This window comes from Drosophila miranda (genome assembly GCF_003369915.1).
Source record: "Drosophila miranda strain MSH22 chromosome Y unlocalized genomic scaffold, D.miranda_PacBio2.1 Contig_Y1_pilon, whole genome shotgun sequence".
NCBI classification, from domain to species: domain Eukaryota; kingdom Metazoa; phylum Arthropoda; class Insecta; order Diptera; family Drosophilidae; genus Drosophila; species Drosophila miranda.
In genome coordinates, this window is record NW_022881603.1 from 2,575,488 (window position 1) to 2,719,666 (window position 144,179).

Consider the following 144,179-nt stretch of genomic DNA (forward strand, 5'->3'; position numbering starts at 1 on the left):
TAAACTGGAGATTGTATTGCGCTAGCCATGTAGTGACGACACTGATTTTAACCCGTACCCGTAGTTTATTGACGGCTTGTTTGTTTCGTGTTTGATTCTTCCTGTGAGCTTTATTGAGGAGACTTTCCTTATGGCAAGCTAGTCCGATAGAGATTTTTTCCATTTCCTTTTTTTTATGTTAGTACATATGTATATGTAGTTAGTTGTATGTATGCATTTCGGCTCGATCATTAACTCATTAATCATGGTTGGCTTAAGCCTATAATGACAACGGAGGTATATACGTATAGCATGAATATCTCTAGGTTACCCGATTTAGTTAAGTTTATGCAAAGTGCTTAGTGATTTTCTTTGAAGTTAAAAGTAGAGTACAGTGTTTTGTTTTTGTTTTTTTGAGATTGTCAAATCGAATCACAAGTTAAAATTTTGAATTTTCTTTTGCTAGAGTATATTACTTGCATTTATAATAAATATGTATATATGTATTGTAAATTGCGCCTTTTGTCATGTATTAAATAGAGAACGACGCGTCTGTGCTCATAAGTGGTTTATTCAGAACTGAAGAGATGACATGTGTACATATGTACTTACATACGAATAGGAGAGACGAGAGATAACAGAGGCTCTCGCTGTTCATGTACATTATGTTAATTAGCGTTGCCAGACAGATCATATTATGGTTACACTTCAAATTTCAACACTTTTGCTTAAGCATAATATTTTGTGATTACAATGTATTAATCAATTAATCCAAGCGATTTTACAAATCTATAATGCTTTTGCTTACATAAACTTTTGGTTAATACATCGGCAACGTTTTTCTGTGTGGATACATATTCAAGTTTTATCTCTTTACTTTCTACTTTGTCTCTAACAAAATGATATTTTAAATCTATATGCTTTGTGCGTTTATGGTGAATAGGATTTTTCGCAATATGATGCGCACTGAGGTTGTCACCATAGATAGTCATTGGCCCTTGATTTGAGTATCCAATCTCTTGCAACAGACCTTGTAGATATACTGCTTCTCTAGCGGCTGTTGATAGCGCCACATACTCTGCTTCGGTGCTGCTCATGGCGACGACGCTTTGCTTGGCTGATGTCCACGAAAACGCACTACCAGCTAGGAAGAAAACGTATCCGGAATATGATTTTCGGTCCAGCTTGTCATTTGCCCAATCAGCATCGGCGAACCCTTTTACTGGCTCTCCAGACTTTTGGTAGATGATGCTCATATTCATTGTGCCTCGTAAATAGCGCAACACATGCTTAGCTGCAGTTTCGTGCTCCACATGAGGGTCTTGGTTTCGCTGTGATAGTTTGCTCACAGCATGAAGAATGTCGGGCCGGCTCAAAACTGCTAAGTACATGAGCGAACCAATTAGCGATTGATAATATGTCTTATTTACCTTTACACATTCTTCATCTTTACAACCAACGTGAAAACCTGGGTCAAGTGGTGTTGCGACTGGACGGCAATCCTGCATACCGAAAGTATTCAAAACGCTTTCAATATACCTCTTCTGGCATAACTTGAGGGCGCCTTGTTTGCCTTCTCGATGAATTTCCATGCCTAGGAAAAAGTTGAGCTGACCTCCATCTTTCATCTCAAATACGGATGCGATATTTTGCTTGATCGCGCTGAGGTCCATCTCTTTTGGACAGATGATTATCAGGTCGTCGACGTAAACTGCTATATAACTGACGCCTTGTTGATGCTGTTTGACGTATAGACATGGCTCGTGTTGACTTTTTTTAATGTGTCGTTCAATGTGTCATTCCAGACACGTCCAGACTGCTTCAGCCCATAGATAGCCTTTTGAAGTTTGAGTACCTTGTGGGGGTTCTGCTCATCTATAAAGCCTACGGGTTGCTTCATATAGACGACTTCTTGGAGTTTACCGTTGAGATACGCGTTAGAGATATCCACCTGATGCATGTGTAGCTGCTTTTCTGCAGCAATCGCAAATAGCATTCGGATTGTCTCAACGTATCACTGGAGAATATGTCTTCCAGTAGTTTACGCCAAACTGCTGGCCACATCCTTGTGCCACAAGTCTCGACTTAAACCTTTCAATGTCACCGTTTTGGTTGCGTTTGATTCTGAAAACCCATTTTGAACCTATAGCCTTTTTTCCGGGCGGAAGATTGACAGGAGTCCATGTATTATTTGACACGAGTGCATCGAATTCCTTTCGCATAGATTTTTTCCATTCTTCTGCATCGTGGCTTTGCAACGCCTCTGCAACGGTCCGTGGAGTCTCAATGTCATCGGAGCAGCTAAGATTGTTGAGGAAATTGTACTGCTTCTTTGGTCTGCCAGGTTGACCAGTACGAATGATTTTTGGCCTTCCTGGGCCACGTATTTGTGGGATGTCTTCTTCATCTGAGCTGCGGCTCTGTTCTGGATCGCTTGCACTTACGAAGTACACCTCCTCATCATCATCGCTGTTGTCAATGTTGCTAATCGTTTCGTCTTCAGGCTCAACAACAGTTTGTACCTGCACAGGTTCTTCGTTTGACTCAAAGCGTATGATGATTTTTGCAAGATCCTCAGTCTGATCTCCATTTTCGTAAATATCATTTACTTCCTTGACGAACTCACCCTCCACAATTTTGACGTCTCGGCGTTCCACTATCATTCGCTTTTCTTGGTCATATAAACGATATGCTTTTGCTGCAAAAGAGTAGCCAACAAAAATGTACTCCTTTCCTTTTGCAACGAATTTGCCTTTTTTGGTTTTTTCCAGTGCAAATGCGCGTGAACCAAATATTTTCAGATGGTTTACCGACGGCTTGCGCTTGTTCCAAGCCTCGAAGGGGGTGCATCCATTTAACGCTCTGGTCGGACATCTATTTCTCAAATATACTGCAGTTTGAACGGCTTCAGCCCACAAAAATTCTTTTAAATTTGCATGAATTAACATACTCCTAGGCATTTCAAGGATTGTACGATTTGCGCGCTCAGCAACGCCGTTTTGCTGAGGTGTGTAAGGCACCGTTAGTTCTCTTTTTATTCCGCACGCATTTAAAAAATTTGTAAATTCATCGTTTATGTACTCAGTACCTTTATCGCTTCGCAAGGCTTTGATTGTTTTTTCGGTTTGGCACTCAACATAACTTTTATACATTTTAAATTTCTCAAAAACTTCATTTTTGGCGCGCATAAAATATACGTGAATTTTTCGCGAGTAATCGTCTATAAATGTAACAAAATAACGGTTTCCAGCCAGAGATTTAACATTCATAGGTCCGCATACGTCGGTATGGATCAATTCGAGTACACTTTTCGTAACACGTTCTGCCTTTTGTGGGAACGGCAATGCACATATTTTAGCCTTATTGCATGTGTCGCAATTTGTGTTTACGGATACGTTTTTAATTTTCATCCCGATTACACGTTCTTTCTCACAAAGATTCTTTAAATTTTGAAAATTTAAATGCCATTATCGGATATCAAATGCACTGCATCAGTGGTTTTTTCCACTCCATACACGTACAAATTGTTTTCTTGTACCGCTCGCAACATTATATGTCCATGTTTATTTCGCACTAAAGCTTCTGAATTTCCGAATGTAGTGACATTCCCGAACTCGGCTGCTTTGCTCACCGACAAAAAATTCATTTTTAAATCCGGCACATACAACACGTTTCGCAATTCTATATTTGTTTCATTTGATTTAATTTTTACAGTTCCAATACCTAGGGACTCAATATACTTTTCTGCAACCAACATAATGGTTGTGTTTTTCTTATTAAAGGTTTCAAACAAATTTTTATTACAACACATATGCGATGTTGCCCCACTGTCGATACACCAAGAATTTTTTCGCTGCTTAACAACGCAGCTGTGCATTAAACAGTTTGATTTTTCATCCCTTACGCACTCTTTCGTATTATCTTTGTTGCTTTTACACTCGGATGCGCGGTGCCCGCTTTGTTTACATTTGTAGAATTTTCCTCGAAACTCGCGATGCTCGTTGGATTTCTGGCCGTCTCGTTTGCTGTCTTTTCGACTGGCGCCGTAATTCTTCGAACGCGCACCGTTTCTTTGAGTCTGTGTGTGTGCGTACACTGCCTGTACAGCAAGCTCACGATCGTCTCTTTCGTCTTTACGTGCTCCTTCTTCAAGTATTTTTATACCCGATGTTGGGGTATATTAGATTTGTGCTAAAGGTGGATGTGTGTAACGTCCAGAAGGAATCGTTTCCGACCCCATAAAGTATATGTATATATTCTTGATCAGCATCAATAGCCGAGTCGATTGAGCCATGTCTGTCTGTCCGTCTGTCCGTCCGTCCGTCTGTCCGTCTGTCCTTCCCTATTAGCGCCTAGTGCTCAAAGACTATAAGAGCTAGAGCAACGATGTTTTGGATCCAGACTTCTGTGATATGTCACTGCTACAAAAATATTTCAAAACTTCGCCCCGCCCACTTCCGCCCCCACAAAGAACGAAAATCTGTGGCATCCACAATTTTAAAGATACGAGAAAACCAAAAACGCAAAATCGTAGAGAATGACCATATCTTTTAGACTGCAGAACTTGAATAAGATCGTATTATTATTATAGCCAGCATCAAGAAAACAATTTAATTTTCTCTCGCCCTGTCTCTCTCTAACACACACGTAGCATGGCTATGCTACTAGCTTTGCTTAGAGTAAAACATTAGCGCCTAGATCTCAGAGACTATAAAAGCTAGAGCAACCAAATTTGGTATCCACACTCCTAATATATCGGACCGAGACGAGTTTGTTTCAAAATTTCGCCACACCCCCTTCCGCCCCCGCAAAGGATGAAAATCTGGGGATATTCAAAAATCTCAGAGACTATTATGGCTAGAGTAACCAAATTTGGTATCCGCACTCCTGTCTCACTTTAAAACGTATATCTCAAAATTTCGCCTCACCCCCTTCCGCCCCCACAAAGAACGAAAATCTGTTGCATCCACAATATTGAGGATACGAGAAAACTAAAAACGCAGAATCATAGATAATGATCATATCTATCAGATTGCTGAATCTGGATCAGATAAGATCATTTTTATAGCCAAAAGGAACAAATCAATTTGCACTGGCTACGCAGCCCCCGACGTCACGATCAGACTGATTTTCTGTCTCTCTCGCACGCACTCTTTGTCGTGTCGTTCAAATTAGCGGCGTCTGCCGGAGTGGCTCTCTCTCCTACTGACTTAGTATCGGGTATAACTGTAGAGTTGCGGTGTCCGCTGCAACTCACAACGTTCCCCCTCGGTACTTTTACCGTTTCGAACGACGGCAGACTGTCGCGTGTTTCTATCGCCACGACGAAATTTTCCCAACCGCTGAGCAAGCTCGACAACAACATTATTACTTTTAGCTCGTCTTGAATGTCGATATTTAGCTCGGCTAACTTTTCAGTAATTTCCACGAAAGAATTTACATATTGTACCACGTTATCACCGTTTTGCATATTTTGCCGAAAAAGTTTTTGGTATAACTGTACCTTTCGCACTGGTCCCACTGACACATGTACATCGCGTAATTTTTGCCACGTCTGCTTCGATGTTGTGCACGACTTTATGTGCATCAACGGCGTTGCTTTTACATTTAATATAATACATGCCAACGCCTTTTGATCAGCCTTGTCCCACTGTGCCAAGTGTTCCTGTGTTCCTGCTGCTTCCTCCTGTGGCCTTTCGGTTTTACCACTTACATATGTCCACAAATCCGTTGTGATCAATACACTACGCATGGACATAGACCACACATCGTAATTGTCTTCCCCCAATTTTTCAATTTGCAGAGACACACTCATTTTGTTTTAATTGCTACACGCCACTTTCTAACTGGTGCACGATTTATTTGCAATTGCATCAAACAAAATATTAACTTCCAGTTCTACCACGGTTTTTTCATTGTCTTTAATACACGCCCGATCTTTCGGTGATCTGGGCCCATAACCTATTGTTAATTGCGCCTTTTGTCATGTATTAAATAGAGAACGACGCGTCTGTGCTCATAAGTGGTTTATTCAGAACTGAAGAGATGTGTACATATGTACTTACATACGAATAGGAGAGATGAGAGATAACAGAGGCTCTCGCTGTTCATGTACATTATGTTAATTAGCGTTGCCAGACAGATCATATTATGGTTACACTTCAAATTTCAACAATATGTATATTGTATATAGCTTATAGTATACAGTATATAGTATATCGGTAATATTGAAGGTGCACAACAACAACAACATTGTTTATTGTTGCCAAAAGTATACATTGATACATTTCCATCCTTTGACACAGATGGCTTTCTTTTCCCTATACAAACTAGAATCTAGGTTCTACGAATCAATTTGGTTGTATATATGTATGTATGTATATATACTATACATATACGCTAGAAGATTTGCTGAATGCCTCCTCCTCACAGGTTTGCCATGGGTGGCACATTGTGTAGATAAAGTAATTAAGGGCTTTAACTCTTTTTATCTTACAAACTGGTCACATACTCACGTTAAATTGGTGTTGCGTTGCATGTAAATCAATTCGAAATCGATACAAATCTTCAGTTAACAAGCCCTTTCCGTATCAATCGGCTCGCTATACTCAGATTATGTTCTATATATAAAAGTTTCATTGAAAATTCGTTTTCTGTTGTTGTTTTTTTTTTTCTGGGGGAGAAACCACAGGATACTGCTGATGTCTTGGATTATAGTTGTTTATGCAAAAAAAGAAGGACAAATATTTTATAATACATATACACGACATATAGCCAATGCATCATGGTCAAAGTTCTGGTTACAATACGTATAGGATTTGTGGTAGGTTAAGTGTTATATCGTTGTATGAGAGACCTTTACTTGGGAGAGGAGTTGGAGTTTTTACGGCTACTACGATTCTAGAATGAACTACGATGTCTTACCAGAAGATCAACCCGCCCATGATATCTGATATGAGCTGGATTACCAGATATCATATCGGGAGCTGTTCAATTCAAAGTAATTACTTTAAATATATATTTATGTACATGTGAACCGATTCTTGTGGTCTTTCACATACTATATTACTAATTTTTACAGCTAGTAAGGTCCCTCTCCAGTGTTAATTATTTTATTGCACTTTCACATGCATGTATTCATTTTTCTTTGGCTAATTTAACGCAAAATAAACTCTGAATTATGTACAAAATAAAACAATTAAGTGTTGTGTAAATAAATATTAATAAATGTATGGGTATTTTATTTGCGACTCACGCTAAATAGGGCGTATGGTATCGAGAATTACTGAATGAAAACGAAAGTCCGAAATTACAAATTAGATAACTTATCCCCTAGGCTTAAATGTTAATAACTAGCTTCAACTAGACTGTGTAATAGTTGTAGTTTAAGGGTTCTAAAAAAATAAATTCCATGCTCTGTTGTAGTATGTTTATACAAAATACTTTGCGTAGGATATAGATAGAGATATAGATGTATGTACGTAGAAAAGTTGGTAGGAAATTATGCAGTTTTAGTGCTGTTGGTTTTGACGTCGTCTCCTCTAAATGTTTATTATCACACTCGTCCATTGTTTGTTTTGTATTAACAATGTATGTATGTACGTATATTCTTCTCTCGGCCTCCGCTGGGACTCCGGATTCCATTGCCCCGAATGTCAAATTTGTGGTTTTGTTTCGTTTCGTTTCGTTTTGTACTAAAGCAAAAAGTTTGTGGGTTGGTTGGGGTTTCAGTTCATTTGAAAGTTTAGATAGTCCATAGTTGGGTCATAAATACTCTACTTAGCCTAGGCTAATTCGAATGCGAATGCAAACAGAAGTTTTGCAAGCGGCTGTTCTCGAGACCGCGGTTCTGGGCAGCAACAGCTAAGCTCGTATCTGTGCAGCTAATTGCAGATTGCTGGTTGATTAACACTTAACACACACATTTGGTTAGACACTTAAGTACTCTCTCTACTGGCTAATACGATCTGCTATATCTGGGCTATATTATATCTGCTATTTGCTTATAGCTTCCTGGTGGGCTCCACCTTCTGCGACATGGCCGTGAGCACTCGCTGGTTGTCGATGACCCGAAAGCTGCTGATGTAGGAGCGCACCTCGCCCTCGCTCTTGGGTGACGGCGGCTCCAGTCCTGCCACAAATTGGTTAATTTTAATTAAAATCACGAATCGTCGGAGGCTGGCTGACAATCAATCTTACCCAAACTTCTGGAGCGACAGAAGCGTATGGTGCGCATCGTTTGGGCCATCATGTGCATCTTCTCAAAGTTCACGAGTCCGTCCAGGCTGGTCTTGTTTCCCTCGTGGGCGAAGGTCATGTCTTTAAGCAGCAGCGGCATGAACGGTATCAGGGGCGGCTGCAGCTTGCCCACAAACACGCGATAAGCCCGATGGTTGCGGCTGGGGTCGATGAGGGCCTCGAACTCCTTAAAGATTTTCCTTAACTTTGACGGTATCTTCTCCCAGGTTTGGTGCAGCCGCGACACGGCCATGTTCGAAAGGCCCATCACCACAGCAAAGAAGGCGTTGAGATTCTGGTATTCCTTGCAACTGTAGAGAGGGGAAGCTAAGCAGTTAATCTGTCGCAACTTTTTAGAGGGAGGGGGCGTCACTTACTAGGCTGCCAGCTTAATGAACTTCCGGACCAGACCCACGCGCTTGCTCAGGCTGGGCGTGGACACGAGCTCGGTGACAATCCAGTACTGAACCTCGTTGAAGCGACGCAGAAAGACATCCAAGTTGGCCGTGATCTGCGGCAGGAGAAAGAGCAGAAGAAAACAGACAACAATCAGACAAAAACCAGCAGACAAATGATCAAATTCCTCACGGAATTCCTCCTCTTTTCCTGAAAGTTTTCCTTCTACACGTATAGTTTTTGGGACATCTTAAATTACTTCGAGTGGGACCAACTTCTGGCCAACTCAATTTGCAAAACAGATGACAAATGGCAACAGTTTTGTGGCCACTCTCTGGGAGGCTAATTACCCAAACGAGACATTTCACACTTTTGGGCACTCCTGCACTCCTGCACTCCTTCCTCCACTACTCGCTTCACTCACCTTGCCGAAGTGATGGCGTCCAAAGGTGTGATAGAGCAATTCATATTCATGCACGGCATAGAACAGATCCCACTCGAAGAGGGTGATATGATAGGCGAGCTCCTTGGTGCTCAGTATTTCCAAATCGATGTCTACACCCTCTGTGGGGCACTCCTGCTCCTGCAGCTGTGTCTGGAAAAGAAAGGAGCAACCAATATAGAAGTCTGGACTGACATTGGCTGCGCTGCTTGCAGTAGGCTTACCAAGGCATCCAGATGATCCTTGACGGAGACAAACAGACGGCCGTTGAGCGAGAGGCCTGTGGGTATACTGACGTCGTTATCCTTAAACACGGAGCGCTCTCCGTTCGACCTGACTTCGACGAGGCACAGGTCCTCGGGTCCACGATTCAGCTGCAGCTTTTCAGCGGCACAGGCCTTGATGAGCTCCGCCGTGGTGTGCATGGGAAAGCGCAGGGTGCAGTAAGTGTGGTCGGCGCAGTATACCCGGAATATGACTGCACAACGAAAATGGAGAAACGATCCATTTGCATACGAGTATCTCCCATAGAGGGCTATCCAAACACTTACTGTCGTCGTCCGGCCGTATCACCGTCTTTGAGGGCGTTGCATTGCCACTGAACAGACAAATGGGTTGGCCATTCGGTGGCAACTTCCATTTCTGTCCGGCATTCTGATTGCGATCCTCCTGGTAGCGAGCCATCTGGGTAAGCACATTGTGCACTATGCTGGTCTCCTCGTTGAGATCGGGATCGGCCTCCACCTCGGCGGCCAGGTCCTCGATGAAATCACACACACTGGGCTCCTCGAAGGCCGCATGCCGCACGGCCATGACCCACTTCTGCATGAACTGGATGACGCGCTTCTTAAAGTTGACTATATACTCACGATCCTCCGGTGTCTGGGCGTCCTCATGGGTATTGCAATGGAAGGTACACAGCGGTTAAGGCGAGAAACCAATTTCGTTGGAGACTCAGATTTGGAATTGGATTTGGAGTCCTGAATCTGTCTGCCTGCTTACACCATTCAACAAGGTTGCCGTTGCCGTTTCCCCCATTGTTCCCCTTGTTCCCGATCAAGTTGCTTAGTTCGGGCCGAGGCTCCTGCTTATTAAACACATCACGTATTCCAATGCAGATTGTGGGATTAGTTTCAGGCATAATTGGCTTCAGTACTCTCTACCAGACACCCGACCCGCCGAACAAAAACCCATTCCATCTTAGGCAAACATTTCTGAAAGCCATCAATTGCGGCTTTTGTTTCGACTGAAGCTCCACTGTTGGACTCCGCCCCGGACGGAAGTGTTTTGCTTGTTAGCATTTGTGCCACACTCTACGTAACAGCCCACTCCTGCACCACCACCCCCTTGGACTGGGCGTCGGAACTGTGTGGTCTGGATCGGGGTCATGTGTGGCTTGCGTGCTGCCAACACTTAAACTGTCGCCGTGGAGCTGTTCCGTTGCCCACCCAAGGAGAACGTGACTCTCGGGCCGTACTCCTGAATCCAACACTGAACTTTTGGCGTTTTTAAAGTGCCAGGGACTGAGCGGAGGCCTTTAGTGTGGTAAAAGAGGCTTTAAAATGGTTTGACCCCCAGTGTCCAAAAGAGCTGTGGGACGTGGCTGGCATGGCAAAGGCCAACACAGACTAAAGACTACAGACCGATGGCTGATGGAAATGTAGGGCGAAATTCATGAGTAGTCAAGATTGTTGCTTTGGAAAAGGATATTAATTGGCCAGTTCATCAACCAGCTGCACCACGGGCATGAATACAATGTGGGTGAGCAGAAAGTCGTCCAGGAAGGGATCATACCACCAACGGACTGACCCAGCCGGGTCTCCAGTAAGTGCTCCAGCATCTTGGCCGGTGTGCCCGACATGACCGTGTATCTGCGGTGCAGAGGGGGAGAAAGAGACAGAAACATCAAATTGAATCTATCGACTTGCTCTGACTTTCAATTAAATTTGAGCGGACACTAAAAATTGATTAGCCACTCACTTGAATGCCGAATGCTGTCCACGTTGCTTGGCCACACGCTCCAGCACTAAAACATCCTTGCCGTGCTCCTGCAACCTCAATGTATTGGCCTCCACATCGCGCAGTATCCGGTTGAAATGCTCCTTGTCCACGCGCAGCAAATGGCAGTTGTTCTCCTTGAGTACAATGGTAGCAGCTCTGTCGGAAGAGAAATCCGGACAAATATTCAGAAAATTCGGAAAATTCACAATTCGGAAAAACTTTCAGCTTGTGGAAGAAACTTTTTAATGGATAATATTTCGCAATATCTGTATGAATTTTCGTTAATAACGAAATAAAATACTACTATTATATTCGACCATAGCTGATGGAAAAGTCGCTGCATGCGAAAATGTAGACATTAATTTTATTTTTAAAAGTATTTTAAATTGCATTTCAGCGGCAGAATATTTGCAGAATCCACCGATTTGCATTTGCGGCGGTCAGACAGTCAGACGGTCAGAAAGTCAGACGGATTATTCCCAAAAGAAGCTACAGCTTCTGGCATACAGAATAATAATAATAATACCATCATATTTGCCTGGAATAAATAACCAGCTTAAATGAGTTATCCCCGGGATTCAATTATTTTTCCCACGAATATAATGGAACTGAACGGGGCTCGCCTTTGACAAAACTAAACTCTTTCCTGTGCTCCCCAAGTTTGGAGAACGGCTTACAAATTGCCCCTGGGCTTGGGCTAATATTTTGTTTCAATTTTCAATTGTTTGCTCTAAATGCCACACAATGCCTCTTGTTATCAGTCGTCGTCTTGCCTCTTGCACCACCCAAGCGGCCAGGCGACTCATGTTACCATTGTGGGGCCTTGGCCATTGTCCGCTATGTGGCATTGTCAACGCAGAGAAAACACAATGCGCACGGAATGCATGAGTAGGAAACCACAGACTGTAGTACAGAGTATAGAGAGAACTTTCAGCCACTATCTCGAGTTTAAATTGGGAACAGATATTGGCCAACTAGGAGTTATGAAAAGATGCAAACGGACACGCTGACGATGAGGAGTTTGACGATTATGAATGATAAGCTTTTATACCAGATCTGTCCTCTCGAACTCACTCTTACCTGGGTGCGTCGTTAATCAAGGCCAGCTTTCCAAAATCATCGCCCGTCTTCAGGGTAGCCACAGTTCCCTTGCCGTGTATCACAACATCCACAGACCCTTTCAGGAGGATGTACCAGGAGCGTCCTTCGTCGCCTTGATTGAATACTGTTGTTGTAGTCGTTGTTGTTTTTTATTTTTGTTGCGATGGGTTAAGCGTGTTAAGGGATAAAAGTCTTTATTAGTACTTATAATTTTTGCTTTAGGGGCTTTATGCGAGAGGGGGTGGTCCTTTTTATTGAGACATAGTTAGTTGGAATTGAATTAAAAAGTTTCCAAAAACTTTGCTTTTTGGCTTCGAAAGTCTCTAGAGTTTTGAATGCTGTGGCTGTGGGGCAATACTCACATATTGTGCCCGCCTGGGCATGAGCCTCGAACACGAATATCGATGAGAGCTCCCGCTTGATGCTGGTCGAGAGATGGGAGAGAGCGGCAATGTGGACAAGCTCCTCGAATACCAGCTCCAGTTCCTCCGATGTCCGTTCGTGAGAGCTGCGAGTCAATGATTGAATATGCAACAATGTGCGTTTGTGGTGTGTGTGGTCTTGTGGCACTTACGGTTTGCGCAATATCATACGCAAAGTGGCGTCCGGGCCATGTTGGAAGAGGGCACTCAGTGCCTCGCGTATATGCTCGTTGGCCGCGTGTTGATCCTCTGCCTGGGGGATGCCGACCGCTGGTGCACCGCCTTCTTCGTCCAGCCGGAATCGATACAGAAAGCACTTATCTTTGAATGGCTGCTCTTTGTTGACTGCGGCGGAATCGATTAAAATTAATATGTGAAGGCCTGTTAAGTGCGAAAATGGCCGCATTAACTTCCGTAGCTTACCATGTGTGAGAACGCCTTCCCCGACCAGGGCCTGCCAAATGCCCGCCGCCTGGGCGCGGGTGTGCACAATTGGAGCGAGGTTGACCAGCCAATCGACGAGCTCAGTGCCGGGTGCGCACTTCCGTATTAACTTTCCCGAAACCTCCGCAGAACAGAGTGGAAGATAAAGAGATAATTAGCATCATAAAAAAGTTAGTCGTCCATTTGCCTCTCCTACCTTGCGATCCTTCAGGCAGCTTGAGTTGTCGGCCACGAGTAATGTGCGTAGAGCCCAGCCCATGCTACTCATAGCAGGACTCGGTGTCTGCGAAATAAGTAAGCCATGAACTAAAAATAAACTGCACTGAGATGTTCAGCCTGTGTACATTCTAATGCTGCCCTGCCGTACACCTCTAAGGAATATTATAATTTAACGCTTAAAAAGCCGACTATAAGCCTGTGTAAAGACTCCCTTTCGCATATCGAGAGATTATACTGGCATCGTTCCAGCTCATCTTCAATTTGTCGCATTAACTAAGGCCAGATTAAAGTTTTTACTGCCAAAAGATAAGAGCTTTCAGGGCAAATTTCAAAGCCAGAAGGACAACAATATTATAGAAAACCTTTGAAAGGGACATTTTCCAATTTCCAGCAGCCTCATGAATAACACATAAATATTTTGTAATTCCCTTGACAGTTTCTGGAGCAGCAAATTAACTCATTAGTCGTCGTCAATGTCGGAAAAATTATATTTCTAATATTTATGCGCCTGTAGCTGGGCTACAAGCATACATATGTACGAGTATATGCATATACATATACATATATGTATGTATGTATATCCCTCCCTGTGGATGCTCTCCGCTTACCTCGGTGATGGGCAATGCTGGGTTGGGGTGGTCCGGGCTGAGTGGGCGCTTGGTGGGCGATGGGGCGGCTGCCATCTGCTGTACGCTAGGACCAAAACCTATCAAATATCCCACAGCAGTTTATTTTAATTAATGTTTTTTCAAAATGTGTCTGTGTCTGTGGCTGTGTGCGTGTGTTAGTGTGTGATTGGATGTGGATGGTTGCCCAATGTTTAATGTGAGTTTAATATGTTTATTCAATCAGTTTTATGTGCGCATAAATATCGTGGTGATTTTAATGCGGCTTTCTCCCGTTTACATACCGTTCTTCAATTTGCAATTGATGAAAATGTCATTCATCAACTCTTTGTTCTTCTGCAATTAAAAAACATTCAAGTAAAATGTCCATTAGTCGGGGGCTTAGACGGTGCGAAATTGTTTTCTTGTTATGCTTTCTGGCAAGTCTTGAGGCTCTGCCACCTGATAAGCAGAAAACGCTGGCGTTGTCGTTGTCGACGTTGACGTTAATTAAACTCACTTCGTTTATCAAACGCACAGCAGGGCCAAAATAAGCGGAGCTAATTAGGCAGTGCGCGAGAAAGAGCGAGCATAGGGGTGGAGAGGCTCAGAAGGTCTTCGCCTTGAACAGAATTCACAAATGCATTCCGATTAAACCTTATTTGTCATTCGAATGGCATTTGAATGGGAAAAAGATGTTGTAATCCAGAGATTTCAAAATTGAAACCAATAGATTTGACCCGACAGTGGAAATTGATAGAAGAAATTGTTTCACTTACATGAAAATATTCGATTTAAATATATTTAATATTTAATAGCTTAATATGTTATATTTATAACACATTTGCAGGAAATATATGTAACATCTGTGTACATTCTAAATGTATATTATTTATTTATTTTAAAGTGTTTTATATTCAGATTTAATATGGACCGTATTAAATAGACTTTGTAATACATTTTTATGTGTTAATCCCCTTCACTAATTTCACAATTTTAGTATTGAGAATATCGAATATTCCATTTAAACATGGGTGTGCTTCATTTTACTATAAAATTTTTCCCTGAGTTCAGGTGGCAATAATTTCAAGTCGCGTGACTTCGAGCTCTGAAGAATCGAATCGCAACAGAATTTTCAGTGCAATTTTCAATTACATATGTAACATCATAAATTGGCAAAGAATTGGTTCACAAGTTTAGTTTAAATTGACTACTACGGAAAATTGGTCCCTACTCCAGTCGTTAGCCCTGAAAATCCTTCAGCATTTGCCTCTACCTCACTGGTGCGTGGTGCTCGGTGCTGCCGGTGCACATGTGCAAATTGAGTTTGTGCATAAATAAATAACCACATGGCCGTGGACATGCAACTGTGTGCATGCCACTGGGCATTCAATACAGCTCGTACCCACCCACCAGCCCCATAGGAATGAAATATTTATGGACTGAGGATTACGCAGGCTTTGGAAATGCTATTGTTACTGTTGCATCAGCCGCCTGAATGCCATTTATTGGGCATAAAATGCGTCCGAAATTGAATGCAAATATGTTGTAATCAAATGGCATTGAAATTGAAAAGCAATTGAAAGCCGCATTCAAAGTAGAACTCTTCAATAGCGCTATGCCACATTTACCGCAAGAGGCGAGTGCAATATCCGCCATTGATTGCGCCACAACTAACATCCTCCTGGCAGGCAGTAAATGAGGCTGCAGCCTGGAAACCAAATCCAAACTTGATCCAACGAACGGAACCCGATCCAATTGCAATTGCAATTGCAATTGAATTCAGTTGGTCTCGACTCGACTCGACACGACTTGTCCAATCGCATTACGAGTGCTTCGATGTGCTTGTCCGGTATAATTGGCTGCCATTGGATGCTGGTCGATTGCTGCTCTGCTGCCATTTTTAGCTGGGATCGAAATGAGACCGTTAATTAGCCCGAAATTCTATTTTCTCCACTTACCCGCTCATGGTCTGCCATATGGGTCGACAATTGCTTTATCTGAAATTTTCAATTTGCCCTCCAGTCAGGTAAATATTTGTGCACAAATCAAACACTCGACTAGGACCAGGACCAGGACCAGGACCAGGACCAGGACATGGCGGAGAACACAAGTTCCCGCGAAAAGCGAAAGGTTATATCGAGTATACGCCGTACGAGTATATACATTTTACTTACTCCTTTTCAATTTTCCTGGCCCTCTCCATCGCCCTCGCCGCCCCGGATTTTATCGCATTTACGCAGTTCAGAGAACTGAACGCAGAGCGAGGGAATTCCCCAGTTTCCAACATTTTTATGGCTGCTACTGGTACGACTACTACTGATGATGGTGCAGCAGTGGCAGCTTCCACATTCAGTCCATTGTTGCACACTGCGTATACGTGATATGTGGTGGCCCTGCTGTCGCAGCTACTTTGTTATCGCTCACCCTCTCTGCCGCTCTGCCACGCTGCCACTCCCCCCTTTCCACTAACCACTTGTGTTGCTTTTGGGTTAGCCAATGTTGGCATAATGTTGCACAATAGTATATGCCCCAATTTGAGGGGGCATTCTGTCCGCCCCTGAATGGGGGCCCTCCATGTGTGTGCTCGTGTGGTTTATACCTTTTGTGCGTGCCTTAAGGGATGACTTTTTGGGGGTTCCCCCTCCCTCAGCTGCCCCAAAAATGGTATTGTTAGTGAGTGTTCCGAATTTACAGAGAAATTTTGCATTTTTATACTGACAAAAGCAAGGAAACCCTCAGGTGAAATGTTATTGAATTTTTCACTTTGGAGAAGGAGAAGATTCCCTCCATCATTTCGGCTGCATTAATCTCGTTTCTTGCAGTGCATTTTGTGTGCAGTTCAAACATTTACTATTTGCCAGAAGTAAGCCTCCCGCTCTGGGGGAAAAGGAAACCCATCCCATCCCATCGCTATATCCGTAAGTACATTCAAATCCTGTGGCTTGACTAAGGCAAATTCCAATTGATATTCTATTGATATTGCCTTTGAATTGTATACTGCTGATAGGTGGATGAAATATTATATACATATATGTATATATGTAAGTATGAATGTAGTTAGTTCCATTTAATTATCGCTTGTACTTGGGCGAATTTCCCTTGGGTCCTGGCAAGCATAGACGCTAACGCGGCCAGGACATGCAACATGAAAATGGAAACGAACATGAATGATGCATTGCAATAAGCCTGTCATTACATTGTAATGCCATTTGGCGCACATAAACAGAGACAACATATAATAAACTACTTGGCCCACAAGAGCACCTTGGCTTAATTCCCCCTCCCACCTGCTGCCACTGCTACTCCTAGCCGGAGCCAGACAGAGAGCCAGAGCCTGGGGCACTTAACACTGAGGGCTCAGAGCTGCCGGCATGTGTTCGGGCTTAGGACTGCGAGGCGGTTCATTAGGAAAATGCTGTTAGACGGGTCGGGGTCGGGGTCGGGATCGGGGTCGGGACCTGTGAGCATCATTAAATGTTAATTGAAATTTTAATTAAATACTTTCAGCACTGACGATGGCATACCGCAAATATCTATGCCAGGACGCTGCTCTGCCACATGAATCTGAATATCATTTGAGTCATGCATCATCTATCCATCACAGATGCTCATTAACATGAAGGCAAAGGAGGGCTGTCTGGAGGTGGATTTGATGAGCGACTGCTCCTTTTTGATGTGGTTAAAAGTGCGCAAGAAAGAAGGGAACTTGAACCCGAGTCCCCAATGGAATTGTATGTTAGGAACTTACCTCCCAAATGAGTCGAAAATCTTGCTGCTCGACGCGCAGCAGCTCGCAGGTTGTCTTCGTCACAACGGTGCTATCGCGTGGCAAGTCGTGCAGTATGGCCTCCCCAAACGTGGTGCCCACACCCAGTTTGTACAATGTTACGGAGCTCTGTAAATAAATAAAGCCAGTGGATTCGGGTTAGATGCAGCAGGCGAAACAGTACCTTGAAGTGGCATAAGTCTTTACTGGAGAGTGTGCACTATATGTGCAGTTTAAACACTTTGTGGCCCCCTGGCCTGGTCGTTCTCCTTGCTTTCCTACACAATTAGCAGATGCGACTGCAATTTGCTTGTGGCTGGGAGCTTTGTGGATGGTACTGTGGCTTACCCATTCCCAAAAAACAACGGAAACAACTGCGGATATGCCACGCCACCAACTGTCTATCAACCAAAGCAATAACCGTGGCTCAGAGCTCAAAACCCAGAGCTCAGAGCTCGGAGCTGCTGAGTGTTGTCTAACCGCAGCAGCATTGCAATGACATTTTCAATTACCAACTCGAGTTTGCATCGGTGCTGTCCTGCCCTCTTGGTGCTGGTGCTGGTGCTGCTGCTGGCTGTTGTTCTTAGCTGGTTCTGCAGCTTGTTTGCTTGCTGTTTTTCCCACAAGAAACACAAGTTCTTGGCCCGAGGGCCCTCGCAGCCTAATTTCTGGAGCGAGAGCCGCCCTGCCATGTAATTGGCTTAAAACAGGGCTGACTACAGCGCCACCACGGAATTAGTTAAACTCGCATACCCCAGCATTTCGTGTATGTATGTGTGCGTTTACAGTTATTACACCGCGCAAAAGCAAGGCCCGTAAAATATTATTTAATTAATTCCCACTGTGTGTTTAGTTACAAATGCTATTTGCCGCCGTTGGTTTCTTTTTGTGTCCAAAAGCAGCCCGGAAATTTCATTCGCTTTTCTTGTTGATTTATTGGGCTTGCTCTGGGTCTTCGTCTTTGTCTTCTCTAACGTCGCGCCTTCTTTTGGCCACATTAAATTTGATTGCTTTCTAATTTATTGCAGCATTAACAGTTGACCCACAGACACAGCCACAGCCACAGACGGATGGATGGAGAAAGATGGAGAAGAGAGAGAGAGAGAGAGAACGAAAAAGAGGAAAATCAGGAAAAGCAACAATTTATCCCCGAGTATTTCCCTTTTTGTAATTTCCCTAAGCCGCCGAGAATTGAATTCAATTTCCAGCCCAAACAAAAATATTTTTAAAAGCTGTGCGCGTCGCAAGGGGATAACAAATTTTGTGGGATGAGGGGAGTTTGTCAGTGATGTAATTTTGTAATTTTTATAAATACTCGTATAAATTGATCAAGTGTATAGTGGGAGTGGGAGTAATGGCAGTGGAGGGGTACTTGAGCTTGATCTACCTGTTTCCAAAGCAACAAACGGAGACGTATCTGCATTTGAACAGATTAACATGTGATGAAGTGTAGCTCCCGTCTGCAACTTTGTTCAGGGATTGGGTCATATGACTATCTCCATCTTTCAAGCCCACTAACTAATCAAGGGCTATGATTATCTCTTTGGTGGGTTGAATACTCATTTGGTTTGATTGTGCCGCCAATGGAGAGCGGTGAAGGCTATGAGCAGTAAAGGTCTGTATCGAGGTGTGCCATAGATTACACACTCTCTCAGCTACGCTACTAATCCCTTACATAATGATACGATTATCCACAACCATATGTAACCATAACGTACATTTTCTGCAATCGGTGCTGCCACATTTATTCGGGGTATGCAACGCCATGTTTTACCTTCGCATAATGCCGCGTTGATTGCTCCACGTTGTAGGTACAACTGCGACGGAACAACATGATCCTGTGTCCTGCTGTCGCTTGATTCAACTTTTAGTTTAGTTTAGTTTTTTTCCAGCGATACTCTAGCATAGATGGAATATTCAATGGAAAAGCACACACAAACAGCATTGGCCAAATGCAAATTGGATACCGGAGTGCTATGTACCGTTTCGGTGGGTTGCTGCTCGATTGCGAATCGTTTGCGACGTGAGGTCAACAAAGAGACTTGCCACTAGTTATGGGCACGAGGCACGCGCTGCCGAAAGTGTGGCCAAACATTTCCGTGTGCGGCACCATATGCGACCATTGATAAATGACATGGAAGCGTGTCTCAGAGCGGTCTCATATAGCCATATGTACTCTTTACTACCAAGCTACGAGTGTTTTATTATTATTACTTTTTCATTTTTTATTTGTTCATATTTCAGCGCGTACCACTTTCAATTAGAGCTACACACTGCCATTCCCATTCACATACACTTCCAATTCCAGCAGCTCTTTGGGTCTTTCGCAGTGTCTTTCGATGAACCGCGCGGCGTCGCGTCGCAAAGCAAACTGAAATTGGAGTTGGAGCACGCCAACGGATGATGCCCCCGTGTGAAGTAGCCAGCTGGCGAGAAACGGTTGCATGTGTGCACACATGTACTGTCTGTCTGCTCTTTTGTGCAACTCTTGGCTGGCAGTTGCTGATGTGTGGCCAAAAGCAGCAACAAAGGCCCAGAAGACCGCCGGTTAAGTGGAGCGTTCGATGCGTTGACAGCTCAATGGCCTATTGATGTCATACTCGTATTGGTATCTCAATGTACTCAATGCCCAGTGGTCAGCCCCCAGTGGCGCAATAATCACTATGTGAAGTCGAGCTGGCTAAAACGCACAAAAAGAAGGCCACGTTCTTGATGGGCCATTAAATAATGTATTATTGATTGAATCTTTGCCCCTTCAATTGCAAAGTGTGCTCTTGCCTCCTATTGGCGAGGAATAGCCCACTTTTCGGAGTTTTGAGCGTGCAAGAGCACGTGGATCTGCTGACACTTTTCCTCTTCACACCCAGTTTAGCATGATGCATGCACGTCAACCGAAATGCAATTAAGCCAGAGCGCAGGCCCTAGACCAAGAGCAAGACCAAGCCCACATCCACAGTCACACCGATAGCGCCACCGATGCGAACCCATAACGCTGGCACCCATGTGCGTCACTGCAGTGGTGACTGCTGCCCAAATGTCCACTCCATGGGGACCTTTTGTTGGGCTGCGCGCTTGGAAAACTTTTCACGCACATATGAGCACGCTTCCGTCTGTTGCAGCAGAGCTCTGCCGTATGTTGCAGGGGCAGTTTCGACTGTTGCTGTGGCAGAGGCAGCGGCTTCCCATACTGCTGCAGCGTGTCTCGCATTGCAATCCACTCTGACCAACTCCGTTGGGCAAACGAGAGTGTGGAGCCGACTTTGGGGCATGGTCTTACGAATGACTTGTTCTTAGGATGCTCCTGCTAATGGAATTTCGGATGAGCAAAGCTTCCAGCCAGATGCTGCGAGCAGTGGGAGATTTTCCCATGAAAACTGGCTTGCTCTAAATATTAACAGCCAACGTTAAGTATTTCAATGTTCAGGTTGAATAACCTTGACCTTTTTTTGGTTTGGTTGGTTGGGTTTTCTTTGTTTTTTACCCGGACCGCAATTGTCCGCAGTCCGCCGTCCGCCGTCCGGCGTTTCAGCTGGGGCTAGTAATTACGAATATTTCGCTTGGCCATCCTACGGTGAAGGTAATGCTCCGGACCAAGTCAATGACTGCTCAAAATGAGTGGGCAGCGGTACGTACCGCAGAAAAGCTGCAGATATTTCCCTCAATGTTTTCGAGGTGTCAAAATAAATCAGTGCCGACTCTCAGTCCGTTCCATTCGTTTGTCTAATTAATTATGCTAATTAGGTCATCATTAATTAATTAGCAATGTTTGTGCTGTTTGTGTGGTTTTTAACAGGTTAATGATTCAATGAATTACCACAGACAAAAGAGAGTGTCCAATTCATTTGATGACAAGTTAATGATTTCCGCCGTAGATGAGATAATTATTTTTATTTTTATAAAATTACATTTAATGCTCTCAACCGTTAGAGTCGAGCCCATTAAAGAACTGCCGGTTGCACGTGCACGGCTGCCAGTTTTCCCAGCCGCTGCCTCATTTTCCACAGGTTGCATGTGGCGATGACATAAACATAGATAAACATTCGGCCCCCACCTGCGCCTGTAGCATCATTAAAAAAGTTCTTGCAACTTTATTAATCCAAATGAACGGGGAAAAAACACTTTGAGTACGCACCAAGCTGGCTGACCCATAAAGCGGATTTCCCGCTTTCCTTTTTTGCCCATTTTCCTGGCAAAAAATGAACAGAATATGTGAAAAATTCCCATTTGAATGTATGCAAATATAAAGAACGAAAAAAGGATCCCGAACGGAGTCCTCGCTCGTCTGCTTCTGTCAGGCAATTCGGGGCGTCCTGCTAATGCGCCCCAAAGTATGCAAAGTGCAAAGGAAACGCTCACGGCAAAGGAGCCGACCAAAGGAATAGTTCTGATGGCATTGCCCCATTCCCCGTTCCCCATTCCCCATTCCCCATGCCCGATTCCTGTCATATACCGATTGCATACCGAAGGAATGTAAATAACAAAAGTTCCTCAACCGGAACAAACTTTCGCAGACAAACTGCGACCGGAAAACGATTTCCATGTTGTTCTCAGGGATCTCAAAACTTTCAATAAACACAAACAAACGTATGTGTGTCTCAAAAATATAACTCTAATAATTATTTTATCACTGAGTATTCGAATTGCCAATCATATTTCCATGTGGCTTATCAACCTCTAACGATAGCTTGAGGATAGATTTGCAGTAGGTAATGTCTTCATTTAACTAGGAACATTATCACAGCAGAGTTCATTTAGGCAGAAACAATTCAGTAAATGACAAGAAGTCGACTTCTATGTATAATAAAGTATTGTTGGTGGATCAAAGCTTTTAATACCCTTCCAAATTCTGCATTACGACACCTAGTGAAAATTTGAATATTTAGACTAAATATTCGGTAGTGAACATAGTGAAAATAAATAAAATGTACTTTGATTTAAGCATAAACATATTAAAATATACTTAAAATAAAGATGAAATATATTTGAATCATAATGTAATTTTAAAATTGAATGCTTATCGTTCCCTAGGCAGTTTTTGGTATAGAGCTCAAGTAGATTAGATACGAAATTATATTTAGACTGGAGAAGATATACATATGTAGTATAATATCCCCTGTAAGGGTAGACGATCGCTGAGCGACGACGCCAGTGTAAAACATACTGTAGAGATAGATATACACAGATAAGCTGGCGTAACAAGTTTGGCCACTAAAATTATCTCATCGCCACTAGACGACGGCATTGAACCGTGCCGTTCACTCTTTCCCCTTTAAATGCTGGCTCTTTAAAAGCCAGCCACAACCCTACCTCAATTAGCCGACTCGTGTTGCATGCTCCAGAGCCATATTTTAATTTGGGGCTTCCAATGTAATGGTGGAGGAGCAGCAGCAGCAGCCCCCTGAGTGTGGCATGTGGTATGCAAAGCATGTGAGCGTCTGGGAATATTAATTAATTTACCTCAGCCCGTGCAGAAGAGAGTCATTGACTCTGGCAGCACAATTGCCGTGGCCGGTTGAGAAATTACGATTACTTCAGCCCGAATGCACTTTAGGAGCACGAAATTCAAGTGTGAAACGCGCTTACAACTAGTTGACTATATTTATCTATCGATGATGCAACGGACATTTACATTTCAGGGCGGCTAATAATTTCTACGGCTTTAAAGCTTAAACAGAAGCTCAGATCCGTTCCAGGCGCAAGTAGATGCCACCGATTGAGCCCAAAACGAACGATTTGGGCTCATATTTCAAGGGTATTTCTGTCTTGTCGCAGAGCGATAGCTTGAATCTGCTGAGGAGCTGGGCCATGCCGATGCGGCCCTGCATCTGGCCAAAGCGCATTCCAATACAGTTGCGGGGGCCATCGCCGAAGGGCAACCACTCCACGGAGTCGCGGGCGGCCACTTGCTCGGCCGAGAAGCGGTCCGGATCGAATCGGAGGGGATCGGGATATCGGAAGGAGTTACAAACGTGACTGTGGAGGCAGTTGAAGAGAAGTGGAACCAACCTGAGAAGACCTGATCCAAGTAGCGCATTTCCTTGACACACTCGTACGTCAGCTTGCCATCGTGCTCGGCGAGAACAGACAGCACTTCGCTTCGCAGCTTGTCCTGTATGTCCTGGTGCTGGGCTAGCTCGTAGAAGCAGTAGCTCATGGTCGAGGAGGAGGTCTCGAAGCCGGCCAAATAGAAGACAAACACTTGGGCGGCCAAATCCCCAATGTCCATGGCCTTCATCACCTCTCCATTTTCGAGGGTGACGCTACCCTTCTGCCTTATCTCGATCAGCATGTCCATGAAGTCGTGGCGCTTGAAGTTCTCCTTTTCCCTCACGGCCACAGTGTCGTTCACCAGGCGCATGAAGAACTGGTGCACGTCCTCGGGCATTATGCGCATCCTCAGCCTCCGGGCCAGCTTCGGGAAACTGAAGATGAAGAACGTGAGCAGCTGGCCATGCCTGAGCTCTGTGAACGCCTTCTGTCCCATGGTGCGGAAGTCTGTCACGGGCGTGCGCAGGGTGTTGCACTCGATGCCAAAGGCACAGGTGCCGATCACATCGGTGGTGAATCTGGCCATCATCTCCTTGATCTCTATAATGGCCCCACCCTGGGTCGGAGGCACCTGCTCCTCCATCACGGTCGCAAACTCCTCGGACTCTTTGATCACCGTAGGAAACATAAGCTTCATTTTGCCGGAGGTGAAAGTGGGCGACAGTCGCTGGCGCAGCTCCTTCCAGCGTTTGCCATCCAGGTTCGTTGTGGAACTGTCCGCGATCGGCAAAGTTGGAGAAATCCTTGATCAATATGTTCTTGGCCAGCTTTGTGTCGATGATGAAGGCCGCTGGCTTCTGCAGAAAGAAGAAGCCCACGAAGGGGCTGCCGCTGGTCCGAAACTTGTTGTAGTAGTCATAGAAAATATCGTGTATCACTCGGTTCTTGCGGAAGCCCACCAGGTTGCCGTAGAACGGGTGGGGCGGATCGTGGGGCACTCCCTTGCGCTTCCAGTACTGGAAATTGCGATGCAATAAATACGCTACCAGCGAACCGACAGCGATCACCAAGTAAATCAATATCAACATTTTGTACAACTTTTTCCGTTTTGCGAAGTGTGGCTTTCAGCTACCGCCGAACTAATGAACGATACTCAGCATTTTCGAGCAGTCTTTAAAGACTCTCCCAGCCCAACAAATATACAAACACGCAAACAAACAAACATATTATATGAGATTAAAACTAAGTATCAGCGTGATATGCCGAAAAGACCTGTTTTTGAAGTCCCGATTACAGCGCCAGAGATAGTGCTGGCACTGCTCGATGAGGAATTCTAGAGACCTAAGAGTGTTTCCCAAGAGAGCCGCCACTCTCTTGGCTGCTACAGAGACATAGAAATAGGAAAGAATATCAGCAAGCGATAGCAAGATTGTTGTTAAATAAAACGAGGGGGAACGTTGTGAGTTGCTGCGGACACCGCAACTCTACGGTTATACCCGATACTAAGTCAGTATGGCTCTCCTCCGGCAGACGCCGCTAATATTAAACGACACGACAAAGAGTGCGTGCGAGAGAGACAGAAAATCAGTCTGAGCGTGACGTCGGGCGCTGCGTAGCCACTGCAAATTGATTTCTTGCTTTTGGCTACAAAAATGATCCGATCTGATCCAGATCCAGCAATCTGATAGATATGGTCATTATCTATGATTCTGCGTTTTTGGTTTTCTCGAATGTGCAATATTGTGGATGCAACAGATTTTCGTTCTTTGTGTGGGCGGAAGGGGGTGGGGCGAAATTTTGAAACAAACTCGTCTCGGTCCGATATATTAGGAGTGTGGATAGCAAATTTGGTTGCTCTAGCTTTTGTAGTCTCTAATGTTTTACTCTAAGCAAAGCCGCCAATGCTACGTGTGTGTTAGAGAGAGACAGGGCGAGAAAAAATTAAATTGTTTTCTTGATGCTGGCTATAATAATAATACGATCCAATTCAAATTCCGCAGTCTTAAAGATATGGTCATTCTCTACAATTCTACGTTTTTGGTTTTCTCATATCTTTAAAATTGTGGATGCCAAAGATTTTCTTTCTTTGTGGGGGCGGAAGTGGGCGGGGCGAAGTTTTGAAATATTTTTGTAGCAGTGACATATCATAGAAGTCTGGATCCAAAACATCGTTGCTCTAGCTCTTATAGTTTTTGAGCACTAGGCGCTGAAGGGGACGGACAGACGGACGGACGGACAGACAGGCAGGGCTTAATCGACTCGGCTATTGATGCTGATCAAGAATATATATACTTTATGGGGTCGGAACTCCCTCAAAATTAGTATTCTACAAATGAAGCGTTTTATCTCTTGTTGACTATAATTGTATAGAATTATCAAGCAAATAACAACATTGCGAATTCAAATCAGGTTGATACACTCTTCCCATCGTTGCCAAATATTAACAGTGTTGTGAAGTCTATAATGCAGCATGCACCAAAAATAAACGGTAGTTTTCCTTATCGTCGATTTACATTTAAAGGTCCCCGGACTGCGTCTCTGTTTAACCGCGACTCCTGTAAGCCGATTAGGTTGTGCATCCCTTGATTTCCTTCCCGTCGAGCTAAGGAAAGGGGACCTTAACGCGATTAGAGAGATTTTATTTTCTTCCTTGAAGTGAAGGGAGGAGGGAGGGAGGTGGAGGACTGATTGACCATGTGTCTCCTGTATAACTTATAAGTTCGTGAGAATTATTGGCGCTTCTGTCCTCCTCCCCTTCGATGGCGTGGTGCATGTCCGGTGGTGGCCTCAGCTGTCATTGCCGCAGCTCCTGCTGTAAGTGCTCCTGAGGTATAAATGGAGGTTCAGCTGACACTTAAGCCCGTATTTCACCAATTCCCCCCGGTCCAGTCTCTCTGGCGTGAAAAAGTCCACCAGTTGGATCCAGTTTTATCATCTGCTTAATGCTCGAGTCCTTGCAGCTTGACCTTGAGCCCCACAGTCTCGGCCCACATGTGTCACAATATTTTATATTGTATGTACATGCGGAGTATAAACTCTGACTATGTGAGTGCCATGCGAAAAAGAAGCCCAGAGACGAGGAGAAGCGTTCTTTGCATAATGAAGAGCCCAACAAAAAACACAGAAACAGTGAAGCAGCATTGAAGAACCGCAGTGGGAAGAAATGGAATGCCTGAGTCTCTGACTAAATAAAATGCAAATCTAAGTGCGACTAAAGTGCAGCAGAAGAATCCCACACCAGACCAGACCAGAAGAAGCCACGAAGCACACACAAAGAACCCATCACGCTGGAGGCGCACACAATGCAGGTTCTTTAGGAAAGGTCACGAGGGCTCTATAAGCCGACATCTGACTGCTGATGCTGATGCTGCTGCCACTGCCACTGGCCCTGCCCCCTGCCACTGCCACTGCGTATGGTACTGTTTATACCCGATACTCAAAATGAGTATTGGGGTATATTAGATTTGTGGTAAAAGTGGATGTGTGTAACGTCCAAAAGGAATCGTTTCCGACCCCATAAAGTATATATATTCTTGATCAGCATCAATAGCCGAGTCGATTGAGCCATGTCTGTCTGTCCGTCTGTCCGTCCGTCCGTCTGTCCGTCTGTCCGTCCCCTTCAGCGCCTAGTGCTCAAAGACTATAAGAGCGAGAGCAACGATGTTTTGGATCCAGACTTCTGTGATATGTCACTGCTACAAAAATATTTCATAACTTTGCCCCGCCCACTTCCGCCCCCACAAAAGGCGAAAATCTGTGGCATCCACAATTACTACGATACGAGAAAACTAAAAACGCAGAATCGTAGAAGATGACTATATCTTCTGAACCAGATCGTATAATTATTATAGCCAGAATTAAGAAAACAATTTCATTTTTTCTCGCCCTGTCTCTCTCTAACACACACGTAGCATAGCCGGCTTTGCTTAGAGTAAAACATTAGCGCCTAGATCTCAGAGACTACACAAGCTAGAGCAACCAAATTTGGTATCCACACTCCTAATATATCGGACCGAGACGAGTTTTTTTCAAAATTTCGCCACACCCCCTTCCGCCCCCGCAAAGGACGAAAATCTGGGGATATTCACAAATCTCAGAGACTATTAAGGCTAGAGTAACCAAATTTCGTATCCGCACTCCTGTTAGATCTCACTATAAAACCTATATCTCAAAATTTCACCCCACCCTCTTCCGCCCCCACAAAGGACGTAAATCTGTTGCATCCACAATATTGAGGATACGAGAAAACTAAAAACGCAGAATCATAGATAATGATCATATATATCAGATTGCTGAATCTGGATCAGATCAGATCATTTTTATAGCCAAAAGGAACAAATCAATTTGCACTGGCTACGCAGCGCCCGACGTCACGCTCAGACTGATTTTCTGTCTCTCTCGCACGCACTCCTTGTCGTGTCGTTTAATATTAGCGGCGTCTGCCGGAGGAGAGCCATACTGACTTAGTATCGGGTATAACTGTAGAGTTGCGGTCTCCGCAGCAACTCACAACGTTCCCCCTCGTTTACTACTGTTTTTGTTGCTGTTGTTGTCGTCGTCAGGGGGGGACAGTCTAGCTAATTTGGGATGCTGGTCCAGCCTCTCGGAGACTTCATGTAAACAGCCAGCTAATTGTTTGGTCTGCTGAGGTGTTAACCCCAAAGACAGTTCTTTCAGATGCAAATACCGTCTAGGGAGGGGGTCCCGTCTTCCCTCCTTTCAGGCAATATAAACAAATCTCGTGGGGCAGAGGAGGCAAGTCGAGTTTGTGCATTTCCTGTAAGGCGACAAAATGATGTCGCCCGTACACGCATACATTATGTAAATCACAATAAGAAATCCGCTCCATCCACACGAAGAAGCTGATTTTCCAAAAAAGAGCCCAAAGAAAACGTAAGGAAAGGACGGACAGGACAAATCTTTTACATCAATACTCATACAGGCCCACACACGCACCCTCACAGCCATAAAGAAGGGGAAATTCCTGCTTCCGCCACAGACGGAAGGAGCGGTCCCGCCGCAATCATCATCGTCGTGTGGATGGTAAAATTATAATAGGCTTTAAGCTTCCCGAGTGCGGGGGCAGGGTTCATCCTTAAAGAGATTTATTGAAATTACAGCCGCCTCAGAGGGCACAGACAATTAGCTGTCCATATGCGTATTCCGTTCTGTCACTGTATGACACCCGACACTTCCGATTCCCTATGAGGGATTCTTCAACCTCAGCCGGCTGCCTGACAAGTTCATTGCAATCACAATCGAGCACAAGGCACAAGGAGCAGAAGGATGCTTCTAAAGAATGCTGATTGAATTTCTCGTTTGACATATCTGCTGTTCTGATTGCGTGGCATGTGTGTGGCAGCTGGGGATGGGCTGGCTGTTGGGGAAGCTATTGATTCGAGGCGGATTTTCTCAGCCCCGGAATCAAATTCCATCTTCGGCCCAAAGCAGGGGCCATAAAGACTCTCTCGGCTGATTGCATCGACAAGTGCTGTGTCAATGTGTCAGTGTCAACCGGTGTCCAGTCCATCACACGAGGATGACACAAATTGTCAGGCCGTGCTGCAAAATGTGGACTTATGCTGCTGCAGCAACGGTGGAACGGAATGGAAGCCGAGCAGCAGCCTGAAAAGAGAGTTTTATTTTTACGAGAGGTGATAAAAAGCCCGCTCGAAAATGTCGTGTATGTTTGCCGAAGGCTCCACGTGGCGGATGCGCGTTTTAAACCGAAATTGCCTTTTGTGCGCTGAATACAGAAGCCCACAAAGCGAACCGTCGTCTAACAAGCAACTCCGCAGGCCATCAAAGCTTCAGGCAAATAAATGACAAAGCCATTTGTAATGAAATATTAAAGCAACAGTATCAAAATAAAGGCTAAGCAGAACAGAACCAGAAACGAGTGGTAGAACGAGTGGGAGTGGCGAAGAAGAGGTAAATGGGCCAGAAAAAAATCATCATAATAATATTCATTATGCTGGCACGGTCTAGGCACTCGCAGCCCCCAGCATTAACACAATTTTTAGTGGACCATGTAGGGGCCGAATTTAGGGAAAGAGTGTGGAACATCACGGATAAGCACAGTTTTCTTTGGTAATGCTTAAAAGTGCAGATACATAGTAACTTCGAAAGTGGATCGTAAGCTGCAAGCTTTCCGAAAAGCTTTCTAAAGAGAGTCGGCGCGCAGCGCACGCATTTAAGCGAAAGACGTCACGTTTACCTTGACCCAAGAGATCAGCGTAGCGTAGGGAGAGCATAGATGAAAAGCTTGACCAAAATTTCGCTCAATTGGGCGAAAGATCATCTGATTATGCAGTTAAAGTTCCTAAGATCATCCGATTATGCAGTTAAAGTTTCCAAATATCATCCGATCTTCGAGCTTTTGGTTCAGTACCGCTTAGCTGAACTTGCAGAAGTTGGGCTGGAGTTATTGACTGAGAATCGATTGATTAAAGCGGACGTGTTTACTCGGGAATAAATAAATATATATATATATATATGTATATATATATATTTAGCCAACAAACAGTTCTGGCATCTCCTCTTGAGTTGAGTTTCAATTAAGGCCGAGAATCAGCAGATTTACCCAGGAAAGCAGTGTAAAGAAAAACCTAGCTGGTATGTCCGTGATTAGTTTGGAAAGTGTTCGTGGTAATATATATATATAAGAATTTGTGTTATAGGACGGCGGCCCGTAGCCACGGTACTGCTCGTGCGATCATCCGTTGCATAGGAGTGCATATACGGTGTGGTCTACGAGAGTTGTGGGGCAGATCGAAAAGACAAGTAGTGAACCCGCGGGAAAACACCGAGCAGCGAGACCTGCAGCTTGGCGTTGTCTGTCGAAAGCCTCAACAACCGTGTGGATGCACGGCGAAAACCAAGAGGCGCCTCCGGAACTTTATTTTTGGCGTCATTGATGCCCCGTTATCGAGCCTCCAATGAAAGTGTAGTCCGCAGACCGACGTCGAATCGGATCGGCAACCTGAAGTCAAGCTAAGGAGCTAATGTACCCCATCGTCAACTGATTTAGCTGCGCCAGCGACACCCAATAATGAACTCGAATTGATTGCATTATTGTTGGATACTTCCGGCGGCGCAGTCCTACTCAGCCTGGCTGACATGTCTCCCGACCACGTCAATAGAGGATCGTAGTTACTCGTTGATGTAACACACTCCCCTTTTTCCTCTAGATTTCATGTGCCAGGCTAAAACCATTCTCTTTCGTCACAGGATGTATACAGTTTTATAGTTAGTTATGTAACCCAGCCAACATAATGGTTTTTGGAAACTAATGGGTATGAGAGCAGCACTAATTGATATCACCTTTATATATCCGTAACCATAATGTATTGGTACCTCTCACCCCTTTAGAATCTGTTACCCATATATGATGGTCATTTTTAAATCTTTATTTTTCCTAATATTTCTTCTCAATTCTTTACATATATATTAAGCTATCGAGACACAGCAAAAAAATGAATTTAATTATAAGTTAAGAAAACACCCCTCCAAGAATTTAATTATATGATTAGGGATTTATTGAAATATATATATAATGATATTGATTTTGAAGTACAATCATAATATGTTCTAAATTCAGGAGTCCGTCCTCAGAAAGGCATGATCGAAGTGGTGGGATGATAACTGTTTAACGTTATTCAAGGGTCTATACGGTCAGGTTACCTGTATAGCATAGGTTGGGAGGGTAGAGAAGATAGAGATTCTCACTAACACCGGAGTTTCTCATCATTTGAGTAGAGTAATTGATAAGTATGTCCACACTTTCCACAAACAACTTGTTAGTCCCATAACCAATTCCTTGCTCCGGTTAAACCTGGATTCTGTTGTTAGTTTTATGTTTGGTTCTTCTTCTTTTTTTTTAAATTTTTAAATGTTCACCTAAAACATTATGAGTGTGTGTCAGTATGTGATAGGAGAGAGTAGAACGAACCCCGACAATCCGGCGAGCTAAGTCAGAGCATAGCTAGAGGTGCACACGAAATCTCTTCATACTAGTATGGGTAAACGACAGCTATCCCACACCTGCACGCTACATAATTGGCGCCCAACGTGGGGCCCGAAGTGACATGATCTCTCGTAAAGTTGGTACTTAACCTTAGTACCAGAGACATGTCATTCTGGGGCTAGGCTCCACCATAGCTCTATATTCCATCCAAAAAAATAATTCTCTGGTAATGCCATACTGATAGATCTCTCCGGGTGGGAGTACGACAGCTGTTGCCTACGGAATCTACGACTATTTTTCATGGTTGGAAAAGTCGACCTATGTATAATCTGTTGTCTCTTACGCCGGATGGACTAGCTTATATAGGTAGTTACAATATGCTAATATCACGATATAGGACTCCACCAACGAGATAACTAAAGATGTTGACTTAGGGAACTGCGGGAGTTATTCAAAAGACGGATACCCCAACTCAAAGTTATATTCATTAAATTATCTCGAGCTTGGCTGTGGAGATTCCCTTATCAAATTCTAGTTTGTGTTAGGAAAAAGTCACAGATTTTAGGAATCACGATCGTCTATTTATGATAAGTAGAGACTGTCCATTATCCGGACTTATACCTTCGAAACTGGTAATAGAACTGGCTAACATACCCAACTTAATTACTCAACTATTCAAATCGAAACGTACATTTAGTAGTAGACCACCTAGATCATGCCTGGAAAGGGCGAACATATTAATTATTTACCGACGGAAATAAGAAAAATTTCATATTCATTAACTCATATTTGCATATTAGTTTCATAATTTTACTTTCATTATTATTATTTTTTATACCCGATACTCAAAATGAGTATTGGGGTATATTAGATTTGAAGTGGATGTGTGTAACGTCCAGAAGGAATCGTTTCCGACCCCATAAAGTATATATATTATTGATCAGCATCAATAGCCGAGTCGATTGAGCCATGTCTGTCTGTCCGTCTGTCCGTCCGTCCGTCTGTCCGTCCCCTTCAGCGCCTAGTGCTCAAAGACTATAAAAGCTAGAGCAACGATGTTTTGGATCCAGACTTCTGTGATATGTCACTGCTACAAAAATATTTCAAAACTTCGCCCCGCCCACTTCCGCCCCCACAAAGAACGAAAATCTGTGGCATCCACATTTTTAAAGATACGATAAAACCAAAAACGCACAATCGTAGAGGATGACTATATGTTCTAGAGTGTTAAATGTCAACTAGATCGTATAATTATTATAGCCAGAATCAAGAAAACAATTTCATTCTTTCTCGCTCTATCTCTCTCTAACACACAGGTTTCATGGTCGGCTTTGCCAATTGCAAAATATGAGTTCAAGGATCTCAGAACCTATAAGAGCCAGAGCAACCAAATTTGGTATTCACACTCCTGTGATATCGGACCTTGACCGTTTCGTGTCCAAATTTCGCCACACCCCCTTCCGCCCCCGCAAAGGACGAAAATCTGGGGCATCCACAAATCTCAGAGACTATTAAGGCTAGAAAAACCAAATTTGGTATCCGCACTTCTGTTAGATCTGACTATAAAACGTATATCTCAGAATTTCGCCCCACCCTTTTCCGCCCCCACAAAGGACGATAATCTGTTGCATCCACAATATTGCACATTCGAGAAAACTAAAAACGCAGAGCCATACTGACTTAGTATCGGGTATAACTGTAGAGTTGCGGTCTCCGCAGCAACTCACAACGTTCCCCCTCGTTTTTATTTATTATTATTAAGAAATTCATACAAATCATGGCGGTCCACCGAAGTAATGAAAATTTAGCTTCGGCATTGATCAACAAAGACTCGTTTTGCATTATTTTCCAGGGAAATTTGCGGCAAGACCAGTTGATAGCTACCACGCCTTTTCACCACCGATTTCATAATACGTGCGTATGCGAACATTTCAAAAGCGAAAAGTCTTGTCCAGTGTGCAAGGCGGAATGCGAACCTGGTAGGCTGCGTTACGAAAATAATACTCTAGCAGCAGAATTACACCTAAGTTCAGGCTCCATACCACCTAATGTTCAGGGAAACGAAGCCAATGGGACGGTACAACTAGATCCAACCTTATTACGTAAAAAAGGGAGAACAAACAGCAGAGGTCGAGGAGCAACCCCTAAAAGAGGAATGCAAACAAGGTATCAAGCTAGTTTAGATCAATATTTATCCGAGAGTCGACAGTCGGTTAGTAGCAACGGAAATAGGTCACCTAGTAACGCTCAACCTGAAAACCTTACGAATTACATCCATTCGGTCATGCAAAACCAGGAGAAATCTATGATGGAAAACCTTAGTTCGTTCATAAAAGCTTCCATCGAACAAACTATACAGGCCCAGTTTTCCAATATGAATTTAGCCCCAGCCGCTACTACGGGTAACGGAGGTCCCTCAGAGTCACACAGTAATGTTAGACGAGAGGTAGACAATGATAGTTACATAGTTAGAGACGATTCCCAAGGAAGAACTCCTAGGAGTGGTCAAACAGCCGGAAATGTAGCACCGGCAAAGGCGGCAAATATCCTACTAACCTGGCGTCTTAAATTTGATGGTTCTCGAGACGCAATGCACGTAGAAGAATTTCTATATCGCGTTCGTGCCCTTACGGGACAGACTCTGGGGAATGACGATCAGTTACTTTGCAACAATCTGCATCTGCTTTTCACAGGCAAGGCCAGCGATTGGTTCTGGGATTTTCATCGAAGAAACCAGCAATACTCCTGGCCGTCGTTCTGTACAGCGTTTAGACAAAGATTCGACGATCAGAAAGATGATTTTGACCTTTGGGAAATGATACGGAAACGTCAACAGAAGGACAACGAATACTTCGAAGATTTTCAGTCAGCCATTGAAAAGTTAGTGGCACGACTTTCACATGAGATAAGCGAACTCAAGCTGATCGATATTCTTAAGCGGAATGCGAAAAGTGCTCTGCGATATGAGCTGTTGCATTAAAAATACAGAATAGAAGTGAGTTGAGGGAGGAAGTCAAAAAGCATGAACACTTCTGTAAAGATGCTGGCAACTTTCTACAGAGAAACCGGGTAACTAGACCCCACGTATCAGAAATTCAGAGTGAGGAAGAAGAACTCGAAGAAGAGAGTATCTCCGAACTACGCCGCAAGCGGTTTGTTTGCTGGAATTGCGACAAAACAGGCCATTGGTTTGTCGATTGCGTAGCAGAACGCCGAGTCTTCTGTTATGGCTGCGGGGCGAAAAATACTTTTAAGCCAAAGTGCGAAAAATGTAACCCATCGGAAAACCGAAAGCGGGATGCGCAAACCAACACCATTCTGGCGCATCCGACAATGATGACAGAATGAAAGAGCAAACTTTCCAAGAAAACACCTCCAACCCGGATTGTCAAAAAATCCGATCTAATAGATCCCTGGTAATCCCTGGGCAATACCCCAGACGGAGGGGATAGATATAGATGGTGAAAGTTCCCAATCAGATAAGCTAGGATTAAAGTATCAACCAAAAAGTTCTACCATACGATTAAGGCAATTCTGGACCAAGGTAAAGGAGGTGCGAAAGAGACTTGTCTCGTCGGTCCTTTTGAGCTCCGATAACAGATTATTTATAGAACTAAGCATAGAAGAACAAAACTTCATGGCCTTGCTAGATTCGGGGGCGACGATAAGCTGTCTTGGAAGTGAAGCCGCTTAATCGTTCACGCAACACGCCAAGGCAAAGAAATGCTCCGGAAATATTCGAACGGCCAATAATGAATCTTGTAAAGTCGTAGCGAAAATTACAGTTCCCATAACTTTTCGCGATCATACTAAGGAGATAGAATTCTTCATAATAACAGCCTTGAAACAAAATGTGTATTTAGGAATTGATTTCTGGACAGAATTCGGTCTGGTAGCAAGGCTTTTAACGGATAGATCTGTGGTACAAGAATTAGACGTAGGAAATGAAACCAAGGCTTCGGAATCACCGCCAGTACATGATCTAAGCAAAGACCAAAAGGTTAGACTAGAATCCGTGATTCATTCGTTTCCTTCGTTTGAAAGGGAAGGATTAGGACGTACGAAAGCTATCCAACACACAATCGAAATGGTACCCGATAGACCAGTTAAACAACGCCATTGGCCGATTTCACCCGCGAAGGAAAAGTTAATGTTTGACGAAGTGGAGAAAATGCTGGCCTTAGACGTGATCGAGGAATCGAATAGTTCCTGGAGTAGCAATAGCGTTTTAGTTAAGAAAGGTACGAAAAACCGATTAAGTTTAGATTCCCGAGAAATTAATAAGAACACTCGCAAAGATGCATACCCTTTACCACACATTGATGGCATTCTTAGTAGATTACCACCAGCCAAATACATAACGGGACTTGACATAAAACACGCATACTGGCAGCTTCCTTTGGAAGAAAAATCTCGGCACTATACAGCTTTTACCATTCCCAATAGGCCGCTTTACCAGTATAAGGTAATGCCGTTTGGCCTAACTAATGACGCTCAGACGTTGTGCCGACTTATGGATCAGGTGATACCTGCACACCTCAGGAATCGGGTTTTTGTCTATTTGGACAATTTACTGGTGCTCTCAGATGACTTCGATTCACTCTTGGTGCTGTTACAAGAGGTAGCGATGCATTTGCGTAAGGCAAATCTCACGATTAATATAGCCAAGTCAAACTTTTGTATACGGGAGATTAAATATCTGGGGTTCATAAAAGGTTACGGTCAGTTAAAGACAGATCCGGGGAAAATAAAATCCATAATGGAGTTCCCGATCCCAAAAACCGTGAAACAGATAAGGAGATTTCTAGGACTTTCTGGATGGTACAGACGCTTTGTCGATAACTATGCCACCGTCAGCTACCCCTTAACGGAACTACTAAAAACGAGGGGGAACGTTGTGAGTTGCTGCGGACACCGCAACTCTACGGTTATACCCGATACTAAGTCAGTATGGCTCTCCTCCGGCAGACGCCGCTAATATTAAACGACATGACAAAGAGTGCGTGCGAGAGAGACAGAAAATCAGTCTGAGCGTGACGTCGGGCGCTGCGTAGCCACTGCAAATTGATTTATTCCTATTGGCTATAAAAATGATCTGATCTGATCCAGATTCAGCAATCTGATAGATATGGTCATTATCTATGATTCTGCGTTTTTAGTTTTCTCGAATGTGCAATATTGTGGATGCAACAGATTTTCGTCCTTTGTGTGGGCGGAAGGGGGTGGGGCGAAATTTTGAGATACACGTTTTATAGTAAGATCTAACAGGAGTGCGGATACCAAATTTGGTTACTCTAGCCTTAATAGTCTCTGAGATTTTTGAATAACCCCAGATTTTCGTCCTTTGCGGGGGAGGAAGGGGGTGTGGCGAAATTTTGAAACAAACTCGTCTCGGTCCGATATATTAGGAGTGTGGATACCAAATTTGGTTGCTCTAGCTTTTGTAGTCTCTGAGATCTAGGCGCTAATGTTTTACTCTAAGCAAAGCCGCCTATGCTACGTGTGTGTTAGAGAGACCCAGGGCGAGAAAAAATGAAATTGTTTTCTTGATGCTGGCTATAATAATAATACGATCCAATTCAGATTCCGCAGTCTTAAAGATATTGTCATTCTCTACAATTCTACGTTTTTGGTTTTCTCATATCTTTAAAATTGTGGATGCCACAGATTTTCGTTCTTTGTGGGGGCGGAAGTGGGCGGGGCGAAGTTTTGAAATATTTTTGTAGCAGTGACATATCACAGAAGTCTGGATCCAAAACATCGTTGCTCTAGCTCTTATAGTCTTTGAGCACTAGGCGCGGGACGGACAGACGGACAGACGGACGGACGGACAGACAGACAGGGCTCAATCGACTCGGCTATTGATACTGATCAAGAATATATATACTTTATGGGGTCGGAAACGAATCCTTCTGGACGTTACACACATCCACTTTTACCACAAATCTAATATACCCCAATACTCGTTTTGAGTATCGGGTATAAAAACATTAACCACTTAAGTGGAACGCATCAGCCGAAGAAGCTTTCAATAAACTCAAATCCTGCTTAACATCTGCTCCAATCCTAGCCACCCCCGATTTTAAGAAACCCTTTTTGTTTATATGTGACGCAAGAACTTTTGGTTTGGGCTGCGTACTAGCTCAATTAAACGAGGAAGGGATAGAGTTACCTATAGCTTTTATGTCCGAGAAACTTTCCAAGGCGCAACGAAACTATTCGGTCACCGAACTCGAGTGCTTGGCAGTGATTAAAGGAATAAAGAAGTTTAGAGCTTACGTAGAAGGACAGGATTTCCAAGTTATAACGGACCATGCGTCCCTACAATGGCTTATGAGGCAAAAAGATTTGTCAGGTCGCTTGGCCCGCTGGGCTATAAAATTACAGGGATTTAATTTTCAAATATCACATCGTAAAGGGTCCGAAAACGTAGTGGCCGACGCGTTGTCACGCCAAGATGAGCCCGAGGTACGAGAGTTGAACAGCAACGGACCCATAGTCGACCTTACTTCTACAGAGTTTAAATCGAAAGAATACATGGATCTAATAGAACACATAAGGCTTAATCAACTTAAGATACCCGATTTCAAGGTTGACGATAATTTGGTGTATAAAAGAACCGAACCATCCTCAGGGGACGCGATAGCAGATAAACAAACTTGGAAGCTTTGGATTCCATCAGGTCTTACCAGCGATATAATTTCCAGGGCTCATGACACCCCAGACGCTTCCCACAGTGGTATTGGGAAAACCGTTGAAAAAGTGAAAAGGTACTTGTTTTGGCCAAAAATGGTTACACAAATACGAGCCTATGTATCACAATGCGACGTTTGTCGCCAGACCAAAAGTGCTAATGTCGTCTTAAGACCACCAATGGGTAAGCCAATGAATTCAGAAATACCTTTTCAAAAGCTTTATCTGGATTTGTTGGGCCCGTATCCGCGTTCCAAGCAAGGGAATATTGGCATCTTAATAATCGTAGATCACAACACCAAATTTCATTTCTTATGTCCGCTCAAGAAGTTTACCTCAAGTAAGGTGTGTGACTTCCTAGAAAATATGTTAATTAGTACTTTCGGGGTCCCTGAGACTATACTCACCGATAATGGTTCGCAGTTTGTCTCTGGGAATTTCAAGTCATTTCTTACCAGATTCGAAGTAACTCACCGTTGCACTGCAATATACTCACCGCAAGCCAATGCCAGTGAACGGTTAAACCGATCCGTGTTAGCGGTATGTATGTCGACAAGCCGCTCAGCAAAAGGTAGCTGAATCACACGAGCAGAATGCGAGGACATACAACTTACGTAGCCGGGTCCGTCAAATTAAAGTTGGAGACGTCGTGTACGCCCGGAATTTTTGTCAGAGCAACGCTTTAAAAAAGTTCAGCGCTAAGCTGGCGCCTGTGTTTATATCAGCCAAGGTTATTCGCCGAGTGGGGACAATGTATTACCAATTAGCTAGCGAAGATAAGAAAAACTTAGGAGTCTATCACCTAAAAGATATTCAGCTTAAACCTTAGTAAATGGCCTTCTTCAGTTTAAGTCTCATTGTAAGAACAATTACGTCTTCAACTGTGGTGTAGGGGCCGAATTTAGGGAAAGAGTATGGAACATCACGGATAAGCACAGTTTTCTTTGGTAATGCTTAAAAGTGCAGATACATAGTAACTTCGAAAGTGGATCGTAAGCTGCAAGCTTTCTGAAAAGCTTTCTAAAGAGAGTCGGCGCGCAGCGCACGCATTTAAGCGAAAGACGTCACGTTTACCTTGACCCAAGAGAGTTGCGTAGCGTAGGGAGAGCATAGATTAAAAGCTTGACCAAAATTTCGCTCAATTGGGCGAAAGATCATCCGATTATACAGTTAAAGTTCCTAAGATCATCCGATTATGCAGTTAAAGTTGCCAAATATCATCCGATCTTCGAGCTTTTGGTTCAGTACCGCTTAGCTGAACTTGCAGAAGTTGGGCTGGAGTTATTGACTGAGAATCGATTGATTAAAGCGGACGTGTTTACTCGGGAATAAATAAATATATATATATATATAGTTAAATATCCGCAACTCGAAATTTAGTTTTTAAAAAAGATTTTATTTTTAGTACTTAATTTCTTTATGTCACAAGATTGGTTGAATTCCCCGACTTAACTTTACGTCTGCTTGTCTCAAACGGAACTGATCTCTCTGCTGCTGGCTAGTTTCCATGAGCCCTTCTCTTGGAACTCCCGACTCTGGCTTCGGGCGTTGCTTTCCTCGGCTGCATCTTCGTGTCGGTGGCGTACGTGCCTGGATCGATATTTGGGGATGCGTCGGCTTTGATGAAAGGCATCCACTGCTGGCGATCGGTGTTGCATTACATGACGGAGCTAGGAATGTGATACTCCTTGGCTTTATGTCTAGCTTTGATTGGTCCTCATGAGTGGCGTGATTCTAAAGGATCGATTTCTCGAGAGTTGCGTGATTCTAATGTTGATGAAACAATGTGGACCATTGTTTATATTATGGGGGGCCCTAGCTTGGAGTATGGGAAGAAACAGTTATTGATTCTTGAGTGGGGTCCTGTTACTTGTGTGGATGGGGTGGATGAATTGTACATAAACATAATGTGTATGGGATGTGGGGAATTATGGATATGTCACTCCCCCAACGTTTGTTATTAGCCTGTCCCTAGGCGATTACCCTCGGGTATAGTGACGGGGTGTCAAGTGCGGTGGCTGAGGTTGGTTCCTCTTCTGCTTCTATTATAGGGTTAATACATTTAACCGTGACTCTTTTAGAAGTTTTCTTAAATTTAACAGCTACATAACTTAGTAGTACTAATATAATTATGACAAATGAAATTAGTAGACTTATTTGTAATAGGTTACTATATTTGGTGTATTGCATAATTATTTCATTAGTTTGGACATACGACAGGGGTTTTATTTTAGTTATGTTGTTGTTGGCATAAACATTCTGGGCAAAATCTAACATTGTGTTTGATATTGTAAATTCATTTAATTGGATTGAACTGTTGCAGATTTTTATAATGGTATTTCCTTCCGCTATGATTTCTTGGTTTACACAATTCTGGTTTAGCGTTGTTTTTGGAAGATTCCAAGTGATTAGTATATTGGGTTCAATAAAACTTATTTGAAAGTTTTGAAAAGTTTTGGAATATGGACATTTAGTGGGAATTTGCATTAAAAATTCCTTTTATACAATTGTCATTCGTTTTCAATCTAGTTTCTTTAACAAATACTTCTTCATTTTTTATGTAGTACTTGTCGTATGTCATATCTGTTAACATGTTATTTAATTCGTCTGGATACGGAACGATTTTATAGATTGGTACTTTTGTAATGTCTTTGGGAATGTTGGAAATTATTAGAATTTCGTTGGTATCGGATTTTAGCCATGTGGAGGTTTTTATATTTAGTATTTTCTCAGAATTTATTTGTTCCTGGTAGTCTTGTTTTAATAATTTTGGATTAAATATACCGAGCCTAGTTAATTGCATACCTAGTTCTATATCTTCGATATATTCTGTGATATGTTGTAGATTGAATATCAAAATTTCTATTTGTTGATTCCTGTCTTTTTCTTCATTTAGTTTGCTTATAGCGTTTATTCCGCTATTTACTGCATCTATTACCAAATTTAGTTCATTCATTTGAATGCTATGGCTGGCTAAATTTTTTGTTCCAATTCGACTTTATCTTCCTGATCTAGTGTTCCAAAGAGATATTTGTAGGCTGTTCCTACTATATTGATTAGGCCTCTTTTATTTCTTTTGGTTATTTTTAGCCCGTTCATTTCTCTTTGCAATTTGTCTACTAGATATTTTATTTGGATTATGTCCTGGAATTTAGTGACTTGCATTAATAAATTTTGGTATAGTTCTTCGGTATTAGTTACATTAACAGTTAGATAATGGTATTCGTAATTGATAGGTATGTTAATCGATCCAGTTTTGAATATCATATATCCGTTTTGGGATTTTATAGGATTTATTTCTATGTTTTGGCCCTGTGCCATTACGATGGTAATTATGAGGAAGATGAGGATTTTAATTGTGTTGAAGTTCGCCGATTCCATTAACTTCCTCGGTTTCTTTGGAATTATTATATTTGCTTCTATTAGATTTCTTCTTTTTCTTGAATTTTGATTTATAATGAGTTATTTTCCTACCCCTATTCTTTTCTTCATAATGTCTACCTGTCTAATTTCGCCCGTCCTTTTGAAAGGATTTGTTACCTTAGACTTAACTAGAGGTGATAGTTTATAGCGGGTATCTACTTCATACTCTATGCGGTTTTTATTTAATTGAGTGATTTTATTCACTTTATTTAGTTGGGTGTCATAATCAGGTGAGCCTGCATAAATGAATATATCAGCTGGTGTCCTATTTGTGGTATTATGTTTGGTTTTATGATTATAAGTATAAAGAATTAATTCAAACTTCGTGAATCTATCTTCTGGGTTATCCTCGCTAGATATTATTCTTAATTTTTCATTTACTGTTTTATGAAATCTTTCTACGTCAGATATTCCATTTTTGCTGGAAGTGATCTCTATTTTGACGTTTTCCGCATTCATCCATGCTTGCAATGCTGTGCACATAAAAGCTGAATCTTTATCGGCTTTGATTTCAATTAGTTTGCCCATCTCGTTAAAAACTTTCATGATGGCTCTTTTTGCTTCTAACCAGTCACGACTTTTTACTTCTACAAGAGTGGCAAACTTCGAGTATACGTCAATACATGATAGGAACTGTTGGTTACCAACCATATAGAAATCTATGACGTATTTCTCTCTGATGTTCAGTATTTCCGGTGTAGTTTCGAATGCCAACTTCGTATTTCTATGCTCTGTTTTGGCAATATTACAAGTAGGACATTCGTTTATGATGTTTTGGATTAGTTTTTGATAATCCGGGTAATAGTATTTTCCCCTAAACCAATTGACGGTTTTCTCTATCCCTGGATGGAGTAAGCCTTTATGATTCTTTAATATGGTTTCTTTAAATTCAGCGTAATTCTGAATATCTAGGAGTTTCGTGCTTGATTTAATAGCTTTGGTTATATTGTTAGAATTAATGATTTCTAAATAGGCTTTTTGGAATGGAGGAAAATCTATTTCGTTATGGAAATATAATGCGCTCTTTTTGGTGCATAGATATTCCTTTATTATATCCTTCGCTAAGGTGTTAGTCATTTCCTTATACGTGATCTTGATGATTAGCTTGTGAAAATAACGAATTGTTTCTACCTTATCTTCATTGCCTTTTATTAGCTCAATTTGCCGATTGTAATAGTTAATTGGTCTTTCCGTGATAGCAATGTGATTTAGATGGTCTTCCTGTGCGCTATGTACAGTTGCACCAACGCTATTGGAAGCTTCTACAAGGAGATTTTCATTAATCTTTACTCTTGATAAGGCATCAGCTACATGATTTTCTTTGCCTGGTAGATATTTCCTTTTAAAATCAAACTCATTCAGTTTTATTTACCACCTTTGTAATTTCATATTTGGCTCCTTGAGGTTGTTCAACCAAATCAAGGGTTTATGATCGCTTTGTATCTCGAATGTTCTACCGAACAGGTATGAACGGAAATACTTGGTTGCCCATACGATCGCTAATAATTCCTTTTCGATGGCTGAATAGTTTATTTCATGTTCATTTAGGGTTCTGCTAGAGAAGCAGATCGGTTTGTGTTCTTGTGACAAAACCGCTCCCAATGCTATGTTACTAGCGTCGGTTGTTACCGTGAACATTTTGTCAAAGTCTGGGAACGCAAGGATAGGGTCTGAGGTGATGAGTACTTTTAGTCTCTCAAATGCCTCGACGTACTTTTCTTCCTTGGGGTCTATGACAGCTCCTTTCTTTAGTTTGAGTGTCATGGGTTTTGCTATGTTCGCAAAATTAGGAATGAATTTCCTGTACAACCCGCACAGACCTAAGAATGACTTTATTTGTTTAGTCGTTTCTGGTATTGGAAATTTGACAATGGCAGAGATTTTGCCTGGATTTGGTACTATTCCTTCAGTAGTGACTACATGACCTAGGAATTCAGTTTCCTTTTTCATGAATTCACATTTATCCATTTGTAGCTTCAAGTTGGCGTCTCTCAACTTTCCAAATACTCTCGTTAGTGACAACAAGTGTTCTTCCAATGAAGTGGAAAATATAATGATGTCATCTAAGTATACAAAGCAATCTTTGAAGATTAACTCTTCTAGCAGATTGTTCATACATCTTTGGAAGGTAGCTGGGGCAGTGGTTAGCCCAAAGGGCATGCTTAGTGGAGAACGCAGTTTTGGGGATTGAGCTAGGTTCCATGGGTATTTGATGGAAACCTTTTGCTAAATCGATTGTCGTAAAATACTGACATTTACCTAGTTTGTCTAGGATTTCATCCATTCGTGGAGTTGGTAATTTGTCCTTAACTGTTATTTCATATAGACTTCTATAGTCTACTACCATTCGATATTTTTGCCTTCCTGAAGCATCTATCTTCTTCGGAATCATAGATATGGGCGAGCAGTAAGGAGAATTCGACTTTCGAATTATTCCCTGCCTGATCATATCTTTGATTTGCTGGTTTACCTCCTGATCATGTATCTGGGCATATTTGTATGGTCGTCTGTAGACCGGGTCTTCATGTTGAGTTTTGATCTCGTGCTTGATTGTACTTGTGAAAGTCAAATTGTCACCTTCTCTGTACTGCACATCCTTAAACTCATATAAGACCTTCTTTAACTCTTCCCTCTCTTCATCGTTTAAGTGTTCCAATCTTAATTGATTACATTCCCTTAATTCACTGTCTAGAGCGGAAGCGAAGTATTGATCTCCTTCTGGAGATGGGTCAAGGCACTTAGGTGCGATCTTCTCTTCTTTTGTAGAGGGATCAGCGCACTTCTGTGCGGTCTTGCCGGCTTCAATAGCTTCTCCACTCTGAATGATTGGGTACGACCTAGCTCCTAGTGTTACAGTGTCATTTCTGTAATCGATGACGGCTTTACTTGCCATCAAGTATTTTCTTCCTAATGTATGTAGAACTTTTGTTCGGACGGACATGTTTTGTTTGCATTCCTCATTATACTCTTAGTTAAACGGACAGGTCCATTGATGGTATGGACCGTAAGGTTATCGTCTTTTATCTCGGAATCTGTATAATTTTCTTTCATGATGTTGATCGATGATCCCGAGGCAGCGATACACCTTAATATTCTTTCATTAATGGTAATGTTTATATAGGGTCCTCCTCGGTTTCTTCCGAGGCGGCTTGATGAAAATTTACGTCTGTCTTCGTTTGGCCACTCTGGCTCTCCCTCCCTCTTTTAGTAGGTTGGTTGGGTCCACTCCCACTAGCTTGGTTTTGAGATATTTGCTGATTGAATGGATTCTGAGCCCTACCTTGATTCAAGGAATTTTTGAACTCATTGTATAATCCAGGATTTTGGGAATTTTGATTTTGATTTGTTCGATTAGTCTGACCTGTTCCAGATGAACTCTGAGCTTGATTGTGATAGTTAGTAGTATTATAATTTGGATAATAGTTTCCAACATTCTTTCGATTTGATTAAGACGATTTCGATTGATCTTTATTTGTACCTGAATCTGTTGTACTAGCTTCGTACAATCCTTCTTCTTGTGCTGCCTTCTTAAGATTAGACAATGTGGTAATATCTTTTCTTGCTAAGGTCATGAACATTCTGTCAGGAAGTTTTCGAGTAATGACATCTTTAATTGTGTTGTTCAAAGCGTTTTTATAAATGACATTATTTTCTGGTATGTTTTCTAAGTTTAGCTTATTGTTTATTAATAATGCTTTTATCTCTAATTCTTCTATAAACTTACGAAGACTGCCGTTGAATCTGGTGGTGTATAGTTGTCGTAAGAGTTCTTCATATGGTGTGTGATTTTTGAACTCGTTGATCAGCGCCGTCTTCAGTTCGAGCCACGTGTTGGGTTGTATCATTTGCGATATGCGTTGTGCCTCTCCTGACAGTTGGATCTCGGTCGCTCCAAATAGGATCCTTTGTTGGCGAAGATCTTCAGTTGGATATAATCCGCATACATATTCGATTCGTTTGATAAATGAGCTTAGCTGTCCAGATGAACCGTCATAGGCAGGTATTTGTCTGATCGACAGCAGTGCCTGGTTCAAATGGATTTCGCTCAATGATAGTGGTGGTAACGCCATGTTGTTGGTGTTGATTGGGTTTTGTTTTGTTTTCAGTAGTTTTTAACTTTATTTTGGTTCACTTGTAAGTTTTTTGATTTTATATTTAGTGTAGTGTATTGACACTCAGACTTAAGCACGCGTTGTCTTCAAGATTCTCTTTTATTCTATATCCCTTGGATGGTGTGACCGTACATAGATATTAATATAATACCTAACACGCCTCTCCTTAGATGTTTAATATACATGTCATTTACAAATCTATTTTCTTATAACAATTTGATTTGTGTACTTAATCTAATTAGCGTATATAAAATTTATGTGATTTCGTATTTTTCTTTCTTCTTAATCTGTTTAGTATTTGTTTCAGTGTTTAATTTGTACATAATTTGATTTCATAATTCCTTTCTTTATATTATTTTATTGTTAAATACGCTTTACTACCTTCCCTGCCTCACGTGGTCTCAACTCTCTCCTGGTGGGTGTTGGTTGAGAAACTATTTGTTCATTGTTGGTTTTGGAATTGTCATCTACTGAACAATTGCTTTCGACATCAGGTGTTTTCGCATTAGGCGATGTATGATTGTTAGTGCTTTGGTTTCTAATTTGATCCAGGTGACGTTTTATTTCTCTGTTATTGTTCGCCAAAATACAACAATACGAACGCGGGCCCAGTTGTTGTTTTACAGTTGCCTGAGTCCAGCTTGCTTTGTTAGGATTTTTGTAGTCCCTAACCATAACTTTTTGACCCTTTAAAAATTCTGTGCTTCGTCTACCTTTGTGATTTACAACACACTCAGTCTGTTTTTTATTTATTATGCTTTCGACCGTAGGTGGTTTTAACAACGAAAATCTTGTTTTTAGTGTACGACCAAAAAATAATTTAGCAGGAGATTCGCCCGTAGTACAATGAATCGTATTTCGGTAATCGATCAAAAATCTATTTAAAATTGTATTAAAATCTTGTCTTTCATTAGCCTTTATGTTAGCATATAGTGATTTCTTAACAGTCTTTACAAAATTTTCTGCTTGACCATTAGTCGCTGGATGTCCTGGAGCAGTAAAAATGTGATTAACACCATTGTTTTTCATAAACGTTTTAAAATCATCAGAAGTAAACTGTCGTCCATTGTCACTAACTAACACGTCTGGTAAACCATATCGACAAAATACTTCTCTAAGCTTGTTGATAGTAAACAATGAAGTTATTTCCTTCGTTTTGAATACTTCTGCCCATTTTGTATAAGAATCTATAATAACCAATAAATGAAAACCTCTAATTGGTCCTGCAAAGTCTATGTGTACTCGACTCCAAGCCTTTCCTGTGGATTTCCACGGTATTAACAGACTCTTTTCTGGACTTGATTGTAGTTCCTGACAAGGAATACAATCTCGAATTAATTTCTCAATTTCAGAATCCATGCAAGGCCACCACACATAAGAACGTGCTAACATTTTGGTTTTTACTATTCCCAAATGCGATGCATGAAATTCTGCTAAAATAGCTTGTCTCAGTTTGGTTGGAATTACTACTCTGTGTCCCCATAAGATACAATCATATTCCACTGAAAGTTCATTTGTTTTAGAGATGTAGGCAGAAAACTCGCTGCCTTTTAATCTTGTCTTCGAACCAGTGTTAATTGCCTCACAAACTTTTGATAATATTGGGTCACGTCGTGTTTCACGAGCTATTTCTTTGAAGCTAATTTTGAACACCTTTTCGGACTGTATAAAATGTATGTAATTATAGTCTTCGTTTGGTACAGCCGTTTCCCATTGAGGCATTCTTGAGAGTCCATCTGCTATATTTAAGGTCCCTTTTATGTGTTCAACTGTATATTGAAAACCTGACAAAGTCAGTGCCCATCTTTGCATTCGTGGAGAGGCCATCAACGGAAGTCCTTTCAGGTCTCCAAATATGCTTAGTAATGGTTTGTGATCTGTTCGAAGGATGAACTTGTTTCCTAAAAGATACTGTCTTAATTTACTCACACAGAACACTATAGCCAGGGCCTCTTTCTCGATTGTACTGTAATTATGCTCGCTTTTGGATAATGCTCTTGATACAAATGCTATTGGTTTGATATCTTCATTGCATTTATGTGATAAAACACCTGAAACTGCACGACTGCTAGCATCAGTCGTTGATACTAACGGTTGATCTGGGTTGTAGTGAACTAAAACTTGTTCAGAAGTTACTTCTTTCTTTACCTCTTCATATGCACTCTGACATTCGCGTGTCCAATTAAATTTTGTATTTTTCTTTAATAATGCATATAAAGGACTCATTATCTGAGCGAAATTATTGATAAACTTTGAATAATAATTTACCATGCCTATGAAAGCTCTAAGCTGTGATACGTTTTCCGGAGCCGGTGCAAACAATACACTCGCAACTCTATCATTGTTTTTGCTCAGTCCTATCCTGTCAATTGAAAATCCTAGGTAACAAATTTTGGATTTAAAGAACTCACATTTCTTGTCATTTAATTTTAGTCCAACTGATTTCAGTTTTCTAAGTACAGCTTTTAGGTTTGAAATATGTTCTTGAAGATCTCGTCCTGTAACTGTTATGTCATCTTGATAAACCACAACTCCTCGCATACCCTGAAACAACCCTTCCATTGTTTTTTGAAAAATAGCTGCTGCAGTTTTTATACCAAATGGTAAGCGTTTAACTTTCAATAGTCCAATATGTGTGCTCCAAGTACACAAATTTTGAGATTGCTCATCTAAATTTAGCTGATTGTAAGCATTTGACAGGTCAAGTTTTGAATACAGTGTACCCCCTTCAAGCGCTGCAAAAATGTCGTCTATTCGAGGTAGTGGATACTTTACGTCGACTAAAGACCGGTTTAATGTAACCTTATAGTCACCACAAATTCGTATGTCACCGTTTGGTTTTAAAATCGGTACCAAAGGTGTTGCCCATTCAGAACTAACAACTTGCTCTAAAATTCCATCATCTATGAATTTTCGTAACTGCACTTCAATCTTTTTTTTCCATGCTAATGGTACTGACCTAGGCTTGAAAAATATTGGTTTTGCATCTTCTTTTAATAGTAACGATATCGTATTCGTAGTATATGAACCTAAACGAGGCTCAAAAACTTCAGCAAACTCCGATTTAATCTGTTCTGTAATTACAGAATTTGGTTCATTTACGTACACATTGTTCACCTGCATTAACTCAAAATTAAAAGCTCTCAAAAATGTTCTACCTAGCAAAGGTGGACTCACTGCATTGGTTACAACAACAACAATTTGTTTTTTTAGACCTCGATATTCGATCGTTGCATCGTACTCACCAATAACTTTGATTGAATCTCCATTGTAATCTACATATGGAACTAGACATTTTCTAAGTGGTCTGCTGGTATTTAAGCTTTCGTAAAATGTTTTTGGAACCAATGTGCACGGTGCACCAGTGTCGCAAGCAATTTTCGTTATGTTTCCATCAATTTTTACAGGTAAATAATATACTCCACTAGTTGAGGTTGTATCAACGCTATAGATAGAAAAGTTATAATTATCATTATCAAAATTATTATCAGAATAGGTGTCATGTTTTGTTTGAGATACATAATTTACGGATTTTTTTGATTTATTTTTACAAATGCTCGCCAAGTGACCTATTTTTCCACAGCTGTGACATTTGCATGCCTTATACTTGCAATTGTTTGAGTTATGATTTCGCCAGCCACAGTGGGTGCATGGCTGCTGCTTCTTTTCTCTGCCAGCGTCGCAGTCGTTTTCGCCGTCGCCGTCACCGTCGCTTCTGCCGCCTCTGTAACTCACGTTTCGGTTGCCCTTGAAATGACTTCTGCCGTTGCTCTTTGCTTGATCTCTGTTCTCGCCTCTTTGCCTCTGCCATTGACTAGTCCCGTTCTTTTGATGCATGTAGTTGACGTTGTGTTCTGTCTTCCTTGTGCTGATCTTCGTCTCCATGATCATCGCCTTCTTGAGTGCATCAGCCAGAGTTAGATTTTCGTCTTCTTCACATATTCTTTCATATATAGGGTTGGGAAGGCTCATCACAAATTGGTTTAATACAAACGCTTCCAGATTTGAGCCAATTGTTTAACTCGAGCATACCACTCCGCTACAGTCTCATCTTCACTTTTTGTGGACATGTGAAATTTTTTTCTTTCTCTGAATATGAGTGTAGGTGGTGTGTAGTGTGTTTTTAAAATTTCACATAATTCTTTGTATGCTTTTGATACGGGTGATACCGGATTGCACAAGCTATGTAGTACAGTGTAAGCCGCTGTACCGATCGACTTCAACAAAACTGCCTTTTTTGTGTTTTCCTCTTTCACATTCAATTCGCACAAATGTATGTCGAATTTTTCCTTCCAAATGCAGAACGTTTCTTGGTGTGGCGAAAACTCAGCAATTGTTGCCATTTGATAGAATGTTGGTGCTTCATTTTTCGTCATGTTGCTATTCATATATTATATGCACTTTTAACATGTGTATGTATATTAATACGTTTTATTTTATGCTCGTCGCCAATTATGTAGTGTATTGACACTCAGACTTAAGCACGCGTTGTCTTCAAGATTCTCTTTTATTCTATATCCCTTGGATGTTGTGACCGTACATAGATATTAATATAATACCTAACATTTAGTGTTTCACTGTTCTTGGTGGATCACTATCTCCGCTTACTTCAGTTCACTTAATTTTTGTTTTGCAAATCGTATGTGCTCGTAACACATAGGTTCTTTGGCGGATTTCACAATTTTATTAACGATTCCGGGATTACGTGATCACAGTAATTAGAAATTACACAAGCTGACCATTACCGAAATATAGGAGTTAATTTTAAACGAAATCCTACCGACTGCGCCGGTTAAATATCCGCAACTCGAAATTTAGTTTTTAAAAAAGATTTTATTTTTGGTACTTAATTTCTTTATGTCACAAGATTGGTTGAATTCCCCGACTTAACTTTACGTCTGCTTGTCTCAAACGGAACTGATCTCTCTGCTGCTGGCTAGTTTCCATGAGCCCTTCTCTTGGAACTCCCGACTCTGGCTTCGGGCGTTGCTTTCCTCGGCTGCATCCTCGTGTCGGTGGCGTACGTGCCTGGATCGATATTTGGGGATGCGTCGGCTTTGATGAAAGGCATCCACTGCTGGCGATCGGTGTTGCATTACATGACGGAGCTAGGAATGTGATACTCCTTGGTTTTAAGTCTAGCTTTGATTGGTCCTCATGAGTGGCGTGATTCTAAAGGATCGATTTCTCGAGAGTGGCGTGATTCTAATGTTGATGAAACAATGTGGTCCATTGTTTATATTATGGGGGCCCTAGCTTGGAGTATGGGAAGAAACAGTTATTGATTCTTGAGTGGGGTCCTGTTACTTGTGTGGATGGGGTGGATGAATTGTACATAAACATAATGTGTTTGGGATGTGGGGAATTATGGATTTGTCACTATATGTATATATATATAGTTAAATATCCGCAACTCGATTTTAAGTTTTTAAAAAAGACTTTTATTTTACAACTTAAATATCTTTATGTCACAAGATTTAAATGAATTCCCCGACTTGACTTTGGGTCTGCTTGTCTCAAACGGCACTGATCTCTCTGCTGCTGGCTAGTTTCCATGAGCCGTTCTCTTGGAACTCCCGACTCTGGCTTCGGGCGTTGCTTTCCTCGGCTGCATCTTCGTGTCGGTGGCGTACGTGCCTGGATCGATATTTGGGGATGCGTCGGCTTTGATGAAAGGCATCCACTGCTGTCGATCGGTGTTGCATTACATGACGGAGCTAGGAATGTGATACTCCTTGGTTTTATGTCTAGCTTTGATTGGTCCTCATGAGTGGCGTGATTCTAAAGAATCGATTTCTCGAGAGTGGCGTGATTCTAATGTTGATGAAACAATGTGGTCCATTGTTTATATTATGGGGGCCCTAGCTTGGAGTATGGGAAGAAACAGTTATTGATACTTGAGTGGGGTCCTGTTACTTGTGTGGATGGGGTGGATGAATTGTACATAAACATAATGTGTATGGGATGTGGGGAATTATGGATATGTCACTCCCCAACGTTTGTTATTAGCCTGTCCCTAGGCGATTACCCTCGGGATAGTGACGGGGTGTCAAGTGCGGTGGCTGAGGTTGTTTCCTCTTCTGCTTCTATTATGGGGTTAATACATTTAACCGTGACTCTTTTAGAAGTTTTCTTAAATTTAACAGCTACATAACTTAGTAGTACTAATATAATTATGACAAATGAAATTAGTAGACTTATTTGTAATAGGTTACTATATTTGGTGTATTGCATAATTATTTCATTAGTTTGGACATACGACAGTGGTTTTATTTTAGTTATGTTGTTGTTGACATAAACATTCTGGGCAAAATCTAACATTGTGTTTGATATTGTAAATTCATTAATTGGATTGAACAGTTGTAGATTTTTATAATGGTATTTCCTTCCGTTATGATTTCTTGGTTTACACAATTCTGGCTTAGCGTTGTTTTTGGAAGATTTCATGTGATTAGTATATTGGGTTCAATAAAGTTTATTTGAAAGTTTTGAAAAGTTTTGGAATATGGACATTTAGTGGGAATTTGCATTAAAATTCCTTTTATACAATTGTCATTGGTTTTCAATCTAGTTTCTTTAACAAATACTTCTTCATTTTTTATGTAGTACTTGTCGTATGTCATATCTGTTAACATGTTATTTAATTCGTCTGGATACGGAACGATTTTATAGATTGGTACTTTTGTAATGTCTTTGGGAATGTTGGAAAATATTAGAATTTCGTTGGTATCGGATTTTAGCCATGTGGAGGTTTTTATATTTAGTATTTTCTCAGAATTTATTTGTTACAGGTAGTCTTGTTTTAATAATTTTGGATTAAATATACCGAGCCTAGTTAATTGCATACCTAGTTCTATACCTTCGATATATTCTGTGAAATGGTGTAGATTGAATATCAAAATTTATATTTGTTGATTCCTGTCTTTTTCTTCATTTAGTTTGTTTATAACGTTTATTCGGCTATTAACTGCATCTATTACCAAATTTAGTTCATTCATTTGAATGCTATGGCTGGCTAAATTTTCTATTTTTTGTTCCAAATCGACTTTATCTTCCTGATCTAGTGTTCCAAAGAGATATTTGTAGGCTGTTCCTACTATATTGATTAGGCCTCTTTTATTTCTTTTGGTTATTTTTAGCCCGTTCATTTCTCTTTGCAATTTGTCTACTAGATATTTTATTTGGATTATGTCCTGGAATTTAGTGGCTTGCATTAATAAATTTCGGTATAGTTCTTCGGTTTTAGTTACATTAACAGTTAGATAATGGTATTCGTAATTGATAGGTATGTTAATCGATAATGTTCTACCTGTCTAATTTCGCCCGTCCTTTTGAAAGGATTTGTTACCTTAGACTTAACTAGAGGTGATAGTTTATAGCGGGTATCTACTTCATACTCTATGCGGTTTTTATTTAATTGAGTGATTTTATTCACTTTATTTAGTTGGGTGTCATAATCAGGTGAGCCTGCATAAATGAATATATCAGCTGGTGTCCTATTTGTGGTATTATGTTTGGTTTTATGATTATAAGTATAAAGAATTAATTCAAACTTCGTGAATCTATCTTCTGGGTTATCCTCGCTAGATATTATTCTTAATTTTTCATTTACTGTTTTATGAAATCTTTCTACGTCAGATATTCCATTTTTGCTGGAAGTGATCTCTATTTTGACGTTTTCCGCATTCAGCCATGCTTGCAATGCTGTGCACATAAAAGCTGAATCTTTATCGGCTTTGATTTCAATTGGTTTGCCCATCTCGTTAAAAACTTTCATGATGGCTCTTTTTGCTTCTAACCAGTCACGACTTTTTACTTCTACAAGAGTGGCAAACTTCGAGTATACGTCAATACATGATAGGAACTGTTGGTTACCAACCATATAGAAATCTATGACGTATTTCTCTCTGATGTTCAGTATTTCCGGTGTAGTTTCGAATGCCAACTTCGTATTTCTATGCTCTGTTTTGGCAATATTACAAGTAGGACATTCGTTTATGATGTTTTGGATTAGTTTTTGATAATCCGGGTAATAGTATTTTCCCCTAAACCAATTGACGGTTTTCTCTATCCCTGGATGGAGTAAGCCTTTATGATTCTTTAATATGGTTTCTTTAAATTCAGCGTAATTCTGAATATCTAGGAGTTTCGTGCTTGATTTAATAGCTTTGGTTATATTGTTAGAATTAATGATTTCTAAATAGGCTTTTTGGAATGGAGGAAAATCTATTTCGTTATGGAAATATAATGCGCTCTTTTTGGTGCATAGATATTCCTTTATTATATCCTTCGCTAAGGTGTTAGTCATTTCCTTATACGTGATCTTGATGATTAGCTTGTTAAAATAACGAATTGTTTCTACCTTATCTTCATTGCCTTTTATTAGCTCAATTTGCCGATTGTAATAGTTAATTGGTCTTTCCGTGATAGCAATGTGATTTAGATTGTCTTCCTGTGCGCTATGTACAGTTGCACCAACGCTATTGGAAGCTTCTACAAGGAGATTTTCATTAATCTTTACTCTTGATAAGGCATCAGCTACATGATTTTCTTTGCCTGGTAGATATTTCCTTTTAAAATCAAACTCATTCAGTTTTATTTTCCACCTTTGTAATTTCATATTTGGCTCCTTGAGGTTGTTCAACCAAATCAAGGGTTTATGATCGCTTTGTATCTCGAATGTTCTACCGAACAGGTATGAACGGAAATACTTGGTTGCCCATACGATCGCTAATAATTCCTTTTCGATGGCTGAATAGTTTATTTCATGTTCATTTAGGGTTCTGCTAGCGTAGCAGATCGGTTTGTGTTCTTGTGACAAAACCGCTCCCAATGCTATGTTACTAGCGTCGGTTGTTACCGTGAACATTTTGTCAAAGTCTGGGAACGCAAGGATAGGGTCTGAGATGATGAGTACTTTTAGTCTCTCAAATGCCTCGACGTACTTTTCTTCCTTGGGGTCTATGACAGCTCCTTTCTTTAGTTTGAGTGTCATGGGTTTTGCTATGTTTGCAAAATTAGGAATGAATTTCCTGTACAACCCGCACAGACCTAAGAATGACTTTATTTGTTTAGTCGTTTCTGGTATTGGAAATTTGACAATGGCAGAGATTTTGCCTGGATTTGGTACTATTCCTTCAGTAGTGACTACATGACCTAGGAATTCAGTTTCCTTTTTCATGAATTCACATTTATCCATTTGTAGCTTCAAGTTGGCGTCTCTCAACTTTCCAAATACTCTCCTTAGTGACAACAAGTGTTCTTCCAATGAAGTGGAAAATATAATGATGTCATCTAAGTATACAAAGCAATCTTTGAAGATTAACTCTTCTAGCAGATTGTTCATACATCTTTGGAAGGTAGCTGGGGCAGTGGTTAGCCCAAAGACTTCTATAGTCTACTACCATTCGATATTTTTGCCTTCCTGAAGCATCTATCTTCTTCGGAATCATAGATATGGGCGAGCAGTAAGGAGAATTCGACTTTCGAATTATTCCCTGCCTGATCATATCTTTGATTTGCTGGTTTACCTCCTGATCATGTATCTGGGCATATTTGTATGGTCGTCTGTAGACCGGGTCTTCATGTTGAGTTTTGATCTCGTGCTTGATTGTACTTGTGAAAGTCAAATTGTCACCTTCTCTGTACTGCACATCCTTAAACTCATATAAGACCTTCTTTAACTCTTCCCTCTCTTCATCGTTTAAGTGTTCCAATCTTAATTGATTACATTCCCTTAATTCACTGTCTAGAGCGGAAGCGAAGTATTGATCTCCTTCTGGAGATGGGTCAAGGCACTTAGGTGCGATCTTCTCTTCTTTTGTAGAGGGATCAGCGCACTTCTGTGCGGTCTTGCCGGCTTCAATAGCTTCTCCACTCTGAATGATTGGGTACGACCTAGCTCCTAGTGTTACAGTGTCATTTCTGTAATCGATGACGGCTTTACTTGCCATCAAGTATTCTCTTCCTAATGTATGTAGAACTTTTGTTCGGACGGACATGTTTTGTTCGCATTCCTCATTATACTCTTAGTTAAACGGACAGGTCCATTGATGGTATGGACCGTAAGGTTATCGTCTTTTATCTCGGAATCTGTATAATTTTCTTTCATGATGTTGATCGATGATCCCGAGTCAGCGATACACCTTAATATTCTTTCATTAATGGTAATGTTTATATAGGGTCCTCCTCGGTTTCTTCCGAGGCGGCTTGATGAAAATTTACGTCCATCTTCGTTTGGCCACTCTGGCTCTCCCTCCCTCTTTTAGTAGGTTGGTTGGGTCCACTCCCACTAGCTTGGTTTTGAGATATTTGCTGATTGAATGGATTCTGAGCCCTACCTTGATTCAAGGAATTTTTGAACTCATTGTATAATCCAGGATTTTGGGAATTTTGATTTTGATTTGTTCGATTAGTCTGACCTGATCCAGATGAACTCTGAGTTTGATTGTGATAGTTAGTAGTGTTATAATTTGAATAATAGTTTCCAACATTCTTTCGATTTGATTGAGACGATTTCGATTGATCTTTATTTGTACCTGAATCTGTTGTACTAGCTTCGTACAATCCTTCTTCTTGTGCTGCCTTCTTAAGATTAGACAATGTGGTAATATCTTTTCTTGCTAAGGTCATGAACATTCTGTCAGGGAGTTTTCGAGTAATGACATCTTTAATTGTGTTGTTCAAAGCGTTTTTATAAATGACATTATTTTCTGGTATGTTTTCTAAGTTTAGCTTATTGTTTATTAATAATGCTTTTATCTCTAATTCTTCTATAAACTTACGAAGACTGCCCTTGAATCTGGTGGTGTATAGTTGTCGTAAGAGTTCTTCATATGGTGTGTGATTTTTGAACTCGTTGATCAGCGCCGTCTTCAGTTCGAGCCACGTGTTGGGTTGTATCATTTGCGATATGCGTTGTGCCTCTCCTGACAGTTGGATCTCGGTCGCTCCAAATAGGATCCTTTGTTGGCGAAGATCTTCAGTTGGATATAATCCGCATACATATTCGATTCGTTTGATAAATGAGCTTAGCTGTCCAGATGAACCGTCATAGGCAGGTATTTGTCTGATCGACAGCAGTGCCTGGTTCAAGTGAATTTCGGTCAATGATAGTGGTGGTAACGCCATGTTGTTGGTGTTGATTGGGTTTTGTTTTGTTTTCAGTAGTTTTTAACTTTATTTTGGTTCACTTGTAAGTTTTTTGATTTTATATTTAGTGTTTCACTGTTCTTGGTGGATCACTATCTCCGCTTACTTCAGTTCACTTAATTTTAGTTTTGCAAACCGTATGTGCTCGTAACACATAGGTTCTTTGGCGGATTTCACAATTTTATTAACGATTCCGGGATTACGTGATCACAGTAATTAGAAATTACACAAGCTGACCATTACCGAAATATAGGAGTTAATTTTAAACGAAATCCTACCGACTGCGCCAGTTAAATAACAGCAACTCGATTTTAAGTTGTTTAAAAAAGACTTTTATTTTACAACTTAAATATCTTTATGTCACAAGATTGGTTGAATTCCCCGACTTAACTTTACGTCTGCTTGTCTCAAACGGAACTGATCTCTCTGCTGCTGGCTAGTTTCCATGAGCCCTTCTCTTGGAACTCCCGACTCTGGCTTCGGGCGTTGCTTTCCTCGGCTGCATCTTCGTGTCGGTGGCGTACGTGCCTGGATCGATATTTGGGGATGCGTCGGCTTTGATGAAAGGCATCCACTGCTGGCGATCGGTGTTGCATTACATGACGGAGCTAGGAATGTGATACTCCTTGGTTTTATGTCTAGCTTTGATTGGTCCTCATGAGTGGCGTGATTCTAAAGAATCGATTTCTCGAGAGTGGCGTGATTCTAATGTTGATGAAACAATGTGGTCCATTGTTTATATTATGGGGGGCCCTAGCTTGGAGTATGGGAAGAAACAGTTATTGATACTTGAGTGGGGTCCTGTTACTTGTGTGGATGGGGTGGATGAATTGTACATAAACATAATGTGTATGGGATGTGGGGAATTATGGATATGTCACTCCCCAACGTTTGTTATTAGCCTGTCCCTAGGCGATTACCCTCGGGGATAGTGACGGGGTGTCAAGTGCGGTGGCTGAGGTTGTTTCCCCTTTTGCTTCTATTATAGGGTTAATACATTTAACCGTGACTCTTTTAGAAGTTTTCTTAAATTTAACAGCTACATAACTTAGTAGTACTAATATAATTATGACAAATGAAATTAGTAGACTTATTTGTAATAGGTTACTATATTTGGTGTATTGCATAATTATTTCATTAGTTTGGACATACGACAGTGGTTTTATTTTAGTTATGTTGTTGTTGACATAAACATTCTGGGCAAAATCTAACATTGTGTTTGATATTGTAAATTCATTAATTGGATTGAACAGTTGTAGATTTTTATAATGGTATTTCCTTCCGTTATGATTTCTTGGTTTACACAATTCTGGCTTAGCGTTGTTTTTGGAAGATTTCATGTGATTAGTATATTGGGTTCAATAAAGTTTATTTGAAAGTTTTGAAAAGTTTTGGAATATGGACATTTAGTGGGAATTTGCATTAAAATTCCTTTTATACAATTGTCATTGGTTTTCAATCTAGTTTCTTTAACAAATACTTCTTCATTTTTTATGAAGAACTTGTCGTATGTCATATCTGTTAACATGTTATTTAATTCGTCTGGATACGGAACGATTTTATAGATTGGTACTTTTGTAATGTCTTTGGGAATGTTGGAAAATATTAGAATTTCGTTGGTATCGGATTTTAGCCATGTGGAGGTTTTTATATTTAGTATTTTCTCAGAATTTATTTGTTCCAGGTAGTCTTGTTTTAATAATTTTGGATTAAATATACCGAGCCTAGTTAATTGCATACCTAGTTCTATACCTTCGATATATTCTGTGAAATGGTGTAGATTGAATATCAAAATTTATATTTGTTGATTCCTGTCTTTTTCTTCATTTAGTTTGTTTATAACGTTTATTCGGCTATTAACTGCATCTATTACCAAATTTAGTTCATTCATTTGAATGCTATGGCTGGCTAAATTTTCTATTTTTTGTTCCAAATCGACTTTATCTTCCTGATCTAGTGTTCCAAAGAGATATTTGTAGGCTGTTCCTACTATATTGATTAGGCCTCTTTTATTTCTTTTGGCTATTTTTAGCCCGTTCATTTCTCTTTGCAATTTGTCTACTAGATATTTTATTTGGATTATGTCCTGGAATTTAGTGGCTTGCATTAATAAATTTCGGTATAGTTCTTCGGTTTTAGTTACATTAACAGTTAGATAATGGTATTCGTAATTGATAGTTATGTTAATCGATCCAGTTTTGAATATCATATATCCGTTTTGGGATTTTATAGGATTTATTTCTATGTTTTGGCCCTGTGCCATTACGATGGTAATTATGAGGAAGATGAGGATTTTAATTGTGTTGAAGTTCGCCGATTCTATTAACTTCCTCGGTTTCTCTGGAATTATTATATTTGCTTCTATTAGATTTCTTCTTTTTCTTGAATTTTGATTTATAATGAGTTATTTTCCTACCCCTATTCTTTTCTTCATAATGTCTACCTGTCTAATTTCGCCCGTCCTTTTGAAAGGATTTGTTACCTTAGACTTAACTAGAGGTGATAGTTTATAGCGGGTATCTACTTCATACTCTATGCGGTTTTTATTTAATTGAGTGATTTTATTCACTTTATTTAGTTGGGTGTCATAATCAGGTGAGCCTGCATAAATGAATATATCAGCTGGTGTCCTATTTGTGGTATTATGTTTGGTTTTATGATTATAAGTATAAAGAATTAATTCAAACTTCGTGAATCTATCTTCTGGGTTATCCTCGCTAGATATTATTCTTAATTTTTCATTTACTGTTTTATGAAATCTTTCTACGTCAGATATTCCATTTTTGCTGGAAGTGATCTCTATTTTGACGTTTTCCGCATTCAGCCATGCTTGCAATGCTGTGCACATAAAAGCTGAATCTTTATCGGCTTTGATTTCAATTGGTTTGCCCATCTCGTTAAAAACTTTCATGATGGCTCTTTTTGCTTCTAACCAGTCACGACTTTTTACTTCTACAAGAGTGGCAAACTTCGAGTATACGTCAATACATGATAGGAACTGTTGGTTACCAACCATATAGAAATCTATGACGTATTTCTCTCTGATGTTCAGTATTTCCGGTGTAGTTTCGAATGCCAACTTCGTATTTCTATGCTCTGTTTTGGCAATATTACAAGTAGGACATTCGTTTATGATGTTTTAGATTAGTTTTTGATAATCCGGGTAATAGTATTTTCCCCTAAACCAATTGACGGTTTTCTCTATCCCTGGATGGAGTAAGCCTTTATGATTCTTTAATATGGTTTCTTTAAATTCAGCGTAATTCTGAATATCTAGGAGTTTCGTGCTTGATTTAATAGCTTTGGTTATATTGTTAGAATTAATGATTTCTAAATAGGCTTTTTGGAATGGAGGAAAATCTATTTCGTTATGGAAATATAATGCGCTCTTTTTGGTGCATAGATATTCCTTTATTATATCCTTCGCTAAGGTGTTAGTCATTTCCTTATACGTGATCTTGATGATTAGCTTGTGAAAATAACGAATTGTTTCTACCTTATCTTCATTGCCTTTTATTAGCTCAATTTGGCGATTGTAATAGTTAATTGGTCTTTCCGTGATAGCAATGTGATTTAGATTGTCTTCCTGTGCGCTATGTACAGTTGCACCAACGCTATTGGAAGCTTCTACAAGGAGATTTTCATTAATCTTTACTCTTGATAAGGCATCAGCTACATGATTTTCTTTGCCTGGTAGATATTTCCTTTTAAAATCAAACTCATTCAGTTTTATTTTCCACCTTTGTAATTTCATATTTGGCTCCTTGAGGTTGTTCAACCAAATCAAGGGTTTATGATCGCTTTGTATCTCGAATGTTCTACCGAACAGGTATGAACGGAAATACTTGGTTGCCCATACGATCGCTAATAATTCCTTTTCGATGGCTGAATAGTTTATTTCATGTTCATTTAGGGTTCTGCTAGCGTAGCAGATCGGTTTGTGTTCTTGTGACAAAACCGCTCCCAATGCTATGTTACTAGCGTCGGTTGTTACCGTGAACATTTTGTCAAAGTCTCGGAACGCAAGGATAGGGTCTGAGATGATGAGTACTTTTAGTCTCTCAAATGCCTCGACGTACTTTTCTTCCTTGGGGTCTATGACAGCTCCTTTCTTTAGTTTGAGTGTCATGGGTTTTGCTATGTTTGCAAAATTAGGAATGAATTTCCTGTACAACCCGCACAGACCTAAGAATGACTTTATTTGTTTAGTCGTTTCTGGTATTGGAAATTTGACAATGGCAGAGATTTTGCCTGGATTTGGTACTATTCCTTCAGTAGTGACTACATGACCTAGGAATTCAGTTTCCTTTTTCATGAATTCACATTTATCCATTTGTAGCTTCAAGTTGGCGTCTCTCAACTTTCCAAATACTCTCCTTAGTGACAACAAGTGTTCTTCCAATGAAGTGGAAAATATAATGATGTCATCTAAGTATACAAAGCAATCTTTGAAGATTAACTCTTCTAGCAGATTGTTCATACATCTTTGGAAGGTAGCTGGGGCAGTGGTTAGCCCAAAGACTTCTATAGTCTACTACCATTCGATATTTTTACCTTCCTGAAGCATCTATCTTCTTCGGAATCATAGATATGGGCGAGCAGTAAGGAGAATTCGACTTTCGAATTATTCCCTGCCTGATCATATCTTTGATTTGCTGGTTTACCTCCTGATCATGTATCTGGGCATATTTGTATGGTCGTCTGTAGACCGGGTCTTCATGTTGAGTTTTGATCTCGTGCTTGATTGTACTTGTGAAAGTCAAATTGTCACCTTCTCTGTACTGCACATCCTTAAACTCATATAAGACCTTCTTTAACTCTTCCCTCTCTTCATCGTTTAAGTGTTCCAATCTTAATTGATTACATTCCCTTAATTCACTGTCTAGAGCGGAAGCGAAGTATTGATCTCCTTCTGGAGATGGGTCAAGGCACTTAGGTGCGATCTTCTCTTCTTTTGTAGAGGGATCAGCGCACTTCTGTGCGGTCTTGCCGGCTTCAATAGCTTCTCCACTCTGAATGATTGGGTACGACCTAGCTCCTAGTGTTACAGTGTCATTTCTGTAATCGATGACGGCTTTACTTGCCATCAAGTATTCTCTTCCTAATGTATGTAGAACTTTTGTTCGGACGGACATGTTTTGTTCGCATTCCTCATTATACTCTTAGTTAAACGGACAGGTCCATTGATGGTATGGACCGTAAGGTTATCGTCTTTTATCTCGGAATCTGTATAATTTTCTTTCATGATGTTGATCGATGATCCCGAGTCAGCGATACACCTTAATATTCTTTCATTAATGGTAATGTTTATATAGGGTCCTCCTCGGTTTCTTCCGAGGCGGCTTGATGAAAATTTACGTCCATCTTCGTTTGGCCACTCTGGCTCTCCCTCCCTCTTTTAGTAGGTTGGTTGGGTCCACTCCCACTAGCTTGGTTTTGAGATATTTGCTGATTGAATGGATTCTGAGCCCTACCTTGATTCAAGGAATTTTTGAACTCATTGTATAATCCAGGATTTTGGGAATTTTGATTTTGATTTGTTCGATTAGTCTGACCTGTTCCAGATGAACTCTGAGTTTGATTGTGATAGTTAGTAGTGTTATAATTTGAATAATAGTTTCCAACATTCTTTCGATTTGATTGAGACGATTTCGATTGATCTTTATTTGTACCTGAATCTGTTGTACTAGCTTCGTACAATCCTTCTTCTTGTGCTGCCTTCTTAAGATTAGACAATGTGGTAATATCTTTTCTTGCTAAGGTCATGAACATTCTGTCAGGGAGTTTTCGAGTAATGACATCTTTAATTGTGTTGTTCAAAGCGCTTTTATAAATGACATTATTTTCTGGTATGTTTTCTAAGTTTAGCTTATTGTTTATTAATAATGCTTTTATCTCTAATTCTTCTATAAACTTACGAAGACTGCCCTTGAATCTGGTGGTGTATAGTTGTCGTAAGAGTTCTTCATATGGTGTGTGATTTTTGAACTCGTTGATCAGCGCCGTCTTCAGTTCGAGCCACGTGTTGGGTTGTATCATTTGCGATATGCGTTGTGCCTCTCCTGACAGTTGGATCTCGGTCGCTCCAAATAGGATCCTTTGTTGGCGAAGATCTTCAGTTGGATATAATCCGCATACATATTCGATTCGTTTGATAAATGAGCTTAGCTGTTCAGATGAACCGTCATAGGCAGGTATTTGTCTGATCGACAGCAGTGCCTGGTTCAAGTGGATTTCGGTCAATGATAGTGGTGGTAACGCCATGTTGTTGGTGTTGATTGGGTTTTGTTTTGTTTTCAGTAGTTTTTAACTTTATTTTGGTTCACTTGTAAGTTTTTTGATTTTATATTTAGTGTTTCACTGTTCTTGGTGGATCACTATCTCCGCTTACTTCAGTTCACTTAATTTTAGTTTTGCAAACCGTATGTGCTCGTAACACATAGGTTCTTTGGCGGATTTCACAATTTTATTAACGATTCCGGGATTACGTGATCACAGTAATTAGAAATTACACAAGCTGACCATTACCGAAATATAGGAGTTAATTTTAAACGAAATCCTACCGACTGCGCCAGTTAAATATCCGCAACTCGATTTTAAGTTGTTTAAAAAAGACTTTTATTTTACAACTTAAATATCTTTATGTCACAAGATTTAAATGAATTCCCCGACTTGACCTTGGGTCTGCTTGTCTCAAACGGAACTGATCTCTCTGCTGCTGGCTAGTTTTCATGAGCCCTTCTCTTGGAACTCCCGACTCTGGCTTCGGGCGTTGCTTTCCTCGGCTGCATCTTCGTGTCGGTGGCGTACGTGCCTGGATCGATATTTGGGGATGCGTCGGCTTTGATGAAAGGCATCCACTGCTGGCGATCGGTGTTGCATTACATGACGGAGCTAGGAATGTGATACTCCTTGGTTTTATGTCTAGCTTTGATTGGTCCTCATGAGTGGCGTGATTCTAAAGAATCGATTTCTCGAGAGTGGCGTGATTCTAATGTTGATGAAACAATGTGGACCATTGTTTATATTATGGGGGCCCTAGCTTGGAGTATGGGAAGAAACAGTTATTGATTCTTGAGTAGGGTTCTGTTACTTGTGTGGATGGGGTTGATGAATTGTACATAAACATAATGTGTATGGGATGTGGGGAATTATGGATTTGTCACTATATGTATATATATATAGTTAAATATCCGCAACTCGATTTTAAGTTTTTAAAAAAGACTTTTATTTTACAACTTAAATATCTTTATGTCACAAGATTTAAATGAATTCCCCGACTTGACTTTGGGTCTGCTTGTCTCAAACGGCACTGATCTCTCTGCTGCTGGCTAGTTTCCATGAGCCGTTCTCTTGGAACTCCCGACTCTGGCTTCGGGCGTTGCTTTCCTCGGCTGCATCTTCGTGTCGGTGGCGTACGTGCCTGGATCGATATTTGGGGATGCGTCGGCTTTGATGAAAGGCATCCACTGCTGGCGATCGGTGTTGCATTACATGACGGAGCTAGGAATGTGATACTCCTTGGTTTTATGTCTAGCTTTGATTGGTCCTCATGAGTGGCGTGATTCTAAAGAATCGATTTCTCGAGAGTGGCGTGATTCTAATGTTGATGAAACAATGTGGTCCATTGTTTATATTATGGGGGGCCCTAGCTTGGAGTATGGGAAGAAACAGTTATTGATACTTGAGTGGGGTCCTGTTACTTGTGTGGATGGGGTGGATGAATTGTACATAAACATAATGTGTATGGGATGTGGGGAATTATGGATATGTCACTCCCCCAACGTTTGTTATTAGCCTGTCCCTAGGCGATTACCCTCGGGGATAGTGACGGGGTGTCAAGTGCGGTGGCTGAGGTTGTTTCCTCTTCTGCTTCTATTATGGGGTTAATACATTTAACCGTGACTCTTTTAGAAGTTTTCTTAAATTTAACAGCTACATAACTTAGTAGTACTAATATAATTATGACAAATGAAATTAGTAGACTTATTTGTAATAGGTTACTATATTTGGTGTATTGCATAATTATTTCATTAGTTTGGACATACGACAGTGGTTTTATTTTAGTTATGTTGTTGTTGACATAAACATTCTGGGCAAAATCTAACATTGTGTTTGATATTGTAAATTCATTAATTGGATTGAACAGTTGTAGATTTTTATAATGGTATTTCCTTCCGTTATGATTTCTTGGTTTACACAATTCTGGCTTAGCGTTGTTTTTGGAAGATTTCATGTGATTAGTATATTGGGTTCAATAAAGTTTATTTGAAAGTTTTGAAAAGTTTTGGAATATGGACATTTAGTGGGAATTTGCATTAAAATTCCTTTTATACAATTGTCATTGGTTTTCAATCTAGTTTCTTTAACAAATACTTCTTCATTTTTTATGTAGTACTTGTCGTATGTCATATCTGTTAACATGTTATTTAATTCGTCTGGATACGGAACGATTTTATAGATTGGTACTTTTGTAATGTCTTTGGGAATGTTGGAAAATATTAGAATTTCGTTGGTATCGGATTTTAGCCATGTGGAGGTTTTTATATTTAGTATTTTCTCAGAATTTATTTGTTCCAGGTAGTCTTGTTTTAATAATTTTGGATTAAATATACCGAGCCTAGTTAATTGCATACCTAGTTCTATACCTTCGATATATTCTGTGAAATGGTGTAGATTGAATATCAAAATTTATATTTGTTGATTCCTGTCTTTTTCTTCATTTAGTTTGTTTATAACGTTTATTCGGCTATTAACTGCATCTATTACCAAATTTAGTTCATTCATTTGAATGCTATGGCTGGCTAAATTTTCTATTTTTTGTTCCAAATCGACTTTATCTTCCTGATCTAGTGTTCCAAAGAGATATTTGTAGGCTGTTCCTACTATATTGATTAGGCCTCTTTTATTTCTTTTGGCTATTTTTAGCCCGTTCATTTCTCTTTGCAATTTGTCTACTAGATATTTTATTTGGATTATGTCCTGGAATTTAGTGGCTTGCATTAATAAATTTCGGTATAGTTCTTCGGTTTTAGTTACATTAACAGTTAGATAATGGTATTCGTAATTGATAGGTATGTTAATCGATCCAGTTTTGAATATCATATATCCGTTTTGGGATTTTATAGGATTTATTTCTATGTTTTGACCCTGTGCCATTACGATGGTAATTATGAGGAAGATGAGGATTTTAATTGTGTTGAAGTTCGCCGATTCTATTAACTTCCTCGGTTTCTCTGGAATTATTATATTTGCTTCTATTAGATTTCTTCTTTTTCTTGAATTTTGATTTATAATGAGTTATTTTCCTACCCCTATTCTTTTCTTCATAATGTCTACCTGTCTAATTTCGCCCGTCCTTTTGAAAGGATTTGTTACCTTAGACTTAACTAGAGGTGATAGTTTATAGCGGGTATCTACTTCATACTCTATGCGGTTTTTATTTAATTGAGTGATTTTATTCACTTTATTTAGTTGGGTGTCATAATCAGGTGAGCCTGCATAAATGAATATATCAGCTGGTGTCCTATTTGTGGTATTATGTTTGGTTTTATGATTATAAGTATAAAGAATTAATTCAAACTTCGTGAATCTATCTTCTGGGTTATCCTCGCTAGATATTATTCTTAATTTTTCATTTACTGTTTTATGAAATCTTTCTACGTCAGATATTCCATTTTTGCTGGAAGTGATCTCTATTTTGACGTTTTCCGCATTCAGCCATGCTTGCAATGCTGTGCACATAAAAGCTGAATCTTTATCGGCTTTGATTTCAATTGGTTTGCCCATCTCGTTAAAAACTTTCATGATGGCTCTTTTTGCTTCTAACCAGTCACGACTTTTTACTTCTACAAGAGTGGCAAACTTCGAGTATACGTCAATACATGATAGGAACTGTTGGTTACCAACCATATAGAAATCTATGACGTATTTCTCTCTGATGTTCAGTATTTCCGGTGTAGTTTCGAATGCCAACTTCGTATTTCTATGCTCTGTTTTGGCAATATTACAAGTAAGACATTCGCTTATGATGTTTTGGATTAGTTTTTGATAATCCGGGTAATAGTATTTTCCCCTAAACCAATTGACGGTTTTCTCTATCCCTGGATGGAGTAAGCCTTTATGATTCTTTAATATGGTTTCTTTAAATTCAGCGTAATTCTGAATATCTAGGAGTTTCGTGCTTGATTTAATAGCTTTGGTTATATTGTTAGAATTAATGATTTCTAAATAGGCTTTTTGGAATGGAGGAAAATCTATTTCGTTATGGAAATATAATGCGCTCTTTTTGGTGCATAGATATTCCTTTATTATATCCTTCGCTAAGGTGTTAGTCATTTCCTTATACGTGATCTTGATGATTAGCTTGTTAAAATAACGAATTGTTTCTACCTTATCTTCATTGCCTTTTATTAGCTCAATTTGCCGATTGTAATAGTTAATTGGTCTTTCCGTGATAGCAATGTGATTTAGATGGTCTTCCTGTGCGCTATGTACAGTTGCACCAACGCTATTGGAAGCTTCTACAAGGAGATTTTCATTAATCTTTACTCTTGATAAGGCATCAGCTACATGATTTTCTTTGCCTGGTAGATATTTCCTTTTAAAATCAAACTCATTCAGTTTTATTTTCCACCTTTGTAATTTCATATTTGGCTCCTTGAGGTTGTTCAACCAAATCAAGGGTTTATGATCGCTTTGTATCTCGAATGTTCTACCGAACAGGTATGAACGGAAATACTTGGTTGCCCATACGATCGCTAATAATTCCTTTTCGATGGCTGAATAGTTTATTTCATGTTCATTTAGGGTTCTGCTAGCGTAGCAGATCGGTTTGTGTTCTTGTGACAAAACCGCTCCCAATGCTATGTTACTAGCGTCGGTTGTTACCGTGAACATTTTGTCAAAGTCTGGGAACGCAAGGATAGGGTCTGAGATGATGAGTACTTTTAGTCTCTCAAATGCCTCGACGTACTTTTCTTCCTTGGGGTCTATGACAGCTCCTTTCTTTAGTTTGAGTGTCATGGGTTTTGCTATGTTTGCAAAATTAGGAATGAATTTCCTGTACAACCCGCACAGACCTAAGAATGACTTTATTTGTTTAGTCGTTTCTGGTATTGGAAATTTGACAATGGCAGAGATTTTGCCTGGATTTGGTACTATTCCTTCAGTAGTGACTACATGACCTAGGAATTCAGTTTCCTTTTTCATGAATTCACATTTATCCATTTGTAGCTTCAAGTTGGCGTCTCTCAACTTTCCAAATACTCTCCTTAGTGACAACAAGTGTTCTTCCAATGAAGTGGAAAATATAATGATGTCATCTAAGTATACAAAGCAATCTTTGAAGATTAACTCTTCTAGCAGATTGTTCATACATCTTTAGAAGGTAGCTGGGGCAGTGGTTAGCCCAAAGACTTCTATAGTCTACTACCATTCGATATTTTTGCCTTCCTGAAGCATCTATCTTCTTCGGAATCATAGATATGGGCGAGCAGTAAGGAGAATTCGACTTTCGAATTATTCCCTGCCTGATCATATCTTTGATTTGCTGGTTTACCTCCTGATCATGTATCTGGGCATATTTGTATGGTCGTCTGTAGACCGGGTCTTCATGTTGAGTTTTGATCTCGTGCTTGATTGTACTTGTGAAAGTCAAATTGTCACCTTCTCTGTACTGCACATCCTTAAACTCATATAAGACCTTCTTTAACTCTTCCCTCTCTTCATCGTTTAAGTGTTCCAATCTTAATTGATTACATTCCCTTAATTCACTGTCTAGAGCGGAAGCGAAGTATTGATCTCCTTCTGGAGATGGGTCAAGGCACTTAGGTGCGATCTTCTCTTCTTTTGTAGAGGGATCAGCGCACTTCTGTGCGGTCTTGCCGGCTTCAATAGCTTCTCCACTCTGAATGATTGGGTACGACCTAGCTCCTAGTGTTACAGTGTCATTTCTGTAATCGATGACGGCTTTACTTGCCATCAAGTATTCTCTTCCTAATGTATGTAGAACTTTTGTTCGGACGGACATGTTTTGTTCGCATTCCTCATTATACTCTTAGTTAAACGGACAGGTCCATTGATGGTATGGACCGTAAGGTTATCGTCTTTTATCTCGGAATCTGTATAATTTTCTTTCATGATGTTGATCGATGATCCCGAGTCAGCGATACACCTTAATATTCTTTCATTAATGGTAATGTTTATATAGGGTCCTCCTCGGTTTCTTCCGAGGCGGCTTGATGAAAATTTACGTCCATCTTCGTTTGGCCACTCTGGCTCTCCCTCCCTCTTTTAGTAGGTTGGTTGGGTCCACTCCCACTAGCTTGGTTTTGAGATATTTGCTGATTGAATGGATTCTGAGCCCTACCTTGATTCAAGGAATTTTTGAACTCATTGTATAATCCAGGATTTTGGGAATTTTGATTTTGATTTGTTCGATTAGTCTGACCTGTTCCAGATGAACTCTGAGTTTGATTGTGATAGTTAGTAGTGTTATAATTTGAATAATAGTTTCCAACATTCTTTCGATTTGATTGAGACGATTTCGATTGATCTTTATTTGTACCTGAATCTGTTGTACTAGCTTCGTACAATCCTTCTTCTTGTGCTGCCTTCTTAAGATTAGACAATGTGGTAATATCTTTTCTTGCTAAGGTCATGAACATTCTGTCAGGGCGTTTTCGAGTAATGACATCTTTAATTGTGTTGTTCAAAGCGTTTTTATAAATGACATTATTTTCTGGTATGTTTTCTAAGTTTAGCTTATTGTTTATTAATAATGCTTTTATCTCTAATTCTTCTATAAACTTACGAAGACTGCCCTTGAATCTGGTGGTGTATAGTTGTCGTAAGAGTTCTTCATATGGTGTGTGATTTTTGAACTCGTTGATCAGCGCCGTCTTCAGTTCGAGCCACGTGTTGGGTTGTATCATTTGCGATATGCGTTGTGCCTCTCCTGACAGTTGGATCTCGGTCGCTCCAAATAGGATCCTTTGTTGGCGAAGATCTTCAGTTGGATATAATCCGCATACATATTCGATTCGTTTGATAAATGAGCTTAGCTGTTCAGATGAACCGTCATAGGCAGGTATTTGTCTGATCGACAGCAGTGCCTGGTTCAAGTGGATTTCGGTCAATGATAGTGGTGGTAACGCCATGTTGTTGGTGTTGATTGGGTTTTGTTTTGTTTTCAGTAGTTTTTAACTTTATTTTGGTTCACTTGTAAGTTTTTTGATTTTATATTTAGTGTTTCACTGTTCTTGGTGGATCACTATCTCCGCTTACTTCAGTTCACTTAATTTTAGTTTTGCAAACCGTATGTGCTCGTAACACATAGGTTCTTTGGCGGATTTCACAATTTTATTAACGATTCCGGGATTACGTGATCACAGTAATTAGAAATTACACAAGCTGACCATTACCGAAATATAGGAGTTAATTTTAAACGAAATCCTACCGACTGCGCCAGTTAAATATCCGCAACTCGATTTTAAGTTGTTTAAAAAAGACTTTTATTTTACAACTTAAATATCTTTATGTCACAAGATTGGTTGAATTCCCCGACTTAACTTTACGTCTGCTTGTCTCAAACGGAACTGATCTCTCTGCTGCTGGCTAGTTTCCATGAGCCCTTCTCTTGGAACTCCCGACTCTGGCTTCGGGCGTTGCTTTCCTCGGCTGCATCTTCGTGTCGGTGGCGTACGTGCCTGGATCGATATTTGGGGATGCGTCGGCTTTGATGAAAGGCATCCACTGCTGGCGATCGGTGTTGCATTACATGACGGAGCTAGGAATGTGATACTCCTTGGTTTTATGTCTAGCTTTGATTGGTCCTCATGAGTGGCGTGATTCTAAAGAATCGATTTCTCGAGAGTGGCGTGATTCTAATGTTGATGAAACAATGTGGTCCATTGTTTATATTATGGGGGGCCCTAGCTTGGAGTATGGGAAGAAACAGTTATTGATACTTGAGTGGGGTCCTGTTACTTGTGTGGATGGGGTGGATGAATTGTACATAAACATAATGTGTATGGGATGTGGGGAATTATGGATATGTCACTCCCCCAACGTTTGTTATTAGCCTGTCCCTAGGCGATTACCCTCGGGATAGTGACGGGGTGTCAAGTGCGGTGGCTGAGGTTGTTTCCTCTTCTGCTTCTATTATAGGGTTAATACATTTAACCGTGACTCTTTTAGAAGTTTTCTTAAATTTAACAGCTACATAACTTAGTAGTACTAATATAATTATGACAAATGAAATTAGTAGACTTATTTGTAATAGGTTACTATATTTGGTGTATTGCATAATTATTTCATTAGTTTGGACATACGACAGTGGTTTTATTTTAGTTATGTTGTTGTTGACATAAACATTCTGGGCAAAATCTAACATTGTGTTTGATATTGTAAATTCATTAATTGGATTGAACAGTTGTAGATTTTTATAATGGTATTTCCTTCCGTTATGATTTCTTGGTTTACACAATTCTGGCTTAGCGTTGTTTTTGGAAGATTTCATGTGATTAGTATATTGGGTTCAATAAAGTTTATTTGAAAGTTTTGAAAAGTTTTGGAATATGGACATTTAGTGGGAATTTGCATTAAAATTCCTTTTATACAATTGTCATTGGTTTTCAATCTAGTTTCTTTAACAAATACTTCTTCATTTTTTATGTAGTACTTGTCGTATGTCATATCTGTTAACATGTTATTTAATTCGTCTGGATACGGAACGATTTTATAGATTGGTACTTTTGTAATGTCTTTGGGAATGTTGGAAAATATTAGAATTTCGTTGGTATCGGATTTTAGCCATGTGGAGGTTTTTATATTTAGTATTTTCTCAGAATTTATTTGTTCCAGGTAGTCTTGTTTTAATAATTTTGGATTAAATATACCGAGCCTAGTTAATTGCATACCTAGTTCTATACCTTCGATATATTCTGTGAAATGGTGTAGATTGAATATCAAAATTTATATTTGTTGATTCCTGTCTTTTTCTTCATTTAGTTTGTTTATAACGTTTATTCGGCTATTAACTGCATCTATTACCAAATTTAGTTCATTCATTTGAATGCTATGGCTGGCTAAATTTTCTATTTTTTGTTCCAAATCGACTTTATCTTCCTGATCTAGTGTTCCAAAGAGATATTTGTAGGCTGTTCCTACTATATTGATTAGGCCTCTTTTATTTCTTTTGGCTATTTTTAGCCCGTTCATTTCTCTTTGCAATTTGTCTACTAGATATTTTATTTGGATTATGTCCTGGAATTTAGTGGCTTGCATTAATAAATTTCGGTATAGTTCTTCGGTTTTAGTTACATTAACAGTTAGATAATGGTATTCGTAATTGATAGGTATGTTAATCGATCCAGTTTTGAATATCATATATCCGTTTTGGGATTTTATAGGATTTATTTCTATGTTTTGGCCCTGTGCCATTACGATGGTAATTATGAGGAAGATGAGGATTTTAATTGTGTTGAAGTTCGCCGATTCTATTAACTTCCTCGGTTTCTCTGGAATTATTATATTTGCTTCTATTAGATTTCTTCTTTTTCTTGAATTTTGATTTATAATGAGTTATTTTCCTACCCCTATTCTTTTCTTCATAATGTCTACCTGTCTAATTTCGCCCGTCCTTTTGAAAGGATTTGTTACCTTAGACTTAACTAGAGGTGATAGTTTATAGCGGGTATCTACTTCATACTCTATGCGGTTTTTATTTAATTGAGTGATTTTATTCACTTTATTTAGTTGGGTGTCATAATCAGGTGAGCCTGCATAAATGAATATATCAGCTGGTGTCCTATTTGTGGTATTATGTTTGGTTTTATGATTATAAGTATAAAGAATTAATTCAAACTTCGTGAATCTATCTTCTGGGTTATCCTCGCTAGATATTATTCTTAATTTTTCATTTACTGTTTTATGAAATCTTTCTACGTCAGATATTCCATTTTTGCTGGAAGTGATCTCTATTTTGACGTTTTCCGCATTCAGCCATGCTTGCAATGCTGTGCACATAAAAGCTGAATCTTTATCGGCTTTGATTTCAATTGGTTTGCCCATCTCGTTAAAAACTTTCATGATGGCTCTTTTTGCTTCTAACCAGTCACGACTTTTTACTTCTACAAGAGTGGCAAACTTCGAGTATACGTCAATACATGATAGGAACTGTTGGTTACCAACCATATAGAAATCTATGACGTATTTCTCTCTGATGTTCAGTATTTCCGGTGTAGTTTCGAATGCCAACTTCGTATTTCTATGCTCTGTTTTGGCAATATTACAAGTAGGACATTCGTTTATGATGTTTTAGATTAGTTTTTGATAATCCGGGTAATAGTATTTTCCCCTAAACCAATTGACGGTTTTCTCTATCCCTGGATGGAGTAAGCCTTTATGATTCTTTAATATGGTTTCTTTAAATTCAGCGTAATTCTGAATATCTAGGAGTTTCGTGCTTGATTTAATAGCTTTGGTTATATTGTTAGAATTAATGATTTCTAAATAGGCTTTTTGGAATGGAGGAAAATCTATTTCGTTATGGAAATATAATGCGCTCTTTTTGGTGCATAGATATTCCTTTATTATATCCTTCGCTAAGGTGTTAGTCATTTCCTTATACGTGATCTTGATGATTAGCTTGTGAAAATAACGAATTGTTTCTACCTTATCTTCATTGCCTTTTATTAGCTCAATTTGCCGATTGTAATAGTTAATTGGTCTTTCCGTGATAGCAATGTGATTTAGATTGTCTTCCTGTGCGCTATGTACAGTTGCACCAACGCTATTGGAAGCTTCTACAAGGAGATTTTCATTAATCTTTACTCTTGATAAGGCATCAGCTACATGATTTTCTTTGCCTGGTAGATATTTCCTTTTAAAATCAAACTCATTCAGTTTTATTTTCCACCTTTGTAATTTCATATTTGGCTCCTTGAGGTTGTTCAACCAAATCAAGGGTTTATGATCGCTTTGTATCTCGAATGTTCTACCGAACAGGTATGAACGGAAATACTTGGTTGCCCATACGATCGCTAATAATTCCTTTTCGATGGCTGAATAGTTTATTTCATGTTCATTTAGGGTTCTGCTAGCGTAGCAGATCGGTTTGTGTTCTTGTGACAAAACCGCTCCCAATGCTATGTTACTAGCGTCGGTTGTTACCGTGAACATTTTGTCAAAGTCTGGGAACGCAAGGATAGGGTCTGAGATGATGAGTACTTTTAGTCTCTCAAATGCCTCGACGTACTTTTCTTCCTTGGGGTCTATGACAGCTCCTTTCTTTAGTTTGAGTGTCATGGGTTTTGCTATGTTTGCAAAATTAGGAATGAATTTCCTGTACAACCCGCACAGACCTAAGAATGACTTTATTTGTTTAGTCGTTTCTGGTATTGGAAATTTGACAATGGCAGAGATTTTGCCTGGATTTGGTACTATTCCTTCAGTAGTGACTACATGACCTAGGAATTCAGTTTCCTTTTTCATGAATTCACATTTATCCATTTGTAGCTTCAAGTTGGCGTCTCTCAACTTTCCAAATACTCTCCTTAGTGACAACAAGTGTTCTTCCAATGAAGTGGAAAATATAATGATGTCATCTAAGTATACAAAGCAATCTTTGAAGATTAACTCTTCTAGCAGATTGTTCATACATCTTTGGAAGGTAGCTGGGGCAGTGGTTAGCCCAAAGACTTCTATAGTCTACTACCATTCGATATTTTTACCTTCCTGAAGCATCTATCTTCTTCGGAATCATAGATATGGGCGAGCAGTAAGGAGAATTCGACTTTCGAATTATTCCCTGCCTGATCATATCTTTGATTTGCTGGTTTACCTCCTGATCATGTATCTGGGCATATTTGTATGGTCGTCTGTAGACCGGGTCTTCATGTTGAGTTTTGATCTCGTGCTTGATTGTACTTGTGAAAGTCAAATTGTCACCTTCTCTGTACTGCACATCCTTAAACTCATATAAGACCTTCTTTAACTCTTCCCTCTCTTCATCGTTTAAGTGTTCCAATCTTAATTGATTACATTCCCTTAATTCACTGTCTAGAGCGGAAGCGAAGTATTGATCTCCTTCTGGAGATGGGTCAAGGCACTTAGGTGCGATCTTCTCTTCTTTTGTAGAGGGATCAGCGCACTTCTGTGCGGTCTTGCCGGCTTCAATAGCTTCTCCACTCTGAATGATTGGGTACGACCTAGCTCCTAGTGTTACAGTTTCATTTCTGTAATCGATGACGGCTTTACTTGCCATCAAGTATTCTCTTTCTAATGTATGTAGAACTTTTGTTCGGACGGACATGTTTTGTTCGCATTCCTCATTATACTCTTAGTTAAACGGACAGGTCCATTGATGGTATGGACCGTAAGGTTATCGTCTTTTATCTCGGAATCTGTATAATTTTCTTTCATGATGTTGATCGATGATCCCGAGTCAGCGATACACCTTAATATTCTTTCATTAATGGTAATGTTTATATAGGGTCCTCCTCGGTTTCTTCCGAGGCGGCTTGATGAAAATTTACGTCCATCTTCGTTTGGCCACTCTGGCTCTCCCTCCCTCTTTTAGTAGGTTGGTTGGGTCCACTCCCACTAGCTTGGTTTTGAGATATTTGCTGATTGAATGGATTCTGAGCCCTACCTTGATTCAAGGAATTTTTGAACTCATTGTATAATCCAGGATTTTGGGAATTTTGATTTTGATTTGTTCGATTAGTCTGACCTGTTCCAGATGAACTCTGAGTTTGATTGTGATAGTTAGTAGTGTTATAATTTGAATAATAGTTTCCAACATTCTTTCGATTTGATTGAGACGATTTCGATTGATCTTTATTTGTACCTGAATCTGTTGTACTAGCTTCGTACAATCCTTCTTCTTGTGCTGCCTTCTTAAGATTAGACAATGTGGTAATATCTTTTCTTGCTAAGGTCATGAACATTCTGTCAGGGAGTTTTCGAGTAATGACATCTTTAATTGTGTTGTTCAAAGCGCTTTTATAAATGACATTATTTTCTGGTATGTTTTCTAAGTTTAGCTTATTGTTTATTAATAATGCTTTTATCTCTAATTCTTCTATAAACTTACGAAGACTGCCCTTGAATCTGGTGGTGTATAGTTGTCGTAAGAGTTCTTCATATGGTGTGTGATTTTTGAACTCGTTGATCAGCGCCGTCTTCAGTTCGAGCCACGTGTTGGGTTGTATCATTTGCGATATGCGTTGTGCCTCTCCTGACAGTTGGATCTCGGTCGCTCCAAATAGGATCCTTTGTTGGCGAAGATCTTCAGTTGGATATAATCCGCATACATATTCGATTCGTTTGATAAATGAGCTTAGCTGTTCAGATGAACCGTCATAGGCAGGTATTTGTCTGATCGACAGCAGTGCCTGGTTCAAGTGGATTTCGGTCAATGATAGTGGTGGTAACGCCATGTTGTTGGTGTTGATTGGGTTTTGTTTTGTTTTCAGTAGTTTTTAACTTTATTTTGGTTCACTTGTAAGTTTTTTGATTTTATATTTAGTGTTTCACTGTTCTTGGTGGATCACTATCTCCGCTTACTTCAGTTCACTTAATTTTAGTTTTGCAAACCGTATGTGCTCGTAACACATAGGTTCTTTGGCGGATTTCACAATTTTATTAACGATTCCGGGATTACGTGATCACAGTAATTAGAAATTACACAAGCTGACCATTACCGAAATATAGGAGTTAATTTTAAACGAAATCCTACCGACTGCGCCAGTTAAATATCCGCAACTCGATTTTAAGTTGTTTAAAAAAGACTTTTATTTTACAACTTAAATATCTTTATGTCACAAGATTTAAATGAATTCCCCGACTTGACCTTGGGTCTGCTTGTCTCAAACGGAACTGATCTCTCTGCTGCTGGCTAGTTTTCATGAGCCCTTCTCTTGGACCTCCCGACTCTGGCTTCGGGCGTTGATTTCCTCGGCTGCATCTTCGTGTCGGTGGCGTACGTGCCTGGATCGATATTTGGGGATGCGTCGGCTTTGATGAAAGGCATCCACTGCTGGCGATCGGTGTTGCGTTACATGACGGAGCTAGGAATGTGATACTCCTTGGTTTTATGTCTAGCTTTGATTGGTCCTCATGAGTGGCGTGATTCTAAAGAATCGATTTCTCGAGAGTGGCGTGATTTTAATGTTGATGAAACAATGTGGTCCATTGTTTATATTATGGGGGCCCTAGCTTGGAGTATGGGAAGAAACAGTTATTGATTCTTGAGTAGGGTTCTGTTACTTGTGTGGATGGGGTTGATGAATTGTACATAAACATAATGTGTATGGGATGTGGGGAATTATGGATATGTCACTATATATTTAGCCAACGAACAGTTCTGGCATCTACGCCATACCTCTTGAGTTGAGTTTCAATTAAGACCGAGAATCAGGAGATTTACCCAGGAAAGCAGTGTAAAGAAAAACCTAGCTGGTATGTCCGTGATTAGTTTGGAAAGTGTTCGTGGTAATATATATATATAAGAATTTGTGTTATAGGACGGCGGCCCGTAGCCACGGTACTGCTCGTGCGATCATCCGTTGCATAGGAGTGCATATACGGTGTGGTCTACGAGAGTTGTGGGGCGGATCGAAAAGACAAGTAGTGAACCCGCAGGAAAACACCGAGCAGCGAGACCTGCAGCTTGGCGTTGTCTGTCGAAAGCCTCAACAACCGTGTGGATGCACGGCGAAAACCAAGAGGCGCCTCCGGAACTTTATTTTTGGCGTCATTGATGCCCCCGTTATCGAGCCTCCAATGAAAGTGTAGTCCGCAGACCGACGTCGAATCGGATCGGCAACCTGAAGTCAAGCTAAGGAGCTAATGTACCCCATCGTCAACTGATTTAGCTGCGCCAGCGACGCCCAATAATGAACTCGAATTGATTGCATTATTGTTGGATACTTCCGGCGGCGCAGTCCTACTCAGCCTGGCTGACATGTCTCCCGACCACGTCAGTAGAGGATCGTAGTTACTCGTTGATGTAACACACGCCCCTTTTTCCTCTAGATTTCATGTGCCAGGCTAAAACCATTCTCTTTCGTCACTCGATGTATACAGTTTTATAGTTAGTTATGTAACCCAGCCAACATAATGGTTTTTGGAAACTAATGGGTATGAGAGCAACACTAATTTTTCTTGAGATTACAAAGCAGTACACTCTAGTACGCTCACATGCATATATACTCGTATTAAATATCTTTTCTTTTCCTTAGAAGTATACACCAACGTCATCATTGAGCTCAACGATCACGGATGGAATAAACGGTTCAGCCTACCAAAAGCGCTGTGAGTTTGTAAATAAGAACAAGTACATATATGCACTGAGCTGGGAAGTAACCTGCGTGTTACATATATTTTTCAATTGATATCACCTTTATATATCCGTAACCATAATGTATTGGTACCTCTCACCCCTTTAGAATCTGTTACCCATATATGATGGTCATTTTATTGAAATATATATATTGTTCGGAGCAGAACCCAGCCGATTAGCTGCTTGCCAAATAGCACCTAATTCTTGGCCCTCAGCCGCTTATTTTGTTTGTTACTTATGTCTATGTCACTCATTTGTTTGTTAAAGCTCTGCGCTTGCTTGCCCTGCTAAACGCTCTCTGCCAGCTCGCTCTTCGCTATCTCCGCTTTGCGTCTGCCTACCGACGTCGGCCGAGCGAAGCTGCGCTTAGCGATCGGAGCGGCAATGTAAAGGGCAGGCAAGCCACACTTGCAATTTGGATGTCACGCATTAAAGAACATATCGTAATTTTATTTCTGCGCCGAGTTTTGTTTAATTCGAAATAATTAGTCGGCCGATTGGGGATAAAAAACATTATCTCCACATAAAATTTGGTGACCCCGACGTGATCGAAGAGTTGCAGTGTCAATTAATAATCATTCGCGATCGACATTCGTTAGCCCTAGCAAATTTTCGGCGGTTAAGCACAATTCGGTGCTAAAACACACTTACATACACCTACATACACGCATTGCTGGCTATTAATTTCTCTGTCGCGACAATTCGGTCAGTGCAGTGCGGTAGGCAGTGCAGCGAACTCACTAATACACACAAGCGGAGTACAAAGCGGAATCGGACAGCTCGCACAGCCGCACAGCTAAAGGCATTAGCTGTAATCCCTTTGCTTTCGGTTCCCACGTTTATACGTATACAGGGTGTCTTTTTCGGTCGTGCTGAGTGACTCTTTTAAAACCTCAACATGGCAGCACCTGAGCCTACCAATGTCGCGAACGCAGCAATGCCGAGTGATGTAGATTTCTACAAGCACAAGGCCGAGTCCATCGCGCGCCAACTAAAGGCCATGGATCGCTTTCTTACCAAGGAAGAGCTTGCCGAGTTAGATGAGGCAGAACTTCAAGCTCGCTTAGAGCAAATCGAGCGAATGAATGCGGATTTCGATGCCGCTCAAACGAGCCTTGAAAGGCTGGATTTCCTGCAGTTAGCCCATGATGCCCGGCTAGACTTTTCGAATGTTTATGTCAAGGTTAGGTCCAGGCTGTCGCGGGAGTTGATGGCTGCTCGCACGGTAAATGTTGCCAATTCAACGGCTCGGCATACTCTCGAGGGGAATTCGTCGTTGTTCGCCTATAATAGTACAGGCCGTTCTCGAATGCCCGAGTTGCAGCTTCCGCGATTCAGTGGGAGCTACATGGATTGGCCAGAATTCCACGCGATGTTTTCGACAATGGTGCACAAAGACCATCGTATACCAATCATCGAAAAATTCCAATATCTTCGTGGATGTCTAGATGGTGCTGCGCTGGATACGATTCGTTCCTTGGAACTTTCTGAGGAGAATTACGACAAGGCGTTGAATTTACTAATGTTGCGATTCGATAATAAACTGTTACATTTTCAGGCACACGTCAAGGCTATTTTCGGGCTGCAAGGGGTGGAGAAGGGCTCGGCTATCGGCTTGCGCGCGCTCAGCGATAAAATCAATTCGCACTTGCGTGCACTTCAGACCTTGGCGACCCCGCAGGAGATTTCCGATGGGTTGCTGATCTTCATCATAGGCACGAAATTGGACCACAAGACCAAGGAGAAATGGGAAGAGAACTTGCCGACGTCAGGATTGCCTCGGTGGTCAAGCATGGCCTCATTCTTGGAAGCAAGATGTCGGATGCTGGAAAATTTGGGATCGGCTATGGTAACAATTCCTAGCCAGCAGGTGGGAGAAAGTAAACCTAGCACCCTAATCACCTCCATTAACGATCATAATAGCTCAACATGCAAGTATTGCAAATCCTCCGATCACTACATATCCCGATGCCAGGCATTTATAGATCTCCCTGTTTTTTCTCGATACAAGGAGGTGAAGAAGCGCCATTTATGTCTAAACTGCCTCAACAAAGGCCATTCATTACAACGCTGCAAGTCAGGGGCATGTAGAAATTGCCAAGCCAAGCATCACACACTGCTCCACATGCAGTCGGGCGCTGACGCTGAGTTGCCGTCGCCGAGCACGGAATCGACCCAGCATGATCCTGCAAGTGCCCTAGTAGCAAGCAAATATATTAGCCCTCCCCCCTCGAGTCAAAAATCTCTGCCTAGCCAAAACGTGCTGCTAGCTACTGCAATCGTATATGTCAGGGGCCGTTTTGGATCGCTTATTCCATGTCGTGCCATTTTAGATTCCGCTTCTCAGGTTAACTTTATAACATCGAGACTCGCCAATCAGCTGCAGTTAGATCCTCACCCGTCTCACGTTAAAATCGCCGGTATTGGAGAGTCAATTCTACCATCCAGCAAGGCTGTGGACATCGTCCTGCAATCTCAAGACGAAAGCTATCGCGGTTTCCTCTCTGCAATTATCACTGCCTCAATCACAGGAATGCAGCCTAACTTCGGCCTAGACGCAAAGGATTGGCCAATGCCAAATAACCTAAAACTAGCTGATCCTAATTTCGCCAAGCCCCAGCGTGTCGATCTGTTGATAGGTGCTGGTTTGTTTTTCGAATTAATGTGCGTTGGACAGATTCGACTGTCAGACCAATTGCCAACATTGCAGAAGACGAAACTTGGCTGGATAGTGTCAGGAAGTATTAAAAACTCTGAGAAAGCCCGTGCGGCGCTAGCAGCCGTTGAAGATCCCCCTGTCATCTCCGCTTGCGAGACTAATTTGTGCGATATTGTAAGGCGGTTTTGGGAAGTCGATGGAGATTATTCGCCCTCATCAATTTCGGAGGAAGATGTTCATTGCGAACAGCATTTCGTCACAAACTGCATTCGCCTAGAGTCCGGAGCTTACTCCGTGCGTTTGCCAACCAAATTCAGTCTAGAGGAATTAGGAGAATCGTATCAGCAGGCGCTACGTAGATTTCTCAATTTGGAGAGGAAGCTAGCAAAAAATGCACAGCTTAAGGCAAAATATATGGAGTTTCTTCAGGAGTATCGTGATTTAGGACACATGTCGCCAGCTTCGCGGCAGTCAGACCTCCCGCAGTACTTCTTGCCTCACCATTGCGTCCACAAGCAGGATAGTACAACCACCAAATTACGCGTAGTGTTCGATGGATCTGCCAAAACAGCGTCTGGAGTATCACTGAATGATGCGCTTATGGCTGGACCCACCATCCAACCTAAAATTCTGATAACTCTGCTTCGTTTCCGCTTTTTTAAAGTCGCCTTGTGTGGCGATATCTGCAAAATGTACCGCTGTGTACGCGTTTCCCATCCCGATACGCACGTGCAGTGCATCCTATGGCGCAATGACCCGAAGGAGGAGATTCAGGTGTTCAAGTTGGAGACTGTTACTTACGGAACCAAACCTGCCGCTTTCTTAGCAATTCGTGCTATGCATCAATTGGCAAATGATGAAGAGTTGCGTTTTCCGCTTGGCGCTGATGTTGTTCGAAGAGATTTCTATGTCGATGATCTCATATCTGGAGGGGACAGCATTGATTCTGTCATCAAAATTCGTCAGCAGGTAAAGGAGCTACTTTCGAAAGGATGTTTTCCCATACGTAAATGGTGTTCCAATGAACCCGCTGCTTTGGAAGGCGTATCGGAGGCGGATCGCGAAAAGTTCCTTACCTTTCATGACGGGACTGAAGTAACCAAGGCGCTTGGTCTAGTTTGGGATCCCACCACGGACAATCTTCTGTTTAGCTTCGCTCACGTCGGAACCGCTGCAGGCCCAATATCGAAGCGTTCGGTCCTGTCTACACTAGCTAGGTTCTACGATCCTCTAGGGCTCATCTCTCCCATCATCACAAAAGCTAAAATATTTATGCAGTCGCTATGGAACGAAAGCCTTAAATTGAATTGGGACGAAAGCCTGCCCCAGGATCTACATACGACTTGGATTGAGCTGACTTCGCAGTTGTCGATGGTTAAAAACTTTAAGTTTCCACGTTACGTGCTTCGGCAGCAAGCCAGATTAGAAATGCACGCGTTTTGTGATGCGAGCCAAGCAGCATATGGCGCCTGTGTATACATGCGTTCGGAAGCTCTTGGCATTGTGCAAAGTCATCTCTTATGCTCTAAATCCAGAGTCGCGCCCTTGAAAAGTATGACTATCCCCAAGCTTGAGCTGTCCGCTGCCCTCGTATTAGCCGAACTAGTGTCCACCATAGTTAAGGGATTATCAGCTCCATGCCAAATACATTGCTGGTCGGATTCGTCCATAGCCCTTGCCTGGATTCGAGAATCACCATTGAATTTTAATATATTTGTTTCTAATCGAGTTCAGCGGATTCAGGAGCTCACCGCTGGAATGACTTGGCATCACGTGCCCACAAAGTTGAATCCTGCCGACATCATATCACGTGGAGCCACGCCCGCTGAACTAATGGATAGCAGCCTTTGGATCTCTGGACCACCATTCTTGCGTCTTGAGAGCTCAGAGTGGCCTGCAGGCTTGCAATTGCCGACCGATGTACCAGAACGTCGTCATGCAGCATTGGTTGTTTCAAACGAAAGGGATGTATCGTACGATTGCAAATTTCAAAACTCATTCGGATCCATGCAGCGCGTCTTTGCTTACATATATCGATTCTACATTCTCAAGGACAAAGGCATAGCGCGGTCGAAGGGTCAACTTACCGTAATCGACATCAAAAATGGTACGCATTTGCTCATAAGGGCAATACAGCAGCAACAATTTTCGGAAGAGATAAGGGCCCTCGCCAGCAAACAGGCCCTACCCCCAAAAAGCACGATGGCCTCACTGAATCCATTTCTGGATAGCTTTGGATTGCTGCGTGTTGGAGGCCGCCTCCAAAATGCCGAATTGGACTACGACGCGAAGCACCCGATCCTGCTTCCTAAGGGACATCCTGTCACTGTCTCTATTATTATCTTCTTTCACGAAAGGTTTCTCCACGCAGGAGCTCAAGGATTGCTCGGACTGCTTCGGCAAAAATTCTGGCCTATTGGCGGACGCAAATATGTTGCGGGAATCATTCGCAAATGTGTTAGATGCTTTCGTTTGAAGCCAGTGCTGAGGGAACATATCATGGGAAACTTGCCTGCGGATCGCGTAAGGACTAATCCAGCATTCCACACAACGGGCGTTGATTTTTGCGGACCCTTTTATCACAAGTCGGAAGTCAGAAGCAGGCCTCCTATCAAATGTTACATCGCTGTCTTCGTATGCTTTAGCACCAAAGCAACTCATTTGGAAGTCGTTCGGGATCTATCTACAGAATCCTTTCTGGCAGCATTAAGGCGTTTTATAAGTCTACGTCCCAAACCTCGAATCATCTGGTCAGACAACGCTACAAATTTTGTAGGAGCAAAAAATGAGCTTTTGGAGCTTCGGCAAATGTTCCTCAGCGATCCTCATACGTCGGCTGTGTCACATCTCTGCGTTTCTAGTGGAATCGACTGGAAATTCATCCCCCCTCGCTCACCTCATTTTGGGGGTTTGTGGGAGGCGGCTGTTAAAGCAGCTAAATATCATTTTCATCGCATCGTCGGGACCTACATTTTTACTCTTGATGAAATTCAGACCTTGGCTTGTGAAATCTCTGCTTTGTTAAATTCCCGTCCGCTTTATGCAATTACAGAAAGTCCCGATGATCTAGATGTGCTCACGCCAAACCACTTTCTCAATGGAGCCCCGAAAGCTGCATTCGACGAGCCAGATGTGGCGCATCTCCGGGTCAACCTACTTAGGCGATGGCAGCGGCTGTGTCAAATGAAGCAGGCGTTTTGGAGAAAATGGAGCACGGCGTATCTTTCGATTCTTCAGGAGCGGAGCAAGTGGCGGTCATCGTCTCCAAACATAAAGCTAGGAGCGCTCGTCATGATCAAGGAGGAAACGCTGCCACCATTAAGGTGGCCGCTTGGCCGCATTGAGAGCGTCATCCCAGGAAAAGATGGAACCATCAGAGTAGCCGTCATCCGCACTCAAAAGGGCCTTTTCAAGAGGGCCGTTGGAAAAATAGCGGTTCTGCCCCTTCCGGATGGATCTGTTGAAAGCCTTTGCCTTCCAACGGGGGGTGAATGTTCGGAGCAGAACCCAGCCGATTAGCTGCTTGCCAAATAGCACCTAATTCTTGGCCCTCAGCCGCTTATTTTGTTTGTTACTTATGTCTATGTCACTCATTTGTTTGTTAAAGCTCTGCGCTTGCTTGCCCTGCTAAACGCTCTCTGCCAGCTCGCTCTTCGCTATCTCCGCTTTGCGTCTGCCTACCGACGTCGGCCGAGCGAAGCTGCGCTTAGCGATCGGAGCGGCAATGTAAAGGGCAGGCAAGCCACACTTGCAATTTGGATGTCACGCATTAAAGAACATATCGTAATTTTATTTCTGCGCCGAGTTTTGTTTAATTCGAAATAATTAGTCGGCCGATTGGGGATAAAAAACATTATCTCCACATATATAATGATATTGATTTTGAAGTACAATCATAATATGTTCTAAATTCAGGAGTCCGTCCTCAGAAAGGCATGATCGAAGTGGTGGGATGATAACTGTTTAACTTTATTCAAGGGTCTATACGGTCAGGTTACCTGTATAGCATAGGTTGGGAGGGTAGAGAAGATAGAGATTCTCACTAACACCGGTGTTCGGAGCAGAACCCAGCCGATTAGCTGCTTGCCAAATAGCACCTAATTCTTGGCCCTCAGCCGCTTATTTTGTTTGTTACTTATGTCTATGTCACTCATTTGTTTGTTAAAGCTTTGCGCTTGCTTGCCCTGCTAAACGCTCTCTGCCAGCTCGCTCTTCGCTATCTCCGCTTTGCGTCTGCCTACCGACGTCGGCCGAGCGAAGCTGCGCTTAGCGATCGGAGCGGCAATGCAAAGGGCAGGCAAGCCACACTTACAATTTGGATGTCACGCATTAAAGAACATATCGTAATTTTATTTCTGCGCCGAGTTTTATTTAATTCGAAATAATTAGTCGGCCGATTGGGGATAAAAAACATTATCTCCACATAAAATTTGGTGACCCCGTGATCTCTGAGTTGCAGTGTCAATTAATAATAATTCGCGATCGACATATGTTAGCCCTAGCAAATTTTTGGCGGTTAAGCACAATTCGGTGCTAAAACACACTTACATACACCTACATACACGCTTTGCTGGCTAATTAATTTCTCTGTCGCGACAATTCGGTCAGTGCAGTGCGGTAGGCAGTGCAGCGAACTCACTAATACACACAAGCGGAGTACAAAGCGGAATCGGACAGCTCGCACAGCCGCACAGCTAAAGGCATTAGCTGTAATCCCTTTGCTTTCGGTTCCCACGTTTATACGTATACAGGGTGTCTTTTTCGGTCGTGCTGAGTGACTCTTTTAAAACCTCAACATGGCAGCACCTGAGCCTACCAATGTCGCGAACGCAGCAATGCCGAGTGATGTAGATTTCTACAAGCACAAGGCCGAGTCCATCGCGCGCCAACTAAAGGCCATGGATCGCTTTCTCACCAAGGAAGAGCTTGCCGAGTTAGATGAGGCAGAACTTCAATCTCGCTTAGAGCAGATCGAGCGAATGAATGCGGATTTCGATGCCGCTCAAACGAGCCTTGAAAGGCTGGATTTCTGCAGTTAGCACATGATGCCCGGCTGGACTTTTCGAATGTTTATGTCAAGGTTAGGTCCAGGCTGTCGCGGGAGTTGATGGCTGCTCGCACGGTAAATGTTGCCAATTCAACGGCTCGGCATACTCTCGAGGGGAATTCGTCGTTGTTCGCCTATAATAGTATAGGCCGTTCTCGAATGCCCGAGTTGCAGCTTCCGCGATTCGGGGGGAACTACATGGATTGGCCAGAATTCCACTCGATGTTCTCGACAATGGTGCACAAAGACCATGGTATACCAATCATCGAAAAATTCCAATATCTTCGTGGATGTCTAGATGGTGCTGCGCTGGATACGATTCGTTCCTTGGAACTTTCTGAGGAGAATTACGACAAGGCGTTGAATTTGCTAATGTTGCAATTCGATAATAAACTGTTACATTTTCAGGCACACGTCAAGGCTATTTTCGGGCTGCAAGGGGTGGAGAAGGGCTCAGCTATCGGCTTTGACCACAAAACAAAGGAGAAATGGGAAGAGAACTTGCCGACGTCAGGATTGCCTCGGTGGTCAAGCATGGCCTCATTTTTGGAAGCGAGATGTCGGATGCTGGAGAATTTGGGATCAGCCATGGCAACAAGTCCTAGTCAACAGGTGGGAGAAGACAAACCTGTCACCCTTATCACCTCCAGTAACGACCATCCTAACCCCATATGTAACCATTGCAATTCCTCCGAGCATTACATATCTAGATGTCAGGCATTCCTGAATCTCTCTGCGTTTGAACGATACAAAGAAGCAAAGAAGAGCCGCTTGTGTTTGAACTGCCTCAACAAAGGCCTTGAATTGCAGAGGTGCAGGTCAGGACTTTGCAGGCATTGCCAGGCCAAACATCACACGCTACTCCACATTCCATCGGGAACTAGTGCTTCATCTTCCTCTTCACCGGCCGAGGAATCGATCCAGCAAGAGGCCGCGACTGTGCTTTTAGCAAGCGGGTGTTCTAGCCCTCCCCCTCGATCCAGAAATCTCAGCCTAGCCAGAACGTGTTGCTACCTACTGCCCTCGTCCATGTAACAGATCGTTATGGAGCACTTATCCCATGTCGTGCCATTTTGGATTCTGCATCACAGGCAAACTTTGTAACATCTAGACTTGCTGATCAGTTGCAGTTGGATCATCCCTCGTCTTATGTTCACATCTCTGGAATCGGAGATTCCATTCTACCTTCGAGCAAGTCTGTACATATAGTTGTACAATCCCAGGACGCAAGCTATCGAGCTTCCTTCGCTGCAATTGTCACCAACTCAATTACGGAAATGCAGCCTAACTTCGGCGTAGACGCAAAGGATTGGCCAATGCCGAATAATCTAAAACTAGCTGATCCTAATTTCTCCAAGCCCCAACGTATCGATCTGTTGATAGGTTCTGGTTTTTTCTTCGATTTAATGTGCGTCGGACAGATTCGACTATCAGCCCAATTGCCAACATTGCAGGAGACTAAACTTGGTTGGATAGTATCAGGAAGCATTGATAGCTCGGAGAATAAGCGTGCAGCTTTAGCCGCTTTTGAAAATTCCTCGTGCATCTCTATTGACGATTTTCGACCCACAACGCTGGAGTACCAAAACTTAGAGCAGCAGTGCAGGAAGCAGCTGCTCGAGTGCCAGGTGCAAGTGGAAAAACTGCGATCGGAGAATCAGGAACTGCAGCGCGAACTTTTTCATATATTAAAAACCTACATATCCACGCTAAATGAAATTCAACTTTCAACAATTTCTACATTGCCAAATTTCCTGCCATTCTATGCAATTACAGAGGTTCCCGATGATCAAGACGTAACCACGACAAGCCGCCTTCGTAAAAAAGCGCCGATTGCTGCGTTCGACGATCATCCCAGCGTAGCCGTCAGCTGCGCCCAAGCAAGCATCTTCAAGAGGGCCGTTGGAAAAATAGCGGTTCTGCCCCTTCAGGATGGATCTGTTGAAAGCCTTTGCCTTCCAACGGGGGGTGGATGTTCGGAGCAGAACCCAGCCGATTAGCTGCGTGCCAAATAGCACCTAATTCTTGGCCCTCAGCCGCTTATTTTGTTTGTTACTTATGTCTATGTCACTCATTTGTTTGTTAAAGCTTTGCGCTTGCTTGCCCTGCTAAACGCTCTCTGCCAGCTCGCTCTTCGCTATCTCCGCTTTGCGTCTGCCTACCGACGTCGGCCGAGCGAAGCTGCGCTTAGCGATCGGAGCGGCAATGCAAAGGGCAGGCAAGCCACACTTGCAATTTGGATGTCACGCATTAAAGAACATATCGTAATTTTATTTCTGCGCCGAGTTTTATTTAATTCGAAATAATTAGTCGGCCGATTGGGGATAAAAAACATTATTTCCACAACCGGAGTTTCTCATCATTTGAGTAAAGTAGTTGATAAGTATGTCCACACTTTCCACAAACAACTTGTTAGTCCCATAACCAATTCCTTGCTCCGGTTAAACCTGGATTCTGTTGTTAGTTTTATGTTTGGTTCTACTTCTTTTTTTTTTTAATTTTTAAATGTGCACCTAAAACATTATGCGAGTGTGTGTCAGTATGTGATAGGAGAGAGTAGAACGAACCCCGACAATCCGGCGAGCTTAGTCAGAGCATAGCTAGAGGTGCACACGAAATCTCTTCATACTAGTATGGGTAAACGACAGCTATCCCACACCTGCACGCTACAACCACAACCCATAAACACGATGCGGCCCCTGCGGCATAAACATCAGCGCAGCGCACATGCGGACACACATGGCCCGAGGCACGTGGCGGGAGGAAAATCGATATGCTTTGACTGTCTCCTGGCCACATCCGGCACAGCGGGAGCCAAGAGCCAGGTCTGGGTTGCAGCTCTTCCCGACTGAAGCCAAAACCCGTAATGCTGCAGTTTTACGCCAATGATGGGCGAAAATATAAATGGATTAATATATAAATAAACAACAGCAATTATTCCAAAGAATTTGAATTTGTGCCAAAACGGAGGGTATTGGGTGTCCATCAGTCTCATTGAGTGTGCTGGTCGGCGTTCCCTTTTTCGCCAAACTTGTTTCGGCCCACAGCCATAAGCAGAACTTTAACTAGATCCCAGAGTCGCCGATACGGACGCCCTTTATGGTCATGAGGCAACAAAGAGGGAATATAACACAAACGAGGGGGAACGCTGTGAGTTGCTGCGGAGACCGCAACTCTACAGTTATACCCGATACTAAGTCAGTATGGCTCTCCTCCGGCAGACGCCGCTAATATTGAACGACACGACAAAGAGTGCGTGCGAGAGAGACAGAAAATCAGTCTGAGCGTGACGTCGGGGGCTGCGTAGCCACTGCAAATTGATTTGTTCCTTTTGGCTACAAAAATGATCTGATCTGATCCAGATTCAGCAATCTGATATATATGATCATTATCTATGATTCTGCGTTTTTAGTTTTCTTGTATCCTCAATATTGTGGATGCAACAGATTTTCGTGTTTTGTGGGGGCGGAAAGGGGTGGGGCGAAATTTTGAGTTATAAGTTTTATAGTGAGATCTAACAGGAGTGCGGATACCAAATTTGGTTACTCTAGCCTTAATAGTCTCTGAGATTTTTGAATATCCCCAGATTTTCGTCCTTTGCGGGGGCGGAAGGGGGTGTGGCGAAATTTTGAAACAAACTCGTCTCGGTCCGATATATTAGGAGTGTGGATACCAAATTTGGTTGCTCTAGCTTGTGTAGTCTCTGAGATCTAGGCGCTAATGTTTTACTCTAAGCAAAGCCGCCTATGCTGCTACGTGTGTGTTAGAGAGAGACAGGGCGAGAAAAAATGAAATTGTTTTCTTGATGCTGGCTATAATAATAATACGATCCAATTCAGATTCCGCAGTCTTAAAGATATGGTTCTACGTTTTTGGTTTTCTCATATCTTTTGGACGGATAACGTCCAAAAGGAATCGTTTCCGACCCCATAAAGTATATATATTCTTGATCAGCATCAATAGGCGAGTCGATTCAGCCATGTCTGTCTGTCCGTCTGTCTGTCCGTCCGTCTGTCCGTCCCCTTCAGCGCCTAGTGCTCAAAGACTATAAGAGCGAGAGCAACGATGTTTTGGATCCAGATTTCTGTGATATGTCACTGCTACAAGAATATTTCAAAACTTTGCCCCGCCCACTTCCGCCCCCACAAAAGGCGAAAATCTGTGGCATCCACAATTTCGACGATACAAGAAAACTAAAAACGCAGAATCGTAGAAGATGACTATATCTTCTAGAGTGCAAAATCTGAACCAGATCGTATAATTATTATAGCCAGAGTCAAGAAAACAATTTCATTTTTTCTCGCCCTGTCTCTCTCTAACACACACGTAGCATAGCCGGCTTTGCTTAGAGTAAAACATTAGCGCCTAGATCTCAGAGACTATAAAAGCTAGAGCAACCAAATTTGGTATCCACACTCCTAATATATCGGACCGAGACGAGTTTGCTTCAAAATTTCGCCACACCCCCTTCCGCCCCCGCAAAGGATGAAAATCTGGGGATATTCACAAATCTCAGAGACTATTAAGGCTAGAGTAACCAAATTTGGTATCCGCACTCCTGTTAGAACTCACTATAAAACGTGTATCTCGAAATTTCGCCCCACCCTCTTCCGCTCCCACAAAGGACGAAAATCTGTTGCATCCACAATATTAAGGATACGAGAAAACTAAAAACGCAGAATCATAGATAATGATCATATATATCAGATTGCTGAATCTGGATCAGATCAGATCATTTTTCTAGCCAAAAGGAACAAATCAATTTGCACTGGCTACGCAGCACCCGACGATTTTCTGTCTCTCTCGCACGCACTCCTTGTCGTGTCGTTTAATATTAGCGGCGTCTGCCGGAGGAGAGCCATACTGACTTAGTATCGGGTATAACTGTAGAGTTGCGGTCTCCGCAGCAACTCACAACGTTCCCCCTCGTTTGCATATGTAAACCAACTTATCGCGTATGTACATATGGGGATGATTGGGGCGAACGATTGATGCGAGGATGTTAGTCTAATAGCTGCGACGATTAGCTCAAGACTGCCCATGCAAGGGCTGACGGGCCAAATTGCCGGGCCCTATGCAGCAAGCTTAGACGCGAGCGAGAGCGTATGATAGCCCGAGAGCGTTAGAGCTGCTCGGGGACGCTGTTAAGCCGAGTCCGAGAGATTGCGACATAAGGAGACGAAAGAATTCCGCTGCAGGCGCATATGCGGTAGCAAATGATCTTTGCAGTGGGGGCATTGGAAACGACAACACCAAAATGCATTTCCTTTGGGCCGCACCACTGGCAATAATTTAAAATATTTAAGTTGCTTGACCCGACATACTCCCCCCGTTGGAAGCCTGACTTTCAACAGCATCTTTAAGGGGCAGCAGGCACAGCTTGTTGACGGCGCGCTTGGTGATTCCAGATGACGTCTTCAGCACAGCAACTCGGGCAACGCCATCTCGTCCAGGCAAAAGCTCGACCACTCTCGCCAGTGGCCACTTCATGGGAGGAAGATTCTCATCCTTGACAAGAACCAAATCTGCGACTGCTAAACTAGGCTTCGCAGTGCGCCACTTTGAGCGCTGCTGCAGTGACGTTATGTACTCCTCATTCCACCGGGACCAAAAGAGCTGCTGCAGGTACGAAACGCGCTGCCAGCCGTCCAGGCGATTGAAGTTTAGCTGCGTGACGTCAGGCTCAGCGAACGAAGCAGGAGGGCCACCATTCAAGAAATGCGCTGGAGTTAGAACATCTAGATCGGCAGGGCTCTCTGAAATTGAAACTAAAGGTCTTGAATTAATCACTGCCGTGATGTGGCACAACAGCGTCCGCTGCTCGTCAAATCCAAGAACCGAGTTGCCTATCGCACGGTAGAAGTGGTACTTGGCCGTCTTCACTGTATGGAGACCACCAAAATGAGGGGAGCGCGGAGGAATGAAATGCCAGTCTATAGCCTCGACCAAGCAAAAATCCAGCAGCGCCTTCTGATGGTCATCGCTGAGGACCAGGCGCTTTAATTCCATCAGCTCATTCTTAGCGCCGACAAAATTGGTTGCGTTGTCTGACCAAATTTGCCGCGGCTTCCGTCTGGTACATATGAAGCGCTTTAGTCCATGTAGAAAAGCAACTGTGGATAAGTCCTTTATAAGCTCCAGATGAACAGCCTTGGTAGCGAAACAAATGAAGACGCAGACGTAGCACTTGATTGGAGCCTTGTTGCGTGCCTCCGGTTTGTAGAAAAACGGCCCACAGAAGTCCACGCCTGTGATCTCAAAGGCATGAGAACCATCGAGCCGCTCCTTTGGAAGATCCGCCATAATATGCTCCAATACCCTGGGCTTCAGTCGAAAGCATCTTACGCACTTGTTTACTGCCTTGTTTACCGTCTTCCTCCCCCCAATAGGCCAATATTGGGATCGAATTAGTCCAAGCAAAGCTCGAGGACCAGCGTGCAGATTCCGCTCATGAAAATGGGAGATTATTGCAACAGTCAGTGGATGGCTGCTGGGCAAGATGATGGGATGACGGCCATCAAAATCCAACGAAGAGTTTTTCAGTCGACCATCTACCCTGAGCAGTCCAAACTGATCGATGAATGGCGATAACGATGCGATTGAGCTCGATGAGGAGACTGCTCCCCTTGCCCGCAGTGACTTCATGTCCTCCCATAGCTGAGTACGCTAGACTAGTCGTAGCAATACCTGGGTTCCATGTTCAATGTCTGAGACAGTGAGTCCGGGGCAGCGAATTCGGTTGCAAAACTTGTGAATGTTGCAAAGAAGCAAATGAATTCGCATACTTGGAATCAGCAATAATGTCCATGTATGGCGATTTGACCAGAAGAGCCTTCCGACGAAGTTCAAGGGCTGGCTTATCAGGTAGCACAGTGGGTGGCCAGTCATCTGAGGAGCCGCAAAGAAATGGAGGACAATGAGCCCAAAGAGGTGACTCATTCAGCTCAGTCGGATGAGCCCCTCGAGACAGAATGTCCGCTGGGTTTAAAGCTGTGGGAACATAGCGCCATTCCATTTTTTCGGGTCATTTCCTGAATCGTTGACACTCTATTTGCAACAAAAATATTAAATCTTGAGCCTAGCCAGCAACTCCGCTCCACAAAGCTCCAACTTTGGTACTGTAAGTGTCTTCAAAGGAGCCACACAAAATTTGGCACAAAGTAAGTGACTGCTGAAATGCTGACCCTTGGACACGACATAAATGCATGCACCATAAGCCTCGATGCTGGCATCGCAAAATCCGTGAATTTCCAGCGTAGAGTCTGGAAGGAGCACAAGCCGAGGAAATTCAAGTCGACGAATCTGACCAAAACTGGTGCATATTTCCTGCCACTCGGTGTTCTGTGCGACTGGAAGGCTTTCATCACAGGACAACTTCTCTTGGCACAAACGCTGGAGAAAGATTTTGGATTTAGTAATTACGGGACCAGCTAGTCCGAGAGGATCGTAGAATCGCGCTATGGATGACAAAACAGAGCGCCTGCAGGAATTCAAAGAAGATTAAAGGGCCGAGAACGAAATTAATAGTAGATCAGAAACCGGATCCCACGCAAGTCCTAAAGTTTAAGTCACATGGCTGCCATCGTCGAACTTCAAAAATGTTTCCTTGTCCTCTTCCGGAACTCCATCCAGCACAGCAGGGACGTTCGAACCATTTCCAATCTGAACTGACCTCTAGACAAAATTCCAGTAGTTTGCTCCCGAATCCGGATAGCCTCCTCCTGCGAGCTGGCTCCAGATATCAAGTCATCCACGTAGAAGTCACGGCGAAGGATTTCTGCTCCAACTGGAAACGCCATCTGCTCGTCTATTGCCAACTGATGCATCGCTCGCACAGATAGATAGGAGGCAGGCTTCGTCCCATAAGTAACGGTGTCCAATTGAAACACACGCAAGTCTTCTTCCCTGTAGTTTCTCCACAGAATACACTGCAAGTTGCTATCCTCGGTCGAGACTCTTACACAACGATACATCTTACAGATATCTCCCGTAATCGCAACGGCGTATGACCGAAATCGAGCAAGAATATGAAACAGTTTGGGTTGGATTACGGGACCAGCCATTAAAACGTCGTTCAGGGAATATCCAGATGAGGTTGAAGCGGATCCATCAAAAACGACGCGAAGCTTGGTCGTAGAACTATCTTCCTTCATGACGCAATGGTGAGGCAAAAAATATCGGCAGTTGCTGATTGACTGGGTAGGAACCTGAGACATATGGCCTAAGTCAAGGTACTCCTTTATAAATGCTGCATACTGAGATTTAACATCAGGGCGACGATCTAACTTTCTCTCAAGGGTCAGGAATCTACGAAGCGCTTGATTGTAAGATTCTCCAAGGAGATCCAAATTATATTTTGCTGGCAGCCGAACACAATAATCGCCTTTATGTAGTCGACGGAAATGCTGCACAAAGTGTGCTTCACAATCTAGCTCTTCTTTGGTAGACTTTATTATTGGTTCGATGCAATTTTCTACCTCCCAAAACCTCCGAAGAAGCACCTCAAGCCGATCCTCTGGACTATTATCCTCAGCAGCTACGGCCCGAGCGCAAAAGACCATCAACGAGGAACCTTTTGAACGCGAACAACTTCCAGACACGACCCATCCCAAGCGCGTTTTCTGAATTGAAGGAAATCCTGGCAGTAGCTTGACCTGACCAACACACAGGAGCTCGAAAACCAGACTTGCGCCAATTAGCAGATCGACGCGCTGCGGCTTATAAAACTCCGGATCAGCTAGTGGTATGTTAGATGGAATGTTCCAGTTTTGAGTGTAAATTCCAAAGCTTGGCTGTCGATCGGTTATGCTAGAGGCTACAATGGCAGTGATGAGAGTTGATTAATCCGATGAGCGAGAGTGCAGGCTAACGTTGATTGAAAATCCATCCGTGACGAAGCTAGAGTCGCCTATTCCCGAGACTGCAGTCGATGATTTCATTTTTCGAAGCTGAAGCTGATTCGCGAAACGAGAAGTTATTAGATGCAACTGGGAGCCGGAATCCAGCAACGCTCGGCAGGGAACTAAAACTCCGGAACGATTTTTGACTAAGACCGTGGCCGTGGCAAGTAAAACAACACCATTCCTGAGATCTTGGGCAATAAGGGCAGACGAGGTAGACGCTGAAGTAGAGGGCGCAGTGGTATGCTCTGACGGCGTAGACTCAGACAGTGCAGACTGAGATGGAGTATACGGCGCTGATTTCCCTTGGACTGCGGTATCTTCAGGGCTACCAAAATGAAGGAGGGTATGGTGTCTACCCCCGCAGGTACGACAGTTGCTCGAGGTGCACTGAAGTAATCGATGCCCTGTTCTGAGACAATTTATACACAACGAAAGCCGCTTGGCTTCTTTATGGCGATTTGTGGGGGACAGCGCTTTAAACTTCTGGCAGTGCTGGACCTCGTGAGCACCATCGTAGCACAGTGCGCAGCGTGCTACGATTTGGTTCGTTGTAACCAATGTGGACCTAGAATTATTATGCTTTCTAGCTTGCCATAGAAAAGTCCATCGTCTCCAATGATCTGCATCGCTGCTCCAAGAACGAGGCCACAGATTCCCACGACGGAATTAAGTTTGCGAATGCGGGGTCGTTGAATCGTTCCTCCCACTTCTCTTGGCTCGCTGGATCAAGTTTTCGGAGGAGTTCCTGCACGACGATGCATCCTGCGATCTGCTCAGTGGTGCCCAAACCCTGGAGCGCGCGCATATGTGAATTGAACTTGTCTGAAAGCTCCCGAAGCATGACCACTGACCCAGGTTCCACAGCATGGAGCGCCAAGATCTCATTGATGTGTGCCTGAAAGATCAATCGCCGATTATTGAATCTGTTTTCCAACAAATCTAATGCCACAGCATAATTTCCATCTGAGATTTCCAGCGACCGAACAGTCTCCAATGCCGAATCCCGCAGACAGGAACGCAAATGCTGGAGCTTTTCTATGTTTGTTAAGTCCGGATGGCTGTCGATGATGGTGGCAAACATTGAATAAAAGTCCGTCCAGTTCGCATACCCGCCGCTAAACGTCGGCAATTGCGAGTCGGCAAACTCAACAGTAGTATTTCCTCCAGCCAAGGTAGAATGAAACGGCATGCGGCCGCTACTCTTAGCCATTTCCCTCATAATCGCCGCCTTCAGCGAGCTTGCAAGTGACTCAAAAATGTCACACAAACCACTGTGAATTTCGCTTCGATCCAATTCCTCAAGCTCGACGTGAAACATCTCAAATTTGCTGATCAACTTCTCAACTTGCTCTTGCTTTACCACGAGCATGTAGTAGTCACAGTCTGACGACTCATTCTGCCAAGCGGTAGCTAACCTTTTCATTTTCTCGCATAATTCCGTTGACTTAAGCTTCAAAAAAGACACCCTGTTTTGCTCACTGGTCATTGGAATTTCGTTAGCAGCATTAATTTCCATGGTAGCGGCAGCGTGTAATGTGCCAGAAATTCATATTCGTAGAGGTGTGAGATTGTATGTACGGATGGAGGTTGTACATACTTTTTTTGACGGATTTCGGAACGTGTACCTCTAGCTATGCTCTAACTAGCTCGCCGGAATGTCGTGGGATCTTTCCTACTCTCCTATCTGCTATACGAACACATTCGCAAAGATGTTTTAGGTACACTTGAATTAATGTTCAAAAGGAACTCTACAAAAGAAATCAAAAAGAAAAGAATGGGAATTTTTACTAACTGGTTAATCGACTACCGACAAATAGTCAGGCTATATTCCGTCGCTCTTGGGGAACTCAGATGACTTTGACCCCTTCTCTACCCTCCCTACCTTTAGTATGCCGTTTAATCGACAGCATAACCCAAACACGAAAAGTTTAATGTTCCATTATTATCTACTAATTATTATTTAATAATTCAAAATTCAAGAGTTTGGACTTCATGGTTTTCCAGATAAGTATAAACTTAGCATAAAGTAATTAAATAAAGAAGGAGGAAATAGTAGCAAGTTATACCTAGTTATATGTGTATATGTATATAGGACTTATGTGTAGAGAATATGGCGTAAAAGAAATTAAATTGGAAAGAAGAGAAAAATATGATAATTATATAACTTTAATTATGGCACGGCTATGGTTGTTTTATATACCTGAATAGAAGTTTTATAAGACAGATATATATTTCGAAAATACTCGAGAATTCCGTTTAAGGAAGTTCGTAACTCACTCATACTTTATACGAATTATCCGGCGTGTCCGTTGAGCTCAAGGGGCGACGTAGGAACATATTCTGAGGAAGGGAGAAAAATTATGAATATACAGGTCTTCACTTCTAATTCGGATGAAACACCGATTTTCTTTCCATTCCCATACCCGTACGACGACGATTTGCCACTCAACGGCTGATCTTAAAAAAATGTGGTTTTCATTTGCGCTAATTTCTAATTATGGGTAATTATATACATTATTAGGTTAGGTTAGGTTGACCCGGACGGCCCTCAGAGGGGGCCCCACATAGGCCAGTATGGCCCTTAGTTGTCCGGATAGGGGGGCGGGGGGGGGGGGGGGGGGGGGGGGGGGGGGGGGGGGGGGGGGGGGGGGGGGGGGGTATGAACCGTCGCGGCAGTGTTTAGTGGGTTTTGAAGTCCTCGAGGATCGAGGTATTTTTCGCATAGGCCAGTAGTTGCTGTGGCGTCCTCTTGGAGGCATCTTCCAGTGATGCCAGCACTGGGGCGCCCAGGTACTTCCTCCTTGCCCTTAAGAGAGCAGGACAGTTGCAGATGAGATGTTCCAGGGTTTCGGTTGCCCCAGGTTCGTCACATTTCCTACAACTGTCTCTGTTTGTGATGCCTAGCTTTGTTGCATGCGCCGCAGCCAGGCAATGGCCCGTTAATATTCCCACTAATAATCTGCAGTCCTTCCGTGGTAGGTGCAGCAGGTAGTGGCTGAGTTTGTCATTGCGTTCCTTGCACATGATTTTCGAGGTTCTGCAGGCGGTGGTACTCCTCCACCTACATTCGGTTTGTGATCCGGCCTGCTTTTCTAGATCGCTTTGCAGCGTTCTGAGGGAGACAGGCACGTTCTCGGTTCTCGTATTCGCCAGCCCGACGCCTTCCTTAGCTAGTACGTCCGCCGTCTCGTTCCCTTCGATGCCCTGGTGGCTGGGAATCCAGTAGATCCGCACTGACTTTGTCGTGTTTAGGGTATCTAGTGCCTCCCTGCTCGCCAAGACATTTCTGGAACTGACTGCGGACGACTGCATGGATCTTATCGCCGCTTGGCTGTCGACGAATAGGTTGACCGCATCGTGTGCTCTTTCAGTGAGAAGAGCGACTTCTGCTGCTTTCCTGATGGCAAAAACCTCTGCCTGGAATATGCTACAATGGTCCGGTAGCTTATATGACAGCCTTATCTCAGGGTCTGTACAGTATAGGCCCGCTCCTACTCCTCCGTCCATCTTGGAGCCGTCCGTATATATATTGAGGTGCTCCGTTTGGTCTCTTCCGATTTTCCAGTCTTCAGGTCCAAGGATGCAGTTGTTTTTACGTCGAGGCATGTTTGGGGGGTCATGTAATCAGTTGATCTGTTCATTTCCCTTCCAATTGAACTATGCCCGTATTCTTGTGGCGACATATTTCCTGAAGCGATGAGGCGTTGTGCTGCCTTTCCTGCAGTCAGACGGGCGTGGATGTCTAGGGGTTCGATTCCAAGTAGGGTTTCGAGTGCTTTTGTTGGGGTTGACCTCAGCGCCCCTGTAATACAGAGCAAAGCCTGTCGCTGAGTCCTTTCCATAAGCTTATGATACGTTTTCTTTCCAGTAGCTTGCCACCACACTAAGACTCCATACAGCAGAGTTGGTCGCACCACCGAGATGTAAATCCAATGCATCAGAGCCGGAGATAGGCCCCATGTGCTGCTGAGCATCTTCTTGGATGCATAAAGCGCAATGGTGGCCTTCTTCACCCTTTCCAATACATTGGGTTTCCATGCCAGTTTACTATCCAGTACTGTGCCCAGGTATTTGACTTGTGTTTTTGGGGTTAGCCTAGTTTGATTGATCTTCGGGGGGGTCCATATCGGTACCTTGTACCTCTTGGTAAAGAGGATGAGGTCCGTCTTGTCCGCGTTGATACTGAGTCCTACTTCTTCCGCCCACTCGCGTATCTCCCTGAGTGTTCGTTGCATTAGGGAGCTGAGGGTCGATGGGCAAACACCCGTAATAAGTATGCTTATGTCGTCCGCATAAGCTGTTATTATTGGGGCCTTCCTTTCGTATCTCTTGATGAGGTCGTCGACCACCAGATTCCACAGGAGGGGCGACAGGACTCCACCCTGGGGTGTGCCTCTGTGTGCCTCTTTCACCATGGAAGCGGTGCCCCACTCTGATTGCACCCGTCTGCAACCTAGGAGGTTCCTTATCCACAGGTTGATTGCTGGGTGTGTATTAGTTGCTACCAGGCAATTTGTTATTGCTTCCGTAGCCACGTTGTTGAATGCTCCGGAGATGTCCACGAATACTCCCAGTGCATACTTTTTATTGTGAAGGGCTTTCTCAATGGTAGCTACTACCGAATGTAGTGCGGTCTCCACCGATTTCCCTTTAGTATAGGCATGCTGGTTGGTTGACATCAGTCCCCCTACCTCATTCCTGATGTGTAAGTCCAGCAGCTTTTCTAGCGTTTTTAATATAAAGGAGGTAAGGCTTATCGGTCTATAGTCCTTGGGACTCGCATGGCTGCACTTTCCTTCCTTTGGGAGGAAGACAACTCTCGAGGTTTTTTTTGGTTATTGGTTTTTTTTTTTTTTTTTTTCTTTAAATCTATACAATACAAAAATAGTTAGTGCGTAGCCTAATCTTTAATAAATGGAAAATCTCATAAATCTAATACTTTGGTACATTTTCACACGACGACTATTAAACGACAGTGTGGATCGCCGCAGAATAATGTTTTATTTTCACAGTTTGAGAACCACTCCACACACTGCGAAGAACTACATGCGATAGCCTTAGCCGCGCGCTTGATTCATAAGCGAGAAGGGTGACGAGTGCGGCATATTAGTTTCTCCGAATTCGCAAGAAAACCATTCTTCTCGTCTTACTCCAAAATGTACTTCAGCTCAAGTATGCATCCACATAACTTCGGGTTTCACTCTAGTATATCTTCGGACGGCTCTTTCTGGTTTATTTGGTTGTAGTTATCGTTGGTTTATGTAGATGCTGGTTCCTGGGAAATCCGAGGTCTTTCCCAGATCTACTAAGAAATCGATGGACTTTGACGACCTCGTTCTTGGAGGGGGGTCAATTGGTTTTTCTTTCCCAGTGTCCAACGTAGTAAGATTTTCAGCCCTATGATACGTGACTGTTAAAGCTGTGTCACTATTGTAAGGTCCAAATACCTTTTATTTTTCTTAATCCAAAAGGAATAATGCAGTCCTCCAGAACTTCAATTTACTTGGCACGTGTTTGATTGCACAACGTTTTCAAATTCACTTGGATATATATATTTGTATAAAAAGACACATCCGAATTCGTACAGCTTCACTATAGCAATGATCTAGCCAGAAGTTCTATTACTTGCATTAGCCCTTAAGATCGGAACTTTACCTTCCACAACCAACGGGGTAATCGTACGACTTTAGACAAAGCTTACACCTTGCTTCCCTAGATAACGGAGTACTCGTACGATGCTAAGCAAAGCTTACACATATGTAGCTTCCACGACTAACGGAGTAATCGTATGATTTCTAGTAAAGCTTTAAAACACAACTCCCACAGATCCACGCTGCTTCTCTAAATTAGACATTAAGCTCTTCAATGGAAGCTTTAACTACTGCTCTCTTGTAATTGATCTCTTATCTTGTTTTTGGAAAGGGAAGAGTTAATGTTAAACGCGAGGGCCGTACTTCCCAAGCTGTTCTCTGGAGTTTTAGAGTCACAACTGGCCACTACAAGCGTTAGCAGAAAGACCAACGTCTCTAGCGGGAAGATGATCGCAAAGAGTAACACGAGCAATAGACGACAAGAACCGAGCCCAGCAAGCGAACAGCTATGTACGAACTGTATATACAAAGGCGACCGGTGTAAGAAACGTTTATTGCGGGAAGATGACCGAAAAGAGAAGCGCAAGCCAACAGCTCCGTGCACTACCGAATATGCAAGGGAGGCCGGTGTATATATGTATGGATAACTTATGTGGTCGATGACACTGGTTGAGATGGCAATTAGTTATGATCTTTGAATGCTATATTAGTTTGTGATTGCACTGATGGATTATTTATTGCACAATCACGTCGGGGTCACCAAATGTTAAGCTATTAAGCGTTTTTAACAACTGTTGCAATTTGAAGTTAATGAAAGTCGAGAGGCTGTTTATAATTCACAATTTATTTGCATATGTAAACCAACTTATCGCGTATGTACATATGGGGATGATTGGGGCGAACGATTGATGCGAGGATGTTAGTCTAATAGCTGCGACGATTAGCTCAAGACTGCCCATGCAAGGGCTGACGGGCCAAATTGCCGGGCCCTATGCAGCAAGCTTAGACGCGAGCGAGAGCGTATGATAGCCCGAGAGCGTTAGAGCTGCTCGGGGACGCTGTTAAGCCGAGTCCGAGAGATTGCGACATAAGGAGACGAAAGAATTCCGCTGCAGGCGCATATGCGGTAGCAAATGATCTTTGCAGTGGGGGCATTGAAAACGACAACACCAAAATGCATTTCCTTTGGGCCGCACCACTGGCAATAATTTAAAATATTTAAGCTGCTTGACCCGACATACCCCAATACTCTTTTTGAGTATCGGGTATAAAAACGAGGGGGAACGTTCGTTCCGATATATTAGAAGTGTGGATACCAAATTTGGTTGCTCTAGCTTTTATAGTCTCTGAGATCTAGGCGCTAATGTTTTACTCTAAGCAAAGCCGGCTATGCTACGTGTGTGTTAGAGAGAGACAGGGCGAGAAAAAATGAAATTGTTTTCTTGACTCTGGCTATAATAATTATACGATCTGGTTCAGATTTTGCACTCTAGAAGATATAGTCATCTTCTACGATTCTGCGTTTTTAGTTTTCTCGTATCGTCGAAATTGTGGATGCCACAGATTTTCGCCTTTTGTGGGGGCGGAAGTGGGCGGGGCAAAGTTTTGAAATATTCTTGTAGCAGTGACATATCACAGAAGTCTGGATCCAAAACATCGTTGCTCTCGCTCTTATAGTCTTTGAGCACTAGGCGCTGAAGGGGACGGACAGACGGACGGACAGACAGACGGACAGACAGACATGGCTGAATCGACTCGCCTATTGATGCTGATCAAGAATATATATACTTTATGGGGTCGGAAACGATTCCTTTTGGACGTTATCCGTCCAAAAGATATGAGAAAACCAAAAACGTAGAATTGTAGAGAATGACCATATCTTTAAGACTGCGGAATCTGAATTGGATCGTATTATTATTATAGCCAGCATCAAGAAAACAATTTCATTTTTTCTCGCCCTGTCTCTCTCTAACACACACGTAGCATAGGCGGCTTTGCTTAGAGTAAAACATTAGCGCCTAGATCTCAAAAACTACAAAAGCTAGAGCAACCAAATTTGGTATCCACACTCCTAATATATCGGACCGAGACGAGTTTGTTTCAAAATTTCGCCACACCCCCTTCCGCCCCCGCAAAGGACGAAAATCTGGGGATATTCAAAAATCTCAGAGACTATTAAGGCTAGAGTAACCAAATTTGGTATCCGCACTCCTGTTAGATCTTACTATAAAACGTGTATCTCAAAATTTCGCCCCACCCTCTTCCGCCCACACAAAGGACGAAAGTCTGTTGCATCCACAATATTGCACATTCGAGAAAACTAAAAACGCAGAATCATAGATAATGACCATATCTATCAGATTGCTGAATCTGGATCAGATCAGTTTATTTTTATAGCCAATAGGAACAAATCAATTTGCAGTGGCTACGCAGCGCCCGACGTCACGCTCAGACTGATTTTCTGTCTCTCTCGCACGCACTCTTTGTCGTGCCGTTTAATATTAGCGGCGTCTGCTGGAGGAGAGCCATAGTGACTTAGTATCGGGTATAACCGTAGAGTTACGGTGTCCGCAGCAACTCACAACGTTCCCCCTCGTTTTTTGTATGGAAAAGTTGAAAAAAGCAAATCAAGAATACCCCCAAAAGGCAGGAAAAACACACGAACGTCAGAGAGATCTCCAACCATTCGCAATCAAATTGAAAAATTCTTCATTGTGCAAATATTGATTTTGTTCGCTGCATAAAGTTTTATGTGGCGAAAAAACAAGAGCCAGTGCCAGTGCCAGTGCCTTGGAAAGAGAAATTCGCTTTTCTAATTTGCACTGCGATAAGCTAAGCGGAAAAGGAAAGAAAGATTTCATCTTCCTCCAGGAATGAACTTGGCGACTCTGCCACAAGTGTCTGGGGCAAGGCGACTCTCGGGCTGTGTCTGTGTCTGTGTCTCGGTTGGCTAATTCAACGCATTCTGTCTGTGGAGTCATGTATTCCGAGTTTTTATCTCTTCCCCAACATATTATTTATGGTAATCGACATCAAATGCTGCCATTAAGCTTATTGCCATGGCAAGCGGGCAGCAACAGAACAACATTTCAAAACGCCCCTCGGTCTGGAGATGTTTCTGTTGCTGTTGCCTACAAATGGAGGCCGAGTCGAACGCTAAAAATATTCTCCATTTGCCAAAGGAGTATCAAGAAAGGTCGAGAGTCCAGTCGAAGCTGGAAACACTCTGTTCCACGCTCCCACAGATTCTATGGTACTTTGAGATGTATCTATTTATTTATTTCCAATATATCCCATTTATCCCATATATATCACATTGCATTTGTTATATTGTGTCCTTAAAAGTTCTTTCTTCAAATAAATATTTGAAACTAATAATTCTTCTTTAGGAATGAATCAAATGATGATTTTTACTTGAGAGAATGTTCCGAAGAAAAGGAACTTTGTGTAAATGAATAGTTTGTTCGATTTCTCCCATACTTAGTATACCTTTAGTAAGAGTGTGCAAATATCCGCAAAAATTATCCAGTGTAGGTGATTTCTCATATTTGGCTCGTTTGGATTTTTTTAGCGTGAACGGCTTTACGACAAGCACGTCCCACCATCTACAATCTACCATCCCCATCCTCTATCTCTAGCCCCTGCTTCTTTACTTTCCCCGTAATTTGTTTGCATTTGGGTTTGATTTTGTGTGTAAATGTGTGTGTGTGTATCTCTGTGTGCGCTGTTCTTTATCACCTTATCAGCAGAAATATTTGCATAATTTGAGAATTTTGATGGAATTTCACGAATGCTTTCCACGAACTCCCCATTCAAGTTTATCTAATAAAGCAAATATACATAGATATTCCTCCATGCTCCATTGGGGCATGATAGATGAGTAGGACTCAACTGTAGGTATGATAATTAAATTATCATGTCATTATCAAAGGGAAAACTCAATTTCCCAACTCAAGTGGAGATAATACACGTTTTTATGGTACATTTACCATTTTGAACTTATTTAATTACAAACTTTTTTATGCTCATGTAAATTGCCGAAATGGTCTCAACTTTTTGTCAGCTGGAAAAACTTTCAAAATGCCAGAAAGAAGAGTGGGCGGGGGGACTCACCCCAGAATGGCAGTGAATGGAAATGGATGCCGCAATCTCGTAAATAAATGAGATACACCTTTATGCTCATAGTGTGTGCATATCTGTTTATAGAGCCATCCTCCCACGCACACTCTACAGCTGTTAAAGATTATCAAAAGCGCCTTGATCTCTGGAGAAGGTGTTCGTTTTTTCTGTTGCCCGTGCTGCCTGTGTGGCACGCACGCCGCCGAACTTATTGATCCATAAAATGTATAAAAACATGAGCGTTATTAGCATTTGATGTGAGTGTTGGGTTGGGTGTGTTCCGTGCAGTCGAAGACTCTCTTTTGACCTTTGTCAAGGTTGTGGCATCTAACCCTATTCCCAGCGCAGGCTGCAGCATGCCTCGAGGGCCTGTGGAGAGCCAATTAGATTACATCAAAGTTTCCTTCTGGTTTGGAGTAATCAACCAACTCCAAAAGATACATTCGTGTTTGATTGTTGTGGGCAAATCTCTTCATCAGGGGCAATATCAATATTTCATCTGCATTTATTATAATGATGCCCCTACTCTTCTGCTCTTCTGGTCTTCTGCTCCTTGGGTATTCATTTATGCACTTTATTGGCTCTTGGCTAACCTGTAGAGCACCCTCAATCATCAATCATCTCTCGATGGCAATTCAGTTCGCATCCACTCTGCCTTTTATTTTGTGGTTATATTTGTATTTATTTATTTTGGATCCAATCGATTGATTTGATGGCTCCATGGCTGTCGAAAGTGGTCCATCTGCTGTCTGCTGTCTGGTCCTGTTCAGTCGTTTGCAAATGTTTTAATCAATTATGCAAATCGTTTCCACTCAGCCATTATTTATGCGATTTACCAAAGATTTCAAATGTATGCATATTGATGATGCGAGAAATGAGGCGTGATGGACTGGACTGGGTCTGGGGCAATAATCAGGTGGAATGCACACACCGGTACCCGTTCTTGGGTTCTGATTCGAATTCGGATTCGCGATCGCCGTATGGCATTAACGCAGTTGTATCTCAGTTGTCAGCCGCATTCGGAAACAGATAAGAAGCCACACCGCAGATAAGAACCCAGAGCACTATATGTATTTACATACATGTGTATATACATGTAAGATTAATAATAATGTATCGTTTATTAAAAGTGTTTTTCGAAAAAGAGTACAAAGTGTATGATTTAAGATGTGCAATTAATGAGTCTGTTCTTCCGACTTTTTGTTCAACTTTCTGCTTCTACTTCCAACAACCGACTCCCGTATCGATAACCCCTTATCGGTTAGGTCTTTTAAACATCGGTTAAGTCTGGTTATATCGGTTAGGTCTTATCGATGGTATCTTAAGTTCAAATGTTAATTTAGATGGGATAGTGCTAACTGCTTGATACACTGTCCTTTACATTCGGCCCTCCTGCTCATCTTCATCTGTCCCAGATGATAGTATATCATCGTTCTCTGAGACAAAACGCCATAGCTTCATATTGTCACTGCTCGTTTTTTTTATATTTGGCCCCTCGACTTGAGCAACCTTTCTGACGTCGTAGCGACCGTTCCGCTTTACCTTGGTGACTTCATATGGGCCTAGATACTCGCTGGCCAACTTGCGTCCTGCGACGAACTGCGTCCTCTTGATCGCGACCATGTCTCCTAGTCTGTAGCCGTGCTCAGGTCGTCGTTTTTTATCATAATAGCGCTTGTACACCTCTTGCGCCTTCTGAATGTTTTGTTTCGCTTGGTCACGCAGTTCTTGGCGCTCGTTGTTAAACTGCGTAACCAACTCCTCGTTGAGCACCTCCAATAGTCGACTTTCAGCTTGTCTGTGCATCTTTGTCCCAAACATGACCTCGAATGGCGACGACTTCAACGTAGAATGCACATGCGAATTAATCGCCATCTGGACCTGTGGCACATGCTTGTACCACTTCGTTGACTCCTGAGCTGAGAGCTTTGCGATGATACCCAAAATTGAACGGTTCACCCGCTCAATCTGACCGTTGCCTCTCGCCACACCTGTCGTTGTACACACATGTTCGACTTTGTTCTCGTTGAGAAACTCGCTGAATGCGTTGGATGTAAACGCTGCTCCTCTGTCGCTGACTATGCGCTTGGGAAAACCAAACACAAATGACCAATCTCTCAGCCTCTTCACAACTTCTTCGTGACCTGTTGACTTAGTTGGGAACAGCCACACAAACTTGGAGAATGCATCTACGACAGCAAAAATGTACTTGTATTGCTTGGCTGTCGCATCCATTGGTCCCAAATGATCAACGTGCAGCGTGTATAGTGGTGTGTCACCCTTGTCAATGCAATGAAGATAGCCTTCTTGTTTGCCCAAATTTTTGCTGAAAATTATACTACTGATGAAATTAGTAATCAACTTATTTACTTTCCGTTCAAGGTGCGGAATCCAGTATTGCTGCTGAACTGAGTGCATTGTCTTCGCTGTGGAGAAATGACCAACTTCATGCGATCCTTGAATGATTTCCCTTTCCATCAGCCTTGGAACCACCAATACGTCATTGCCATTTACAGATTTGAAGAGAAGACCTCCTTTAAGCTTGTAGTCTTGATATGGGTGCTGCTTCAGGATCTCAACTGTGGCTTTGATGAAATCGTCATCCTGCTGTGCTTTCTTTATCCGAGCTGTTAGCTCCGTCGTCACGAACATGCATGTCTGCGGAAAACGACTGAGACAGTCCACGTGTCTCATTCTGTCCCCTGGGCGGTGTACTGCTTTGAATGTAAAGTCCTCCATATACAGAATCCACTGGGAAACTTCTCTGGGTATATCTGCTTTCGTTGTTGTCTGCTTAAACACCGCACAGTCAGTGGCAAGATCAAATTTGATCCCCAACAGATAGTGAGTGCGAGGTATGCAGCTTTGACCTCCAAATAGTAACTGTGACGTTTGGACTCGGCTTGTGTAGTCTTTTTACTCCAATAGTAAATCGGGTGGAAATTGCCATCAAACTGCTGCAACAAAACTGCTCCGAAACCTTCTTTGGATGCATCCGTGTGGAGCTTCTCGTGAGAATAAATGTAATACAGGTGCGATTACAAGCAGATTCTTTAAGGTTTGTAGCGATTGTTGCTCTGCTTCGCCAATGTTGAAAACTGCTTTCTTCCTGAGTAGATTCGTGAGCGGCCGGGCAACTTGTGCATAGCCAGGGATGAACTTTCTGAAAAAGCCTGTGAGTCCCAGAAATGCTTGAACTGCTTTAATATCTTTGGGCGTAGCAAACCGACTGACAGCTGCTGTCTTCTCTTTGCCGGGCCAGATTCTCCCGTCCTCAATGATATGGCCCAGAAAGCTAATGCGTGGCTGCATGAAGCTACATTTCTTCCACTTGATCTTTAGGCCAAACTGCGCAGCTGTCTTCAGGACCAACTTCGTCTTCCTCATGGATACCTCGTGCGACGCGGCGTAAACAATTATGTCGTCCATATAAAGCTGCATAATGTCAGAGTTGATTAATTCTTGAAAAATATAGCTTACGAACCGAATGAACGCAGCTGGCGAGTTCTTGAATCCGAAAGGCGCTTTATTAAACTCGAATAATCCCTCCTTTGTGACGAAGGCCGTATACGACTTGCTTTGTTCTTCCATAGGCACATGGAAAAATCCGTTTTCAAGGTCCATTATGGTAAACCACTTAGCCGACTGCAGCTTTTCCAAGACTTCCTCCATGATCTGGACTGGGAAGCAGTCCAGCAATACCATGCTGTTTAACTTCCTGTAGTCTACGCAAACTCTAAGTGTACCATCTTTTTTCTTCACGACGACAACTCTGCTCGCTACATTTGAAGACGACTTGCGCACGATTCCTTGCTCGATCCATTCTTCGACTTGCTTCTTTACGGCACTGGCTTCGTCTGTTGATAAACGACTCGGTGAGTGATGAAACGGCTTGATTACTACGTCGGGAACTATCTTCAGTTGGATTGGAGACTGCTTTGCAACTTCTGTGGGCATTTGGTAACTGTTTCTTATCATCTGTTCAACGTCTTTTCGATAATGCGGCGGAGCTACAAAGGATGACTCTTCAGTTACATTATATATAAGAGCATGCTCATCTGTTGGCACAGGATCTGCGTCATGCTTCAAAAACGTGTATCCTTGCATATCAGCGACGAAACGGAACTTTTTAATGAAATCATGCCCCAAAAGTGCGTCGAAATCAATCTGGCTACTGGGGACTACTAAAAACTTCTGTGTGGTCTGCAACTTATCCACGGTAACTTCTGCATTAACATAGTTGTGCACTTCAAAAGTTTAACGTTTTTCATGGTCTTCAACATACTCTCTTTGATTATGGTTACATCTGACCCTGTATCCACAAGACAGTCAACAACAATGCCGTTTATTTGAATTTTTTCATGCGACTGCGGTCCAAAATGACGCGAACTTTATCAACTTTATCAGCTTCATAAGGACAGTTACGCGAAATGTGACCATTCTGATTGCACGTAAAACACTTTGTTTCGGCTTTGCAGTCTTTGCGTTTGTGTTCTCCTGATCCACAGTTATAGCAATATTCTTTTTTACCGCTTTGCCCACTTTGCTGCTTAAAACTCGTTTTATGCTGTTCGTTATTGCCCTTCTTCTCCGATATGTTCAAATGATCATAGATATCGAACTCTTCTTTCAAGGCCCAACATGTCCGACTGCTGCTATTTTTCTCATCTGCAGCAAGTACTCGAGCATCGACTCACTACTCTTCCTCTTTCTTTCTTGCAGCAGCTTATGAATGTCTGCACTGTTGTAGCTACATGTGAATTCATCCAATAATACGTTCTTGAGTTCCTCATAGGTGCACACGCATTCAGCTTCAAGGAAAAGCTTAGCTGCACCGGTCATTTTTCCTCTGGCCTGCACATACTTTTTCTTTTCAGTAAGCTCATATGCGTCGGCATTTTTTTCGAATATCTCAAACCATTTTTCTATGGGAACCGATTTTCCATCACAATCGCTCACACCTTTTGTAAAATTATCTGGAGCGATCTTCATTTCTCGTTGCTCATCGCAAAGCAGTTTCAAACTTAGCAACTTTATCATTTGATCAATCTTGTCATCAGTATTGTTTTCTGCATTTTCTAAATCTTCCATCTCGTTTGCACTCGGGCGCGACGTTCCTGGTACAGCTTCTTCCTTCTCTCTCTCTTTCCAGTGCAACGGCGGCGGTGTTTGCATCATTTTGCGGCTCTTTTCGACTTGTGTCTGTTTACCCGACGAGTGCTTGTCTTTTCTTTTTATAAGTGTGTATCACACACAACGTGTCTGTGCGTGTTTTTTCTGCTTGTGTACGTACTGCGCACGGACAAGGCGACGCTGCGGCGCGACAATGAATTTCACAATTTTCCAACCGAATTAAACGACCGATCTTTTATTAAACTCCGTGTCTACTGTTAGGCTCACAACAGTTTAATGTTTATAGCCACCAACAACAACTTTACAACTTTATGTAGCTACAAACAACAACTTTAACAACTTTTCAACAATCTTCTTCTTGCATCAGCTTCTGCTTTCTTCTGTTTTTCTTTTTTACACACTCAGAGCTCTGTATTCGACGCGGACGAGCCCCCAAATGTAAGATTAATAATAATGTATCGTTTATTAAAAGTGTTTTTCGAAAAAGAGTACAAAGTGTATGATTTAAGATGTGCAATTAATGAGTCTGTTCTTCCGACTTTTTGTTCAACTTTCTGCTTCTACTTCCAACAACCGCGACTCCCGTATCGATAACCCCTTATCGGTTAGGTCTTTTAAACATCGGTTAAGTCTGGTTATATCGGTTAGGTCTTATCGATGGTATCTTAAGTTCAAATGTTAATTTAGATGGGATAGTGCTAACTGCTTGATACACTGTCCTTTACATACATATGTATGTGTATGGCAAAGACGAATACTAACCCGAATTCCTTTCGGGTATCTTTTAATGAATGGAATCACCTTTTGAATTAACATCCATTGTTGGCATTACTCGTTTTATTCCCTTCCCCACTGCCTGTTTGGTTTGAACGCCTGGCAGCTGTTGAATGGAATTTCTTTCGGCTGCTTTTGGTTTGGTTTGTTTCGCTCTGAAGGTAATCATTTTTTATCACAATTGCAAAACTTGCTTTCGGAACAGGCTTTATTTATTTATTTATTTACACTTTATTTTTGTATAGATATAGCCATTCCGTTTATGGCGAGATACCCGTAATTTAACTGGTTTATTTTAATCTTCGGCGAACGCCCGCGCGCGTATCTTTTGGCGCTGCCCACGCAGCCATTTTCAATTGCTTTGCAAAAGGTAAACTCACAGAAACAGATTCAGATACAATATAGGTATCGGCTTAATCGCGGAACCGTACCGTACCCAACCGACGCAATGCGAACCTCTGGCAGTTGGAGCAACGATCGCGCTGGCGCTGTGTGCCGCTGAAGTGTTCAGCACGTATTAATTTCTGTGTATCCGAAAGATACATTCCGTTTTGGTCGCGCACAAGCGCATATGTGGGCAACTTCGCTGCCAGCGTCGCTGCCCAGATCAGCAGCGGCCCAACTTGTTTGACAGAAAAACAAACAGAAACGAGAGCAGGAAGAGCAGGGAGAGCAGGGAGAGCAGAGCCCGGTGCTTCCCCTGCTTTTCCCCTTCTTGTTTCGGTTTAAATTTACATTTCTGTGAACCTGAGGAGGATGATGCTGATGATGATGATCGTTATGGGTCAACGTCATAGCGGGAGACGTATAGAAAGAGAAATGGAGACGGAGAGAACCAAATGAAAAGAGACAAATTGTTGTCAGTGCTGTCTCAAGTAGCGGCAGGCCGGTCTCGACTTGGCATCGTCGCTGCACTGGGCTGCTTCCCTCCCATCTGACGGCTCATTTCATCCGACTGACTTGGCTTTCCTGCAGATTTATTTGCCACATTAAATGCCAGTTGCCGGTGTGAATGTGTTTAATTGCCGCAATGATTAGATTCAACTTAGAGCAGAGGAAATGGCCAGACGACGTACATAGCTGTAATCGTTGCCTTGGCCAAGTTTCTCGACTGATTCCTTCATATGCAAATCATGCTCATCGAAACTGGGGGCAAAATTGCCTCCAAGTCTCGAAGACTCAAATCTGTTCTCTGGCAGCTAACTAAACGTTTTGTTTTGTGAACTGGGCCACAAGATTCTCTCGCATCTGTGGCATCTCGAATGAGGTCAGAGCACAATATGTATCTTTGATTTGTGTTCGGTGATTATGGCAGGCGGCTCTTGACCAAAACTCGTATGCTTCCGGCTTCGAAATGCCTCGCCGGAAATTGCTCTTGCGAATCAAATGGATTCGGCTTGCGGCTTTGTGGCGGCTTCTGCACTCCACTCCAATATCTGTGAGCGATGTCTGTTCTATATAGCCCCCGACAAATGACTCTCAACTCGAACAATGGGAGCGACTTCTTCAAGCTGTGGAGCAAGAAATATTGGACTTCCAACACCTACGATTTTCCTTGAACTTCAAATGCTCGTCCCGTTCGGGGCGCCCTGGGTGGCCGGCCCCGAAACTTGTGCGGAGGAAGCCGCTGCTACACCTGCACCTGCACCTGCCCCTAATGATGGCTAATTATATGTGGGTTAAGTTTCAGTTTTCAAAGCATTTTCATTAGTTTGATGGCCAGTCCAGTCGGTGTCAGGGAAGGGGTGGGGCGGCGCAGGGCGTTCCGGCCAAAATTATATAATCATTTTAATTGGATCCGGCCATGTTTGTGGTCGGCTAGAGCCAGACCAAAAACGCTGTAATACTACTACTCATACAATATTTTCTGATGAACACACTCTCGTTGAATCACTTTAAATTAATTGTGTGGCTATTGATAGGCGGCTTCTTTGTTTTTGAGGGATTGGGAGCCGCGCCGTGGGACTGTGATTTTCCCTTCTGCATTTATATTTAGCCAGATCTGGAAAGTGGGCTTTGCGTGTCGCACGCCAACCTCAAACACGAAAAGAATTCATTAAACTCGTCTTCGCGGCGCAAAGTGTCAAAAACAACAGCAAACCCAAAAACAGTTCCATAGATCTCGGTCTTGTACATTGCGGCTGTGTTCGAATAATTGATTTATTATGCTATAATTGCCAGAGGCTTTGGCTACCCGCTGGCAAGTCCACATCTTGTTTTCCACAAAAGCAAATCAGTTGGACAAATTATGCAGAAACCAGATTTGTGGTTGCATATTAAACGAAATGAGGGGGAAATCGGGTTATCCAAGTGGCGATAGCAACAGGAAGCCATCGTGTTGGGGCAAGTGGGAAAGGGAAAAGAAAGTTAAGAATGTTCTTTTCTTGCGAATAAGAATATATGCTTAGCCAATCCCATTCCAACTCAATTTAAGGATACCTTTATGGGCCATCCCTCGAATAAATTTCGTTGCATTTCCCCATTTCCCATTTCCAAGGCCACAGACGGCCAGCACAGGCCGGCATGTTAGTAAGTTGAGGTCATTTTGCAGGCCATTAATGCCCCACTTAACCATAAATACTCGAATTTCCATTGCAGCCACTCGGCCAGAGCCTCAGACCCAATTCGAACCGTTTCAATTAGCAGACACTTCTCGGAACGAATCCGGGCAACGAGCACACAAGGAGTGGGCTGAAAAAAAAACCTTCTGGCCAATATCCTGGCGGAAATTAATGCTGCTGTGGCAAGCACAATGGCCAGAAAGAAGAGGAGGGGGAAAACCGAAGCGGAAAAAATTGAATGCCACAAACCAATACGATACGGGGCGGTGGGTCCGGAGGCGTAGCTGCAGATGGATGTCGGACTATTCGCCGTTGTCAGCAGTTTCCTCTTTACCGACTGTTCGCTTCGACGGATAAAGGACCCACAGCCAGGGCAGGCTTAGACCGTACAAACCCCCGTACGACAGCCAGTCGACTCCAGCCATATTGAACATGCATACCACTACATCGGATATGCAACGTGTGCGGGGGGAGGGAGGCCATATAATCGCTATCAATTATATTGTTCGAGCTGTACATATTGTTTCCCACACAGCCCGGGCGTTGCACGGAAGCCCTACGTTCAGAAACGAAAAGGATAGTAACGGAAAGGAACGGAACTTACCTTGCCATCGGCATCGGCGTGTGCATGGTATCGAACCTCCAGTGAGCCGCCCAGGACCGCATACCAGAAGCGTCCCTGTTCGCCAGCGCGAAAAACTGAAAGCAAGATGGAGGAGATGGAGAAATGGTGGGAATTCATAAACCTGCATATTTAATCCGAGCTGCCACTACTCGTGCTGCCGCTTACGTGTGACGCCCTTCTCCAGGTCCTCGTAGAACCCGCACATGGCCAACTGCTGGAGAGCCGAGCCGGGCAGGCGACAAAGCGGTTCCACGCGACGCAGGCGGCACGAGATTAGCTCCACATCACGCAAGTTGCGATCGCAAGGACTGCAGAAATATTACAAGTAAAATTTAAGCAAGTTGAAGGTTAATATTTCTGTAAAATTACAAATAAACGAAAGCCCAAGAGACAGAGCCAAGTTGTTAGACACTTTCCAAGCTCTGCCTCAGCTCGGCCAAACAATGGAACCTAATCGAGCAGAGGGAAATTCAAAGTAAAATCTAGTTGAGTATTTTCCATTTATAATTCCCTGGGTCTATGCGAAGCACTGCACTTGGATTTGTTCGTCCATCATAAAGAATATACACAAAAAGCCAGAGCAGTGGGGGTAGGGACAGGGCAAGGGCCAAGGTCCAAGGGAAGGGGCAGTTGTCCAACAATAAACTGAAATTAAAAATTCCAACGTCATTTGTGTATGGTTTGTGCTCGAATTAAATATGCAAATGCCACAGCTTCTCTTCCCCTCTTTCTATATCTCTCTCCTTCTCTCTATGCGTCTGTGTTTCTGTCAATTGAAAAATGCATAAATAAATATAAGAGTGTCCGTGTCTGGGGAAGAGTCTAGCCGGAAATGGTGACTGGCTTCCAAGGCACGCAAAAAATATAGAGAAAACAAGGGAAAGAGAAAAAGGGAAAAGAAAAGACCCAGCAGCGCCAAAATCTAATTGCCGGAGCGAGAACTTTTAGACAAGTTTCTTTTCAGGATACCCTAAGTGAAGGCAAACTAGAACTAATTATGGCAGATACATTCCAGATTTGGCAGTCAAGTGTTTATCTTACTCTAGCGGAAAAGAATCAATCTTAGATCTCTACTTCAGTCGATACAAGCTGTCTCAAAGCATTTTCATGGACGACTATCCAAAGATAATAGGATGACTTCTGAAAGGGTATTTCAATCTCCGGTTGACCTAAAATTTACTTTACTTCTGTTTATTATACCCGTACTCAAAATGAGTATTGGGGTATATTAGATTTGTGGTAAAAGTGGATGTGTGTAACGTCCAGAAGGAACCGTTTCCGACCCCATAAAGTATACATATATATTCTTGATCAGCATTAATAGCCGAGTCGATTGAGCCATGTCTGTCTGTCCGTCTGTCCGTCCGTCCGTCTGTCCGTCCCCCATCAGCGCCTAGTGCTCAAAGACTATAAGAGCTAGAGCAACGATGTTTTGGATCCAGACTTCTGTGATATGTCACTGCTCCAAGAATATTTCAAAACTTTGCCCCGCCCACTTCCGCCCCCACAAAGAGCGAAAATCTGTGGCATCCACAATTTCGACGATACGAGAAAACCAAAAACGTAGAATCGTAGAAGATGACTATATCTTCTAGAGTGCAAAATCTGAACCAAATCGTATAATTATTATAGCCAGAATCAAGAAAACAATTTCATTCTTTCTCGCTCTGTCTCTCTCTAACACACAGGTTTCATAGTCGGTTTTGCCAATTGCAAAATATGAGTTCAAGGATCTCAGAACCTATAAGAGCCAGAGCAACCGAATTTGGTATCCACACTCCTGTGATATCGGACCTTGACCGTTTCGTGTCCAAATTTCACCACACCTCCTTCCGCCCCCGCAAAGGACGAAAATCTGGGGCATCCACAAATCTCAAAGACTATTAACGCTAGAGTAACCAAATTTAGTATCCACACTCCTGTTGGATCTCACTATAAAACGTATATCTCAGAATTTCGCCCCACCCCCTTTCGCCCCCACAAAGGACGAAAATCTGTTGCATCCACAATATTGCAGATTCGAGAAAACTAAAAACGCAGAATCATAGAGAATGATTATATATATCCGGTTGCGGAATCTGGATCAGATCGAATAATTTGTATAGCCAAAAGCAACAAATCAATTTGCAGTGGCTACGCAGCGCCCGACGTCACGCTCAGACTGATTTTCTGTCTCTCTCGCACGCACTCTTTGTCGTGTCGTTCAATATTAGCGGCGTCTGCCGGAGGAGAGCCATACTGACTTAGTATCGGGTATAACTGTAGAGTTGCGGTGTCCGCAGCAACTCACAACGTTCCCCCTCGTTTTTACTAGGGGCTGTGCCTTGTTGCTCCATTCCTTCTTCCCTCCCGTGTGGCTCCCGTTTCGTGGCCATTGTGTTTGCTTTGGAGACTCTTCGGTTATAAGAAAAACCATTAGCCCTAATCTCTTCCTGCAATATCGAACTAAGATGGAGGACACTCAACAATTGAGGACTACACAAAAGCACCAAGGATTGCCCGGGTCCCTGCTGTCTTTCTGCTCAGCTGCAGTCTAATTAAAAATTTCATAAAACTGTGAGAGACGGGGGCTGCTCCTGCAAATCAAAAATAAAACATAAGTCGGCATTCGCTAGGGCATCATCTGCATTGAGGGGGCGGCTTCCATTTGGCCTGGGCCTGGGCTGCCTTTAGAGAAACTTTTCGCTGCCTGCTGCCTGCTGACTGGCTGTGGAAGGTAACCGAGCGCCTGTCTTGCCGGGGCTCATACATAATTCATTCGCCAGTAAAATTAGAAGCGGCAATTCGGGCAGGGAAAGCCATGGGCAGGACAAGGACAAGGCGCCACGAGTGCCCCGTTCCTGGGGTTTGTCGTTAACCAAACAGTCCCCGTCATGGCCTAAGTGCCCCAGGAAAACAGGAGGAGGAGGAGGTGGAGGACCAGCAGAACCAGAACAAGAACCGTTTGCCGGAAGCGCGTTGGGGCGCAACATAGTCTGGCAGTCAGCCGCCCAGGACGCCCCGTTTGTTTATTATAATGGTCTTTGCGGTTTTTAGGCACACGCCCTAAAAGTTTAGTTTCTGGAATTTTGTAATTGCCGCAGCAGCAGCAGACACACTCAAAGAGAGATTTATCAGCCTAAAAGCCATCTACATACAATATACAAACTCCGAGTCCTATTCATGTACTCCTATCAGTCGTGCCTGGCGGCGACCACACGTTGCGTATGATGAATGTGGGAGCTGTGGGCTCGACTTGTGCCGACTTCTCGCCGGCATTCCCCATCAATATCAATTGCCGTCTGGCAGTGCCACTTAACTCTGCCTCTGGCGTGGAATTCTCTGTGAGCTAGGTGCTGCGTCCGTCTCCGCCTCTGTCTCTGTCTCTGTCCTTGTACCTTTCGCCGTCCTGCAGGTGTGCTAAGCCCAGATCGCTCTTGATAATACGAATTACCAGCCAAAAGAAATAAAGATTATTACTCGTGTGTTAAGGCAAGTCCTTAAAGTCCGAGAGCAATCCGAGTTAGAAGCCTGATTATAAATTCAGGTTCCAAGGCAGTCTGCAAGCCCTGTTTGGGCGGGACATACAGGAGGGAGGGGAGTGAACTGCAAATATTTGCCCCAGGCACAGGGCAAACAATCCGCTCAAAACCCTTGCCACTTGACCTCCCCTTTTTTTCCTGCTCCCCAGAGTGGATGCTGTGGCGCAGTCATATGAGTGGATACCGATCCCCGGACGATACCGAACGTGGGTGAAACGTTTAGGCGTTGACAGAGCATGAAATTCATAGAGATTGCCCCTTTGCCGTGATTGATGGTGTGGGCGGCCGGGGACACGCCCCGCTTGGACATCAGCAATGTAATATAATGCCCGACCAGGGGACGAGCAGTCGGTGGCAGGAGGCTAACAATGGCACTCGACCAAGTGATTCTCGAATTGAAACTCGAATTGAGGACCATTTACATTTACGCTTGAAAAAATACCCATATACTCGTCCAATACGATGGACGGTTCTTGCTTAGCTTCGATTCGATTGCTATTTAGGCACAAAATGAATTGATGATAATTGCATTGGAAGTGACATCTCAACGACTCGAAAGGGAATTGGAATGGTGATTTAATAAAGCGAATAATTCATGGCACGCTGTGTCCAGCATTTGGAAGTTGGAAGGGGGCGGTGGGGGATTGCCGTTTGTCAGGCTGCCTCAGTGGGGCAGCTGCTGCCACTTGACAAATGAATGTCGGGAGCATGACGTGAGCAATTAAAAATGTTTCATTTTGGATTTCCTCCCATCTTGTTTTCCTCCTGTTTTTCCTCTGTTTGTAATTCTTGTCGAGCTTTTCATTGCACGTAGTAAACGTACATGTATCCCTCCGTATTTGTGTGTCCTTCTTGAGCAAACAAGGAGCGAGCGCCAGAAGCCAGAGGAAAAACTCGTGCACTCGAGCGGAAAATCTGTTGGAAAATTTAAGAAACTGTGCATTTTGTAGGCATCTCCAATTGGACTGAGAGAAAGTTTCAGTTTAAGTTTGAAATTTTGTAATTTCCATTAAACAAAAGTTTATAATTGCAATGGGAGTTTTTCCAACTGGATGTTTTAATTATGCCACGGGGGACTAGAGCAGAGTATTCCGCAAAAATAAACAGACAAAAAATAATCCACTAATGTCTCGGCGTAAAGGCATTTCAAAGGTAGATAAAGTTCTCGGCTTAGTTTATTATCCCATTTCTAAATTATTTTGAAATCATCCTCATATATACAATGTTCATGATTCTAAGCTGCTTTTCCACATTTTACTCACCGTTTGTCCATCGCAGTAATCCATTCCATTGCCATTTTGAGTGACTTTAATTACGTTCCGGTCGCACTTTTAATTTAATTCGAAGCAAATTCCTCGTATTGGACTTTCGAGTGTTTTATTCGGTTATTCCATAAATGGCGAACTGAAATGTTTCCGCAGATGAACACAAATCGAAGGGTAAATTAATGCGAATCGAAATCAAAATACCGGAAAATGGTGGCGTGGCCGTGGCCCCCGTCCTCCACGCAGTCGCTTCGGTTCGCGCTGCTGCCTTCAATTTGCGATTCGCTTTGAAAGCTGCATGCCACGGATCTTCTCAGACTGTGAAAGTGCGGTTTCCAATCTGCAGCACAGACAGGACAGGATGAAGGAAAGCTCTAGCTTCGGTGTACACGAAGTTTTCAAATAGATTTTAGTTCTGCAAAAGTTAATACGAGAAAATTTGATTTATATTTCACTTAGTGTTAGCCCAAAAATTAGTCTAAATGGCTACTGAAAAGTCTGAAAAAGTATATAGTATGTGTATGTGTATAGCAAATGCCACAAACAGATGTAAAAGCTGGGTTTTTGTTGGCACTAATGTCAGTTCTTATTGTTGCTTTTACATTTTCCAAAAAAAATGGCTTTATCCCGTCGCTTCTCGACTATCGCCTTCTCTTTGCCCGTACTAATGTGTTTCCAACTGTTGACAGCTGGCCTCAAGGCCCTAATGCATGTTTCTGTGTTTTTATACCCGATACTCAAAATGAGTATTGGGGTATATTAGATTTGTGGTAAAAATGGATGTGTGTAACGTCCAGAAGGAATCGTTTCCGACCCCATAAAGTATATATATTCCTGATCAGCATCAATAGCCGAGTCGATTGAGCCCTGTCTGTCTGTCCGTCTGTCCGTCCGTCCGTCTGTCCGTCCCCTTCAGCGCCTAGTGCTCAAAGACTATAAGAGCTAGAGCAACGATGTTTTGGACCCAGACTTCTGTGATATGTCACTGCTACAAAAATATTTCAAAACTTCGCCCCGCCCACTTCCGCCCCCACAAAGGACGAAAATCTGTTGCATCCACAATTTTAAAGATATGAGAAAACCAAAAACGTAGAATTGTAGAGAATGACCATATCTTTAAGACTGCGGAATCTGAATTGGATCGTATTATTATTATAGCCAGCATCAAGAAAACAATTTCATTTTTTCTCGCCCTGTCTCTCTCTAACACACACGTAGCAGCATAGGCGGCTTTGCTTAGAGTAAAACATTAGCGCCTAGATCTCAGAGACTACACAAGCTAGAGCAACCAAATTTGGTATCCACACTCCTAATATATCGGACCGAGACGAGTTTGTTTCAAAATTTCGCCACACCCCCTTCCGCCCCGCAAAGGACGAAAATCTGGGGATATTCAAAAATCTCAGAGACTATTAAGGCTAGAGTAACCAAATTTGCTATCCGCACTCTTGTTAGATCTTACTATAAAACGTGTATCTCAAAATTTCGCCCCACCCCCTTCCGCCCACACAAAGGACGAAAATCTGTTGCATCCACAATATTGCACATTCGAGAAAACTAAAAACGCAGAATCATAGATAATGACCATGTTTATCAGATTGCAGAATCTGGATCAGATCAGATCATTTTTATAGCCAATAGGAACAAATCAATTTTCAGTGGCTACGCAGCGCCCGACGTCACGCTCAGACTGATTTTCTGTCTCTCTCGCACGCACTCTTTGTCGTGTCGTTTAATATTAGCGGCGTCTGCCGGACTTAGTATACTGACTTAGTATCGGGTATAACCGTAGAGTTGCGGTGTCCGCAGCAACTCACAACGTTCCCCCTCGTTTTTTTTAACAAAAGCAGGATCTGTGAAATAAGCTTTGAAGCCATGGGAGCTAGGGACTGATGCGAGAGAGAGACAGAGTTGTTAAACTGTCGGGTTAACTAATACAACAATAGTTTTTTCTAGATAACAATAGATTACCCGTTCCTCCTCCTGCTCCGCCTGTTCCTGCTGCTTTTCCTGCTCCACTAACAGAAACAAACAAATAAACAGAAACACACTGCGTATACTTAATGTGCTGTCAATAGGCAATCTGATTTCCCTTCTCAATCTGTTCTTATCTGAGCGACCATTGGACAAAAATACTGTATAATGTAAGCAGGAAATACGTGATTCCAGATCATACGGGCTGCCTGAGTCACCCTAATGCACAAGCCACTATCAAACGTTGTGTTTACCCATTCGATCCATTATCTGCGAGTATATCTATATGGCGGCCGTACTTTCTAGATGGCTCTGCGTCAATGGATAAAAGAACATTATTTATAAAGGCACGGGTTGCGGGGACGCGGCGACACACGTACTCATGCCAGGGGAAATGCAGTGTAAGGAAAAATGCAAATGCAGAAGGAATAATTACTGTCAGTCTCTGGTGAATCGGCTTTATTCTGTATCGTATCTCTTTATATCTGAAGAAAACCCTGATAATTCCGCCGTTGATGATGATGTCGCTCTTTTGCGTGGGCCCTAGCGATAAGTGCTCACTATCGCACACGTCCCAAAAAATGGTGGCTATTCTGGTCCTGTCAGCCGAGTGGCGGCGGCGAATTTGAATGCAATTAATGTCGGGAATTGCAAATCGGGAATCGGGCATCCGGATGCTGGCAGTCGGGAAACAGATGTTTCGAGTAATTTCCACTTTAGGGTTTTCCAACTTAGTTTCTATTTAAACAAACGGCAGTAGGGAAAACTTTTGAGCTAACATAAATGTGTGTTTCAACTTTCGACTGCTGCCGTTACAGCTGGCAAAATAAAAAGTTGGGCAATGAATCAGAACTTACGTTTCAACAGCGCGATCCTTCCGAGTGATCAACAAGGCGGAAAACTCAATAAAATTATCAGAAGAAGCGGAAACCGAAGACTAAAAGGACCCAAACGGCATTTCTGCGTACACCGCACTCTGTTCTCCTTTCAGTATTCAGTTTTCAATTTTAATCTTTTTACTCCTCCCACACAACCGAACGGAACTGAACCGAACTGAACGTTTTTCCAGGTCCAAACATTTAGCCCACACTCCGTGGCAGCCAAAAACCGAAAACAAAAGGCGAAAACAGCGATGGGTAATTAATTTAAAAATTCTTTTGACACTGTATTTACCATAAATTTTGTTTTAATTTATGTTTGAAATTTCCCAGTTGTTTTTCAAAGAGTTGTGTTGTATATACAAATAGTTTTTGAGTTAACTTGGGAATTTTGAAACTTTTTGGGGAGCCGCTCGCACATCCGTTACATTTCGTAGTCGCGTCGCAACTGTTTCGCCGAGCATCGAGTGCCCGAGCAAGTGTTCTCTTCACCACACTTCTGTCCTGCGCGTAACAGGTGAGTTTTTCCTCCGCACTCTGTGGAGGTGGGTTGTGGCTGCGTCCCGAAAATCGCTGGAAGTCTCCCACTGGCGCTGACTGCAGTGCTGATGGCTGTGGTGCGGTATTTGCGTCTCTCTTTGTTTTTACCTGTCCCTTTTCCTTCCTTCTCTTCTTTTTTGACACTTCAACTCGAACATTTTGGCGCGTTTTTCGTTTAGCAACAAGTTTTGATTAGCAGACAAACAGTTGGCAAAAACCTGAATTTCTGTTGTCAAAATGTCTCGAGTAGTACTCGATTACCCAGATTTCTATTGTACAAATTGATATAGGAATTACACAAAGAACAAACATGTTTTAATTTGTATTTTAAGATTAAAAAAATGAGCTATTTCTGATTTCAATAACAAATATCTGAAATTAATTGTAATTTCATAATTTGTATTATAACCAATTCAGAAAGTGATAAATAGTTGGGATCGGTGGAATCTTTTCTCAATATTTCCACTTCATTTTAACAAATTTTAAAAAGATGTCTATCGATTGTGATTTTTATTGTTTACTTATGTTTTTTACATTATTCGGCTGTAGGATTCATCGTGTCTTGACTAAATGCCGTTTTTTTTTCCAAAATAGAGGCTAGAACAAAGAACAAAGAAAAAAAATAATAAAAAAGACTCATTTTAACCAAACAAAAAAAATAAATTAAATTTCAACCATTGTTGCAAACAAAATCCTGTTCAGCTCAAGCTTTACACCGATAATCATCCATTTTGGGTGCCCTGAAAATCTTTGAAGAAATCTATAAACTGGGAAGTTTTTTTTTAATTATTCAAAATACCGTAGACAAAGTTTCGGGTGTTGAGCGTTAGGTCTGACTAGGATATAAATTTGAGTCCTTACGATCCCCCTTGGAAATACTCATTTGTATTCATCTAAAAACCTTTGACTAATAGGGGTAATCTTGTAAGATGAATTTTATTTATTCTATAAATTTATCTGCAGAGTGTGTCAAGTTGTATCAGAGCTATCAGTTCTGTAATGTGTTTTTACTGTACCCCCGTTAGAATTTTGGAGCCATCATTCATTCATTTCCTGCCAGCAACATGCTGCTGCCACATGTCTCCTCTCTCCGTTGCTGCTTCTTGGCAACAAACTGTTGAGCGTTTATTTGGTGAGTCGTCGCATTCGAGCAGCTCTTCAACATGCAAATTGTCTGGCCGACTGACTGACAACCATCCTCCGCTCCCGCTCCCAATCCGCCCCCTGCCCAGTGCTCCATCATACATACAGATGTGTGAGCACACTTGGCTGAAATTGCACATTAAATGGAATTGCAATACAAAACAATCAACGTGTCAATTAAATAATGCAGAACAGCGGCAGATAGCGGCCTGCCTGTCCAATGTGTCCTGGCGTGGATGTGTCACTGGCAGGCGGGGAAATCCTCTGATGCCCATTCAATCCCAGTCAGTCGACTGAGCCAATGCCCATGAAAAGGTGTGAAAATGCAAAGATTTTCTATTGTTTTTGCTACCTTTTTTGGGTATTGTTGGTATTGTTGCTGTGGTCGCCAGTCGCAATATTTACGGCACTCTCGAGTGCCTTTATTTCCGCATGAATCATTCCCTCTGCCAGTTCTAGGCTAGGTCCCACAGTACAGCCCCCTCAACGGGTATAAATTCTTTTCTCCTACTTCTTCTGGCTCTCTACGTCCACGTCCCACGGCTTTGGGTGTGTGGTGTGCCTGTCCGTAGCACTTTTTATGTGCTGCCCATCGTAGATATTTTTTCGGTTCGCTTCGGTTCTGCTCGGTCATTCTGCAAGGAAATTCCAGGAATTTTTACGGTCTCTTTGCCTGTTGAATTTGTCATAACATGCTGATGGGCTACGTTGCCTTCTCTTTCAAGCCGTAGACGTGCGAGTATGTATGTATGTTCGCTGGGCAGGCGAGACGAGAGACGAGGGACGAGGGACGCGAGCCGCGACACGACGACAGCCCTGTCGGTAATTATGATAAATGTGTTCTTAATAAACTCAGCTGGTACGAGTATCCTGTTGTCGCCTGGCCCCCGCCTGGCTGTCATAAGAGAGGCTACAATGTCTGGTTTCTGCGGCAGCTTTAATGCATTTTTCTTTTTTTCTGTCCATTATGGGCGCTTCTTGCCACTTGTACTAATGGCATTTCCTGTCCCAGTCCACCGTGTGCTGGCCATTAGCAGGAAAATCCTGTTGCACATTGATCGACAACACAGTGTTGTCCTTGTCCTGGGCGTGGGCTTAACTTGCTCCACAGGACGTGACATGGAGTGAGTCAGTCTGTCTGTCCGTCTGTCTACCTGTCTACCTGTCAGGGTGTGTGCGTGATAGCTGTTAGTATGTGTTTATGGCGCTGGATTGCACTGGTGTTGGTAGAGTGTATGTGTATGTGTCTGTGTCTGTGTTTGTTAGTCATTACACTTTACTCTTTAGTTGCATTAACGCTTATTCAATCAACGTTCAGCGTTCAAATTGCCTATTAAGGTGGCCCACATCGTCATCCTGCCTGCCTGTCCCTACCTGTTATCCCCATGCAAATTCGTATGCGAATTATGGCTGTGTAATTTGATTAGCCGATATATGAGGTCCCGCACGGAAACACACAAGCTAAAATATAAACTGAGTTTATGACTTGCTTGGAGCCTTCTCATGACAAGGTAATGAACACACACACACATTCTACCTCCAGCCAGGTTTCATGATGCCTGAAAATAGTTCCACCAACTTGGACATAGCCTACTTTTGCGGGCTGCCTGGACTTTATCGGATGTGCCATAAATGTTTACAAGCAGCTGGACAAGCAATTTAATTTAACTTTTCTTGAATAAATCCCATCTTACATGTGAAACATTTTAAATGAGTGCTTAAACGCTTAATGGAATTGGAAATAGCCTTTTTATTTCTCATTTGTTTAGTCAGAAACCATTCGCATTCGGCAACTGAGCCGGATGTGATGTAGTACATTGTAAATTCCCACAGTATTTAGACTGCACCCAATCGAATCTGTTCTAAATGCTGCCAAAATCCATTGAAAATCCTGGTAAATCAAAAGTTAATAAACGCAATGGAGTCTCCCTTCATTTGCATTCAACCAAAAACATGATTATTCACGCGATTTACCGAGAATAAGCATAGTAGAGCAGAGCAGAGCGGATCAGAGGATGAGCAAACTGTGTGCTTAATGAGCTCGGTGAAATGTGTGCTTAAAATTAACTTTTAGCTAGCAGCACAAACTGTTTTCCTCATTATTTGCAGTTCTCGGAATGCTACTTCTGAGGGAATGAGCTTATTGATGCAATTAAAATGCTGCTGACGGCACCACGAGGCGAATGGCGTAGGGTGCAATTCGGGCCTTAATCGCTCTATAATTGGATTAATTAATGGATGCCGGCGAGCCGATGCCGATGAATGAAAACTTTCCCCCGCCCAGAAACTGTTGGCCGCTTGAGGAAAGTTCAATGGCGTTCAGCAGCTGTTCTAATGGGTTCTTTGACTAGGGTGCGAGCAGGGAACCGAGCCCATTCATACTCGCGTTGGGTTTGGTATTGGGTGCTGAGAACGGCGGCACCACCTGTGCTCCATCGGCTAGAAAAACCGAGCAGCGATATCGCAAGCAATTTACATGTTGTTCTACCTTTCTTTTTGTCTATATCTCTATAGCCAGTCAGTGCTTTCGGCCAATCTATTCTGCCTTTGACTTGTTCGAAATTTATTACTTAACTCCACAGAGCAGAGGCGGCAGGAGGGTTCCGGTGAGAGCTGGGTATAGGAAACACGGTTCAAACTTGGGGACTGGGTATAGCCAAAACCTGCTCAAACTGAGTGTGTAAGTTTTAATACTTTACATACATTTGCATAAGCGGCCGAGCTGTTTAAGCAACCTGTCCGGGCAGGTTAATAAGCGGGCTTCACGCTCCTTGCTTAGCACGGGCGTATTGCGCTCAGGTGTGACGCGGATTCTTGTCTGTTTGCTGATTACTTGTGGCTTACTGCGTTAATGCGACGCTTATCGCATGGGAATCGCATTAACAGCGTTTAAAGACAGGCCCGAAACGACCTTGAAAGGACTCCCCACTCTTCACCCAACAGACTGTTTGATTAGCCCAGACCCTTGCGCGGCGATCAAATATTGTACAAATATCGCATTTGGCAAGAGTCTTGTTGTGCAGTTTGTGTGTTATTGGCTGTGTTTGCGTATTTAATCAAGGCAGCCCAGCGGCTATTAAATGTGCAAACATTATCCAGAACTAGGAGCAGAGTCCGGGGCCAGAATCAGGGACTCTGTTGTCCTTGTTTTTCCTAGTCAAATACTGGACTGTCTTTGAGGGATGTGAGCACTTAACTGTGACCCTTATGTAGCCTTACTTATTTATAAGTATTTCATTGGTTGGAGTCATGCAAATTTGGGGGAATTATTCAGGATACACCAAGGACAAAAGCCATGATTAAGTAGTTATTCGCTGGAACCTATTAACCTTCAAGCTCTCTCCTAATATATTCTCACACATCTCTCGGCGTAGAAACTTTTCCTATGGATTGCTCTCCGTGTTTTGTATTCCAGTTTTGGCCCCCATTTGCTGTTGTGGACTGTCAACGTGCCAGCTCCACCTCCAGCTCCAGTTACAGTCACGACAATGGGAGGGGAGGAGGGGACTCTCTCGAACTGTCGCGCTTGATGCGCTTTTGATAGGTTAGGTTCGGTTCAGGCGGTAGCGTGGGGGAACGATGAAACCCTCCCAAGCTGACTTGGACCTGTAGAAGGTCCGTCGTGGTGCGGTTTTGATAACTTTTTTGAGTCTTGTTTGAGCCTTCTGTCTCGGCCTGACATCTTTGTTACCTGCTGCCTGTTGGCTGTCGTCACTGTCAACAGGCAGGTCCCGCGTGACTTGGCGACCAGTTCGTTCGCTATCAGATTGATAAATAGTTTTTTCTGCCCTTCTTGGATTACACCGCTCTACCATCCTCTCGAGTTGGTTTAAATTAAAAAGCATCCAGCAAAACCATTTTGCCCAACTGCAAGGAAGAATACCTGGTATCGCTGATGGCAACTTTGGCTCGTATTTTCCCCCTTTTTTTATTTTCCGCACAGGTGTTGTAGTTCCCAGTGCTCTCCCTCTCTTTATACATATATTTTTATTATTCGCTAAAGTCCTGGCTTTAACATTGCAGGGCCCTTGAACACAGGTAAAACGGAAGCATAAAAAATGTATTTAAAATAAAACAAGATTTTGCACTCAAAGCAAGCTGTCAGCGTATGCCGAGGCACAGTTTTTTTTAGAGATCTGGCAACTATTCTGGATAAATATATGTACTTTTGAGACCCGACCCCTAGCTAAGTAATCCAGATATTTGCGCCTATCCCTGGAATGTCGCCTCAATTTTTGGGCCAATTGTCGGCAATTGGTGTCAATTTACGTAGGGTTTTCTGCCATTTTAATGGCATAATGGCATACTGAATGTTCCACATATATAACAAGGGGCTATCGATGTTTGCGCCGAGGATTTCTCCATAAATAATTCATTGGAACATGTAACAAAACTGCGTCAAGTGGTCGCACACACCGGCAGACAGAGGACCAAGGACTGTCGCATTACATTGGCGGGAGGCGTCTGCGAGGGTGAGTGGGTGTCTGTTTTTTATGGCTCCCCGGGGAAATGACGTACGACTACTGCCGAGTATGAATGCCAGTTTAATACACAAAGCTTTGACAATATTGTCACACAGTTAACACGGATACACACTAGCACTCACCAACAGCAGGCCAACAGACGTGCAGCCAGACAAATGTGCGAATAAAATTGCTATTTTCGTGCTGCCTGCGTCTATTGTTAGCCCTATTGAAAAGGTATTCAAGCTGTCACCTAAACACACACAAACACAGACATTGGTGTATTTGTCGCCAGAAAGATAGATAAATGGTTGTTATAGCAGCAAATCAATCATTTTTCCACAGTAGAGCCTTCTTTATGGGACTAAGATCTGATGAAAGAATATTCATTTTAAGCACATAGACGATGGGAATTCAATTCATCATGTGGAATATGTATTGGCGCTTAATTATATGGGTCAATTCTAGCCAAACCCGTCAAAGTGAGCCGGACAGCCTCCCTTGATTTTAGACACAAAGCAAACCAGTCTTGAGGCTCCTCTCCCGTCCATGCTTGAGTAGTTAGTCGGCGACCACCAGCGTTGATGTCATTTGCATGCATTGGCAGTGCTCAAGATGAAATTAGAACAATTCGCAGCTGAGGAGATAAATCGAAAGGACTTTGTTTCGGCCTCCCTATCGCTCTCTCGTACTTGCCGAATGAATTCCGAGAACACAAATAAAATCTCTCGCTTGGCGTGCTCTTTAAGCGTTTTGATTTAAGTTCTGGCCATTGTTATACCCGATACTCAAAATGAGTATTGGGGTATATTAGATTTGTGGTAAAAGTGGATGTGTGTAACGTCCAGAAGGAATCGTTTCCGACCCCATAAAGTATATATATTCTTCATCGACATCAATAGCCGAGTCGATTGAGCCCTGTCCGTCCGTCCGTCTGTCCGTCCCCTTCAGCGCCTAGTGCTCAAAGACTATAAGAGCTAGAGCAACGATGTTTTGGACCCAGACTTCTGTGATATGTCACTGCTACAAAAATATTTCAAAACTTCACCCCGCCCACTTCCGCCCCCATAAAGGACGAAAATCTGTGGCATCCACAATTTTAAAGATATGAGAAAACCAAAAACGTAGAATTGTAGAGAATGCCCATATCTTTAAGACTGCGGAATCTGAATTGGATCGTTGTAATATTATAGCCAGCATCAAGAAAACAATTTCATTTTTTCTCGCCCTGTCTCTCTCTAACACACACGTAGCATAGGCGGCTTTGCTTAGAGTAAAACATTAGCGCCTAGATCTCAGAGACTACACAAGCTAGAGCAACCAAATTTGTTATCCACACTCCTAATATATCGGACCGAGACGAGTTTGTTTCAAAATTTCGCCATACCCCCTTCCGCCCCCGCAAAGGACGAAAATCTGGGGATATTCAAAAATCTCAGAGACTATTAAGGCTAGAGTAACCAAATTTGGTATCCGCACTCCTGTTAGATTTTACTGTAAAACGTGTATCTCAAAATTTCACCCCACCCCCTTCCGCCCACACAAAGGACGACAATCTGTTCCATCCACAATATTGCACATTCGAGAAAACTAATAACGCAGAATCATAGATAATGACCATATCTATCAGATTGCTGAATCTGAATCTGGATCAGATCAGATCATTTTTATAGCCAATAGGAACAAATCAATTTGCAGTGGCTACGCAGCGCCCGACGTCACGCTCAGACTGATTTTCTGTCTCTCTCGCACGCACTCTTTGTCGTGTCGTTCAATATTAGCGGCGTCTGCCGGAGGAGAGCCATACTGACTAAGTATCGTGTATAACTGTAGAGTTGCGGTGTCCGCAGCAACTCACAACGTTCCCCCTCGTTTTATTTTATTTGACTTTAATGGGGGCTGAGCTACAGAAGCAGGTGGAGTCCGTCCATCCCTCGCTTCCCTCAGCTGTATCTTTAGTGGCGCTCTCTGTTTGCTTTAACATCGAGAAAGTTTTGCTCGAGTTTTCAGTCGAGGCAGCGACTCATAAAGCAGGCTGAAGTCCCACTCCTGGTTGTTTTTCCCTGAACTTGAGGTTTTTTTTCTTTCCTAGGTGCGAATTGGAAGGCAATGGGGCGGCAGGCCGCAAAACTTCTCTTTCTCTCCGGCAAGAAAAGGTCACTGAACAATTGACAAAGGGGCTTCTCACGCTCTCCGTTTTCCAGGGGTTCAACAAACGCCATTTAAAAGTTTTACATAATAGTTGGTCCCGGCACTTGTCAAGAGCCCATTAAGCCAAAGATCTTCCTGAAAATGATTTGAATTTCGCGGGTACTTTTAGCCATGTTTAGAACCAACAAGTAGGGCTGTCAGTTACATGAATTGCCAAGCAGTGTTGGAAAAGCGGGCGATATATATTTACATATATCCCTCTATTATATAAACAAGTTTTGGAGAATAGCCGTTGACGTCGCCCGATATCACTAGGCAAAAAAATTGAACCTTTTTTCCACTGTGAATCCAAAGGACTCTCTTATATAGATTTGAGTCTTAAAAATTATTTAATAATTTTCATTTTTTTTTCTTAGATTTTGTATTTTTTCAGAGGAGCTTTTTTTTACGTTTTGTAGTTTTACGTTCCTTCCCAAATGCCATTTAACCGTTAAAAACTGTTTTGTAAAAAAAAAACGGTTGTATTTCGAGTAACAGAATTAAACGCCCAAATGAGGCATTGAGGTTTGGTCAAACGGCTGCACCTTAACCGTTTATCTATTGATTGTTTCATACGATACCTTAAACGACACCTAATTAATAAACCTATCAATAGAATAAGAAAGCCTAAAATATAATTTATGTCAACTTTTGCTGAGTTTTCAAGGTAAAAAATAAAAAAAATAAATATCAGGGCAAAAATTATATATCTTGAATTATAAAGATTAATATTTACCAGACGGTAAGCTTAACCTACAAAGTATTTACGTCGACTGATGGCTGCATTTATCAGCTTATCAGATTTTCAGAATTTCTATATACCCTGTTGAAAGATACTTAAGAAGTGTAAAAACAAAGCACAACAACCTTAAATAAAAACATGAAAAATACCAGTTGTAAAAAATGTTTAAAAACAAAAATCATTAAAGATTTGTAAAGTCCCAAATCTATCAGGAAAAGTTGGTTTTCTTCAAAGCGGTCATTTGGGTTGCTACTAAAACTAAAAATACGTCTTTTGAATAAATTACTATGAGTAAAGAGTCTGCCACATTCTTCAATCATTAATCTGATCGTCAAGTGCAGAATCTGTGTGGATCCTGCGAAAATTAGTGTAAGCACGATTCTAGTAAGCTGAACCATCCTCTGCTCCTTTTTTTCTCGCCAGTTATGAGCTGCCACGACAAGACAGACTCCTCTCCCCAACAATTTGTTAGGCTACAGCAGAAGCACCCTTTCCACCTACCACTCAAATATGAAATATGCATGTGCATAATAATATGGAGATTTTCTTCGCAAAGCATGGTCTTTTCTTCCTTAAAGCTATTCTGGATTAAAATTAAACAACAAAATTGTGGATGTCTTGTGTGCTTGTGTAGTGTAACCTCTGGGCGTGTCCCTCTTGGTAATTTGTGTAAAAATATCGTTGACTTCAGTACAAAACAAATTTGGAACGAGGAACATTAACAAAAAAACTAGGTAACGAACTAAATCAGATTACTTTCTGTCTGGGCAAGCAATCTGATACAGGAACTGAACGATGGTTCGTGTGGGTCGGCCAGTCATGCAGTCTTTCAGCAGATACGGCAGCGGGTTGTAGCGCGTCAGCATGCCCACATTGCGAATGTCCAGGTGGGCCCAATCGACGCAAGGGACCAGCTCGTGCAGAACGGCGGCAGCGATGCAGCTGGAGGCGGGACCACGTCCGCGGTTGCTGATGTCGAAAGTCTCGTTCGGCATGATCAGTTCCTTAAAGTAGCGCCACAGGGGGAGCCGCCAAATGCGATCCCCCGTAAGGGCACCGGCCTTCTCGAACTGCTTGTATAGAAAATTGGAGTTACTAAAAAACCCCGCGGCTGATCCTCCCAGCGCTGGGCAGACGGCATAGCCAACTGTTGCAACGTCCACGACCATGCACGGCTTGTATGCAGCCTGAGCGTAGAGCAAGGGATCGGCCATTGCCACCACACCAGCCTTGCTGACGTCCACGAAGCCAGGCTTGGCCGCCATTCCAGAGGACATGTTCTCGCACAATGGCAGCAGTGCCGTAATGTTTATGGACAGCGACAGGGCGGCACGGATGACGCCGACGCAGGCTGCTGCACCGGCCATGCAGCCGCGGTACATGGACAAACAGTCCTTGGGACGGAGGCAGAGACCCCCGCTGTTGAACGTCAAACCCTTGCCCAGCAGGAGGATTGGCTTGTCCTTGGGTGCGGTGCCGCAGTAGGCGATCTCCAAGATGATCGGCGGCTCGCAGCTGCCCTTGGCCACCATCAAGAAGCTGTTCAAGCTCTTGAACTCAATCCAGTCCATGCCACGTACCTCCACGGATAGCTTGCAGGGACACAGGGCATCCACCGCTGACTGCGAAAATATTGAGGGCGTCATCTGATTGGCAGGCGTATCGGACAGGCGACGTGCCACGTTCTGCGATTCGGCCTTAAACAGGCCACGCAGCCAGGCATCCGAGTCGGGAGAGTCGTACAAATCCAATTTGGGAATGTGTATGCGGGTCGGTAGGCACCGGCTAGTATGATAGCGCCAGACGGCCAAACAGCTCCCCTCGGCCGCCTGCTCCGGATACTCCATCGAGTCAACGAAGACATCTGTGCAGCCCTGCAGTTGAAGGACACGAGCACCCACGCTAGCAGCGACGCGAACGTTTTCCATTCCCTCGTCGATCATCTCCAGGTCGTTGAAGCCAGCACCCTCCTGTCCCACGCCGACCACGGCCGCCGCACGGAACTCCACATCCACGTTCATGAAGACTCGGCCTTTTCCCAGCCTCGCGTATGAGATCCGAGATCTTGCCCTGCACGCGATCGTCAAACTTCTCGCCGGATGGTGTCATCTTGGGCTGGCGGTTGCCCTCCTTGGCGTACACGCCCACCACAACGCCCTTAATAACCGAGTCGCATTTCTCGGCGTACTGCCGTCGCTGTCCCACACCTCTACATTTGCCCTGGGATGCGCATTGGATACGCCTGTACATCAAGCGTACAAAGTTCATCGCTTAATGATGAGTTACAAGACTTCACTTATTTTACAGACTTCCGAACTAAATTTTGTTTTTATACCCGATACTCAAAATGAGTATTGGGGTATATTAGATTTGTGGTAAAAGTGGATGTGTGTAACGTCCAGAAGGAATCGTTTCCGACCCCATAAAGTATATATATTTTTGATCAGCATCACTAGCCGAGTCGATTGAGCCCTGTCTGTCTGTCCGTCTGTCCGTCCGTCCGTCCGTCCGTCCGTCCGTCCGTCCGTCCGTCCGTCCGTCCGTCCGTCCGTCCGTCCGTCCCCTTCAGCGCCTAGTGCTCAAAGACTATAAGATCTAGAGCAACGATGTTTTGGATCCAGACTTCTGTGATATGTCACTGCTACAAAAATATTTCAAAACTTCGCCCCGCCCACTTCCGCCTCCACAAAGGACGAAAATCTGTGGCATCCACATTTTTAAAGATACGATAAAACCAAAAACGCAGAATCGTAGAGGATGACTATATGTTCTAGAGTGTAAAATCTCAACCAGATCGTATAATTATTATAGCCAGAATCAAGAAAACAATTTCATTCTTTCTCGCTCTGTCTCTCTCTAACACACAGGTTTCATGGTCGGCTTTGCCAATTGCAAAATATGAGTTCAAGGATCTCAGAACCTATAGGAGCCAGAGCAACCAAATTTGGTATCCACACTCCTGTGATATCGGACCTTGACCGTTTCGTGTCCAAATTTCGCCACACCCCGTTCCGCCCCCGCAAAGGATGAAAATCTGGGGCATCCACAAATCTCAGAGACTATTAAGGCTAGAGTAACCAAATTTGGTATCCGCACTTTTGTTAGATCTCACTATAAAACGTATATCTCAGAATTTCGCCCCACCCCCTTCCGCCCCCACAAAGGACGAAAATCTGTTGCATCCACAATATTGCACATTCGAGAAAACTAAAAACGCAGAATCATAGATAATGACCATATCTATCAGATTGCTAAATGTGGATCAGATCAGATTATTTTTATAGCCAAAAGGAACAAATCAATTTGCACTGGCTACGCAGCGCCCGACGTCACGCTCAGACTGATTTTCTGTCTCTCTCGCACGCACTCTTTGTCGTGTCGTTTAATATTAGCAGCGTCTGCCGGAGGAGAGCCATACTGACTTAGTATCGGGTATAACCGTAGAGTTGCGGTGTCCGCAGCAACTCACAACGTTCCCCCTCGTTTTCTAATAAAAAATGTAGAAAAGAATTGTGCCAGCAGCTTAGACAAGGGTCAAAATCTGGAACGAAACATTATTCCAAACTCCTCCTGAGATTCGATGTATTATTGATTCTTAAAATAAAGTTTTTTTCCTCTTTGAATTCCTCTCAAATCGAGGGAAGCAATCATTCAATCCATTTCACACAATCGACATAAGTTTTTTTCGCTTAATTAAGAGAAACAAAGGACTATTCCTCATCGGAATTGGATTGATTTGTCGGCTGAAGTTCGGATCGCCGCTTTTCAAACCCTCGTCGTCGGTTTTAGTTGGGGCCTCCTCATTCTGAAATCCAGTGGGCTGCTTCTGCTCTTCCTTTTCCTCCCCCTCCTCATTCTCATTATCGTCATCGACCTCATCTTCGCTTTCGCCAATAACAATATCATCCAGATTGAGCAATGTGTTATCCCTTTATTTGGTTCCGCCCTGGTTCCAGCCGCGCAGAAATATGATATGATATGATCATGAAAACACCATAGTCGATGGGACCGCTCGAACGTGAATACGTATTATTTACCGAACATAACTTCTAAATGACGGAAAAATTGTATCATTAACCATAGTTATGATTTTTATTTTGAAATAAATGGTCGCTAAGTTCCGTTAATCGCACAAAAACATAGATATTTTCCTGTGCATCGATGAAACAGAACCAAAAGTATTTGGTTCATTTGATTTGAATTCAGAAAACTAGAGACCATATTAATATGTTCGCCAGTCCAACCAAAACATCACTTACAGATATATTATGAGCACAAAAATGTGTATCTATACTTTCAACCCATAAGAAAACGAGGGGGAACGTTGTGAGTTGCTGCGGACACCGCAACTCTACAGTTATACCCGATACTAAGTCAGTATGGCTCTCCTCCGGCAGACGCCGCTAATATTAAACGACACGACAAAGAGTGCGTGCGAGAGAGACAGAAAATCAGTCTGAGCGTGACGTCGGCGCTGCGTAGCCACTGCAAATTGATTTCTTGCTTTTGGCTACAAAAATGATCCGATCTGATCCAGATTCAGCAATCTGATAGATATGGTCATTATCTATGATTTTAGTTTTCTCGAATATGCAATATTGTGGATGCAACAGATTTTCGACCTTTGTGGGGGCGGAAGGGGGTGGGGCGAAATTCTGAGATATACGTTTTATAGTGAGATCTAACAGAAGTGCGGATACCAAATTTGGTTACTCTAGCCTTAATAGTCTCTAAGATTTGTGGATGCCCCAGATTTTCGTCCTTTGCGGGGGCGGAAGAGGGTGTGGCGAAATTTGGACACGAAACGGTCAAGGTCCGATATCACAGGAGTGTGGATACCAAATTTGGTTGCTCTGGCTCTTATAGGTTCTGAGATCCTTGAACTCATATTTTGCAATTGGCAAAACCGACCATGCAACCTGTGTGTTACAGAGAGACAGAGCGAGAAAGAATGAAATTGTTTTCTTGATTCTGGCTATAATAATTATACGATCTGGTTGAGACTTTACACTCTAGAACATATAGTCATCCTCTACGATTCTGCGTTTTTGGTTTTATCGTATCGTTAAAAATGTGGATGCCACAGATTTTCGTCCTTTGTGGGGGCTGAAGTGGGTGGGTCGAAGTTTTGAAATATTTTTGTAGCAGTGACATATCACAGAAGTCTGGATCCAAAACATCGTTGCTCTAGCTCTTATAGTCTTTGAGCACTAGGCGCTGAAGGGGACGGACGGACAGACGGACAGACAGACAGGGCTCAATCGACTCGGCTATTGATGCTGATCAAGAATATATATACTTTATGGGGTCGGAAACGATTCCTTCTGGACGTTACACACATCCACATTTACCACAAATCTAATATACCCCAATACTCATTTTGAGTATCGTGTATAAACAGTGCAAATAAAAGTTTGTCGTATTTGGTGGATCGGTAATGGCCCGGTTGACAACAATGAGTCCCATTTCATGCACACAAACCCTTTTACTTTGGACGTTGACATGCAATGACTGCATCTTTCAAGAGGCGATGCAGTTACTGCACCGTCAAGTGGCCCGTGTGACACCAGCAGAAGGCTGTTACGCGCGGATCCCAGGCAAAACGCAGCCCTCCTCCCGCCCAACCGACCGAGGGGCGCTGCCGCATGACGCGCGGTGCGTAGCCGAACCAAACGCGAACATGCAAGAAAGATAGCTATTAGACTAACATTCGAGGAAAATTAGTACTAAACTTACTAAGAAACTAAGCATGCAATCAAAGTACAAATACCACTACAGTTACTAATTAATAGAAAGGTGTGTAAGGATTAATAATTTAATAAGAGGAAGAGAATTGGTGGTGGATATAATATGGTAGAGGGAATTATAATCCGAGCATAAGAACCTAAACGGTTCATGCAAGGAATAATTCGATCTACAAAGTGGAAGGAACAACGGTATAAAATTTCTAGTCAGTCTAATAGGAATCGTGAAGTTTATGCGGCTCAACAGATCAGGGCTGTCTATGTCACCCCTGATCAAGTTGTGCATAAATATCACACCAAGCATTTTTCTACGGTTAACTAAGGATGGGAGGTTTACTAATAGTAGTCTACTAGAGTAAGATGGGAGTCTTACACCCGCATCCCAGTTAAGGCCCCGCAGAGCAAAGAGTAAAAAGTTTTTCTGTACTGATTCTATACGGTCCTGTTGTACTTTGTACTGAGGGAACCATACACAGGAGCCGTATTCTAAGATCGGACGAACAAGCGAGGTATAGAGAGTCTTTGTTATATAGGGGTCGTCAAATTCCTTTGACCACCTCTTTATAAACCCAAGCACGCACATGGCCTTATTTACCATGGTAGAAATGTGTTCGGAAAACTTTAACTTGGGGTCTAACATAACACCCAGATCATCCACCAGGGTAATTCTCTCAAGAGAACCACCAAATAGGGTGTAGGGAGCCAACAAAGGGCTAGAACGATGGAATGTCATAACTTTGCATTTCGAGGCATTAAGGTGTAACAAAATTGCACAACACCATGACTGAAAGTTATTGAGATCGGATTGCAAGCGAGAATGAAATGAAATGTCCTTGTACTGGACACAGAGTTTAACATCATCCGCATACATAAGTACTCGAGAGTATGTTAATACTGAAGGCAAGTCATTAATAAAGAGCGTGAAGAGTAAGGGGCCTAGATGGCTGCCCTGTGGTACTCCCGAAGAAACCTTTACTGGTAAAGAGAGGGAGTTTTTGAAGAGGACTCTTTGAGACCTGGAACAAAGATAGCTAGAAATCCATCTCAGGAGGTTGGGCGGAAACCCTAAAAGTGAAAGAGGTAAACTCTAACAAGTTCGTGAGGGTTGATCGCCGCCTTATAAATCCATGCTGAGTTGGAGATATAAGTGACTTGCAGAGATGTTGCAAGTGCGGAGTTAAAACCTTCTCAAACATTTTAGGAATAGCGGATAACTTTGCTATACCTCTATAATTTTTTGCATCAGACTTGCTACCTTTTTTATGGAGAGGAATTATAAACGATTCCTTCCAGATCGGGGGGAAGCAAGAAGAATCAATGGACAGGGTGAATAGTTTAAGCAAAGGTCCACACAGAGCCTCGGCGCAGTACCTGAGTACACAACCGTATGGGTACGGAAGACCAGAGTAGCTTTACTCAGAATAGGGGGTTTGGAAGAATTGGGCAAAAAGATCGGCAATTGCCTGATCATTATTTGCCGACGTATTACAAAATGATAGCGAGGATGGGTGTGCGGACGTTCTACGCTTACTGTTTACGAAGCTGTAAAACTGTTTAGGGTCCTGAGAAAAACGTATCCTGCATCGAGATAGGTAGTTCTTATAGCATTGAGCATTAAGAACTGAAAAGTTTGACCGAGCTAATACATAGCGAGAGTGAGAAGTAGGAGAACCCACTTCTTGAAATTTTTTATAAAGTCTTGATTTTAAGTTGCTTAGACTGGATAACTCTTTGGTAAACCAAGAGCCTCGGCGCAGTACCTGAGTACACAACCGTATGGGTACGGATGACCAGAGTAGCTTTCCTCAGAATAGGTGGTTTGGAAGAATTGGGCAAAAAGATCGGCAATTGCCTGATCATTATTTGCCGACGTATTACAAAATGATAACGAGGATGGGTGTGCGGACGTTCTACGCTTACTGTTTACGAAGCTGTAAAACTGTTTAGGGTCCTGAGAAAAACGTATCCTGCATCGAGATAGGTAGTTCTTATAGCATTGAGCATTAAGAACTGAAAAGTTTGACCGAGCTAATACATAGCGAGAGTGAGAAGTAGGAGAACCCACTTCTTGAAATTTTTTATAAAGTCTTGATTTTAAGTTTCTTAGACTGGATAACTCTTTGGTAAACCAAGGGTGTTTTCCAGATCTAGTCGGACAAGAAAGCGGGACACAAGAATCAAAAAATGTGCCAAGAGCATTGTAAAAAATGTTTGTGCCTTTTATGATATCAATGCACAAGTACAAAGCGGACCAATCAAAATCCCTAATGAGGTTATTAAGCTTCGCAAGCTCGGCTTTACGAAAGCAGCGGACACATTCGGGCAGCCTACTCGACCGATCCAATACAGTTGGTAATATATCTAGCGACACCTCGAAAGTAGGGTGGTAGGCGTCTTCAGGTATAGTGAGCGGAAGGGCTCGGGTTAACAACACTATGGTCGGATCCGATACAAAGCACAGATCAAGCAATCGACCCAAGGAATTTTTCACATGGTTGACTTGAGACAGGGATAGGTCAAGCAAGCCGTCAACAAAGTCATGTCGTGACATGGGCACTAGGATACTAGACTCGTTTACCGAAGACCAAACAGTTCCTGGCAAGTTGAAGTCACCAAGAACTATCATACGATCTTTATCAGATAGCGAGGAAGAAACAGCGGTTTCGAAGAAGAAGAAGGTGGGATATACGAGCAAGTAATGAATATAGCGAAAGCGGGAAGAATCAGTTTTACACACAGGAATTCCAGTTCCTGTTGAACTTGGACTGTGAAGTGTTCCGACGTCAAGTAAGAGTCCACTGCAATAAGAACCCCCCTGCACGTCGAGACGAACGGTCCTTTCTAAAAGTTGTGTACCGACCTGCCAAAACCTCGGAACTAAGAATGTCCAGCTTTAACCAGGTTTCAGTAAACACAATAACGTGGGAAGCAAATGCAACACTATCCCGGAAAAGAATGCTGAGCTTACTACGCAAGCCTCTTACATTCTGATAGGTTACTAAAAGAGAAGTTAGTTTTTTGGAAAGGTGGAAGCAAGACGGGAAGTTGAGGAAGAGGAAGTTGAGTTTGAGGGTGGCACACTGGAAAGATTTGGAAGGGATATGGGGGGCCTATTCTTCTTCTTAGCCTTAAACTCCTTCACCACCAAATGCTCCGGCCAAAATTTGGCGGAGCAAATGGTGTCAAATTGAGTTGGGGAGATGCTTATCTTAAACGAGGCTATCTCCCTGGCATAAGAGAAGTTAAATTTCTCCACCTTTAAGCTTTACCACCCTTTACCCTGGGGGAAATGGATGTTATAGAATTGTGAATATGTTTGTTATCCCAGGCAAAAACAATTTATTTTCAATATATTTTAATATTATTCAATATTAGTTACAATATTTCAACGATATTTTAAAGCTTATTGTCTTCTTGTAGGGACCAAGAATAGGTATCAGGATCGAGGTATATATACAAAACACTCATCATATATATGAATATGTCTAAAAAATTTCAATTTGAAAAAAGGTCTTTATTAGTTACGTTTTATCTTCATATCAATATTTATACTTTCATATAAAATTAACAAAATAGGGTATACAAAGGCCTATACTACGGCTTACACGCAATATAGCGACTCTTTTTTGTTGAACTTTTTCGTTTAAACCTTAAAAACTATCCAATCTGCTAAAAAATGTATTCATCAATGGGATAAAACTATGTGGGCATTGCTGAGAGATTTAGTTAGTCAGCATTATTCAACGAATATTCAAAATTGAGCAATATGAACGAATTTCCTTTTTCGTTTGTTTTGATTGACCTATTTCGCTACTTGTTTTTTGCAATAAAAGCATACACCAATTAAATAGATAATTGATTCATCAATCGTATAAAATTATGATGGCATGGCTAAATGTTCTATATAACTAGTAACATTCGTCGGAATATCAAAAACGAGGAATATGTAAAACAGAACTTGAATTCGTCAGTATATTTACGGTATATTTTAAAAATGAGGCGGTATGTTTCGGTATATTTCTGAGGGTCGGACGGTATATCTTATCGATAAATCCGCGTCACACTGAAAACAGTGCAAATAAAAGTTGTTAATTTATTTAATTGCAAACGCAGTGCCGTTTCAATTCCCCAAACAGACTACGAGAATATGTTGGTCAACGAAGCTAGACAAGTATTGAGCCGTGCCAGTTCTTTGGCGGCACGTCACCAGGTGAGAAGAGGATGGGAGATGGGAATGGTGTCTCCTGGCCGCAGAGCTCATGGGCGGGCGGCTTTTCGGCCAGTGCAGTTATATAAGGCGGCCCAAAACTGCTTGGGATATAATTAAAACCGATAAAATTCACAACGAATGAGTCGCAGTTTGAAAAAGTAAGACGAACATTTTCGATTATGTAAACGTTATTGCACCCAGCAATTGGATAAAATCGTTATGGCGTGACTGCAGCCAGACATTCGGGCTGCCACACTTACACAAACGAGACCAGACCAGCAGACTAATATTATCTTTGTATCTCTGCAGCTGCGCGCTATCAGCAATGGCACAGCCCAGTTAGATCAACAGGCCCAGCCCAAGGAGGCCAAGGAGCCGCAGATAAAGAAGTTCGAGATCTACCGCTGGAGCCCGGACAATGCTGGCGAGAAGCCGCACATGCAGACCTACGAGGTGAACCTGCGCGACTGTGGCCCCATGGTGCTGGATGCGCTCATCAAGATCAAGAACGAGATGGATCCGACTCTGACCTTTCGTCGCTCGTGCCGCGAGGGAATTTGCGGCTCCTGCGCCATGAATATTGGCGGCATCAACACGTTGGCTTGCATTAGCAAGATCGATACCAACACCTCCAAGTCGCTGAAGGTGTATCCCTTGCCGCACATGTATGTGGTGCGCGATCTGGTGCCGGACATGAACAACTTCTACGAGCAGTACAAGAATATTCAGCCCTGGCTGCAGCGCAAGTAAGTAGATGGAACGCCCACAAAACTTTGATGGCTCTCATCACTTTTCTCACTTCTACCTCGTTCATACAGAAACGAAGCTGGCGAGAAGAAGGGCCGGGCCCAGTACTTGCAGTCGGTGGAGGATCGCTCCAAGCTAGATGGTCTGTACGAGTGCATTTTGTGCGCTTGCTGCTCAACATCTTGTCCATCGTACTGGTGGAATGCCGAGAAGTATCTGGGACCTGCTGTCCTCATGCAGGCCTACCGGTGGATCATCGACTCGCGTGACGAGAACTCTGCCGAGCGTCTGAGCAAACTAAAGGATCCCTTCAGCGTCTATCGTTGTCACACCATCATGAACTGCACGCGCACCTGTCCCAAGGGCCTGAACCCAGGCCGCGCTATTGCCGAGATCAAGAAGCTGCTAGCTGGTTTCGCCTCGAAGCCAGCTCCCAAGCTGGAGACAGCGGCTCTGCACAAGTAAAGCCCAGATTCCTGATCTTTTTTGTTCGTGCTTTTCCCTAAACCAGTTCGCAACTCGTTGCAAAATTGTAACACAATCGACAGATCCAGTGCGAAATCCTCCAACTGATTTGCTTACAATGTTTTAATTTATTTAAGCTTACAGTAAACTATATATGTTATTACAGTTTTTGAAGGGAACGTTGTGTGACGGAAAAATAAATAGTTAATCGTGTATCCACTAACGCATCTGCCCTTGCATTAACTTCAATGGGCCGGGGGTGAAGTCGCTTCACTCATCAACATCATCTGGCGTATAAAAGTCTTGAGTGACTGGAATGACGCGATCGTTGGTCTCGTCATCCTCCTCGTCGTGACTGTCCGTGTCCTCGCTGTCGTCGTTGGCTATAGAAGAGGGACACTATAGAAGGGACTTCCGACACGAGCTCGTTTCAACTCACCATCTTCATCATCCGTCTCGATTCCCGGTGTCGTCAGCATCTTGCCCAAGGGCTGCAAGTCGGTCCCTGCAGTTTTGAGGGATTCGCGCTGCAAAGGCCAATAGCGATTGGCCACCGACACTTTTAGACTGGGAAAGAAAGGTATCATTGGCATTATTACGAGGTTTTCGACAGTCCAAATTTAATTTCCACTCTTGTTATTGTTTTGATAGACGCCTTCTTGATGATATGGCAACGCCACAACGAGTCGCTGTATCGAAAAAAATTGCTTCAAAAATATCGAACCAGAACAAAGGCAAAAAAAATATGTATGTATGTTTAAAATTTTTGTATTTATCTATAGAAGCTATAAAAAGGGACACCCGCGCGATGCTTAAGGTTAAGGCATCACTAATGCATATTTATTGGTAGTAAAGTTCCAAGTTCATGCCGTCATGGATTTCATCTGCAGGAGAGGTGGGCAAAAAGGAAAACGTTTAAAAGATTGTTGGATGTAAACTATTCAATGACGTACAATCAGATAGGCGGATGGGATCCTTGTAGATTGTGTACCACTTCTTCAGGACAATCTTCTCGTGCTTTGTGCCCGTCTGTGCCGCTATAAGTTTCTTCAAGTCTCCAACAGTGTCGTCCGGATTGCATTTGACGCGCACCTGCGGGAAATGTGTGAAATTTCATCCACAATCTTTATGTATGCTTAGGTATTTACCTTCTTGCCCAGTCGATCGTTGCAAGTTATTTCTATCATTTTGTCTATAATTTCCACTGCAATTTATAGTTAGAGGGACAGATTGAAGACTTTTCTTGCGCCAGCTGTTAAAAGAACTGCACGGTATCTACACATTTGCTACACATCTGCTACATAATGGTAGGAAACAGAGGGTATGGAGAAGAGGCAAAACGGCCCAGAAAAGCCAACGCATGCAATGTAAAATCCACCCCTTTTGCCTTATATACCTTGTCCGTACATGCCGAGGTGAGGTCTTTCCCATTCGAAACTAGAACTCATTTTTTCGTGGCATTATTAGCCCACTCAGCCCCCCTCTATTTAAACAGGTAAGCAACTTGAGCTAAATCGCGGATAATAATATTGTTTGCAAATTCTTCGTGGATGTCCATCCTATCCTTCCTCTTTTCGTACAATTATTCTCCCTCTTTACTTAAAAAACAACCATGAAAATCAGAAATACACTGAAAGAGAGCAAATCTCGCGCAGCAAAAAAAGGCTATCGATAATCTCTAGAGCTGCGCGGTAAAGTGGAACTGTTTGAAAGTGATTGAGTGACACGAATAAATGATGCAGGGAAGCACCGAGCTTATGGAAGTTTTATACCCTATGGCAATTTACATTTCCTTTAAAATGGAACTTCAAATATCAATCCTCCTCCTGGATACTTCGCTCGGTCAAACTCGTCATAATTATTATGTAATGCTGGTGTATCTTAACTTTAGGTAGAACGTTCTTTCTTGAAGCTTGTTTTTCTCAATCAATTGGGCAGAGTCTTGTTAACAAGAGATCGGAGGAGTCCATTGATCTGATAAAAACATCTGCTAGTAATTTATTGTTTTTTGATTCTTTTTTCGTCTTTTTTAAATAAAAAAAAACACAGTTGCGCGACCTTTGTTGGGTTTTTTCTTTTCATTATTGGGAGGAGGAAAACTGTTCTATTGTTTGCCCAAACTTAAAACGGTAAATTTCTCTGCTTCAATTGCAATGCTACTGAGCACACTACATATAAAACGCAGATCATATAACCATATCAGAAAGAGTCGAAAATGACTTGCTCCAGCTCACTGTTGGTCCTGCTGTCGATGATGGCGCTGCCGTTCGAAGCTCACGCTCAAAAATTGCAGGCCCACACCCGTCCGAGACCCGGCGGGGGGCATGGTCTGCGAGCGTCAGTTCTACACGCCTGGCGGTCCACCCTTTCTCTGCCGACGCATACCCCTCACCACTGACCACCGAATATGCAGCGGCACCTATTGTCGCTCCGGCCCATACTGTCTGCAGTTGCTGCGAACCTGATTAGAAAATACATATACAGTATGTCAGGAAACTCTTTACACACTGAAAATAAATTACATTTTTTACTTTGGATAAGAAAATAATGGCCTTTGATTCAAATTTATCAAATTTTTTTAATTCAT

At 42.4% G+C, this 144,179-nt stretch overlaps 4 protein-coding genes and 2 pseudogenes across 4 annotated transcripts; 1 reads left to right on the forward strand and 5 right to left on the reverse strand.

The window, feature by feature from the left end:
• Window positions 1-7,184: 7,184 nt before the first annotated feature.
• On the reverse strand, window positions 7,185-118,528 carry LOC117185773 (annotated as a pseudogene).
• On the reverse strand, window positions 22,879-24,692 carry LOC117190689 (annotated as a pseudogene).
• A 12,650-nt stretch (window positions 118,529-131,178) lies between the features above and the next one.
• On the reverse strand, window positions 131,179-132,447 carry LOC117190189 (cytosol aminopeptidase-like). Its single transcript, XM_033395251.1, has one exon. It carries the CDS (start codon window positions 132,445-132,447, stop codon window positions 131,179-131,181), a length of 1,269 nt encoding a protein of 422 aa, XP_033251142.1.
• Window positions 132,448-140,228: 7,781 nt separating this feature from the next.
• On the forward strand, window positions 140,229-141,815 carry LOC108160429 (succinate dehydrogenase [ubiquinone] iron-sulfur subunit, mitochondrial). Its single transcript, XM_017294432.2, has 3 exons — window positions 140,229-140,380; window positions 140,690-141,126; window positions 141,199-141,815. The coding sequence occupies exons 1-3, from the start codon at window positions 140,318-140,320 to the stop codon at window positions 141,590-141,592; spliced, it is 894 nt and encodes a 297-aa protein (XP_017149921.2). The 5' UTR covers window positions 140,229-140,317; the 3' UTR covers window positions 141,593-141,815.
• Window positions 141,698-142,287, reverse strand: LOC117190824. The gene is made up of 2 exons (XM_033395862.1): window positions 142,032-142,287; window positions 141,698-141,975 (listed from the first exon to the last, which is right to left on the reverse strand). The coding sequence occupies exons 1-2, from the start codon at window positions 142,183-142,185 to the stop codon at window positions 141,863-141,865; spliced, it is 267 nt and encodes an 88-aa protein (XP_033251753.1). The 5' UTR covers window positions 142,186-142,287; the 3' UTR covers window positions 141,698-141,862.
• Window positions 142,288-142,346: 59 nt separating this feature from the next.
• LOC117190825 (ubiquitin-like protein 5) lies at window positions 142,347-142,854 on the reverse strand. Its single transcript, XM_033395863.1, has 3 exons — window positions 142,741-142,854; window positions 142,546-142,684; window positions 142,347-142,476 (listed from the first exon to the last, which is right to left on the reverse strand). Exons 1-3 carry the CDS (start codon window positions 142,777-142,779, stop codon window positions 142,433-142,435), a joined length of 222 nt encoding a protein of 73 aa, XP_033251754.1. The 5' UTR covers window positions 142,780-142,854; the 3' UTR covers window positions 142,347-142,432.
• Between the last annotated feature and the right edge of the window lie 1,325 nt (window positions 142,855-144,179).

Excerpts from the sequence above, each read along its gene's own strand:
- LOC117190825 (XM_033395863.1), bottom strand. The coding sequence starts at position 142,779 with ATGATAGAAATAACTTGCAACGATCGACTGGGCAAGAAG. Across the intron at positions 142,685-142,740 it reads ACGATCGACTGGGCAAGAAG|GTGCGCGTCAAATGCAATCC; the intron begins GTAAATACCTAA and ends CATTTCCCGCAG. Across the intron at positions 142,477-142,545 it reads TCCCATCCGCCTATCTGATT|ATGAAATCCATGACGGCATG; the intron begins GTACGTCATTGA and ends CCTCTCCTGCAG.
- LOC117190824 (XM_033395862.1), bottom strand. The coding sequence starts at position 142,185 with ATGCCAATGATACCTTTCTTTCCCAGTCTAAAAGTGTCGGTGGCCAAT. Across the intron at positions 141,976-142,031 it reads CGAGACGGATGATGAAGATG|CCAACGACGACAGCGAGGAC; the intron begins GTGAGTTGAAAC and ends CCTCTTCTATAG.
- LOC117190189 (XM_033395251.1), bottom strand. The coding sequence starts at position 132,447 with ATGAACGTGGATGTGGAGTTCCGTGCGGCGGCCGTGGTCGGCGTGGGA.
- LOC108160429 (XM_017294432.2), top strand. The coding sequence starts at position 140,318 with ATGTTGGTCAACGAAGCTAGACAAGTATTGAGCCGTGCCAGTTCTTTG. Across the intron at positions 140,381-140,689 it reads CTTTGGCGGCACGTCACCAG|CTGCGCGCTATCAGCAATGG; the intron begins GTGAGAAGAGGA and ends GTATCTCTGCAG. Across the intron at positions 141,127-141,198 it reads CAGCCCTGGCTGCAGCGCAA|AAACGAAGCTGGCGAGAAGA; the intron begins GTAAGTAGATGG and ends TCGTTCATACAG.